The sequence below is a fragment of the Gymnodraco acuticeps genome, unplaced genomic scaffold (genome assembly GCF_902827175.1).
Source record: "Gymnodraco acuticeps unplaced genomic scaffold, fGymAcu1.1, whole genome shotgun sequence".
Taxonomy (NCBI): Eukaryota; Metazoa; Chordata; class Actinopteri; order Perciformes; family Bathydraconidae; genus Gymnodraco; species Gymnodraco acuticeps.
The window spans coordinates 639,477-762,906 of NW_022989751.1; the positions used below are offsets into that span (position 1 = coordinate 639,477).

Genomic DNA, 123,430 nt, shown 5'->3' on the forward strand with positions numbered 1-123,430 from the left:
ACGACTTTAATTTGGACGCATTGGAAAATAATAATTAAACTTCAACGAACACCAACAGTCAACATGCTTCTAATATTTCAACATCATTTTGCATGATTATACAGCATAGTGGAACATTGAATGGGCAAATATGATCCAGTTTTATGCTAAAGCTTAAGAACAAGCATTCATGTCCGCAACAGTTTCATCGGCTTTGGGAGGGTTTTGGTTCAGTGGAAAAATAATCTGTTTTTAATCTGTATTTAATTTGTCTACTCTCCTGGTTGTCAGTTTGTGTTGCAGAGCAATCTTCTCATGTGTGAGTGTGCATTCAACCTATGAGTAGTTTTATCTGTTAGGTTTGGAGTTGACAGGGATGTTAATAGGATAACTGTCTACATGATATAAAATACTTCAACAGCCTTGGGAGAAATCTGTAGCGGACACCACTCCTTTTCTGTTCTCTAGGATTGTACACAAAGGAAATGTAACAAGGTCACCTTGAAATCTTGAAGCCCTCGTTCATCTTTACGGATATCACAGATTATTCCACAGACCACACGTAACCCCTTTTGTTCTCTGTTGTGTTTTATTCATATCACCATTGACTTTGATCCTTTGTTTATATTTGCATTTGTCATATTGTGCAGCCTCTTTCCATCTTATTCAAGGAAATGTTTAATACCTGATTTCTCTTTGAGTTTAAGAGTTATTGTATGAACCTTTGTGAAGGAGTACAGGTGTATTAATGTCTAACCACAATGCATTATGTTTGCACTTATCTGAGAGATGTAGCTTGAATAAAGGAAATGAGGAATATATGTTGTTTTGTAGCAAGAGATGCTACTCATAGGATTCTCATTAACGAACCTAAACCCATCACATACTCAAGGTCTATATCATCGCTATATGATAAAAAAACACATTTGCCCATCTTCTTCCCATTACATTGGTTGGTTATTGGCTAATGGTTACACAAGCCAAATCATCGTTATGACATCATAAAGTGGTTAAAATCTGATCAGCTCATTTTCAGACAGGTTTTTATAGAAATGGATCAGGACAGAAAGAGAGCGGATCTTTTTTCCTGACATTTTCAGAATCTCTTTACACAGAGGGGACGCATGTTTAGGTATACAATACATGAAAAGTGGATTTTGCTGATGATTAGGTGACCTTTAAACAAGACTCTCCACAGCCAAGCTGAAAAACACATCACAGCAAAGCAAGAGCACTAGTTGCTGCTAACAATCAATACAATATTTGATCCAAAATAATCATTGTAAAATATCAGTAAAATGTGAGAGGAATGCCCATCACAGTATCCCAAAAACTAAATTGTAAAACAAAGTATAAAGGGTACTCGTTTCGAAATTAAATTAAGAAAGAATAGAAACAGATCAACATGCTAATAGCTAACGGTCAGTCTTTTGAAAGCTTTGGTCTATACTGTTCTATCATCTCATAGATTTCAAGATATTTCAGGCATTTATGGTGCACAGAGGACTCCTACTGACTTTGGTAATCCCTTCACCATTCCACTCGCACCACTATGAATTGGACATTTGTAGGTTTAAGTGAAATGTATCAAGATCTATTGAATTTATTCTAATATCATTTTGTTGAGATATCCATTTCCGCCTGAAGGAATCATTTTAATCACTTAGGTCATCCCTTTACTTTTTATGTAGTGCCCCCATTTGTTAAATATTTCAACCTGTCATACTTTGTGTTCAGTATTCATCAGCACATTCCTTTCAATCTCATCATTTAATAATTGACTGATCATTTAGTTTAAATCATTTTCAGAAATGGGCCAGATGCCTATAATAAATGTAGCCTTTTTATCAGTCTCCATTTCAGCAGACACCATTATTAGTATCCACTTGTTCAAGGAACACAGCCCACCAGTGAAGGGCTGCCAGCGCTCCTTTTTAGATCTCTGTTCTTCCTGTTCTGTGACCGTGCATTGTGTGCTTTCATTCAAGCTCTTCAGGGTGTAAAATCCGGACTTTAATGCGGAATGAAATGGCCCAGTCACTCTAATTCAATCCCTTTCAATCTAACATCACTTATAAAATGGATTTATAATGTTGGTTTTTCTCTTCTGTGCTTTGTCATTCATCTTTTGTCAGACATCTTGCTAATGTCAAGAGCCAGCAATAGTATTTCACATTTTTTATAGGTGTTTTGTGTTCATTTTTTTTTCGTGTGCTCTATTTGTATTCAAGCAGATTGAGAAATAGTACGAATTTGGTCGTCCTTGATTAATTTTATGAAGTGTTTTCTTAGTGTCAGTTTTCTATCACTGGACATAGTGATGCTAATGAGAGCATCAAATGATTTAGCATTAGTAACAAGTGTTGCCTTTGTTTCTTTGGCTCTGATCTGAAGCAATGTTTGTAAATGTGCTATGTAAGTGGTGACTGGCAACCTATTTTAATCATTAGGTTTTACGAGGATTCTTATTTGTGTGTAAGCCAGCCTTCCCTTCCCGTATAAAGTGTTTTAACTGAGCTATGCTTTACTACCACTTTTCATTTCTGCTATTTCTGTGTGCTTTTGTACACAGCAATTCACTCTACCAATAATCATTTTCTCTGATGAATGCTCATCCTTTACTTGCAATCAAGCAAAGCCTTTGCTTCTTTGCCCACAAGGCATTCAACAATTGCTTACAACACACACATCCACAGATTCTTCTCTCTTCATTGTGCATGTGTTTAGTTATGGGGGAGATCACTTGAAGTTGCAGTGGATGGTACCACAGCCCTGTGCCACACCTGTTCATCATCCTCTCTTGAGCTGCTTTTTCCATTGAGACCTCAGATTCAACAGTTACTCTATAGTCGAACATGTATCTACTACTAGTGCTAGCAACAAGACTCTTACTTATCCTAACTGTTCATTCTCCAGTTATTGTTGTTACTAAACACAGCAGATTCCTCGCTAGCATCGTTGTTTTGGGCCTTCTTTGCAAATCTCCAAAGTTAGTGTGAAGTAGGCTTCCTTTGTTTGCCTCCGTTTTGACATTGTTCAATAGAAAAGTGAATGAATGTTCTAGTTTCTCATACGTTTTTCACACACTGTGCAGACAGCTCACATATCGTATTGGATGCTCCTGGGATGTATTAGTCAGTAAGAAAACTACAGGATGGTTATTTGTAACCCTTTGTCAACTGTTGTATTTTGTGATTGTACTTTGAATAGCTGAGCCAGGGAATGCCATGCATCGTTGTCTGACTTTTAACCACTAACTGACACACAGTGTGCTGTGCCCCGTTGACACATATTACTACAAGTATATTCTTCTTTATAAACATCCTGGGTAAGACTATTTTTCAAAGGTTTTATTGGCAAGCATTTAGTGAGAAAACTCTCCATGCCTAGATGGCTCCGAAGCATCAGTGACTCACAACCAAAACAAATCAGTCCACAGAGCAGACGAGCAAGTGCTCACATTTCCAATATTCGTCATGCTGCCATTCTACCTCTTCTGATGTTCCTTTTGGATTTGTCTCCCTTATACTCCCATCCCTCTACCTTTAAGGCATTGCTCTTCTTATTCTCTCTCCTTTTCATCACTCAGTGTGGCCCTCTGTGTGAGGATGTGTATCTGAAATGCCTCTATCAATTATTTATTTATTTCTCTACATACTGAGGCAATCTCACGGTTTAATTGCTTCTTCTCAGACAGAATTATGGATGGCTAAAAGTGAGAGTGTGTGTGTGTGTGTGTGTGTGTGTGTGTGTGTGTGTGTGTGTGTGTGTGTGTGTGTGTGTGTGTGTGTGTGTGTGTGTGTGTGTGTGTGCGTGTGTGTGCGTGCGTTGTGGAATTGTAATCGAAAAAAACGGTATGTAATAAGTTATTTGTGGTTTCATTCTTACTGCAAAGAGACAACAGGCTCAGTCAGTAGCATGCTTTAGACTGTTTATTTGAATGGATTGACCTTTGTTGCAGTGTGTATGTTTTTCCTCACTGATGCGCATTACGCTGTTTGCCTTTATCGCCCATCCAAATTGCAATTTTTTTCTTGGCCTGCACTCACCAGTTGCCTGCCTCACTAAAGGTCACAACATCATCAGAAACATTACCACAAATCCCAGCTAAACAGAAAATAAATAATAAATTTGACAACCTGTTACTGTGCCTGCCTGCTTGTCGTCACAACAACCACCAGCCAATCCTTAACAGGGGAGGTGTGGCTTGCACTCGCTGCGTGCCTGCTCTCAGCTCCTTGTGTATATTCTGAATGAAACAGCAAGTGAAGCATTTGCCTGCGTGCTTTGCTCTGCGCAGCTCAGCACTTTGACTGTGCAAGTGAAAGGGAATCTGACTTGAGGCTCTGCATAGTGGAAGTCACTCTGTGCCACACCGGGAGTGCCTTTCAGAGAAGTGGGGGCTGTTTGCGGAGAGAGGAGGTCAGTCAAGCGGTGCTTGATGGAGGGGAGAACAAGACAGGAGGAGGCAGAGAGCAGCGTTCAGCCCTTCTGAATCTTTCATAAGGGAAATACTCCAACATCAAGCAGCCTGGATGGACTAAGAGAAAGAGTTGGTACTGAGGTGGGCATCCAGCAGGCACCAACTGTGAGAGAGGGACACAGAGAAGCACTGGGGGGAGCACGTTTCAGACAGCAACACCAGGAGGGAAATGGAAGAGAGGCTGTGTTGAGAAAAGAGGAATTCTTCTCTCCTGGTATGAGCTGCATGTGACCCTGCTGTGGGTAAAGCACCTCTAAGAACCTCTGATGAACAGAAGACCAGCAGGAAAGCACGTTGCTTTATCCAAAAGGAAAGAGAGAGGGCGAGGGCACCACTGCTGGCTGGCTAATCCCTTAACCCGTGAAGAAGCGGTAGAAAAGGAGGAAGGATAGAAAGCAAGGAGGCAGCACAAACAACAAAAGGGTATGTGAGCTGGCCTTTTCCTGGGTGAATGTTTGTGTGTGAGGTAGTCTCAATATTTCGGCTACAACATTTCAACCCAGCGCAAACTTCTCTGGTGTCTGGATGATGAAAAATAAGCTGTACATGAGCAGCTGATGACTGAAGTGAAACAGGAAGGGACTGTATTTGTAAGAGGACAGAAAGACTGAACCCAGCCCGTGGGAATGTCATCCAACGAGCTGAGCGTTGACATGGACTCCTGCATCCGGACATTCAAGGAGCACATGCACCTGGAGCTAGAGCCTCCCAAAATCCCAGGTGTGGGGGGAGGGAAGAGGGGCGCCACGTCTCCCAAACTGTCCCCAAGAAGCTCCCCGCGCCTCTTCCGCAAGCTGATGGTCAACAAGAGCATCAGACAGAGACGACGCTTCACTGTGGCCCATACCTGGTAAGGCCTGTGGTGCTGGGTCATTGAAGAAATAAGAAGGAGTGTTGAGACATAAAGGAAAGAGAATAAATGTGCAGTGGTTGAGGGATGTGACAGAAGATTAGAGTAAGGAGAGATAATATGGAGAGGGGAATGGTTTGGATAAAAAGAGGAAACTGAAGCATTGAATCTGTTGGTGGCGGGGGGGATTAGGAGAGATGGTTAGTAACAGTGGGAGGTTGGGGGAATGTAAGGAAAAGGGATGTAAGCTGAGAGATGGGTAGATGAATCATGTAAGATGCAGAGGGGTTAAACAGACAGCTAACAAGGGGGAATGGTAGAGAAATTGAGATTATTTTGAGAAAATGAGTCACAATCTCTACTAACAAGAAAAACTGTTTTGAGAAATGATTGTAAAAGGGCCAAAAATAAATGAGAGGGTTACTGTCTGGGGATTTGTCACTGGGTTAGATGATTACATAATGGAATGAAGTCACATTCAGCCGACTCCCCTGTCCTCCATTTTGATGAAGTCCATCCCTGCCCTGTACCTGGGTACAATTGATGTCTGATTGAATCAGTGCTTATTTTGGATGGATGCAGTGATGTGGACGGTGTTTGGTGCGTTACGCAACATGGTGCTTCTCAACCTTTTTTGGGTTCACAACCCCAATGAACAAATGGATGTCTACACAGAACACAACACAAGCTTATCTCAAAATGAAAAAAGCATTCCACAAAATAGAATATGCTTTTTCTCCAGAAAAAGCCCAGAAGCTGTGAGTTTGACTTTTATTTAAAAATATCAGTGTATTGAAAATAATGTATTCTCATATTTACTTTATACCTCATATATGTTGCATAATGTTGTGCCCCATCCCCCTGTCTCTCCCGGAGTCTACCTCATCCTTTGCAGCAGTTAGGGCACTAGTAGGAATAAATGGAGAGCTTGCTATGTTATGCAATGTATGGATTAGAGGCGTGGAAAATAGCTGGTGGGATTTGACTACAAAGGCTCAAGGTGACTCTTATCCCTCATAAAAACAGCAGTTGCAGTAAATTGGTTCAAATTAGGCAGGGCAAGCAGAGATGCTTTATTTTGTCTTTGTTGTGAAGGTGAAAACCATTGTCTGCAAAATAAGGAATTAACCTATACCCATGAACACATACTAGAAATTAATGAAATGTGTCATATGTATACGATTTTGTGGTAACATGATAAAGCTGGCTTGTCTCTGCTTGAAAGAAACAGCCTCTGTTGGGGTTAGGAGGGAAAGGAAATAAGTAAGATAAGAATCTGCTCCTGTTTGTCTACATGCTAGACTGTTTGTATGATGGAAAGCAGATATGTGTTTTTTCTGTGTGTGTCATGTTAGTGCGGTCATAATTGTGAATGTTTTAGTTATTGTTGATGCTATTTGTGTGTTTTTTTAGAGGCACATATTGCATTTGTGAATGTAATGGATGTTTATGTTGTCTTATCTCCCTGTATCTCTCGCTCTCTGCTCCCTCCCCAGCAGCCGGCAGAGCGGGGACTCGTCTGTTAATCTTCTCTCTCTGTCATTGTTCAGCCTATTTCTGAGGAGACAGGGAGATTTGCGGGGCTGGTTTGGTACAGGGGGAATAACAAGGAAAATAACTTCATTTTGAAATATTTACGATGCCACTAGTGTCCTTTACCTTGTTTATTCTCATAAGTCCACAGTACATAGGCTCGATTGACGACACAACAACACCCGTAACACCCATCATAACCATTAAGTGCTTCGCCGGTCCATTAACAGCCACTTTCATGATTAAGTGTCCTTGAGCGAGACACCGAGGTCCATCATGCTCACTCTCAAATGCTCTAAGTGACAGGTACAAAGCTAACATTGGAAATAAAGAGATTAACAAACAAAGCCCAGAGCCCAAAAAAGATTCCACTGTCATGCATGGCAATCAGGACAATGAGGTTAAACAAATGTGTACATTAAAGGGAAATGACACTTGCTGTAATATACCAGGTGTGTTAACCTTTTTGTACATGTTATCAGAATATAGTTTATAGTTAATAAAAAGTGTAAGTAATGATTGCAAGATTGATAACTGCAGTCTGCTTTGTCCATGACATTAGATAAGCTGGTTAATGCCTCAAAAAATCATTACCATTGCATTATAATAATTGTCTCCCCATCTGAGCCTTATTTTTTTAGGATGATGAATGACTGTTGGCCAGACCTTTTCTACTGTGTTGGATGAATGTAAAACTCATACTCTGTTATCATCTTATTATACATTCTCCAAAATGTAGCACTGCATTAATCATCTCGGACAATCATTACCAAGTGATAAATCACTTCAACAAATAGATATAAAGTAAGAGTTCTTAAACAACTTCTATCATAATAACATGAGAAGATTCCTTTCAACTGTTGCTTTTCTTCCAAACCATTGGCTCAGGGGTTATTTTTTGGTCATGAAAAAGTCACAAAGCTGTTTTTGTCTTGATGTGGATTCAATTAAAAATATTAAGATGTAAGCACATTTTAAAATAACTTAATCATAAACATACAGATACATTTTACAGATATATTATCTCAGTCACTATCTGCTCATAAACACAACACAATTATCATTTTGCACGTATTTTTCACGTACACACACACACACACACACACACACACACACACACACACACACACACACACACACCACACACACACACACACACACACACACACACACACACACACACACACACACACACACACACACACACACTTCTAAATATTATCATGATTATATAGCCAGACATTCTTTCTCGCCGCCTTTAAAAAAAAATGCCCATTATTTTCTCTAGCACTTCTTGTCTCTCTTTCTGCTCATGGCCTGGATATTGTTTTCATGTTGTGCTGCCTGGAGTTTTAAACGGTGATGATATTGCCAACTTCAATCCAAACCATGCAGCAAGTTTTCCAAACTCTTGTGTGATCAATGATATAAATTCCGTCCTTGCGGTGAACTCCTGACCTACTGGCACGCAGACAATGATTCTTCTGTTTGAGCTGGTGCCTCCTGTCTCTTTCTTTGTCTCTCTCTGTCTCTTTTACGCTCTCTTTGTCTGCCTCATCCTGCTTCTTTCCTAGGTTTCAAAAATGTTTTCTTTATAGGGCTTCTTCAATGTCCGTCTTCTTTTCCTCTCTTGTGTTTTTCCCATGTCTGCCCATGTCTCTTTTGTAAGCATTCCCCTATCCCTCTTTCTGTGTCTTTTTTCTCAGTCTTTTTCTCTTTTGCACGCCAAAGCACCACGTGACGTTAAATGTTTGATGGCCGGCTGGGCATATGATCGCTCTGTTTTCCACTCGCAGATAGCACGTTAAGGAGAGAGAGGGGGTAATATGAGGGGAAATGAGAAACTGCCACAGGAATAGTACGAAGGGAGAGAGGTAAAAATGCGGAAGAACACAAGAAGAATCACTCTTTCTTAAAATGTGGATGTTGAATAGTGACTTTTTAACATGTAACATTACCAAACACAAAACTAAAGTTAATGACACCAACATATCTGTGAAATGTGAAAAAATGTAGGCGTTTTTCTTTTTAGTAAGGCTATAACGGAAACAAGTGCTTACTTAAATTATGTTGATCTTGGCCTCCTGTGTTGACATCAATGAGATGTGAGAGATAACCGGGAAGCCAAATAAATGGTGGAGGGAGAACATTTTCACTTATACAAAAATAGATATAAAGAGACAGACCTTGTTTACCACAGAGGAGTCAGCCCCAGCAAAAACAACAGAGGCCGATCCACAGACGGTTATTTACCATAGCTCAAAAGTCTAAATATCCATCTCGCCACACTTTTCTGTCCAGCCTTTCGTCTGCTATTGATTTGTTTCTTTCTCTACTCGCATCAGTGATGCGGCCAAAATCATTTTTCTATGGACGTCAGGGAAGACTTGACATGATTATTGTTCCTGCTGTAGCCAGTGTGTTTACGCCAACTGCTCACTTCAGTAAGAGACAGACAAAAACACAAAAAGAGACACTATTGTATTACAAAGGAAATGGCTTGAACGTCTATCATAAACTTGATACATGTTAAGACATCTTGTTATAGATGTAGCCCTTTCCCTTTAAAAAATACTAGACTTCCCTCATCTCTTTTTACTTGACATGTGTTTTTATTTGTTGTAAATAATTCTGGAAATGACGGTCGCTGTGTGTCAAATATTGTCTTTTTGAACTGTTTTGGTTCCTTTTAACAGGTTTGCCAAAATCACATGTGTCACGAATCACGATAAGTTAAGCAAGAGAGAAAGTGGTGCTTAATACAAAGAAATGACAAAGTCCGAGTCAAAGATGCTAATTTCCAGTTTTCTCTTCTCAATCTATTCTTATCCTTTATTTAGACACTTAAGAGCAGGGTGCTAATAACAGATAAACAAAGGAGGTGCGTGGTTAAATAGTCTTGAGACAAATACTAAACCTGTTTAATATATTTGTTTTTGCCATCTAGTGTTTTAACATTAAGGACACAGAAGGAGACTACTAGTAGGACACCGGCAATAGATAGGTTGGTCTTAATCATCTACACAACTCTATACGCCAACATATTCTTATATGCAGTTTAATGCAGTGCAGTCAACCGGAGGGCCAACACATTTGCTGATGTACTTGGTCACTGTCCAAGCATGCATATGTCCATTTCAGTCTGAATCTGGCAAAGCTTTGTAACGTCACCTGCATTTGTCCCGCCCACAAAGATTCTAATTGGCTCGGTTGTTTCTGCAACCACAAAATAGCCATTCACAAGAGCAGCATCGTTTCTCTTTGAGTCACTGATAAACTTGGTGATGTGGCCGGTGATTCAGAGGTCTGAAACCAGGCTACCTCCTCTTCCCCTCTTCCTCCTCCTCGTTCTCTCACACTGCATGACTCGCTTCAGCACTCTCCATCTCTCTCTCCCATCTCCCTGTACCGAACCAGTCGAGCAGAAAGTCTACTATGACGGATGGGTGGAGGAGTGTGATGGCTGATGGTTGATTGTGCCTGTGTGCATGTTAGGATGCCCGTATGGTGTTATCTTTGCCAAGGATGAGATTCAAGGGACAGAAAGTTGTGGCAATTCATGGGTGACATGTTTCACACCCTTTCACATTTCGACAGTTATTACATTCTCAGACTGTTTGTGTTGATTTCATAACTGCTCAGTAATTACATTATGTGTCCTGGAGGTGGGTTTTAGTCTACATCCACTCTTAATAAAGCAACAGAAGGGATTAATTAATTTCACATTAACCAACTCGACTGCTTGGTTACCTCATGAAGTCTTTAAATCTGCATGCATGCAGTGGTAAAGGGCTGATGAGAAGGTAAGCGCTTGTTCCCCTGGGATGTCTCGGCGGTTGCTTTAAGCTACTGTAAAGAACATACTGTACCATGTACTCACACTGCTGTCACTTTGCATTTAACTGATGCGCTGTATTGCTTGCCACCATTGCCCCTTCTGCACTTTGCTGTATATGGTCTACCAAGCAGCAATGCAAGTCTTTTCAGTGCAGTGGTTATGATGAAGACATCAAATTCTTTCTTCCATTTGTGCATTTGTGAAGCCTTAAGAATAAATAGGTTGTTAAATGGTTACCTGTCATCTTGCAGCTACTGTATTTTGTGAAAGAAAGGCGCTCAACAAGTCAAAATGGATGCCTATTATCTACTGTCGCTACAGCAATGTTTTTTAATGCATACACATGAATATGTACGATATTCATTAAACAAGTTTGAACCGGCTTTTGGGAAAACACACCACAGAATACACTTTACAACTCTTCAAAACCATCAGAGCAAGAGAAGATAAGATACAGCAAAAAATTAGAATAAAGGTCACAGGGATTGTAGGACTAATTGTACTGTGATGAGAAAAGTCATGCTTCAATTTTCTGTAAAGGTTTTTTTTACTTTTCCCTCCTCTCGGAGGCTCGTTCATTGAATATGATAAAAACATATTTAAACATAAACAGGATTATTATGGTGACCAGTACATATTTTCAAAATGTTAAACTAATGCCATTCTCACTATATTTCCAGTCCTGGGATAACCTTTTAACCCAATTATGACTATTGAAATATTATTCTTCAACTATTACACAGAAACAATGAAAACACAAACTGATGCTGATTCCCAGTGGGATCAGCAGTATGCAGCAACCTTTTTAAAGTCATTTGCTTCATTGTTTTTATATATTGCTTAAAATACACACAACATTGTGAAAAAAATAGTTTTTTATCATACCAAACCTTTAACTTTGTGGTTGCTTTTTCGATCGAAAGTAATAGCGAACCCTTCACATTTCAAGGAGTCATTTAATTCATAGTTTATTATAATGTTAAATATAATGAAATGGATCATTCATGTACAGATAAACCTCAATTCCCCGTTACACTCCATTCCATGAGATGTTTACTCATTACCAGGTCAATTTAGTCTCAATTGACTTTTAACACATTTAAAAAAAAAAATGGATAGATGTTAAACAATGATTCATGAGTCAGCATTTTGTGGCCATTTTATTGCTGCAGGCACTGGTCCTTGCCTAAAATACATGTGGCCTTTAGCACTAGCATTCAGGAAGCAACAGAAAACTATAGGTTACTTACGTAACCCCAGTTCTCAGAGTAACATGAAGTGAGATGTCTCACTATGGGATGCGCCTCAACGCGTATGCAAACAGAAGCATCAATCTCATTACGCCAATCCTGATTGGCTGGTGATCTTGACGTCTACGTCAGGGAATCCACCCACCCTTTAAGTAGCTTGCGGTACGTCGCAGCGTCATTCAAAATAAGCACCTCTTCTCGTTTCGCCTTAGCAAGAAGGGCCGTCTGGTGAGACATCTCACTTCATGTTACTCTGAGAACTGGAGTTACGTAAGTAACCTATAGTTCTCATTCATAACACTCCGTTCGATGTCTCACTATGGGATATTGAAACTCCCATATTGCTAGAAATGCTTATCTAGAAAATCACCAAAACAACCAGAACTTAACAGGTAGAACCCTGTCTCAACACGGGGCCCAGCACTGCGCGGGCCACACTTGGAGCAGAGACATCTAGCCTGTAAAAGCGGACAAAAGTGAGCGGTGAGGACCAGCTCGCTGCTGCACAAATGTCTTGGATGAAAACACCCTTGAACAAAGCCCAGGATGTAGCCAGTCCACGAGTAGAATGAGCACGCAGGCCCGTTGGTGCTTGCAAACCCTGACTCGTATAAGCCAGAGCAATCGCTTCCACAATCCAGTGGGAGAGCCGTTGCCTGGTAACGGGCTTGCCCTTATGAGGGTTAGCCCAGGATACAAAGAGTTGGTCATTGCATCGAAACTCTTTTGACCTGTCCATATACACTGAACAAAAATATAAACGCAACACTTTTGTTTTTGCTCCCATTTTTTATGAGATGAACTCAAAGATCTAAAACATTTTCTATATACACAAAATAACCATTTCTCTCAAATATTGTTCAAAAATCTGAAAAAATCTGTGATAGTGAGCACTTCTCCTTTGCCGAGATAATCCATCCCACCTCACAGGTGTGGCATATCAAGATGCTGATTAGACAGCATGATTATTGCACAGGTGTGCCTTAGAATGGCCACAATAAAAGGCCACTCTGAAACGTGCATTTTTGCTTTATTGGGGGGGGTTTGGGGGCGTCCGAAAACCAGGCAGTATCTGGTGTGAGGGGTAGGGGTAGGGTTAGGGTTAGGGTAATGTTGTGAATTGAGTGGCCTGTGTTCGTCGTCCATTACATACGCCTGCCCATACCATAACCCCACCACCACCATGGGCCACTCGATTCACAACATTACCCTAACCCTACCCCTACCCCTCACACCAGATATTGCCTGGTTTTCGGACCCCCCCCAGACCCCCCCAATAAAGCAAAAATGCACGTTTCAGAGTGGCCTTTTATTGTGGCCATGTGTGATTTTTTCAGATTTGTGAACAATATTTGAGAGAAATGGTTATTTTGTGTATATAAAAAATGTTTTAGATCTTTGAGTTCATCTCATGAAAAATAGGAGCAAAAACAAAGTGTTGCGTTTATATTTTTGTTCAGTGTAGGTGCGTAAAGCACGGACTGGGCACAGCAAATTCGGCCGCTGTTCCTCAGAGGAACACAGTGGCGGAGGAAATGCCTCAATGTCAATGGGGGTACATGTGCGAGCCCCTTTCATAAAACGGCAGACCAAGGGATGTTGGCTAGCCGTCTTTCCCTCAAAGCCCACATGGCATGCAGCAATAGCAGCCAGGTACACTTTGATCGTAGAGAAAGCTCTGTGTTTATCAATCAGGTCCTGTAGAAATGATAGAATCACCCCGACAGGACATTGAAAAGAGATGTGTCCTTTTTGAAGGCACCACTCCTCAAACACCCTCCACTTACAGTCATAGAGGGACCTGGTGGAGGAAGCTCTTGCACTCTGAATAGTGTTTATCACCTTCTGAGGGAGTCCCACTGTATTGAGGTTATACCACTGACGGGCCAGGCCCATAGTGCCAAGCGCTCTGGGTGTGGGTGAAAAATCGTCCCCCCCGCCTGAGACAGTATGTCCCTGCGTAGCGGGAGCTGCCATGGCTGCCCGCACAGCAGCTGATATATCTCCGCCAGCCAGTATATTGCAGGCCAGTGTGGAGCTATCAGGATCAGTGTGTGGCGTTGTTCTCTCACTCTGGCCAGAGTTGGGGGTATCAAAGCCAGGGGTGGGAACGCGTACAGAAGGACCGGAGGCCAAACGTGCGCGTCCACGCCTAACGGTGTGTTTAAATCGTGCATTGAAAAGAACAGCTGACATTGAGCGTTTTCTTTTGATGCTAACAGATCCACCGCGGCCCGGCCGTAACGCACCCACAGCTGACTCACAATTATTGGATGTAGAGTCCAGTCTGCATATAGTGGTGCACCTCTGGACAGCAGATCTGCCCCGAGGTTCATCACTCCCGGTACGTGCGTCGCTCTCAGAGAGAGGAGACGTCCGCAGCTCCATAAGATCAGTTTGCGTGCCAGCATGTGTAACTGGAGAGAACGCAAACCCCCTTGGCGGTTTATATACGATATTGTGGTCGTGTTGTCTGTCCTCATGAGGACATGATGTCCTCTGAGAAAAGGCAGAAAGCGTTTCAGGGTGAGGAACACCGCTAAAAGCTCCAGATAATTTATGTGTGACCGTTGGAGGTCTCTGCTCCAGAAAACCCTCACAGGTCGACCTTCGTATATACCCCCCCAGACCGTCAGACATGCGTCTGTGGTGACCACCTTCCGCGATAGGACAGCACCCATAGGCACGCCCCGTACTAGAAAAGTCGGGTGCAGCCAGTGGCGCAGTGCCATTATGCATTTCATAGTGACCATCACTCTCCGCGCGCCATGACGCATGGGGTCCGGTCTGAGGGCAGCTACCCAGCGCTGAAACTCCCTCATGTGTAAGCGTCCCAGTCGTTCCACCAGGACGGATGACGCCATGAGCCCCAGTAACCGCAGACATGATCTGAAGAGAACATATTTGCGTGGCTGGAAATGAGTGAGGCAAGCCCTGAAGGCTTTCACTCTCTCTGCTGACAGGCGGGCTGTAAAGGGCACCGAATTCAGGCGTAGGCCCGGGAAGAGTACAGTCTGGGCTGGGGACAACATGCTCTTTTCTGTGTTTATTACGAAACCCAGGTCGAGCAGGTGTTTTTACGAGGACATTCGTCTGCGTAATAGCCTCTTGCTCCCACTGTGCGAGAAGGAGCCAATCGTCCAGATAAGTTGCCAGGCGAATACCCTGTTGTCTTAACGGGGCTATCGCGGCTTCCGTACACCGTACAAACACTCGTGGGCTGAGAGACAGACCGAAGGGAAGTACTCTGTACTCGTAACAGACACCCTGAAAGGCGAACGAGACGCAACAGAGATGTGTGAGTGAGCATTCTGAATTTGTATCTTTTGAGATATTTGTTCAGAGCCCTCAAATCTAGTATAGGCCGAATTCCGTTCCCTCCCCGTTTGAGAATGAGGAAATACTTGGAATAAAAGCCGCTCTGACTCTGTTCGGAGGGTATTATAGATATAGCCTTCTTGTCTAGTAGCGAGAGGATTCTCTTGCTCTAGAATATGGGCCGACTCTCCCCGGGCTTGCGAATGCGGAATGCCCGAAAAGTGAGGGGGGGTGACAGCGAATTGGAGTCTGTAACCCTGTGTTATCGTCTTGAAAACCCAAGCAGAATCTGTGAGCATCCTCCACTTTTCGCTTCTCAAAGCGAGTGGAGATGTCACATCCCTGCCGTCTGCCCTCTGTGTCTTTATTTGTTGTGTTATGGGGCCCTCTAGTGTCTGAACACGGTGGTACCCCAGGTTGACAACCCCGGTCGACACTGCGCATGCGCGTGGCGGTGATGCCTTCACAGCCCCGTCCATCGTCCGCCTTCTGAGAGAGGTAGCAGCCACTCTTAGAAGGGGGGTAGACGTCAGACTGTTTATTGTTTTTATTGTCTTTCTTTTCATTTTTATTGACTGCGCCATTGGCTTTAAGCCTGGAAACGACAGTGGAAAATGATTTATTAAAAGACAATAGTGATGACATGTGTTTGTGTTTCTTAAACGAGCAGCGGAGCTTGCTGTCGTTGATGTTAAGTCCATTTCCCTCATGGCGCGAACTTGAGGATGACGTTCTGACATCACTCGAGGCGGCGGGAAGATGGGGGCATGGTTGCACCCCGGAAACACATGAGCATCTAACACACTGGAACGTGTTCTGGAGCTGGAGAACAGTGAACTTCCAGCTCCTTTATCGAGGAGAGGAGAGGAGGCTGGTGGCTGAAAGTCTGGGCCGGCTGTGCCTGAGCGGCTGCTGCCGGAACCGGAGACTTTCTTGGCCAGCTCGTCCTCGCCTCGTGTCTTCTACGAAGCTAGAGCGGAGCCAAATATGCCCTCGGGAACAATAGGCATGTCCAAGATGTCCTCTTTTTCCCGGTCTGGAAGGTTCGTCAGGGTAAGCCACCTGGCTCTCTCCTGTACCACCATTATCCCCAGTGCTTTGCCCGTGGCTTGGACTGCACAACGCTGCACACGGAGGCAAATGTCCGTGATCGCTGCGATTTCGTCCCACACGGCAGGCTCAGGTTTGATCGTCATGTCCTCGCAGAGCTCCGCCTGGTAGGCGGTCAGCAGCGAGGAGACGTTGAGCGCCCTGGCGGACAAAGCTGCGGCCGTCACAGTCCAAAGAGGAGGCACCCTGGATTGGGGCCTTGTTGCTGAAAGGGCGGTCTCTCCACGAGACCGACACCTCGTCCAGCATCTCTGGAAAGACTGGGAGAAGCTGCTTCCTCATCCTCGCTGCTTGGGGCAAGTTCTTCCCCTCATAGCAAGATCTGGAGGTCTCCTTGGCCACTTCAGGCCAGGGGATGTCCAGCCTGGACGCAGCGCGTTGGCACACGGCCTGCAAGTCCATACTGAGGCAGGGCGAAGCTGGTGTGCTTTCGCCCAGGGGAGCGGACATCGCCTCCGGCTTGGCAGCCTGGGCAGATGAAACGAAGATGTCATCTTCGTGCTCATCCGAGTCGGATAAGAGGAACTCAGAGGCATCCTCTTCATCCTCCTCCATATAATCCAGCTGTAGGACATCCTCCGCGGGTGGAACGCACGAACCGGGGGTATCGATAGCTTCCTGGGCGTGTTCCAGCCCAAGGCAGGACGAGCAGACCTGGTGTGAGTCTGTGCTCGAGATCTTAAACCCGCAGAGTCGAGCCTCCGACTCCTCTGGTGTGAGGGAGAGAAGGGTCCATCCTCGTTTGCCGGGGTGTCGGCGCGGAGGGAGAAGCTAGTAATAGGTATGTTACCGAGAAAAGAAATCCAACCTTATCGTTATTCCGAAAGGAAAAAACGACGGGGTAGATTTTTCTCCAAAAAATATTAACTGGTGTGTTAATATCTTTCTTATCTCCGTCTCCTCTGGTGTGAGGGAGAGAAGAGTCCGTCCTCGCTCGCCGTGGTGTCGGCGTGGAGGGATAAACTAGCAACAGGTATGTTACTGTTTTGAAGAAAAAATCAAACCTTATCGTTATTTCGAAAGAAAAAACGGCGGGGCAGATTACAATATTAACTGGTGTGTTCATATTTGTTCAATTCTTCTGCAAAGCAAAAAAGTAACCGGCAAGCGCCCGTCGACCGAATGTTAGCTTGGGTTCAGTCTGTGGACCGTTAAGCTAGCCCGGCTACTGATATTCGAGATGTGCTCTGAAGCGAGAAGAGGTGTTTGAATGACGCTGCGACGTGGCGCAAGCTACTTAAAGGGTGGGTGGATTCCCTGACGTAGAGGTCAAGATCACCAGCCAATCAGGATTGGCGTAATGAGATTGATGCTTCTATGTGCATACGCGTTGAGGCGCATCCCATAGTGAGACATCGAACGGAGTGTTATGAATGAGAACTCATTTATCTCCATTATATCCCATCCTTATCCCATTTTCTCCTCCTGCTTGTCTTCTTTCTACAACCCCCCTCCCCTCTCTCCTGCCATCTAACCTCATGATAATGTGACATTTGTAATGCAATTTGGGATGCTTCAGACACCATGTCTCTCTTTTATTCACATTCAACTCAGATTTGTAGGTTTTAATAATCATGTCCAAGCCAGTTTCAATTTTTTAAATCTTTTTTGGAATTACAATTCAAGCTATATCTTTTTATTTTCTCATAGAAACATGCTAAACATCCGCTTTTAGATTGAGGTAAGATTAACTGAGTGAAGGAAAGGGAGAGAGTGAGACGAAAAGAAACAGAGCAGTGAGGGGGGGTTGGGTTTTGTGTGTGATAAAGATGAATCTATTTGTATTATGCTTCTTATTATGTTAACATATTCCACGCAGTGATTGAGCAGGCACGTGTGTTTTTCACTACATGCACATACAGTACTTCATCCACAAGGGACTACAGCTGTGTCCTTAACCTGTTAGTCATGTTAGTATGTGTGTGGTGTGTGTGTGTGTGCCAAGTACCAGCTGTACTTTTCAGCCTATTCAGAGGAGCACAAGCATTCATTAAAATCAAGAGCTCTGAAGCACCATTTGTATGAGCTAAAGTAAGCAGAACGCAACAGTACATTTCCTCTCTGCCTTTTCCCCTTCTGTCTGCTCTGAGAAAGAAGGAGCGATTATTGTCCTCTTGATTGCTGTCTGTCACACTGACTGAAAGGAACTGTGGCAGCATCCTTTTTTTCAGCTGGCAACAATGTGCAGCGAGGCAGAAGCGGGGGCAGAGCTGCATTGTGCTTTATCTTATCAAACGAGCACAGACTAGCCGCATCGCAAAGTTACTGTAACTGAAGTTATAGAAGTATTTTCTGCTTACGATGAATTAACAAAGTAAGAAAAGCACTGTGTTATTGTCAAAAACATTTCCGCAGTTCTTAGTTGTCAGCTGGTCCAACTTGGTCAACAGATAACAACTACATTTTGCTTAGCTAGTACATGAACAGTGTTTTAAAACTCAAAGGAAATTGGTTTGCATTAGAACACAGAATTAAAATATAAAATGGTCTACAAATATAAATAGATGAAAATAGTCAAGACAGTACAGTTTATCAAACAACCAGGATGCAGCTTCAGAACTGTCTGATGACAATACAGCATGATGTTGTGTAAATTATATTGTATTTTAGTCCCATGGTAAAATATAACAGGGTATGTTTTAGGGGGCGGCTTGGAACTAAAAAAGGCTGTAGCAGCGTTTACTGTTCAACTCCTAATTATACTTTATTTCTGAATGCATGTGATTATAGTCTTCGTAGAATTGCCCATAACACTGTTAGCAATGGTAGAAATGTTTTTCAAATTTCCACAAAATTCATCAAACCAACATTGAGCCAGTGTCTGCTGACTGTCTGGCTGCAAGACACTCAGTCTGAATCACAATCTTCTGGTACAATAAGACCTGCTGTGCTGCTATCTGATAAACAAGACTTTGTCAACACACTAACACATTGTCACATTTTAAACGTCATCGCTGTTTTCGTCATCTTTATGTTGTTATGTTGTCATCATCATTGTCCATCAGTGTCTTCTGCGTCCATAAGTGCAGAGTGGGAGTAGGAATGTGTGTATACGTTCTGGTGGTCTGTTTCTTGCCACATGTACTCTTTGTGTGTGTGTGTGTGTGTGTGTGTGTGTGTGTGTGTGTGTGTGTGTGTGTGTGTGTGTGTGTGTGTGTGTGTGTGTGTGTGTGTGTGTGTGTGTGTGTGTGTGTGTGTGTGTGCGCGCATATATGTCCCTGTCTTATCGACTCACTGTCAATACAGGCCTATGGGGAAACCACTACCCACACAATTAGGTTTTGCTGTATTTGTGTGTGTGCGTGCATTTGAGTGGGGCAATAACTGAGGTGAAGATTTTGGACTTCTGGAAAGGATGAATAGTTTACAGTTAGTATGTGTTCCCGGATAAAAAAATATATGTGTGCATTCTTTGTGTACTTGTGTTTGAGAGATATGGAAGATGAAGGAATGTTGAGATGGTTCGACTAAGGAGGCTGCTTACGATTAAGATCACCTGTTTAATTTAATGCAAAGGTTTTGTTGAAAAATTGCATGGCTTAAGTCAGCTAAATCTGCACGAATAGGAAACCTTGTATATACTTTTTTTGTGTGCAAGTTTGACAGTCATTCTTAGTGCCTGTAGCCTGTTTTTTTAACCTTTTTTACAAATCTAATGTCGTAATAGTTTGCAAATAGTCTCAAAAAATACATGTTGCCAACATTTAAAAAAAAAGTCTATCTCTAAACAAGCCTGGCTCTCCTTAGTTTATTTCTAAGGGAGGCGTGTGGTGCAGTGGACTAGTGCATTGGTGTTGGGATCAGGGGGTCACAGGTTCAAACCCCACTGCAGTCAGCATGTCGTTGTGTCCCTGGGCAAGACACTACACCCCAAATTGCTCCTGTGGTGATTGTCCACAGTATTGAGTATGTAAGTCGCTTTGGATAAAAGCGTCTAACAAGTAACATGTAATTTCCAATAAGCTTGAGGTTAGAGAGAATACCTTCTTGAAAGCTATTTTATAAAAGCTCTGTAAACAGAAGGGATTCAAACTTTAATGTAATAATCTAATATTAAAGTAAAAAGTTCTTGTAAACATGTTTTTCTTGCATTTATCATTTCAGTATTGTCAGATGATCACAACAAGTAAGCAGCACATTTTGATAGCATATTAGCTATTAGCCGGTCTGTTGCTCCATCTGTGTGAGTTTGTGTCATTTCTTACAACCATATAAACAACGTCCTAAACCTCAGGGGCAAGCTATGTTCTAGCCGATTTGTTCCTGGCTCAGCTCTTTTTCTGTATTTGTGTATTAAGGAATTAGAAAGGTCACATTGTGCCATGTGACCAGTTTTTATCCATGCTGGGATGTTGGCAATAAAAAGTGGCACCATGTTATGCTGTGAAGTTATCTGAACACAGATGTAATACATGTGTCTTCTTTCTGCTTCCATTAGAAAAAGACTACTATATTAAAAGGTTGTAACATGTTAAGTGTGCAGGTTTACAGGTTTATCATATGAGACAAGCTAGCACAATCTTTTTTATGAACAGATATTACTATTTCAAACTGCTATGCCTTCAGAAACACCATGATTCCTGGTCTGCTCTTTCTAAGCTTTGTAACTTGTAATATTCTGTCCTTCATGCCATTTTTCACCTGCCTTCCCCCCTTGCTCTGTCTCTCTCCATCATGTACAGTATGTCCCATGATTAAGACTCAGTTTGCCTTCAGTTAATTTCTGGTCATAATCCCTGCTCTCCAGCCGTGTTTGTTTAGTTAGTGTCACATTGAGTTATACACACATAAACTGAGAGAGGCCTTTTCATGAACTGATTTGAGCTCCTCGATGTCCCTGGTGCTCTACTCCCAGAATATGAGTTGCTACAATTTAGTATTCATAAATAGATAATGTTGGTACCCTTGACATGGCCACTATTGCCACATATATTAAAATAATAGAGCAAAGTTAAACTGAAAATGAACAGACTTATACAGTAATCATGTGCTGCACCACTCTTAACTCTAGTTGCCAACTATTATATATTTAAGGAATAGTGCAATTTGACTAAACATGAATGATTTTCCATTACAGTACTTATCAGACAGTTTTTTTTGTCGCTAAAATAATATGTTTGTATGACAACATTTTAATATTCATTTTATATTGAAAAATATGCATTTCTAAGAGCATGTGATTCCTTCCTATTAATAATGATAGCAGCATTGTGAGGTTCAACATTTTTAGTTCCTCCTCCTAATGGATATCTGTAACACAGTTTATTTATTTTACTAAGACATTATTTATGTTCACAAAACAGGACCATTGACCGACCTTATTCTAAGCGACATGTTATCACAGTGATCTGTTATTGACTAAATTGACGTGGCCAGCTCCAGACAGCCTGGAGAGGGTCTTTCTGTCCTCTGTAGTTCTTAACTTGATGGAAACATGTGGGAGAGACTTCATGCAGGAAAACATTTCAGGGGGGCTGTGGAAACACACACAGAGATACGCAGTCCCACATGAAGATAAACACACTCGTATAGAGGTGAACTGTACACAGAGGCAAACACTTAAACACATGCACACCAACAGCCTATAGATTGATGTTAGGGTTGAAAATATATAGATGTGTAAAATGCATTTAGAACGTTATAGTAACGTTAATGAGGAACACATTCCAGTGGAGCAGGAAACACACGCACACACACACACACACACACACACACACACACACACACACACACACACACACACACACACACACACACACACACCACACCACACACACACACACACACACACACACACACACACACACACACACACACACACACACACACACACACTGCATGAACTTAACCTTGATTATTGAAATGAATGTTGTACATCGCATACTAATCACAAAGATGTCAATATCCTAAGCAGGTTCTATGCATGTTTGTGGCTTCAAGGTCTCCTGTTATTGATTGTTAGGCTGGATTTATAAGAGCAAACAGACAAAAAACACAAGTGTTACAATAACAAACACCAGATTAAAAAGGTATTAATGCAGTTCTTCACTTCACTTTGTGAGTAAATGCACAATAAACTTAACTAAATAAGGAAAATTCTGTATACATGCCAGAAACTCGTTTGAACAAGTGCAAATAAGATCATTGTGTCTTTGTGTAGTTTCTGCTGCACTGGAGTCTGATCATACCTTTTAGGTTGAATCTAAATCTTCTTTTGAGGACCTTTTGTATAATTATCTGCACTTGCATGTACCTCTCTCTTAACCTATCTCGTATTGCTTTATCTGTATCCCTATTTGCTTATTGACTGCAAGTCTTCAAGGAGCCCTCTTGCTTTTTTTGTTTCCACTCTCGGATGTAACCTTTCAGAATATTCCAGGAGGCACTGAGCTCTGAGCCAATGGGCCTGGCCTTTGAAGGTCAATTGTTAAGAACCACAGAGGTGCAATGAACCTCTGGTCAGACTACAAAGCAGAGGATCATAGAAATGTATGTAAATACCTTCACAGACACACAGGAAACACTTAACTTTATTTGTCTCATCATCATTAATAAAATTAAGCACCGCTATTAAAACTGAAAGCAGAATGAAAGTTAAACTACTTTCTTAAATGTTTTCGGATGTCCAATTGTTGTTTTTGCCTCATATATTTCATAAAACACAATTTAATTCAGTTCCTTTAAAGCCAGCAAGTTGATGAAAAGACTTGTTGTACTCTTCCGTTTCAGCGCAAATGTGACAAGCAATAAGCCGCAGTTGAGAAATAATTATTGGTTTGTATACAAACAACATGCAATTGTACGCCATCTAAAAACCTTTGAAAAGTGAACTCTCTGTAAAGGAACATATTTTGTCCTTTTCAAATGAAACACAAAGCACCCTGAACTCCAGAAAAGTTCAGATTTAAAGGCACATTTTGATACAATACCACCAGCCCTTCATCCTTAAATTGGTTTAAGCCTATTTCTTACAATGCAAAGCAAAATACCAAGCTTTGTGTATATATTGGGTATTCTGTTGCCAGACGCCATCAAAATCCCTAAATCTGCCGTTTAGTGTTATCTCAAGGTTGGCTGGGTGATGACGGAGTAGCAAAACAACATATCCATAGATTAGGGAGAGAAGGAGACAAGTTTTTGTGTCACATAGTACGGCAATCACTGTTCCCTTTCTTTCACTTGTTCGCTGTCTAAAAACGCTTTTTTTCTGTTTTCGTCAGCGCCTCACTTTGTCAACTGAACTGGCACTGAAAAGGTTACAGCTATGTCCTTCTTGATATGTGGATGTGTGCGTTTCTTTACTTCAAAGGGGATAATGTCAAAAGCTGTCAGTTTTATGACTGCTTTGACTTGATTGACTTGCCTGTAATGTCTTCCTCTTGCATGAGTACCATGAGGACCACTGTGTATGCAGACTCCTGCTTTCAGAGTACTGATATATAGCATCACAACACTTTGACTTCTTGAAATTGTCTGTTTTTTCATTATCTTTTCTTTGGGTTGGAAGGAAAGGATTATTTAGTCCCTAAACTACACATTATGTCATGGTTTTTAAAAAAACATTTCAGTGCAAACTCGTTCACTGGCGTCAAGACTCCAAGAAGTCACTGTGTTACTGGGAATAGACCCGCACATAAGCCCCTGTTAAACTACAAGTTGCAATTTTACACTTTGACTTAACCCTTATGTTGTGTTCGGGTCTCCCGTGACCCGTTTCAAGTTAAAATGATATAATAACTACGCTCTCGTTTTTTTTATCGGAACGAGGCTTCATGATATCCTCCACAACAGCTACAGTGGCAAGAAAAAGTACGTGAACCCTTTGGAATTACCTGGATTTCTGCATAAGTTGGTCATAAAATGTGTTCTGATCTTCATCTAAGTCACAACAATAGACAAACACAGTCTGCTTAAACTAATACCACACAAACAATTATATGTTTTCATGTTTGTATTGAACACACCATGTAAACATTCACAGTGCAGGGTGGAAAAAGTATGTGAACCCCGAGGCTAAAGACTTCTTCAAGAGCTAATTGGAGTCAGGAGTCAGCCAACCTGGAGTCCAATCAATGAGACGAGATTGGAGGTGTTGGTTAAAGCTGCCCTGCCCTATAAAAAATACACACCAGTTTTGAATTTGCTATTCTTAAGAAGCATTGCCAGATGTGGACCATGCCTCGCACAAAAGAGCTCTCAGAAGACCTACGATTAAGAATTGTTGACTTGCATAAAGCTGGAAAGGGTTACAAAAGTATCTCTAAAAGCCTTGATGTTCATCAGTCCACGGTAAGACAAATGGTCTATAAATGGAGAAAGTTCAGCACTGTTGCTACTCTCCCTAGGAGTGGCCGTCCTGTAAAGATGACTGCAAGAGCACAGCGCAGAATGCTCAATGAGGTGAAGAAGAATCCTAGAGTGTCAGCTAGAGACTTAAAGAAATCTCTGGCACATGCTAACATCTCTGCTGACGAATCTACGATACGTAAAACACTGAACAAGAATGGAGTTCATGGGAGGACACCACGGAGGAAGCCACTGCTGTCCAGAAAAAACATTGCTGCACGTTTGAAGTTTGCAAAAGAGCACCTGGATGTTCCAGTAGTGCATTCTGTGGACAGATGAAACCAAAGTTGAGTTGTTTGGAAGGAACACACAACGCTATGTGTGGAGAATCCAAAGGGTTCACATACTTTTTCTTGCAACTGTATATACTGTAAACACTACAAAACTGATTTGACAATTTTAGCCAAGTCTGAAGGTCTCTAAAAAAAAAAAGGTGCATATTTTGGTGTTCGGGTCTGGGAAGACCCAGCAGCTTTGTTTTGGGTGACTCTGGGTCAAATTTGCCCCGAATCAAGATTCATCTTTGACTTTAGACACCCCACCCCCACCCCCTTCATCCACTGTAACAATATTTTTTTGCAACCCATCCCTCTGCCCCCCTCCCCCCACGGGAACTCCACCTTTCTCAAAGATTATGTACACTAACTCTTGAACCTGAACACACACATGCACGTGTGCTATATGTGGTGTAATGTGTTTTGGTGCCATAAAATAACAACAGGATTGTACGGTTATGAATGCATAATAAGTTAGTTATTAGTTAAAACAATATTGGATGACAAGTCTCAAAATGTTTTTCACCAGATGCTTTTAGTTTGTTGCATGTGTGTATTATGCTTATGTGTGTTTTTCCGCTCAGACAGGTCATGACCATTTTGTTCTGCCACAATTGACTGGGATAGTTAAATTATTTCTTTCTTCTTTTCCTCTCTTTCGGCTCATTCCTCGCAGCACTCCTCCTCCGCTCCTGTCTGTTCTTATTACGCACATCGCTCCGTTTTCTTCTCACCCCGATATTTTCTCGCGGTCGACTCCCTCCTTATTCCTCTGCTGTTCATGTGTCACATGCTGCAGAGTGGAGTCTGCAATGTATTCATCACTTATTCAAAGAAAACATGGGCTTTTATTTTCCTCTCTGATGCACCATGTATCCATTATTCAAATGTATTCACAAAGATATTTCGAATGGCAAAACAATGTAAATGACATATTGATTTTATAAGTTTAACACATTATTTCTCCAGAAATGGAAACCTTTAGGAAATCAGCTTTTTTTGTTGCTTAACAGTCATGTATTTTTGTTATCAGACACAAAATAGGTTTATATGAGTTTGACCTGACAGCAGTCCAGAAAAGATGCATAGAAGACAAACAACGGCCACCCTTTTAAAACACAAACAAAAATGGGGATTTACCGCACAAACTGCTCTCTCTTCTTTCACTTGGCTCCTAGATTTCGCTCAGTCTACAACAGAGTTTATGATTTCCACACTTGAACACATTACCTGCTGCTACTCTGTGGTGGAGCTAAGAGGATATTTTATGTAATCTCCCTCTTTCTCTCTCTATTTCCTCTCATTTCTACCTCCGGCCTTTGCCGAAACAATGGGCTCCTTTTTACTATACAGTTTTTCACTTTAATCCACCAGGCGCTACATTTTCTAAACCAGTTCATCGAGTTTGTGTCGTGCATCCTGCCTAATAACAGTTATCTCAATTGAAATCGATAGAGGGATACAGAATTGATTGTGGCCAGAAGGGACTGAGAGGTGGTCTCTCTTTGTGCTTGTCTCTCCCACAGTAAGTGTTTTGCCCCAAAGATGAATTAATCCCTGAAATAGCACCAATAATTGTAATTCTAATAGATGAAGAAAGCCCGCTGTCTTGCTTGTTTTTCCCTCCGTCTTTGTGCTGTCTTTGGTAGTCAGACAGGAAAGATGGAAGCGAGGCGTGATGACATGTGACAAAGGTTGCATGCCAGATTGGCGGGTACACAGAATGCGCCTGAGTCATCTGAGCCGTCACGACACCATCAAACCCCACGGTTTATAGCACTTTCTCTGAGAGGAATTATTCTAATAATTCTGCAGGATGGATGCAGAATTGTGGCTTCTCTTTTATAACAGCCAGTCTTATTTTCCCCTCTGTTTTAGGTAAATTACATCAATTGTCCATGTGAGTTTTTCATACAAACATTGTGCTGCTGCCCTCTTTTAACAAGTCTTTTTGCAGTCAACTTCTGCTAAACTGAAATGTTCGCATTTTGAGGCACTGTTATCTGCATGTCAACATGCAGTCAATTTTTGGCCCTAGATACTAGGGCTGTGCAATTAATCATATTTTAATCGCAATTACGATTTTTGCCTGCCACAATTACGAAAACAACATAACCGAAAAAAAAATGATTATTTTGCTTTGCTAGGTTGTGAATATATTTGATTTATTTTAGTCTAATTTATTTTTATTTATCATATTTATATACGTTTAGTAGCTTGTTGAAGTGCGCTCCAACATATGTGTTGATCTTGTTTATTGGTATTTATTATTTTTGATATTATTTATTTAAAGGCAAGGCAAGTTTATTTATATAGCACTTTTCAACACAAGGCTATTCAAAGTGCTTTACAAAAAATGAAAGACATTAAGAAAATGGCATTTAAAATCAGTCATTAAAAAGAAAAGCTAATAAAATAAACATTAAAAGTTACAGTGCAATCTAAGATATGAATTGTTCAACTAAACATTAAAAGAAAAAGTACATGGATAAAAGTTACAGTGCAGTCTAAGATATGAATAGTTCAATTAAAAGCAGCGACAAAAAGAAAAGTCTTCAGCCTGGATTTAAAAGTAGTCAGAGTTGCAGCGGACCTGCAGGTTTCTGGGAGTTTGTTCCAGATATTTGGAGCATAATAACTGAACGCTGCTTTACCATGTTTAGTTCTGACTCTGGGGACAGAAAGCTGACCAGTCCCTGAAGACCTGAGAGATCTGGATGGTTCATAATTTAGCAGGAGGTCAGAAATGTATTTTGGGCCTAAACCATTCCGTGCTTTATAAACCAGCAGCAGTATTTTGAAATCTATTCTTTGACACACAGGAAGCCAGTGTAAAGACTTTCTTAGTGTTAGTGAGGACTCGAGCAGCGGCGTTCTGACTCAGCTGCAGCTTCCTAATAGATTTTTTAGTGAGACCTGTGAAGACACCATTACAGTAGTCGAGTCTACGGAAGATAAAAGCATGGACAAGTTTTTCCAAATCCTGCTGTGACATTAGTCTTTTAATCCTAGATATATTCTTTAGGTGATAGTAGGCTGATTTAGTAACTGTTTTAATGTGACTGTTGAAACTCAGGTCAGAGTCCATGACTACACCTAGATTTCTGGCTTTATCTGTTGTTTTGAACATTGCAGACTGAAGCTCAGCGCTAACTTTTATACGTTCTGACTTGGCTCCAAAAACCATTACCTCAGTTTTATCTTTGTTTAATTGGAGAAAGTTCTGACACATCCAGTCATTGATTTGTTCAATGCACTTACTCAGTGTTTGAATTGGAGCATAGTCTCCTGGTGTAATTGTTACGTAAATTTGTGTGTCATCTGCATAGCTATGGTAACTTATTTTGTTGTTTTTCATTATCTGAGCCAGTGGTAGCATGTAGATGTTAAAGAGAAGAGGCCCCAAGATGGAGCCTTGAGGTACCCCACATGTCATATTTGTCAACTCAGATGTGTATTTACCTATAGAAACAAAGTTGTTTCTGTCCTTTAAGTAGGATTCAAAGCAATTTAGAACTGTTTCCGAAAGTCCCACCCAGTTTTCCAGTCGGTCTAGTAATATGCTGTGGTCAACAGTGTCAAACGCAGCACTGAGATCTAATAATACTAACACTGAAGTTCTGCCACTGTCTGTGTTTAAAGAGCAGTCTCAGTGCTGTGGTTTGGACGAAAGCCTGACTGGAACACATCGAAACAGTTATTTAAATGCAAGAAATTACTCAACTGTTGAAAAACAACTTTTTCAATGATTTTACCTAGAAATGGGAGGTTTGATATGGGCCTGTAATTGTTCATTACTGAAGCATCTAGATTATTCTTTTTTAAGAGCGGTTTAATGACTGCAGTTTTCAGGGCCTGTGGAAAAATACCTGAGTGAAGAGATTTGTTTACTATATGAAGTAGATCTGAGGCCATGCAAGGCAAAACATCTTTGAAAAATCCTGTTGGAATAATATCAAGGCAACAGGAGGAGGATTTCAGAAGTTGAATAATGTCCTCTAGGTTTTTATCATTAATCTGATGGAATTGTGTCATGATGTCTGAATTGATGTTAAGTGGACACAGAGACAACACATTTGCTGTTCCTGATGCAGAGGCACTGACTGCTTGTCTGATTTTCTGAATTTTGTCAGTGAAAAAGGCAAAATCATTGCACGCCCTGGTGGATAGAAATTCAGAGGCTACTGACACTGGGGGGTTAGTTAGTCTGTCGACGGTAGCAAACAAGGCACGTGCGTTGTTTTTGTTTTTGGTAATGATGTCAGAGAAGAACGATTGTCGTGCGTTTTTCAATTCCAAATTATAAAGGCCAAGTCTCTCTTTATAGATTTCAAAGTGAACCTGGAGTTTTGTTTTTCGCCACCTGCGTTCAGCTTTTCGACATTCTCTTTTTTCTGTTTTCACGCTCATGGCCTTTCTCCATGGAGATATTTTCTTGCCAGACACTTCCTTTACCTTAGTTGGAGCAATGGCATCTATAACATTTTTAATTTTTGAATTAAAATGATCTACTAGCTCATTTATTGAGATGTTAGCAGGGGCAAGTGTGGAAGAAAAATTCTGAGTAAACATTTCCCTAGTATTTTCAGTTAAATATCGCTTTGTGGTTATCTCTTTTTGAACATTTTTGTGAGCAGAAATAGAGCTCTCAAAGAAAACACAGGAATGGTCAGAGAGTGCAACATCAGTCACCACAACCTTAGAGATATTCAGACCCTTTGAGATAATTAAGTCCAGAGTGTGCCCCTTATTGTGCGTGGGCTCCGTCACATGCTGAGTCAGTCCATAGCTATCAAGAACACAAAACAGTTCTTTAGCCCCTCTGTCCTGGGGGTTGTCAACATGGATGTTAAAATCACCAACAATGACTAGACGGTCAAAGTCAATACACACTATAGACAGCAGTTCAGTAAAGTCATCAAAAAAGCTTGCACAGTATTTGGGTGGTCTATAGATATTTAGGAACAGAGCTCGAGAGGAGCATTTCAGCTGAAGGGCCACATATTCAAAAGAATCAAAGTTTCCATACGATGTCTTCCTGCATTGAATGGAATCATTGAACAGAATAGCAACTCCACCCCCTTTCTTATGCATTCTTTCCTGACTCATAAAACTAAAGTTGGGAGGGGTTGATTCGATAAGAACAGGGGACCTTTCATTCAAAATGCACTTTGTGATGTCCTTTATACATAAATATGTGTCCCCGGTGCGTCGGGGAACTCACGCAGTGTCAGAAAATAAAACCCTCTCTCTTTTCCTCCGTACCCAAATCTTTTAAAAACGGGTGTACAACGAGCAGATACAGATTTGCTGCCGGTATGACGTCAAATCGGCAGCGGACCCACAGAAAGTTGCTATCAGAAACCATGCCTGACGTGTTTTGGACGTAATCTCGTCTTTGTTTACATTAGCAAGCCTCGCTAACACTCAGACCTAACCTGTACTGAAGAGCACATGTGTTTAAAAAGGAGGAAATAAAAAAAGGAAATTACCTTATGATAAACCCGCAAGAGAAAAAAGCATTTGAGCTCCATACTGTTTCAGAAATAATCTTTGATGTGGTTTAGAACAGGATGGCGTTTTATCACAGCAGAATTTAACTTTATCTCCGGTAGAATTCTGATCAGGCATTAGCTCCGCCTCCTCTTTTTTTCTTTTTCAAGCTAAGGACCCAAAATCCGCGTTTCTCTAACAGGGCTGCAAAAGAGGGGTATGAGCAGTATGAGGCATGGCTACAATGGGAGATCTGTTTGGTATTTTAAGCAAAAAACTTCACAGACATGTTTTGTATAGGTATGGCCCTACAATATATGTTTCCAATATAGCACAATAGGTCTACTTTAAATGTAAATATAAATGCATCATTTATTTAATTTATTTTTGTATTGGTTTTTCAGTTGAATTATACGTTCAGGGTAATCAACAGTTAAAAATAATCCGTCTACCGTCCATTTGTTTTTCTTTATTAAACAAGTAAACGGAAGAGCGTCTGAGAGGCCTTTTTGCTTTTTGATTGGAGCGAGGGGCGGGGCGAAACTCACGGAAGTGATTTCAAAACAAAAGCACTCGTGTGCTTGTAACGGTGATAATATTATGAACAAGGTGAATTTACGAAAACAGCCAAGGCACATTTTGAGCCCAGAAAATGAATGTTATTACGGGCTATGAATATAATAAGCCTATGTCTAAAATGGACAACATTGTTAGGAGATTTAAACTATGCAGCGATTCTGCACTGCGGTCAACTCAGCCGTCTCTCGAGTTTGTTATTATTTTTTCTGCCATTTGTTCTTCTTGAGATTGACACTGTTGGACTCAGTACTAGTGAAACAACTCCCACAAGTACTATGAAGTACTTTCACTGTGTACTTTTTGAGTAATCCAAGTACAACATTGTTGAGTACAAGAATGCATGTTTCTTTGCTATTTTGAATAAGCATTAAAACACATTTCATTATCACGATTATTTTGGTCAATAATTGATATCACATCAACTATTGACCAACATATTCGTGATTATGATTTTTGCCTTAATCGAGCAGCCCTACTAGATACCATAAATCATTTTCTGCAAGAACCGTATGCTACCACATCCACCTGTGGGTAGTCTAGCAGTAACAAATGAATAAACAGATCAGATGGATGTCAGGTCAAACACGAGTAACCTGTTTGTAAATTCCTGTAAGAGAAACGGAGAAGACCTGCAAGGTTGTGTGCAGGACACTGCAGAGTCATTGAGAGTCTGCTGCTCTACAAAAGGTGTTAATGACTGTGCAGGGTGCCCTGGCAGCCAGCTGGAAGCAAGGCAAGAGTGGTGATAACGGGAAAGTCTAGCAAGCACAGAGTGAAAACATTTTTGTTGTCCTCCCAGACTTGCTTGAGGAGACCCTGTGCTCGTTTTTATTTTCAAACAGCATGGTTTGTGTATGTGTGTGTGTGTGTAGTAGAGCCTTATTAATCTCGATCTTAACAGGAAAGAGCCAACCTGACGTGGGAAATTAGGTGTATAATCCCTCCCCTGAAGGTATGACAATGATGTTGATAGGATTTGTTCTTCTTCTTGCATTTTCAACATGGTCACAGACACCAAGATCCAATTTAATATTCTGTGGTGGATTCAGGAAAACAAGCGTATGTAAACTCTATGTATCTCAGGTATAACAGACCAAATGGAGAAGGTCACAATCTTAATATTTCAAAAATGTAAGTTTTAAAGTGTTTCTACTGGTACATTTAGACCAGGGATGGGCAAATGGCGGCCCGGGGGCCATTTGCCAATTATGCCGTTACAAGCTTAAAAGTTATATTTATCATCTGAATTTGGCGAAACAAGTTTAATATTCTAAAAACTAAGACTTTGTTTATTTGAAATCAGATGAAAACAAACTATCACGGACCCTGCCGTGTTATCTATGATTACTATACGCTTTTCGTTCATAATTTCAGCGGGAGGGAGTGGGGGCGGCGCTGAGGAACAGCAGAGTGCTGGTTGACAGCTGTCTGTGTTGATGCAGAGACAGGCTACAAGTGTCTTAGCTAGGTTCAAGTTAGACAACCAACTAATGTCTGGGTTAGTGTTCATGACTTCATGTTTATGTCATCTTAATGGTTAATCTCAATGCACACACATTTTCCGTGCTTTCCAATAGTTTCAAATAGTTGTATTCCACTGTTAAATAACCTGTTCAATACAAACATGCCACTTGTAAAAATTAAATAACATTTCTGTGAACTGATATTTGTTTAGTGAGCTTATTAGAGGATGTTGCCTGAAAGATTGTAAAATGTCAATGAAGATACTTAGTATATTTGTTAATAATTACATACAATACATGGAATTTGTGTGTGTGTGTGTTCCAAGTGAATCTGCGGCCCCCTGGTGGCCAATACATCAATTGTGTGGCCCCCACCACCATCAAAGTCGCCCATCCCTGATTTAGAGCTTCAATATCAGTCTTAACTGTTCAACCCCTGAACCATACACCTTTGTATCAACCGGTGTATGATTTGCAGCGCAATAGCAGGGGTCTATTGAATTCACTGCACAACATTTTCTTTAATGCTTTCCAGATGAAAATATAACAAATATTGTTTTCAGTTTTTCAATGTTTTCCTCTTGCTTTATATATCTGGATCCTTTTATGAGCATTCATGGCAGAAAGATAGTTTACAAAGGGAACTCACTTCACCTCTTGAACGTGATGATACAATGACTGGGGGTCCTTCCCAATACAGACTCTTGCTGTAATTGCGAGTAGTGAAGAGCCTACTTGTGGGACAGTTATCCGTTAATTGCCTTAGCGCACTGAAGTTCATCACAGCTCATTGGGACACACTTGATTAAGGATGTCATCATGCATGTTTTTATCGAAACTGTAATATGAAAATATTGCTTTCAATTCAGTTAAAGAGCAGCTCTATTAAAAACGTATTTCTCCCTATGTTGCATAACATATCTGAGCTATACTGACTTGTATCTGTGCAAGGGTTTTCAGGGAGATTTCTGTGCACCTCCCTCAAAATCTGGGACTCAAACGTTGCCCTGACAATATTAATAAAGTCAAAATATGAAAGAACCAATCAATCTCTAATACTCAGACAAAAGAAAGAAGAGAGGATGAAAATAAAACTTGTAAAAATGCTTTACACATTAAGATAAGAACATAAAAGGCCATCGTCCTGTTTTCATAATGAAACTAAATTATTAGGGCCGGGACTCGATTAAAAAAATTAATCTAATTAATTAGAGGCTTTGTAATTAATTAATCGAAATTAATCGCATTTTTAATCACATAAATATTTGACCTAAGAACAGTGAGAAGCAATTTTTTTTCACATGGATTTTAGTATACCATTAGGCGCATTCACACCGCAGTACTTTTCCCACAAAGGTTCATGAGAACTCTTTGAACCTGGGGGAGGATTAGGCAAATTAAGCCGCTGACGTCACTTCTTCTTCTTCTGCTTTGGGTTTACTGGCAGGCCGCAAACCACTTCACGGCGTATACTGCCGCCCAAAGTCCCCAGCCGGAAGTCCCCGGAGTTGGGGACTGGCTTCAGTAGAAGCTGCTGGGACTCCCAGCAGCCTTCCGAGTAAATCGCCAGAACGCCGACACCTCCTCATCTCCACCGCTCCCATGTTTTATTTTGTGTTGCCATAAGTTAGTCTCTCTGCGTTTCTGCGCTGGGCTAATGCTAATGCTAATAATGCTAATGCGAGGATAATAAAATGGCGTGTTCACAAAACTTTTTGGGAGTTTTACGGGGCGTGGTTTGCAATCCGCCCAGCCAATCAGAAATATAGCTATTTTCTCACAAGAGAGCCGCACGAAAGTCCCTGCTCTCTAGCAGCTCTCTGCTCTCTAGCAGGGACTTTCGTGGGGGTAAAAAGGTTCTCATGAACTAATTTTAGTACCGGCTCTTTTTGGTGTGAACGCGATAAAAGAGGCTAACGTCCACGCTAGCTGCTATATGTTTTGCATTGAGGTGATACTTGAGGCTTGATGTGCTGCGGTGATATGCGAATTCCTTTTTGCATAATTTGCACACAACCGTGCTCTTATCGACGCTTCCATCCGTCCGTTTTTTAAAACAACATTTCCCACTGTTGTTCACTGTGGTTTGTTGTTGTCTGAAGTCATGAACGTTAGTTGGTGCTCCAGTATAATCGGTACGCCTGAAACTCATCCAGTGAGAAACGTTCCGCGGTGCAAAAATAAGTGCGATTAAAATGCGTTAATTTTTTTAACGCGTTAATTTTTGTGTAATTAATTAATCTTAATTAACGCGTTAAAGTCCCGGCCCTATAAATTATACTAGAAACCTGGCTAGAGCAGGGATTAGACTGCCGCGTTATGTGACAGTCGCCTGCTATTATGTTATTAACTGCATACATTTGCATCGGGTGTGAGCTGTGAGCAGCACACAAACACACACTAAAACACAAACACACACTAAAACCCACGCACACAATAAAGTGTGGCTTTTAATTTATTACAGCCAACCTGTTTCCCAGGCTCTCCTCGTCTGTCTGGCCCGGTTCATTCTGGGTCGTTTGGAAGTGTTAAAAACATTAATAATAAAATAAAGATAATGTAATACAAATGTAATAACACTTCAATGGCTTTACCAGACACTAGACTAATTGCGTGTATTTGATTTTGTTGGGTCTGGGTCTAGAATTGATCATAAAGGGAGAAAGAGTAGATGTGCTTTCCAGAGTATATGTTTTTATAACTTAACAGAAAACCCATTTAAAATAAAATGTTAATTATAGTATCTTTACATATTAAAACGCTTCTTGAGAAGGACCTTCTTTTATAAATGATTGATTATTTAGAGTGTTTGCATATCCTTACAGTGTATGTAAACAACTGTGGAACCTGTCTGTTCCATTGTAAAGAGCGCATCAGCCAGCTTTTACTAGAAGGCCAGCGTCCTGTTAACATAATTAATGAAAAATAACACAGTTCACAATTATTTTTAAACCTGGCTACAGAAGAGATTATAGAGGCGTGTTACGGGACAGTATCCTACTATTATGTTATTAACCGCATACATCTGCATTGGTTGTACAACGTATGTGATTACACAAGTGTAATCACAGCAAGTGTAATCACAGTAAGTGTAATCACAGCGCACACACACACACATACTGTACACACACACACACACACGCATTTTAGTATGGCTATTCTTCTTTAATTGCCTGGCCCAGTTCTTTGCGGGTTGTTTTGGTCAGTTCTAATTATAATGTGTAGAAAAAGTTCAGGAAACGTCTTTTCTCTCTGCATGCATGTGTGTGTAATGCTAAGTACATTTGCATCGTCTGTCAGCCGTGGTGCAAGATGTTGCCAGGAGATGGTTGATGTGAAGTCATGGGGGGTACAGTACAATGAGAGAGGTGTGTGTGTGTGTGTGTGTGTGTGTGTGTGTGTGTGTGTGTGTGTGTGTGTGTGTGTGTGTGTGTGTGTGTGTGTGTGTGTGTGTGTGTGTGTGTGGTGTGTGTGTGTGTGTGTGTGTGTGTGTGTGTGTGTGTGTGTGTGTGTGTGTGTGTGTGTGTGTTGTGTGTGTGTGTGTGGTGGTACAGAATGTGCGCACACCTGCTAGGTTGTGGTACAATTAATCAGAATGAATGGATTGTGTGTGTTTAACATGTGACAATGTATTCTTCACGTATGCAAATGCTTGTCATAATGTGTGTCCATAATGATCCCTAATTACTGGTGTCAAATTTTGTATAATTTATTCACGTTTGACAAAGCAGCCTCCTGATGTTCCATTCTGCTCACATTATAAAGTGATATGTTCCTGAATGTTTACTTTGTTAGCACAATTTAAATCATAATGCAGCAAAACAGTGCACCTTTTTTACACCCGTCTTTGCTTTTGAAGCACCAGTCTGTTACACTGAATTTGTAACTGAATTTGTAACTGCTCCAATACTGCCCATGTTAAACAGAAATAGTTTTTTTCTATTGTGAAATCTATCAATAATAGAAAATGTCCTTATAGATTTTGCAATCAAGCCTAATGATATTAGATGCCCTTTTCTTACTCATCATTGTATATTGTACAGTTCAGTTGATAGACCTAACTAACCTTCTTCTTTTACTGTGTCCACTCCACTTATCCCCCATTACCTGAAACAATTTTTTTGTACCGTATTCTTCAAACTCAGCCTTTCCTTTTAGAAAAACAGTTGGAAAAAGTGCGACTAAATAATTTATATTCTAACATTCGATCGTTGACATTATTTGCTATTTTTGAAAATGGCTCTATTTTATTTTACAAAAAATAAATAATGTACATCTGTCCTTGGGTACTTTATGAATATTAATGGCTGCATGCATTTCTGTAGTCTGTTCATGTTTTTTCCCTGCCTAATTGTTTGTTATTTTTGTCTGCCACCACTCAAAAACGATATTACCGATCTCAAAGGGCTTTTTAGTGCAATATTTTGTCATATATATTACGATAATTGTGTCCCTCAGCCTTTTAAATAGCAATATAACTCACGTTACATTATGAAACAAAGAGCTCTATCAGTTCAGTGAATTAAAAGGATTGAACTTGAACCAATCTAATGTACAACGTATGGTTATCAGATCGGTATCAGTGGACCTGTGTTCCCTGACCAAGCATTCCTCCTATCCTGTATGTATTTGCCAGCATATTTTTACCCATGATGAAGTGTGTGTGTGGGTCTGTGTGTGTGGGTCTGTGTGTGTGTGTGTGGGTCTGTGTGTGTGGGTCTGTGTGTGTGTGTGTGGGTCTGTGTGTGAGAAATAATGGGTAATGAGGCATAAAATCAGACACGGCTGGTTGTGAGTGGTCTTGTATGGAGGCTCAGTAGTGACGAACACAGGGCCCACACTGTTCAAACAGTAACCACTTTGTCAACGTGTGTCCCCTGGGGGTCAGGGGGGTGAAGCTTCAAAACGTCATATTGAGTCAAAGGTCATAAATAAATCATAAAATCGTCATACATGTTAGAAATTGTGATACAATATTTTATGAGGGATCCACCCCTGCAAACACACCCGTTCACACACACTCTTCCCCTCTCCCCTCTCTCCATCACCCCCCACTGTCTCTTAGTGTGACGGTTGATGTGAAAGTGGCCAGGTGGTGACGTGTGATCACCAAGGAGGCAGTAATGGGGTGAAGTCAAGGGGACGGATGGTTTCCACAGTGTTCACGGGCCTACTCGTGAACCTTCAGGCCCCCGAGGAGATAATCACCAAATAGCATCATTGTGTCAGCTCTTAGCGTGTACAGCGGTAACATGCAGACGGTCGGACTTTCGTTTTTTTTGTTTGTATCTGTTTTTGTCGAAACAGGCGGCTACTGCTCAGTCCCCATGGTAACCAAAGTAGGTGTGTGTGTGTGTGTGTGGGGGGGGGGTGTTGTTTTGTTTTTTATGTAATAGAGATAAGATTTCAATTAAATTACTACAGTGAAGCCAGTTTCAAGAACACATAAACTTAAATATATTATACAAAGTCAGACCAAAACTAAGGTGACAAAAGCCAACTTATGTAACAGATGATACAATTTTGATCTTAATATTTTAAGCTTTCTTTAAGTACAATGAATGGAATGAGAACGTTAAGAACTACAAAAGCATTAATAACATGATCAGCTATATATGCTGGTTAGGCTGACTGTCATGCAAGAAGAAAATGTTTTTATAAACTTACTGATGCAAATTATGTTGGCTTATTTGAGCAGGTCTCCCTTGAAAAAGAGATCAATGATCTCAATGGGATTTATCTGTATAAATAAAGGTTTGAAATGAAATGAAATATTGAAAATCAATAGGAATCCGAATATGTCCTGCTAAGTAATTGTTTCTTGACAAAGCTGCACACACACGCATGCACCACAAACATGGTTTCCTTCCGTCCTTCAATAGCAATCTTCTGACTCTTTGATCATCACAGGAAATAAAAACAAAAAGAACCCTACTGTTTCCACAGCAGCAAAATTATCGAATGAACACCAGAAGGGGTAATTTTAGGTCTAATCTTTAAGAGTTTTAGATCATTATTCATTGTATTTATCATGTTTAATAAGTGTTTTGTTTTTCCAAAAGGTTAATGATGAAAAACATTTAGCACAAAACAGCAGAGGTGGGAGTAAGTCCTACATGTGCAAGTCATGAGCAAGTCTCAAGTCTTGACCTACAAGTATCAAGCAAGTCTCAAGTCACTGTGGTGAGAGTCAAGCAAGTCATTGCTCAGGTCAAGCAAGTCAAGTCATTGCTCAGGTCAAGCAAGTCATTGCTCAGGTCAAGCAAGTCAAGTCAAGTCATACGAAATTCTGATGAATAAGCCCAGTTTCCGCATTTAAATCAGTTAAGACAGTGGTGATGAAAATGGATTCAACCCACACTATGATCTTCATTACATACACAGTTAATCATTTGAAATCTAATTTAGACCGATGACAATCATATTAGATTCATATTAACCCTAGAACTGCAGACAATATAGCTAGGACCAGGGTTCATGCACTTTTTCACCAATGATTTTCAAGGACTTTTCCATGACCTCTCCATGACCTTTACCTAATTTTCCATGACCAAAACAAATTACTTTTTCTCAGCGGTACCACTGAAAATGGTTTATTTTAACATGGAACAGGAAAATAAGGTCTGCATAAATGTTGTGCCTATCTAAAACAAATCAAATAGGCTTACTAGCTTCTACACGCTAAAAGCAACTAAAATCTCTCACCAGCAAAATACCTCAACAGTTAAATGCCATTTTACGTTTCATTACTATACGATACAGTATTTATTATCATTATAGTATTACTATTTCGGCGATTAGATAAAATATAAATTATATTTGATGCAACTTTAGTTACATTTCCATGACTTTTCCAAAACTTTGGGAAAAATATTGTTTTCCATAACTTTTCCAGGGCCTGGAATTAGCATTTTGAATTTCCATGACTTTTCCAGGTTTTTAATGACCGTAAGAACCCTGTAGGACTCAATCAAAAAGTCTGTTCAAAAAGGCAGAATTCCAGGTAAGAAAATCATATATGGCATTTGCCATTACACATATTTAATTAAAAATGTCTGTTAACACTAGAACCGCCAACGGCGTCAGCACCTACATAGATATCATTTTCAAATCATTTAATTTGTTCGTCTTCATAATTTCCGTATAAACTAAGTAGGACGATTTAAAACTCACTTAATTGGATTAATTTTGAAATTGCTTCAGTTTATCATCATAACAGATAAAAAAGTTCAGATTCATTTTACAATAAATCAAGGAATGATGCACTTCTACATAATGAAAACATTTAAACAAACTACTAAAAGTAGATGAACTACATTATTCAAAAGTGTACAGTAACTTCTGATAATAACACAGGGGAAATAAATGAGGTAGGCCTATCTCTTTTCCTCTCTCTCCCTCTCCTGACAGCCCGTCAGTGTCGGGGTTAGTCAAAATGAATCCCTTGGCGGTTCTAGCATTAATTTACCGTTGTGTCTTCTCTTTGCAATGCTTAATCGATTTGAAACCAAGTCTAACGTAGCTTAAACTTAACGTTAGCTTTCTAGCTAACACAACACATGCACGTAGCCTACCTTTCTCTGTGGGTTTTTTTGTAATGACAATGAAGTTGGATGTTGTGGTGGTTATGTCACCGATCTTTATGCTGCAGACCCTGCATACCGCTGTTCTTTTCTTATTAGCGTCATCGACAAAATAATCCTTGAATCCAAATTTCACAATTTTTGGAGTAACGCTAGCTGCTGCCATGTTAACTGACACTCCTGCCGTCTAGTGGGTTGCTAGGTTTGCGCAGTCTTTTATCAATGTTAGTCAAGCAAGTCTCAAGTCAACAAATGTGCGACTCGAGTCAAGTCATGTGACTCGAGTCCCCACCTCTGCAAAACAGTATGTAGACATCTTACTTATATTTTCTAATAATTATTGTGTTACTTTTTTAGCAGTTTAGCAATTCTTCAACTGCTAGAATATTGATAGTTTGAGTTATTTCCTAATATATCTGCTGTTTTACTTACATAATGTTCCACTCGATACAAGGGCCAACATTATCATGCTGCATAGTAAAAAACTCTATTAGTACAATATGTTAAACTCCTGGTTGTTGTGCTTGTGAGTTAGTGCTGATGAAATAACTTTGAAAACAGTTAAATTAGATTTATAGATGGATAGATAGATAGATAGATAGATAGATAGTAAGGAATACATTTGTTTCTGCAGCCGGTATACGCACAAGAAAAGATAAGGAACATCAATTGCTAAAACATAGCCACAGGAACACAATACATTCACAAGAACATGAGACTTTTTAACAGATAGAAGATCTGCCACTGCGGCCAGATGGTAATAGAGTGGAGCTTTAGTTCAGGAGTGACCTGAGTAATGTGCTTTGTGCTTTACTGTATGTGTGAGTCTCAATCAGGACTGGGTATAGGGATACCAATGATTATCGAGGTGCTATGTTTAATCCTGATGAGTTTGTTCATGTTGGTTACAGTGAGCATGACAGAGTAGCATCCAAGTTAATATCTTCCTCCATTCAGTCCCTCAGGGATCCCAGGATCCACTTTAACAACCACTGGCCTAGAAAAGTCCTGTCCACAATGAATCATAACACAGCAAGTCTTGGCTAACTCACAATCTTTGCCTACATGTGTTGTAATCATTGTGTGTCTTCATGTATTTAAAATTGCCCTGCAGCGTGTTTAAGGTTGACCCGTCTGTCAGCACCTTGTGTCAAGTGAGTGCGGCCTAAAAAGCTGTGTGGCTGTGGGACGCTCCGCCTGCTGGCAGCCGGTGTTCGGCACCTGGGACCCTGCCAACGCTCGCCATCTGCCAACGTCCTTGCAATGCTCCTTGTGAGGAGTCAAAAACAAGACCCCTCTGGAGCACAGTACCACATAAACAAATCACACGGACACAGGGAGACACTCTGCTTCCCACTAACACGTTCCTCTCACTGACTCTCCTTACAGCTCTTGCTCATCAACATGCAGCGACTGTTGGGGGCGATGGAACTGGAGAGGACACAGATGACAAATGCCAGTGACTCTGAACAGCCTTAATGGGTCTAATGATGGCAAATAATGACAATGACAGTAATTATTTTAGATCATTGAAGAGGATTATGGTACTGAGGGTGATGATGGTCATGATGCCAACCCACAGCAGCAATTAGATTAGACCTGTTTTGCCAATGTGAAAAGGCTTCGAATCAAACTCATTTTCTCATGAAATTCAGCCTTGTGACACCATACAGCCCACAACCCAGTGGCGTAACTATCGGGGCCCAGTGCCGGCCAGGGGCCCATGCAAAGTTTTTTTATTTGTCTGTCCAATGACCTTGCTCCCTTTCATGTCATGTGATACCTTGCGTGACGAGCGAACCGTTTAATCAACCTCAAACGTTATAGGTACTGTAGCTAGCAGCAGCAAGTTCTGCAGCATTATACAACATTGAATAGCTTGCATTTATAATGTACAGCAAACCAAAGCACAAGAGCGGCGCTCAAAAGAGAAAGGACAAGAGAGAACAAGGAGATGTAACGGCTAAACTGAAAAAATTAGACCGTTTTTTTTGTCATACATCGTCCTCAAAATCTCAATTAATTCTGTAAAGTGATTGTGTGATTATTTCGCTGTGCCGTTGTCAGGCTGTGGTGGTCTGAGGCCAGGGCAGGCTGCATGTTAGCCTACATGTTGCACTTATGAGTGGTTGTGTGTGTCCGTGCGTGTGTGAGCGCATCAGCGTGCGCTTATATATGGGGGGGAGCCCAAAACAATATTTGCACCGGGGCCAATCACAACCTTGTTACGCCACTGCCACAACCTGAGTACTATCACCAATTGGCAGCTTAGAACCTCAGAAGAATATAATTTAAATGTATCACAGCAGCTGACTTTAAAATAATCAAAGATTTCCTCTCATCTGCTATGAATAGCTGAAATATTAGTGGGTTTGTAGCTCTTAGGTTAAATTATTCTGACTTGTAGAGAGAGCAACCCACTTCCTGCCACAAGGAAGACAAAAGGAGATGCGCTTTTAATTACAGACCTGTTTACTGTTGTCATTTTTATCACCTAAATATGTCCCAGAGGGGTTATGTTCCTCTTCCGTGTCTGTCTCGCTCCGACTTCATCTGTCATTACAAACCACTCAACCAGGCTGGATGCAGCATTTGGGGCAGCAGCAGACAGTGGTGTATCCACTTGCCTCTGGCTTGTGTTTTTCCGTCTAGGTTGGTTGGTGCAGCAATAATCGTGCATTAAAAAGTGACACATTTGTAATTGGTCCTGGTAAACAGTTAAGATGGCAGAAAGTTAGACAGCCTTTGTTGGTGACCATATTCCTTATGCTGCACCACCAGCTTGGAAAATATTAAGGCCAAGTTTCTGTCTTTTCTGATTTTGAAGTGCGCTAGGATGCCTGCCAACACATGCAGTGATGGTGACTCATGCAATGTATTATTGATACGACCGTCATGTCACATGAAGAAATGTCTTGAACGATATGCTGCTTATAAATCAGCCTTTAAAATGAATCCTATCTGCCTGTAAATCTCTAAATATTGATCAAACAAGATGTTATTTAAAATAACGTAGACACCTTTTATGGGTAACTACAGCATTCTTCTTCTTGGGTTTCATTTTTCTTTGTTTTGGCTACCATTTCCATTGGGTTGTATGATATTTAGTAATTGCAAGCCTTAGACCAAGTCAGCAACATTGCTAAAATGAAAGTCGAAAGTGGAACGAAATAAGAGGTTTGACGGCAAACACTGGCTGTCTGAAAGCAATTTAAGTTGGTATGGAGAAGTGCGTTGTAAAGACTTGCTTACTTCTGCTTTGCTTATTGCACTCAGACCATTATAACTTACAGAAATTAAGGTCGAAACTCTGAAAATGAGACTCACGTTGTGCAAAGTCAAATTGTTCTTATATGCAAAAGTAGAGTACAATGGGTACCAGTGTCACTTTTTAAGTTTTCCATCTACACTCTCATCTTATGGATCTCAAGAGAAATCCTTTTTTGGTACAAAATGTATTACACAATTCTGACGACATTAACATACTTGTTAAAGTAATGTAGGTACCCTATGGGTTCTTGACAAACAAACTTACTGTGACAGGATATACAATATATATCAAAGGGAGAACCATGACCTTTCTAACAAAACCAGTAAGCAGACTGTAAAGCAATCTAAGTTTATTTTATTTATTTAATCGTTTATTTGGCAGGGACAATGCACAATAATGAAAAAAAATGTAAGCGTAACAGTGCCAGATTTAGCTTTAAGCTAATTTCCATCCGCAGCCCCTCACATAAAACATTTAAGAAAATTACATTTTACAAACATAGCAAAAACAAATACATGATATGCAAAAAGAACAAGAGCAGCATACTGTACACCAGCATATTCCAGACTCAAGGTCCATATCACACAAAAAGACAAAACACACATCAATAAATAAGATAAAAAGCTAAACACAAAACAGATAAAAACAAACAGATAAAAACATAAAATCAGTCCAATCACAGCGAGCCACACATGCTCACTGTCTGTAGAGGCTATTGCGCCAATGTCTCCAAATCATGGAAGAGAACCGGGTAGAACTCTTCACAGGGTTAATTAAAATCGAGATAACATAATTGTCCGAGTCTAGGCGACACATGCATTTGTACATTAACTTTCTTAAAAGGGCTTGACAGGTAGGTACCCCCAAGTTAACAAACAGCTGGCTGGCACTGTGCCATCGTGGTACCCTCAGCAGCAACCGTAAAGCATCATTGTATGCAACTTTTAGTTTTTGCATGCTTCTAGCCTTGTAGTTACTCCACAGGTGAGCCGTGTGCAATGGTGTACAGAAAGCTTTAAAAAGTGATACCTTGACATCTACAGAGCACTTGTGAAACTTCCGCATTAATATGTTTGCCTGGGCATACAGTTTGCAGCGCTGTCTATGGATGTCTTTGTCATCTGTGAGATCATCAGAAATATAATGACCAAGGTACTTAATCTCACTGCACACAAGAAGAATGTTGCTACTGAGAATAAAATGAGGAAATACAGCCTTTTTATCCTCTTTACTTCGCACAATCATGATGCTATTCTTCTTGGCGTTATACTTAATATTAAAATCAATGCCATACTGGGAACAAGTCCTCAGAAGCTGTTGTAAGCCTGCACTACATGAAAAGACATATAAAGTGCAAGAGAAGATAAAAGAGCTACATAAAGTGCGAGAGGAGATACCCCTGTATTAAAGTGCATTTAGCGGTGATTGCACGATTTGTTTCTCAACCATTATTTGAGTTGACTTTTAAAACTATTGAGAGTGGGACAATCCCGTATCTCAGTTGGGAGGCTATTCCACAATGAGCTGCCTTTAACGGAGAGGATATTTTGTCCAAAAGTGGTCCGTCTGCAGTGGACTTCAGTCTCCTCTGGTTTCTGACTTAGTGAAGCGTCCAGTGTTTTTTTTGTGGATTAATTCCCCTAAGGGGAATGTAAACATTTATAAAAAAACACATACTTTTAAAAGACTTAAAATTGTCAAAATTCAAGAAATTGTGTTTTTCAAAGATGGTACAGTGGTGGTATGAATTTGGCTTTCTGTCAAACACCTTGATAGCTCTCTTGTACAGCTGTTCTATGGGTTTCAGGTTTGTGGCACAAGCAAACGACCAGTTTGTAAAACAGTATTCAATCATAGAATCATGCAGTGGAGGTATGACTTGGCAGCATTGACAGTTAGGAAAGGTCTAATTTGTTTAACATTTTGCAAGTTGAATTGTTGATAGCATATTGTTCACTGCGTTGATTTGTTTGGTTTATTCTTTACCTGATATTCTAATCAACTACTTAATTGCATTAATCGTGACATCCCTAACTGACAATTATTTATTTTTTTGTTGTCAGTGTTAGTCCTTGCTAACATTTAGTTTGCTTTATTTTGGCCTAGGTGATTTTGTAAGAGAGCCCTGATTTACTCCATTTCCCCCCAACAGTCCACTTTCCTTATATAATGGCTGTTATTACATTTGATGCTCTGAATCCGATGGAGTGCTTGTGGACCTTTCCTTTTTGGCCTTGTAAGACGAGCCTTTCAGAGAGAAACATTTAGAGAATCAAGTTAAACGCCCCCGCGGCAGATCAAGCCCATTTACAGCCTGCCGACCTTATTCCTTTTACTCCCTGACTTCATGGGCATGGGCGAGAGTAAACGGCAGTGACACTGCTACAGTAGTTGGATAAATTGTGTTAAGTCATCTTCTTTTAATACATACACTTTTGTCCCTTCTTTCAAATGTCACTTTTTCGAAAATGTGAAGGACATTTGGAGATACAGGACATGTTCTTGGTCCTTTCTGATCTGGATTAAAAGCACTCTTGCATTTATTTTCTGGTTGTGCCTGGTCACTGTGTTTAAGTAGAACAAAGCAAGTGTGAAGAGGGCTTGATTTGTAGTGTTTAGGCAGAGTAGGTAGTGCTGCTTAAGTTATGTGGGTATTAATGAAGGGTGCTGGGCTTACACACCACAAGTCCCTTGGCAGGAGTTTGGTTGTTTGGGTCGTTAATCCTGCACTACTTTATCTCTGTGGCTCATTAACGATCAGAGGCTACAGAAAAAGGAGCACTGGCGCAGTCACAGCCATTTAAATTGCTTTTTGTGTGATGGAGCCTGCATCGTGGCACAAAACGAGTCTGAGAATTACACCGTCTACCCCACTGCACTGTGGATGTTAAGGGACAGCAAGTGCATCAATTCAACCTCGTTATGCAGCGTTTTTTGTGTCAAAATAAGTGCTGTCCTAGGTACCTTACAGTCACTTCATTAGAACCCATGACATCATCAAGTGAAGAGAGGAAGTCACATTTGTGTCTCTTATTCCTCGTGTCTCTGTATCTTTGAGCATGTGGATATAAAGTGTTATAAATAGATTATGTGTGATAGAAATATTTTAATCTTTCATTGCAATCCATTTGCTTTAAAATACAATGATCACACCCACTATGCCTTAACTTCAAAGATATTTTAGAATGATTCTAAAAAAAACAGCCACTATATCTATTTTAAATAGCTGTAAGCCTTAAGATGTGGTTACCACAGAAGATTAACATGAAAAAAACAGAAAAATTACACAATAGGCTCATTATTAATGCTTTATTATTGACATTGTATGCCCTTAAAATAAATTAAACCATTATAAAACCCTTCAATGTTTGTATGTTTGTGTACAGTACAAGCTTAGTGACCCAGCAGCTCTGCGACATGCTGATGCATTGTGTCGCATTAGCATGTGCCTGCAACATCAATTTTGGCTTGTTAGGCAGCGGTGTCAGTGCCAGCCCCACCGCTGCTGTAGTGACTGTGACTGCGCCTGTTTGATCAATTATCAGAGGCTGCACTGTGAAATAAATGCAGGGCAGACCAGAGTTGGCTCTGCTCTGTGGTCGCTCTGCAGTGAGTGACTCAGCTGGACAAGCTTTGAGGAAGACACTGCATGATCCTTTTTTCCCACCTCTACTGATCTCTTCTTCTATTTTGGATCGTTCTACTCTGCTTCTTCTCTCTGTGTCCCTTACTACCATTCTCCTTTTTTTGCCTCATTCCTCCAGACCACCGATCCCCTGCAGTGAAGGGCTTAAGACTTTGATGCAGGCTGTGTTTTGTCGGGATGCTGTAGCAAAGTATACAGACTTACAGGCGGTAACAACGGATTGAAAAAATCTTCTAAAGCTCGCATAAAGCCGCTCCATCATTGGGCTCATCTCCTCTCCCAGACTCCCATTGCCTAATTGATGACTAGATGTAAATGCTGACTTGCCATATGGTTGCGAGTGCTGCCACCTGCCGCACTGTGAGCAAACCATGATTACAGCTATTGATTCAAGCAAGTGATTTTCAGTAAGACAGGACGGCCAGCCAATGCCTCAATGTATCAAACACTACAGAAGCGCTGGCTAAAGCATGCATATATTCCTCTAAACTTTGGGACTTAGGTGGCAGGTTTGCTCATTCTTCAGTCGTGAACAATCACAAAAAAAGCTCAGAAATATAACAAACATTCTTTGCTTTTTTATTATTCAGGAGGAGAAATTGTGGAGGTGTAAGGGGAGAGGACAGATGATTGAGTGACTGAGAGGAGCTGTGAGAAGAGTGGATGAGCAGGAAGGGTATGAGACATAGAGAGGTGGAGAGTTGGAGGATAAGAGAGCAGAGGAGAAAGAGGTCTGTTGTCAGGTGTGCTGATGTTGAAAAAGTGTTTCCTCTCTTTTTCATTTGTAAACCAGTATGACGTAGGATTCCTTCTAGTCTGCTCCCATGTGGTGCTGGTGTCATATACATTACATGGATCCCTGTCAATGCTTCTCAGGCCTATTGTGAGATAGAGGCCCCTGTGGGTCTGGTAGAGAGAGAGAGAGAGTATGTGTGTGAGTGTGTGTTTGTGTGGAATCTGATTCCCAGACTCAGGTTGCAGACAGTACGGTTTGTGTGTGTGTGTGTGTGTGTGTGTGTGTGTGTGTGTGTGTGTGTGTGTGTGTGTGTGTGTGTGTGTGTGTGTGTGTGTGTGTGTGTGTGTGTGTGTGTGTGTGTGTGTGTGTGTGTGTGTGTGTGTGTGTGTGTGTGTGTGTGTGTGTGTGTGTGTGTGTGTGTGTGTGTGTGCGTGTGTGTGTGTGTGTGTACCTGCAGGGGGTGAGAATCCAAGTCTACCTTTATACCCTCAAGAGGCTCTGTGTGACTTACACAATAGTTGTATAGAAAGATGAGCCCCGCAGCCCACGGGAAGTACAAACAAACACACATAGGTCACTTTGCATGGGGTCACTAGTGATGTCACTGACACAGGATAACCTGGCACCTCCAGGAGAATCTGACCTGAAGTGTAGCTATAGCCTACAGCTTCTAATTAGATCCAACCTTGACTCTCGTGGGTTAATGTATACCCTGGTCTTGTTTGCATTACTGTAATTGTTCCAACATTAACATGGTGTGAGAAAACACCTCCTAGGCACAATGAAACACGCTTTGACGCTTAAATAATCAGAACCAGGGCAGTATTTAACTTTTGGGTCAAAAAACGTAAACAAAAAAAGTGTTCCTCGTATCATATATATGAAGCTCCTTGCAGTCACTAAAACGTTGTATATCTTCAATTCCAAGCCTAAATGGATGTGTTCTGTCAGGAGGTTTGGGACACGAAATGTGTGGTTACTTTCAAAGCTTAAATTGAGAAAGTTACTGCTCAGAGTCTGAATCCTGCCTTCAATTTCCCTTTGCTAAAAGTATATAGTCTGAGCTTCTGTACCCCTTCAGTGAGAGCAGACCTTTTTTCTCTGCTTTAGTGACAAATAGATTTGCCATATTGAAAATAGTCCATAAGTGGCAGAGCGTAGTGCAGCTCCTACTATCCAGTGGTTCCTGACTTTTAAATGAGGACTGCTCAGCCTCCCTGGAAAAGCTTATAGCAAGGATCTAGTTAGCCTGAAGGTGTAAATATGAGTGTGAATGTGAATCTGTTGTTGGTGTATTTCCCCAATGCATTCAACAACCCTACACAGAATACATAAAATAAATGAATGGATGGATATGGGTAGAGAGCAAAAGAGAGCAATTAAAGAGAGACAGCCGAGTCTAGAGGATGAAAATGGCCAAGATAATACATTTGAAGTACAAGCCTTGTCATCTCAGACCGTTATTACACTAAATGCTGTTTCTCTCAGACAGAATAGACAACACCTTAAAGAAAGATGAAGCACGATCAGAAGTGACCTATTTAGTTGTTGTTCTTTGGGGGAGAGAAACTCAAGACAGAAATAGGCTGAAAGCCCTGTTGGAAGCCATCACATGATACAATGCTAGTCTCTGTGACAAAGATAGACCCAGGTAAGGATCGGCACACAAATAAGAAGCACACATTGACACTACAGATATTCCTAAAATTCCTTGTATATAATGGGGATAAACAGCATTGATCTCAAAAACCTGACCTCAAGAAAGAGAAGGGGAGACATCGCCCCGATAGAAAAGGTCTGTATTAGGAAATAAAAAGAGGCTGGTAACAACAAAAGGCCTGAAGAAATATAGGGGAGACGGAGATGAAAAGGAGATACAGGAAGCTATTTAGCTTGGCTTTGTTGAAACCGTCGGCCATGGCAACCAGACAGCAATGTTTGCTCGTAACTATGTGCGTCACGCTGTCACACACTGACATATGCACACACCTTGTGAGCACAGGCACACAAACACACTCTTGATCTCTAACGGGTAGAGACCCTTATATACACACACACACAAACACACACACAGCACACCTAATGTCTGGTTGGTGTGTCAAGGACATTATGCATTACGCCTTAATGGTGATTCTGCTTTAGAGCCATATAGGCGACAATGCATATAGTTAATCTCTATCTAAACATTCTTTTTATTTATTTACATCTCAATGATCACATACATATGAAAAAAAGGAAATTAAATAAGTTGTTACTCGCTGGAATCGCTTACTGTTCATGCGTTTTCCTAATATTTCACACATTCAACAAATTGCACATATTGAAGAAATATTTTTAATTTGGGAGGAATCAGGGTATGGATTTTGTATTGGTGTCGAGGTTTCATGTTGCTCTCTGTGAAACATAAATGAAAGGCAAGGAAAGTGAAAGCAGAGTGAGATCAATGCGGCCCCCTGTGGGGAGCTATGAAGCCTCGGAGCCCCTCAGGTCGATGCTGGCGGGGGGGTCTGCGCTGGCATGCTTTGGGAGCCGCAGCAGTGGTGGTGGCAGCAAGCTGAGCAGCATCTTGTTTTGTATTTGACCCAGCAGTAATACGAAAGGATTATCATATCATAAATAGTGTTTTAACTGGGAAGGCAGCTTATTTCCTCGAATGCTTGAGACTTGAATGCTCTCACTTTATTAACTCTGGGGTTATGTTTGATCATTTATTGATAATTACATTTTCTCGTACAAGCTTGAAATATAAAGCCCAAATAAGGGTTAAAAATAACATTTAAAAAAACAAATATGATTAACTTTTGAGTTCCGCTGTCTTAATAGTGACCCATGGTTTTAACCTCTGTAAAGTCCAGACTTTTGACTAATTTGTTATAATAGAACATTATAAATTAAATCGAATGCATGCAAACATTGTGTTATGTCTTTAGTCAGCTATTGTACAGTAGTAGGAAACTGCTACTGTGACACTATCATGGCCTCTGGTGTATTATAAATCCTCAGGCTTACTATAAGGTCACATCTCATTGGTGGAGTCAAGTTTATGAAGTTGGTTGCCATGGAAATGTCTCTCACCTCAGTGCTTTGTCTCTGTTTTTTCCTCTCTCTCATGTTCATGTGTTTGAAGAATTTCCCAGATGAGAGATTTTAAGTCGGTGTGTGTTTTGCCGGTATACTGTATGCTTCTTGAATATTCACATTGAGAAATACAGTATATTGTCAGTTGTTGCCTGTGTTTGTCTCATGATGAGTTGTTGTTTAACTTTAGAACTGTGTGTCTGTGACTGAGACATGGGTGCATATGAGTTAGATTAATTGATATCTAAATAATACAAATAAAAAATTCAGCTTTTTAAATGTTGTTGCTCTAGTCACTGATTTCATGCCATTAAATGATTAACTGGATTTAACGCAGAGATATGGAGGTTAATTAAAAAACAACTATGGTTTACTGGGTATTATTGTTAAAACTATTTTTGTCTAAAATAACTTCTGCCTGTGGCCTCAATGACCTCACAACAAAAGCTTTTCCTGTTCTGTCCATAGAAATGTGTTCAAAGACTAATTTCCTGTGCCACCTACTGTATACAGTACATGCAATACAAAGGGCCACCTTTCAAAGCAAACAACGGTAGACCACACAGTCAAGTGCTTTCGAACCCACTTGTTGCTAGGCAGTTTCACTTGCTGTTTTATAGAGGCACTTTGAGGGGACTAGTAAAGTGGGCATCAGTGTTGAAATTGATTTTAAATTTGGCTGCAGTTGTTGGTGTTTACTAAATTGTATTTCATCAGCAGTGCTGGTGTTTTAAAACCATCTTAATGTGTGTGTTGTCTGCCAACGTGGTGGATTGTGTGCCTCAATACGGGCTACAGTTCTTGCTGTATTCCAATAAGGCCTAATGCATGTGCTTTGTGTAATCAGACCCTTTAGGTACAAACAGCATGGGCAGTGGGACAGACAGACTCAGCTTTAAAGGAAGTGTTCGACTACCATGAGAAGGGGAAACAACAAGAAGGTTATTCTTTTGCCAAAAAGAGTGATTGATTTTTCCCGTGGCAGATATTTGGATGAAACCCAACAAATATAATTGCTGTAGCGGATCAAGGGTTAGGATGTGTGCTGTAGGTATATAGGATAGGCCTTCCCCTGTATAGGGCCTATACTGTTGCAGTCATTAAAACATTGATGATGCAATAGGCTCTCAACTATGCTATCAACTCTACCATCTTTGTTGTTCCAGATTAAATTCAAGTTGCTACTAGTAATCTTGGATATACTTGTAGTCAGGGTAAAGAAAGGAGTGGAACACAGCAGTATTAACAGAGGGACTTTTTGAGATATTCAGAAATGTAATTATTCTTTATTATATTAAATGAAAAAGGTCAACTTGAATCATTGGACGGGCCAATATTCGTTTCAAAGGAAGACAGATTACTTAATAGTAATTGTTTGGGCCAATGCACAAATATTTACCTTCAATTATGTCTTGGGGATCAAAGGTCATACATGAAATGTGACCTGCACGTGGACCAGCAGACCTGAACTCAGGCAGAGACTACATAGTGGAACAGCATCAGTTTCAGCAGGACAGAGACCGGCAGAGAAGCGAAACACGGCTCTGGTCGCTCTGAGGGGGACTGGCAGTGAACAGATGCTGTGATCAACACTCGATTGAAGGACTATGTGTTTTCATGAAGGAATTGAAGGCATGATTTTTTTTAATCTGATTATAGTATTCTGTCTGGTTTTGGTCATATTAATGCTGGATTTAATGGGAGATAACTGGAATAAACATGCAGGGTTTTCCTCTCTGGACAGTCTGAGCTACCACCTGCTGATTTGTTTGGAACCGAGAGCAAGTTCTCCAGTGACGAATGTTGAGATAATCCTGATGGATTTCTAAAAAACTGCCCTGAGATAATCTAGAGTTGGATTTGAGGATGAATCTGTCTGTCAGCTGATGAAAAATAGAATAAACAAATAGATTTTTGATCACAAGGGGAACCAGGACGATGACAACAACATCATCAAGTCTGAATTTATCCATCAGCACTTTCTGCTACCGTCGTCACTCCTGGGTTTGGTATGTTTTTAAAAAGATGGCACCCAGCTTTCTTACTCTTTCCCTTTGCAATTTGGAGTGGTATGTAGTTGTATTAACTTTTATTGTCAATTGAAATGCCCTGCGCTGTGGTGACACATTTTGCTATTCTTTTAGTGTGTCAAATCTTAGTTGCATGGTGGTGGTTTGGGGGGTGGGAGTAAAAAGCACAGAACTTTATCACAAGGCCCATCTGTGATTACATTTAGAATAGATATTTTATTGGACAAACATTTTGAACATGTTGTCAGTAAACAGTTAAGCATTATCATAATTGTTGTGAATATGGATATTTTCTTTAACAACACGTCATCATTGTGTTGATGAAATGTTATCTGGACCAAATGACATGTCCTGCTGTTGCAAATTAATCGTATATAACTATAAATTATAGAGGACTGATGCGTTTGTGTGTGTGTGCGTGCACTTTTGTATGTCAACATAATTGCTGTGTGAGGACACAGTGTGTTATTCTCATTAGACTTAGCCACTTTGTAGAGGTAGCTCAGAAGTGTACTGTGTGCAAATCGCTGCTGGAAATGGCTGATAACACTTTTAGTTCCAAGAAAATCCTCTTGGTGCATAGGAGGAGAGCCATGGTGTGCAAATTGCCCCCTTTTTCTTGTTCTCCTTTTCTTTTCTCCTTCCTTCTTACCAGCTACTCAGCCTCCTTTTCAACTCACTTATTCACACATCTGTACTTTAATTACACCAATTTCTCTATATACTTGGGTTCACATTCCCAATTGGGGAACTGAATAACAAACTAGAAGTAAGCTCTTCACTATGTGTAGACATACTGCAAACTGGGCTGCACTTCACTTTAAGTGCTTCTCAGGTTTTCTCAGTGAAATGCTATATTACAGGGTTACATTGACATGAAATACGTTTCCTTTCAGGGATTTTCAGTGGCACCCAATCTACTGTAATTTAATGCAATTCTTTAAAAGCTCATCCAGCAGAATTACCATGCTTTTGATAATTAACCTCAACTCAGCCCAAAGCAGGATTAGCAGTATTAAAAGTGCAAAGTAGCTAGCAGCAGCTAATCATTATTTCACACACTGCATTGATAGTATAGCGATAGTATTTAAACGATATACTTTTCTTTAATTATTAGCTTAGTGTATGTGCTGGTTGAAATAATTAAACTAATCTGAGAGCTCTGAAGTGTGTGCAGAGCTGACAGTTCAGTGATTCTGTGAACATTTCCTCCATCTGATATCCTTGATCTATGAACCTATAGTGAGTCATTGTTTTGAACCAATTTGCAGATTACACACCTACGGATCTGGTAGCCTGTCAGTTGGAGATGGCCCAGATATAAAAAGGTGTTACGTTTAAAGATGGGAAGGAAAGAGCTTGTGAGAGAAAACTTGACACATGTGGACCTTGTGGACATATTCTTATGTCAGGATCAAGACCTCTAACCCTCAACACCAACCGCCTTAAATATCCTCACCACAACACTCAGGCATGCATCTCATTGACAGGATTTTCCGGAAATAAACAGTAGCACACGCACGCACGCACGCGCGCACGCACACACACACACACACACACACACACACACACACACACACACACACACACACACACACACACACACACAATCAATGATCAATGAGTTAGTAACAACAATCTTAACCAGTGTTGGAATACATTATTCAAGTATTGTACTTAACGTGAGCCCTATCCAGAAGTCGTGACCTTACAGTGAAGTATCAAAAGCGTTCGTGTTATAGTAAAGCTATAATCCATTTTTGTGAGCCCTTGCTTTTAGGCTTTTACTGGTATATTTAGTTTGTTATTTAGTAGTGATGTTACGTTCTGCACTGCTTACATTTCACACTTTTTTTCATAGTGTGCCCCATGGTTATAACAGCATGAGTGCTTTTGATGCCAAGTATGGTAGGGTGTTGGCACTGAGAGGAGCGCTGCTCTGCGATCAGGGGATTAGGTTAATCACAGGGAGAGTGACTGCTATGCCCTCTTTTTCAAAGAGGGGAATGAGATTTGTACAGAGAGAGGGTGGGGGACATCGGGAAAGCTAGCGGTAAGACCAGCAGCAAAGACACCAGTTAAATTCCAATTCTCCCTCTGAAAATAAGAAAATCAGCTGGTGGATAATAAGTTATGATGTCTTCTTTTACCTCATCTTCTCCCTTTCTTTACTCTACTCCGATTGAATGGAGGGCACTGAAAGCTTTGAGTGACATGTCAAGTGCAAAAATTAGATAAATGATGTCAGTAAAGTAAAACCTCAGATACCTGTGTATCTGTTGGATAGCAGCTCTACCTGCAGTTCATAGCTCTCTTTTCTTTTTTATAGAAATAGCCCACTAAGAAAATATATTACAATGATGTAAATATTATATTCAATTTGTTAATTGATTCAGAATCAGTGAGCATGATAATTAAGATCCTTGTATGATCCTTTATGTTCCCTGGTCCTTAAAACCATTTAATATCCTTCACAGGATTTACTTCTATTGGTCTGCTCGTCTGAACTCTGTCTGCCCTTTTACTCCTCATCTCAATTTTTGGAAATGTATTTAAATAGCTTTCAGGGATCAGGCCTGTTGTTTGATCCTGATTTAATGTGATTGCGTTGGTGTTTGTATGAGGGAGACAGCTTTCATGTCATAGGTGATGTTGTGCCTGTCAGGTTCTGTCAAATACATCTGAGATTCTATTTGCAGTCTCTCTCTCTCTGATACACAGAGACAAAAAACATTTCACCAAAAGTTTGTCTTTTTTTAGTTGCCTCAGCTGCAGTGTGATATCGATTTAAATCACAAGGACAAGCCAGCTGAGCCGTCTGCCAGCAACAATTTGACAGGCTACTCTTAAGCCATCAAATGGATGTCTGATCGATGTTTAATTATGGTTCTCTGTTTCTTTGTGAAGCCCTGTTAAAGCAACAGATTAAAAAATGTTAAGTGTTCCACATGAAAGCTTTCTTTTATAGTGTTTGCACTCAAATTAAAGACTTGCATTATCTTCCCACATTTATGATTGGACGATTTATGTTGTGTAATTAACTATGACACGGATGTTTTGAGTTTCCTAGCATCTTCGTAACTTGATGGTTAAAGCATAACAACCTATAATCTTAATGTTGGCATTACAAGATTTTAACAGTTTTTTTGTGGCTGCTCTAGAACCATTATTTGACCTCTAATGAAACATGGAACTATGTTCACATCCTTTGTAAGGCCAGCTCTGCTTGCTCATCAGCTGGAGGTTCCTGCTTTAATTGGAGGAAAGATACTACAGTTGCACACTGCCATCTTGTGGAAGCCGACCTGAAAAACAAGTTTTCTTTTTATGTGTAAAATAAATTAAATGTTGCCCTCTGGTGGTCATTTAAGGGTCTTGCCCTATTTTACTGCCGAATAAGAGTTTATAAAGTCCATGGCATAAGCACTGATATCTGTGTTGGGCTGTGAGCACAAGAGACGACAGGATGATCTCTTTTGAAGTGGAAATGGTGACCTTCCCAAGATGAAATAGTGTCACTGGGCGACACTGGTTTTGTTTCATACATATTTTACAATACACACACACACTTCCTTATACACTATACATAGAACAGGTACGATTGTTATTTATGATTTGTTTATTATAATGTCATTGTGTATTTGTCACAATGTTAATTCAACATCTGATTAACTTCAATGAAACACAGCTGCACCAAGCCTCATACACAACATCAGTCTTTTTGCCAATTTAGTATTATTCACTTTTTTTTCAAGTGTTTCCTCGCATTAGACACTCTCGATAACAGTGAGTTCAAATTAAAATATAAAGGTCAAAATAAGGAAATATACTGTACATGAGCACTTATGTGGATTAAAGCATTTGGATGTTTTGTATTTTTACAACTGTCTGAATAAAGTTATAAAATAATGAAGTGATGACAATTTGTACAGACATGAGTGTAAATTGCCACTTGACCAGTTAGCGGAGGCATACATCTGCAAAGAGGTCATTCAAGTCTTTATTTTTATTTAACCTTGATTTAATTAACCTGTTAAGCCCTGAGCCTGTTTTTCAGGTCTCGGGCTCGAAAATGACATTCCCAGAACAAATTACCATAACTTCACTTCTAAAAGGGGAAAATTAATAATCTTTTTTCTCAAAGCAATGGTAAACCTGTGAGTTGGATGTAGAAGAGTCAGAATCAATAATATAGATGTTTTTATTTTAAAGTAAATTCAGATTGAACATAGTAAAACATTTAAAATGATTGTGTCCGTCCAAATAAAAAACATTACTTATAGTGAAAACCACCCTTGAATGATGGGATCGGAGACTAAAAGCTTTAGGAATCCAAACTCTAACATATGATAAGTACCCTGTATCAAGATTGATGCAAAACAAGTGAAATATGACCTTTTTAGAGAGATTTAGCAATAAAAACCCACTTCTGGGGTCATTGGGTGGATTTGACCTATCTCTGGCCCCCCTTGGTCGATTTTGATGATTGACATCTCTTTTTAACCACTAGAGCAAATAGAATTGAGGGGAAGTTCCACATACACACACGTTACCAAATAAGGAGTGAGAGTGACGCGTAGCCAAAACAGGAAGCTGTCATACACTCTGGAAGCTATCATTAGCAGCTAATATAAAAACTCCGTTTTTGACATAAAAATGTAATTATGGATTATCAATACTTTTTTCAAAGTGACAGACACATTGGATTAACCTATGGATTAACCTTCAGCCGCGTTTTTCTCGTTTTAATGCCATTGAACACGACTTTTGATCAGAATAACAGCAAAAGGTGAGCATATCTCCGTGTTTTGCTACCTAAAGCTACGTTGTGTGTTGTCTGTATTTGCTTCCCCTGTCGCGAGTTCTGATCGCTCAGTGATGATACTTATATTTCTATAATCTGTGGAATCTCAGCTTGTTAGCTAAGCTTGTTTGTGCAGATCCCATAAACATATCGATCGATTTATACCTAGAGTTCTGTGCTAAGTGCGTTAGCATGTTTTCGCTCATTTAGACACTTCTTGTGAGACTTGTGTTTTGTTTCGATAACAATTGTTCATACCATCAGTTAGCTGAGTTTATTGATGTTAGGATGGTATGAAACATTCATAGTTTTTTAAATATTAAGAAGCCCTGAGACACAGTGTCGTGAAAAAAAAAAAGCCCTGCCGGCGAGGTCTTTGGGGCTTAACAGGTTCAGCAGTGTCCCAAAGAGCCAAAATAATATTTAGTACCCAAATAAATAGTTAGACAAAGCACACAAAAGGGGACAACTGATAAAAGGAACAAAATATACAAATACTAAAATAAACTAAAATGAAATCATAGGGAAAAAGAACGAGAACTTTTGTGATCGGGAAGTATAGAAACTGGCATCTTGAGGAATCCGCCTTTTCAGTGGGTTCAAAATATAATATATTGAGTTTGAAGTTTTTCTGCCAAATATTCCATGCTGAGAATGCAGAAAACACAGAACACCCTTTTGGCATGTATAGGGGCATTTTGGACAGAAAACCTATTTCTTAACTTTTTTTTGAGTAATCTGACTGTGCCACTAAATGCAACACCATCAGAATTCGATTAAATAGAAACAATTTTGTCTTCAAATAACTACATGTTAGCCTCATGCTTCTTGAAACAAGAAATGAACATTGTCTGCATGTTTTGCTATAATGATACAGATGTGCTGGTTGCATGACACAAAAAAAACAACAAGATTCTCAGCATCCGTCTTTGCCCTTCTTAATTTACATGTATAGCCATGATGAATAAGTCAGAATCGGCATGACTTCCTACTGGTGTACCACAGATGATGGCTATCATAGTTTGAGGATAAACTATATCTTCTGTGCTGGTTAAGCCTTCAGGAAGGAATGCCAAAGCCATTGTTGCGCAGGATCCACACAGCCCTGTGGCCAGCACATCTTCCGCCTCTCCCATTTCTAATCTCTGTGTGTTAGGGAAGCGGTGTGGCGAGCTGCAGTATGGGAACGCGGTAGTGATTCAGTTGTGGCTCCTTTGACCCTTCTCCTGTCATTAAGTGTTTTGTTAAGTGTGTTTGCTATGTCATCAAAAGATGCTATCTGTCATCTTTTGGATTAATTTTAAATACAAATAAATGACAAGGAAGCTGAACTGCCTGTCATGATGGTGGTTATAAGAAACGATATACTCGTAAGAAAGTCCTTCAGTTGTCATTCAGGAATGTTTTCCACTCATGACTGAGGAAGTTATGAGAAACAGTTACTCATTCCACCAATGTCACCTTTCCTTGCAAACATTGACATATACAGATTATAACATCCTTTTGAGAAATGATTCACTAGTTCTGAGAATATAAGAAAAAAAAACATTAGATGGGGGTATCAAAAAATTATATGAAATGACATTGACTTAAAATGTTGATTTATTAAGAGAGGAAGTTTTCTTTTTGTGAAACTCCAAATCCACGTGTATTTTGGTACAGTAGGTGTTACAAGCCAAACATATTGGGAAGCACTGGTTTTAATCCTAAAAACAATCTGCTATATTTTACTAGCTTCTTAATGAAATAGTTTAATTACAAGTGCATTAAACATGTAATAAAGAAAAGGATTTGAGTTAATCTACCGAGATACTCGACACTGAACAAAAGCAGATTGCATTGTTTATGTCCACACTAATGGGAAATAATGCATTGGTTTTATCTCCATAAATAAAATGCAGAACATGCAAGTAGCTGTTAATAATAAGAAACAATGACTTTTTGTAAAAGTCAGTTACAGTATAACAAGGATAAATAGATGCCTTTTAAATATCCTGAAGGTAAAGATATGATCTTTGTTAGCCATGTCAATTAATCTGTTTACCTAAAATACCTTTATATATACTTTCCAAACGTTTTTTTTGGACAACATATTACCACACATACAAAGACATTTTACAGCAGCTTCAAATAAATGTATTTATAGATACTGTATATTTTGCTTTTTTGTATCTTACCTATTGTTCCATATGTGCTGCTATTTATCACATATCTGTTGTCACAGTTATAATATATGAGGGCTTGGATGTCAGTACTGTACTGTATTATAGTGTCATCACCAGGCCCTGTGGCCCCCTGCGAGAGCACCAGATGCCACCTCTTCCGTCACACACACACACACACACACACACACACACACACACACACACACACACACACACACACACACACACACACACACACACACACACACACACACACACACACACACACACACACACACACACACACACACACACACACACACACACACACACACACACACACACACACACACACACACACACACACACACACACACACACACACACACACACACACACACACACACACACACACACACACACACACTCTCACACACTGACAGTTAAGGTAGACCACTGAGTCAGAAGAACAGTTAATCAGAATACCTTTTGTTCAGTAAGGGGTTTTCTGAATCAGTGACAAATGTGTCAAAATGGGAATATTTATTAGTTTTTTTAAATTAATAAACAATATACATTTAAATCCCCAAATGTACTAAACAACCATGTTATGGATCATTTAAAACACATTGCAAATACATCATTTATATTACTACAACAGTGTTTTACTTAAATTGTCTATACATATCTATATATCCAGAGTTTGATGAGAATCAGAATAAATGTTATGGTCCACCTATCCTTTTTTTCCAGGCATCTCTGGCAACATTTCGCCTAGCCATCTGATTGAAAAAAAAATCTTAAATCATAATAGCTTCTACAGTACTGTACTTTGTTTACAGCTATGTGTGTGTGTAACTTATTTTTGTTTAAGATTCACCCAGTGTTAATTACAGCTATCAAGGCTGTGAATGATGAATGATTTGTATGACTCCAGTCCAGCAACTCCACTCCAGAACTTAGAGGCTCCTCCTTACTCTGCGGAAGGGAACAGAGCTCCATACACACACATACTGCAAACACACACACACACACACACACACACACACACACACACACACACACACACACGTATACTAAACACACTCATACCATGGGGAGGAAGTATAGCCTGTGACGAAGAGAGGAGTCCGCAAAGAGAGTGGGGAGTGTCAGAGTGTGAACAAGGACTTTAAGAGCTCTGTGATGTGACGTATGGACTGCTGCTAAGGTTGCTGCTGTGTGTGACGTGAGGTCAAGTGTGTGTGTGTTTGGATACCTCTTTGCTGCTTCTATTTGTGCCAACGAGTGGAAGGCTGATGGATAACCTGCTGAGGAACTTTTTAAACAGAGGCTTTTACAATAGATGTATGAATGTGTAGCCTGGACCAGTGTTTTGCTATTTATATTGGGAACTGTGTGTGTGTGATTGTGTTTTTTAGGAACTGATACATTGGATAGTTTTCATTTGAAGTTGTGTGACATAGTGTGTGATATCAGTGAGGTTTTTTGCAATCCTAAGTGTATGAGAGGTGTGAATGCATGCTACCGTGTGGTTATTACTAATGTTGTTGACTTGTCAAATGTGTGTATGACAGTGTGGGACATTCATTCTTAGTGTGTTGGTGTGGGACATGCCACACTTGGGTGTTTTCAAGTGTAAGTATGTATGGTTACGCATGTAATGGTATGTGCAGCGTAGTGTGTGCATGAGTGCATGTGTGTGTCGGGGCAATGTACCGGCGTTCACCCTGTGCCAGAGGAAGGATTCATTTTGACTTTAGTGACGAGGTCGTCAGGAAACTCCACGCCGCCAACCATGCTCACAGGTCAGGACGCACGGATACCCCACACAACCACACACACACTTAACAGTGTCTCTTGGCTTTCTGCTTGTTTCTCAACTCCATCGCAACATGCTGAACATTTTCTTGTATAGAGCTGCCTTATTTCAAGAAACTCATCACTCATTGGTTTGACTTCTAGAGTTCCTTCAGTGCTTGAACTCCACTCCTTGCTGTGTGTGAAAACACATACACAGTATATCTTACTTCCTATTTCACATACATCAAGCAATCTTCTCATGTGTTTCTCATCATTATAGTAGTCTAATCCTCAACTGGAATGCAGTTATATGCACTGTCAGATGATTGGGTCAGAAAATCTAAACTAAGTAGACTTAATGGTTTTTGGGGTGAAGAGGTTTCAGCAGAGAGATGCTTTGTTTAAGTTGCATGCTGTTAATGCGGGTAAGAGAGTCAAGTAGTTGTTTGTTTACCATTATAACTTTCTTATAAGCTACAGTGGGAATATAGCCTTGTCTGTGTTGTTTCACAACCAGACCAACTGAAGGATATATCAAAACAAAAAAATGACCTTGAAGGGTCTGTCTCCAATCATTTTTTATAGTCTTCGGCAACTCTTTTGACTTTGACTTTGTTGCCAAGGCAAGCAGGTTTTTTTGTCTGTCCATAGTAGTTCACGTTAAAAAAAAAACACTGTCGGAACTCTTTCAGTCGTCATGCCTAGCAAACCCATCTGAATCAGTGCTTTCTAAGCTGAGGGTCAGAGATGTGAGATGATTAAAAAAGCTATACAAGAAGAATGTTTTTTTCTCTGAAACACATTCATGTTTATTCAGTTATTTTCAAAAATTCATAACCTTGATTTTCCTCCAATAAAATCATGGAAAGTTTACATTAAATTGAAGTAATCTGAGAATGGATAACTCTTTGTTTGAAATAGGACATAGTAGGTATTGCTTTGCTACAGTATAAAGGATCAGAAGCCAAAGGGATGGGAACTGTGTTGTATTATTTGCCCTTTCTCACGTGCTAAGACTGACACTTTATTTTCACATTTGATCAATTGTAATAAATATACAGTGTACAGTACATCTACAGATATTGTGACACAGCACATTTCCTTTCAAGGTAGACAGAGTATCTAAAATAATATTTGTTTTACAGTTAGGTAAATTAAGTTGATCTTTCAAATCCCACAGGCGCTATTTGTTTTCACAGTCAGCACAAATACAATCATCACAACAATCAATAAACAAACAATTCACAAAGATTAGATGAAGTGATTTAACAGCAAGGACCATGCATTCTTAAGATCTATTGGTCCTGCTTCTTGGCGGATTATGTCTGAAACCAGATGGAAGCAATGTGAACTCGCTGAAGAAATTGGTGACTAACATCAGCAAGGACCTATTATGACAAAGTGGCGTTTTTAAATTCAATATTTTATAAAATCACGTTTTGTCAGAACCTACAAGATCTTAGCTGAGGATAAAATGAATCAGCAAAAACCTTGAGATAGCATTGATGTTAATGTTGAGTGTAGCTTTTTTTTCTTTTTATGTTTGATTCAAGAAAGAAATAAACCACTACGAAAAACTAGGCTGGATCTGGACCCAGGAGGATTGTGGGTATTCTGGCTCAGCTGGAGACACGCCAGCCTGGAATCCCGAAGGTTTAGGGGGACAGCGTCACAATGAAAAAGAGAACAACCAAATGAAGAGTGAATGTTTTAATGAAGCTAGAAATAAATGCCTAACAACATACACATTTTCTTTTCTAAACAAGCAGAAATGTAATGCTAAATGTTTTAATTCATTGAATATTTGCATAACAACATAGCTGTTGAAGGTTGGACACGTTCACCTCTGGTTGGGTGGGTTCCACCTCTGTGACTGAGGGTTTCCTGTGTACTAGACTATACTAAAGAAAGCAGAAGTACACATACTGTATCGTGTACTACGCTTCATGTTTATATCATTAGACATGTACATAACGTTACCATGTGATAACTGGGGGATTATAACTTCATGGCTGCTTCCTCTGTGTGCGTTGTATTGGAGATGCATCTTTTTTGTTATAGCCTGACATATCGACACACATGCCCTTTCATGGTGTCTGGGTATGCATGTATAAGCCATACATGTGTCCAGGGAGTGATTCTCATATATCCAGCTAGGACAAGAAGCTTAAGCTTAAGCAAATATTTTGACAGTGACCTGGATTCCTATGGCATAATAACTAAGATCACAGCCCTTTTTTTCCGCACTCAGGGATTTTCTGGCTGCTGGGTCCCTTTTTACATTTTCATTCTTCAGCACTTGTATTGACATTGTCATTTAGATAATCTTGGACCAAATATATTCTCTACTGAGGGATTATTCAGACCTAGAAGCAAAACTGTTCTTGGAAACGTCCCATTCATGCTGCTATCTAAGTAAGATAGGGAACCTTTAAAGGCAAAGGACTGTAGAAGCATTGCCCGTAGCATGATTGCGATCGGTCCCAACAAAAAAACACAAAAACAATGTGGCTAGAGTTTTTGAGTCACAGCTGTTGGCAACATTTCTCTAAACTCAAAAATATCTCCATATATGTTTGAACCTGCAGGAATTTTTCAATTAAACAGAACTAGCCCCAGGGCAGCTCCTTACTTTGAATGTATATTTAGTTTCATCGAAAAAAGCTGTTTGCCTTTCAAACCTGATTTATTTTCACCTTGAGCATAAGACTTTGAATACCAGTGTGTTGTGCCTGCTTGCCCATGGGCGGGGTGCAGCGTTGTGTTGTAGAAGTTGTGGTTAAGCTGTATTTTATTTTATTTTCAGTTCACTTCACGTACAGTTTGATATGTTGTTATGGTGATGATACACAGAAATATGGGGCAGGGACTTTTCAAGTCTGCCGAGGTTTATGTGGTCAGTGGCTTTTTATTTATGAGTGAATGGCCAACGTTTAAATTAGCCGCCAGTGAGGCGTGGTTGATAATAATAATAATGGTGATTATTGAATTAAGATAATGGCAAGGATAATAACAAGTGATAGTACGGATGGCTGGGAGAATCACAAATCAAGAAGGTTGTGACTCTTGGGCTCATGATGATGATGATGTTAAGGCCAATAATGATGATGATGAAGATGAGGAGGATAATGCTGAGGACAACGAATGATTATGATTATTATTGAGAGTAAGGGATAAGATAATAATAATACTACTTACTATACTTACTTACTATACTTACTATAATAATACTTCACAGATAAAAAGTAAAATGATTCGATCCACAGAATATTATATTATTTATTGCAGCATAGGATAGTTTCAGCTTTTGCTGAAACATGAACTAGTAGGGAGTGTTTTACTATAGATAAGCTGTAGCTAATATACATTTAGTTATTTTTATAAAGTTAAGGAGTTGGCCCAGAAGTTTCCAACCTAGGGTTTGGGTTCCCTCCAAAGGTTCACAAGGTGAATCTACAGAGATTTTAGATGATTAATGGGGTAATAAAGGTTTAAAAAAGAATGCAACACACATTTGTGAAATACATTTAATAAAATGTTGGATAACTTTAACCATTTGTTCTCAAACTATTTTCGAAACCATCTGACGACATTTAGAGGGTAAATCGCATTTCAGTGGAAGTGATATCAACTAATATACAATTGATCTGTGTATTGTATAATCCTATCCCTTATCTTTTAAAGTCTAAAATCTTAAAAAACTTCAGCTGTTGTATTCATGAAGTTGAATAAAAGTATATATATTTCCATACAACTATAGACAAGTACTTCAAATCTTAATTCTTAGATGCATAAGTGGGTCTTTTTTGACCCGGTGAGGTGGTTTTCTTACAGTATCTTTGTAATTACATTTTTTGTATCATTTCATATTCCAGCTATTCCTCAAAAAACATGTTTTGGATATCATGCCTTTAAAATTTAAAATTTAAATGTTATACATTTTAAGAAATTGTAGTTTTTGTATTACTACCCCAAGCTTCCATAAGTGGGTCAAAAATGACCCGCATGCATTTTCTATGGAATTTCGTAAAATAAATGTCTAAGATTATAAATAGTGAAAACTTAAATATGAAATTTTTGTAGTGTGAACCAAAATATAATACTAAATATTATACAAGTGACTTTTCTTAACCAAAATGACAAAAATGGCATAAAAACACATATTATTCTAATACGGGTCCTTTTTGACCCACTTATGGAAGAGTGTAGGATCCAGTCACTCGTGCATCTAAGGGTTAAGTACAGAAATGTACTTAATGTTAATACACAACCTTACATCTCAGGATCTCAGCAAAGTCCATCTTTCTAAAATAATTAGCTTAGCTGATCAGAAAGTTATACAGTAGGTTTAATGAAGTTATTCCCAGCACATAGAGTTTAATGAGAGCAACAGGGACACACCGTGGACTGTGACTGCGGGTAGCGAGAGTCTGCAGACCAGTGACTGTAATGGAAAATAAATGCCACACTGCAATTTGCTAGCTCAGCTTAACTCTTTAAATATGTTTCAGTTATTGTCTTTCAAAATCCATCACTGTCAAAATCTGCTTTACATGATCTCTCACATGCACACACACACACACACACACACACACACACACACACACACACACACACACACACACACACACACACACACACACACACACACACACACACACACACACACACACACACACACACACACACACACACACACACACACACACACACACACACACACACACACACACACACACACACACTCACACTCACACTCACACTCACACGCACTGAGCTGCCCCTGTACCATCAGCGTCATTACCGCCACGATCACACCTTTGGCACGTTCTGCTTTGTGTTTCCTGAAATCATGTGACATTAGGCTTCACATTTATACTTCTAAATGAGAGCATCTGCTGGATGCCTTTGTGCCTAAATGTGCATAATGACTTGGCGCAAGTCCTGATTACGTCAGTGGCCTAATTACTTATAATAAGTGCTGTGTCTAGTTGGATTCACAGTTTTCCTTTTTTGGGTCACAGATTAGAAAAGGCCAGGGGACATTTTTGATTCTCAGCATGGTTTTAACTTGATGTAAGTCCTGTTTTTATAAATTAAAAGGTTAGGACCATAATTCTAGGGGTTCATGTTTGCATTAGTGTGTTTTTCAGGGCAGGAGATTAAATTCCTCATCTAAGAATACAGACTTGACACAGTTGAAGCAACTTAAAAAGAAATCAGGAGCCTATAAAGTTGTCCATTATCTGACTGTTTCTTGATTTCTATTATAATTGTGTGTTGAAAGGTTATGGCATGACATCTGCTTAGCTTCCTCAAAAAGTGTAGCTACACATCAGAGCTACAGAGAGAAAAAAACATGAGAACCAGAAGATGACAAAGTGATTGGTCAGCTTAGGTTTCCGGTTTTTCTGATAAGAGAATGACAATATTGAAACTTTAAGAAAGTATTGCGCAACTGTTGAGTAACACTGAGACATCTTCACTGCAAACTGTCTGTAGGATGTGAAAGAATGAATGTAAATACAGTGAGTGATGAGCAGAGCTGGAAATGACCTGATCATGTTCAATGCATCTAGAAAGTGTTTTGGTAGTGCTATCAATGCTGAACTTAACATCAAAACCTACACCAGGACGGGACTTCCATGAACTGCCTTTGATACATAATCTCACTAAGGGATCATACCCATAAATATTGTTTAACACATCATGTTTTGAGTCTAGGATGTTTAAATTGTACTCTTTATTCCGGTAGGATTTGTGTGGGGAAATGTCTCCTGCATGTTTAGACTAGCTCGGGTTATTAAGCTATTTTTAGACATTTCTGTTGCAGATTCATGTAGGGAAATTTTACGACAATCTTTCGGAGCATACCATTTGAGCTGCTATTCTCGCTCGGTCTGATGGGATCGCTAAATCAGCTCATCATCCCTCTGGGGGCATTTCCAAGCTCAGGCACATTTTACAGAGCCAGAAAGTTCTCATAATGATGTAGTGGAGCAGATGTTTTTTTAAACTATAATTTGTCGGGCCACAAGTTGTAAACATTAGCAAAATTGCTGAAATAATAACAGAACAATCTGAATTTTTTAAGGGTGTGTTGAAGAAATAATATTGAAACCCTGGCTCATCCTAAGACAAACAGGAGGTGTTACCATGGCACCTCTGTTTGCACAACCAGACAGACAAATGGTCACTGGTTTCCCCTCAACATAACACACAGGAAGGAAGGGATTAATTCAAAGTATACAAATGTACTCTCTCTTCTCCTCTGAGACTCTCTGTGGCTCTTTCTTTTACAGCATGAGTATCTGTGTCTTTGACTTGTGTTCTCCTTTTGGTATGTTGGCTTGCTCAGGTGAACATTGGTAGGTATTTAACCATGTAGGCCAATTAGATGGTTAATGTAAAAGAAAGAAATCCAAGTAAAAACTGATTTTGTGATTCGCAGGTTCAAATACATCTTCATGTCTGTTTTCATTCCATGTTATTTTTTTAGACCTCTAGCTTAAGGCATTTCAATAAATATGTTTAAGGGTTAGGGTTAGGGTTACGGTGGCCGACCGGACTACAACGGCCCAAAACACTTTCATTAGGAGACAACACGCAGCACTTTCAAAAACGATGCAAATGAAGAAACATCTTAACCAGCGTTTCGTTTATGCTGCGCTTTTAGTAAACGCTGCGCATGTGTTGTCAAGTTAGTGAAGCTTTTTCTTCATTTGCATGTGTTTTGGAACGTTTGTTTTCTTATATTTGCATCGTTTTTGAAAGAGTAGTGAGTTTCTCCTAATGTAAGTGTATTGGGCCGTTGTAGCGTGTTTCCACCGGTCAGTCACCGTCATATGTAACATTTAAACATTTAACTTTTAAGCACATATACAGTATCTAGATGTCCTTGTGTACAGTATGTACCTGCAAATCACAAAATGAATGCAAATTACTGTTGTATCAATCACTACTGGTATTATTAGAAAGTACTTTGAAAGAATTTAAAACTTTGCTGAAATGATCTGATCGTTCAAGATAAAGAGGTTTCTTTCATATTTTTGATAAAAGTCAAGTTAAGCTTGAAGAGGTTAAACTAAAGGTCAGTGGTATTGGTCCTTTAACCTCAAGTTCTCACACTTAACCTCCCGTTTTGGATAAATGTTACCCCAAAAACTGATTATTTTATCCTTTTTTGTCTGAAGTCATGTTTTATTTATTTAGTTATCAAAAACATTAGCTTGTTTCAGTTTCTTAAATTAGAAAATGTGACTTTTCCTTGTCGTACATGATCATACTTTGGATTTTGGGCTTTTGGTCAGACAAAGATTAGGTTTGAAGACATCATTTTGGGTTGTTGGAATTTATTCAGGGTATTTTCTTTTAATCAAGAAAATAATCTGCCGATGAAATGTTAATAAAAATAATTGTTAGTTGCAAACGTAGTCATTTTATATTTCATATCAGAGTGTGTCCAATGCTCCAGGATTATTCTCAGCAAAAGTGAATCACACACATTGTGAAATTGTAAAGGGTCAAAGCCAACACACCTACAGTACAGTCACTTGAATAAATGAGCAGGATACTGAGTTGTCCCACCCTACCAGTAAATGAGACTAAAGTGACCTTAAACGGCGCCATTGTCTAGAGATGGGAAGTGGAGTCATTTACCAGAAAGAAAACGTGAATTATATGTCACCTTTTGCTATCTTAACTTTCTGTCACTGGATGTTTTCAGTTCAGCCTCTGCTTTTTCTTCCTCTTGGCTGTTTTTCCACAGTAGCTGCTGCCTCGTGCCAAACTCCAACACATTTTAAATAAAGACTGTTGATAAGAAAAGTTTATTTAGCACAGATGTTAGCCTGTGTCTGCTTTACATTTAGATTTGACAGCAACATTTATATTTCTCTGGTCAACAATGATGTATTTCACCCACATTTGGCTTTGTTTACAGATTTGTGTTGCAATGTTGAACCAATGTTAGCCTGCATATAACTTGCCTTCCTATCTGATATTGTCTTAGTTTTCACGAAATCACATTTTCTGGATAATTGTCTGTGAAAGATGTCCCCGGTTGTGAAATTTAAGTTTGATTGTGATGCAATATTTGATTAGATCTTTCTATATCCTTTGTAACCAAGCATGGAGAAAACTTATCTACTTCCCTGTCACTAAGTCTATCATCTTTGGGACAAGTCTATCGACCGGCCAGTCTGCTCATAAGTCAGACAGATGCTGCTGGATCATGGGAAAGGAATGTGGTGTCATCCTAGCGAATCATATAAGGGTCAGAAAGACTGCTTCCTGATTGCTTTAAGTGAAAAAACACACCAAAAACATAACTTGCTAGTCCTACGCGGTTAGTGATTATGATTAGTTGGAAAAATGTCTATCCCCAAGGAATCGGTGTTTTTATTTGGAAGGTACTGTATAAAGATGACATGCCATCCTGTGCATGAACACAACACAACCGTGCGTCATTCAGTCTTTTGACGCTTTGATCCTTTTCATGCTAGTTGGCTGATTATTTCCACTCTACCTAGGAAGCTCATAATTGCAATGAAGCTTTTGGCCTCTGGTGCTCTTGCTCCCTCAGCCATACATGTTCACATCCTGTCCTTGAACAGAAGGCCTCCTTCTGGCTGACTGAGCAAGAAATGTAATTTTACATTTGTGTATGGTTAGAGTACATTTGCTCGATCTAAGAGCTGATGTACATGTTGTTCTGTACCTGAACTTCAAAGAGAAATAGTTGTATGAGTGGAAAGGATTTCCAAGACAATTGCACTAATCCACTAAACCACTAGGTCACCCCAAACTCATAGGAAAGGGTCTTTGTTCCCAAGGTTTGTCTTTGTGTTGTCATTCGAAGGCTAAATTATTGGATATCCGTTCTTTGTCCTGTTTAGTAGACCAGGGTAAAAACACAGCCATAAGATAATGTTCTTATTTTGTTTACATATTTGTTATAAACGCCTGTTTTTTTGTTTGTTTATCTAACAATATTACCAAACCTCAGAGGTCTACTTAGTTTCTTTTTGGAGCTTTCAATCGCGTCACAGTCAGCCCTCAGCCAATAGAGCGGGAGAGAAAGAAGTGCTGTTCAATAAAGCTTAAAACTCTGATGTAAGGTTATGTTATTGCATGTATTGTTTCCAAAGTTTAAGAATAAACTTCCATGATCAAATATATTTATATAATATATGTATATTTATTTAGCTACAGTAAGTCTTGATTTCAACAAAGTGTTATGCTTCATCCTTCTTCAGTTTGTTTTTCTTAATGTCCTTGTCAAGTGACCACCGCACAAGACAAAGTGTATTATGCACTCAGACAGCATTATCCTGTTACGAAAAATAATGGTTTTGACGTAATGAGACCCATCGTGATGCTACTCTCATTCTTACTATTGGAAGTCTCATTGTGCGTCATCGTCCCTCTCTTTTGAAGACTGATGACACACAATCATAACACCTGTACCCCGGCTTAATGTCTCAAATGACTGTAAAGACTTTCAGCAGGATGTGACTCAGCTCATTGTTGGATCAGAGGTGATGTGTTTTGATAGAAGTAGAACAAGACATGAATAACACATAACAGCACTGATGTCTGCCTGGGCCCGGGAGCTCATAAACACAACAGGGGCGGGAAATATCTGTGAATACTCCAGCACTGCACTTAAGTACGGTTTGAGGATGAGTATTAGCTTTCTTTAATTACTCTGATACTTTTCACAAGGGAAGTTTTCACTCCCTTAGAATGTATTCAACAGCTGGTTTATAATAGCAACTTTACATTTAAAGATTTTACATATAAAAATTATGATGGGTTTATATTAAATAATATGTCGAACTATATGTTAAGTAGTTTCAAAATGAAAGAATCAATAACAACAATCCATTCATTTAATGTTTGCTAAAAAAATTATACATTATGACAAGGTTCTGCACAAGTATTTGACACTTTTGGTATTTCTTTCTGATATTGCTTCTGTAGTTTTACTTAGGTAGGGTTTTAAATGATGGACTTATTGTGTTTGAGTAGTTTGACATTGTGGTTGTATTACTTTTACTGAAGTAAAGGTTCTGAATAAACACTGAGTATGTGCTGAAACTTGCTTGCAAACTTGATTATTATATAATGTATCCCATCCATTCTACCAGTCTGTTGATGCTGCATGGAGGAAAACATAAAAAATAAAATAATTTAGCGCACTATTGGCCAACAGTACAGACTTTGTGTCTTTGCTTTTTTAATGGGAAGCCTATTTGATGGCATTTCCCAGGCCTGTGGAAATGTTATCCTTTTGAATTTCTCTGGTACTTCTTATCATCTTCATCCACATATTTACTGTGAAGCTCACAAGGGGATAATTGGACAGCTGTGAGATGTGCGTGTTTTGGATGACTAGCCTTGCCTGCACGGTTTCCAGAATTAGTCTACACACAAAGCGAGTGAATTGACCCGAGGTCGTGCAGTCAAGCATTGACTGGATAGTGCAGGCATGCATGTGTTACACTTGCACTTTTCCTTTACCTTAGATCCTTAGAGTTCATCCTTTATTTTATAGTATTTCAGTGCACCGTCATGGCATGTTAATGTTTACGAATTGAACATTTCACAGAAAATTCTGCACAGTTTGCACTGATTATTGCACCATGTCGTAATTCACAGAAAAAAGGAGGGAAACGTTTCCTGCTTTATTTTTGCTGCAATGAGAGCATTTGTGCACATATTAAGCATTTAAATACTTTATTTAAGCGTTTTAAATACCAAATCTGTGCAATTGTTCAAAAGCAAGTTGTTTTTATTTAGTTTAAATCTTGGTTTTATAAGTTTAATATTTGTGGATGGTGCACTTTTAGCCTTTTTCCTGTGTACTTTCTTGCCCGTCTCGTTTGTACCCTGTCTTTCGTCCCTTCTGTGAAGCATTTGAACTGTGTGTGTCTTGTTCACAGATTGAGCTTTTAGTTGTTGAGCATTGTTTTCCTTTTGACCATATTCCCATCGTTTGTGTGCGATGTGTGTTACGCATGAGCATTCATGAAATTGATAAAATGAAAATAGAAACATGTTTATAATATTTCTTCAAAAATGTATATACTGTATTATCTTTACAAAGAAACTGGAATCCTTTTTTGGAGAATAATCAGAAACAACGACGTTTCACTCATTATTGTATTTTTTATTTGACGACCGTCTTTTAAATAAAAAATGTAGCTTTGAATAAATCCAAAATCAAGAAACTATAGTGTTAAAATTGTTTAAAATGTCCAATCTATGTGTATGAGTACTGGAAGTTTCAAGTTTGTAGACCTTACCTTATTACATATTCCACTTTAGACCATACGTGGCTTTAACATTTGTTGTGATGTCCCAAAATAATATAATAATAATGTGAGCATAGCAAAGCATTTCCTCTTTAGCAGATTCATTAAAAAAGAGCTTTTTTTGTTTAAACTGCAAACTCATCATACTGTAATGTCAAGGTTAAACTTCAAAATGAAGCCACATTTACCAAAACACATTTTTCAGAAGAGAGGTACTCAAACTACCATGGAAAATATTATACATACAACATATCTCTCGTTCACTGTTTGTTTGATCTCTGGGAAGACGCACCAAAGCCATAAAAAACGTTCTTCACGTGATGTTTCCTCCTCTCCTCTTCTCTCATGGTGTCTTAATGAGATCCACCTCCTCCCTTCCCCATTCATCCCGTTCTACTGCTGAATGAAGGAGACTCTCTCTCAGTGATTTCCAACAGTGAATGAACACTGTGCACTCTAGCATATCACTGTGCCCTTTTTTTCCAGTCATGTCATGTCCATTTATGTATGTGTGCGTCTACTGTGCATAATTATGTGTGAGTAGTGCTTATCTCTTAAGGATGTACATGTGAAGACTCTTTCCATTTCGTAACGCTAGGTCGTTTAAACCCAATAAAATCAACGGGGAGTTTGATAGTGAAAGTGAAACGTTATCAGAAAGATAAAGTCTCCCTTAAAAAAGAGATCAATGATCTCAATGGGACCTACCTGGTTAAATAAAGGTTTGAAATGAAATGAAATGAAAAGTATTATTTGCGCAGGTGTTTCATTTCAATTTCAAGGTTAAGTTTGTTTCCTCTACTTGTTTTCTTATCAGAGTTTTTCCACTAGCTTGGTAGCTTAGAGTTGGTCAAGTTTGAGTCCAATGTTACCAGAAAACTGGTCACACTGGAAACACTGGTAAATATTCATATCTCTAATCATTGATATCTGCTTTATTGCCTTAGGCAAGGCAAGGCAAGTTTATTTATATAGCACTTTTCAACACAAGGCAATTCAAAGTGCTTTACAAAAAATGAAAGAGATTAAGAAAATGGCATTTAAAATCAGTCATTAAAAAGAAAAGCTAATAAAATAAACATTAAAAGAAAAAGTACATGGATCAAAGTTACAGTGCAGTCTAAGATATGAATAGTTCAATTAAAAAGCAGCGACAAAAAGAAAAGTATTCAGCCTGGATTTAAAAGTATTCAGAGTTGCAGCGGACCTGCAGGTTTCTGGGAGTTTGTTCCAGATATTTGGAGCATAATAACTGAACGCTGCTTTACCGTGTTTAGTTCTGACTCTGGGGACAGAAAGCTGACCAGTCCCTGAAGACCTGAGAGATCTGGATGGTTCATAATTTAGCAGGAGGTCAGAAATGTATTTTGGGCCTAAACCATTCAGTGCTTTATAAACCAGCAGCAGTATTTTGAAATCTATTCTTTGACACACAGGAAGCCAGTGTAAAGACTTCAGAACAGGAGTGATGTGATCCACTTTCTTAGTGTTAGTGAGGACTCGAGCAGCGGCGTTCTGAATCAGCTGCAGCTTCCTAATAGATTTTTTAGTGAGACCTGTGAAGACACCATTGCAGTAGTCGAGTCTACTGAAGATAAAAGCATGGACAAGTTTTTCCAAATCCTGCTGTGACATTAGTCTTTTAATCCTAGATATGTTCTTTAGGTGATAGTAGGCTGATTTAGTAACTGTTTTAATGTGACTGTTGAAACTCAGGTCAGAGTCCATGACTACACCTAGATTTCTGGCTTTATCTGTTGTTTTGAACATTGCAGACTGAAGCTCAGCGCTAACTTTTATACATTCTAACTTGGCTCCAAAAACCATTACCTCAGTTTTATCTTTGTTTAATTGGAGAAAGTTCTGACACATCCAGTCATTGATTTGTTCAATGCACTTACTCAGTGTTTGAATTGGAGCATAGTCTCCTGGTGAAATTGTTACGTAAATTTGTGTGTCATCTGCATAGCTATGGTAAATTATTTTGTTGTTTTTCATTATCTGAGCCAGTGGTAGCATGTAGATGTTAAAGAGAAGAGGCCCCAAGATGGAGCCTTGAGGAACCCCACATGTTATATTTGTCAACTCAGATGTGTATTTACCTATAGAAACAAAGTTGTTTCTATCCTTTAAGTAGGATTCAAACCAATTTAGAACTGTTTCCGAAAGTCCCACCCAGTTTTCCAGTCGGTCTAGTAATATGCTGTGGCCTTATGCTACTTTACTGAAAAACTGAACTACAATTATAAATGTAATATTAAACTGTGTGTTTATCTGTTTTCAGTTTTGATGTGGAGAATGGCCCGTCCACCAGCTGCAGCCCTCTGGACCCCCAGGCCTCCCCCGGTTCTGGGCTGGTCCTCCACACTAACTTCCCCGGTCATAACCAGCGGCGAGAGTCCTTCCTCTACCGCTCTGACAGCGACTATGACCTGTCACCCAAGTCCATGTCACGAAACTCCTCCATCGCCTCTGAACTGTGAGTATCACACACACACACACACACACACACACACACACACACACACACACACACACACACACACACCACACACACACACACACACACACACACACACACACACACACACACACACACACACACACACACACACACACACACACACACACACACACACACACACACACACACACACACACACACACACACACACACACACACACACACACACACACACACACACACGAAGAACAAGACGTTAAACCAGGGGCCCAGCGACACACAGTGGAACATGGCATACACACAATTATAGCAAGATGCACAAATAATAAATTAGGAAGGTTTTTGCTTTCCATAATGGTAGGTAGTTTAACAAACGTAAGGATTGTATATGCACTAACCCAACACAAAATGTATTTGAGTTACCTTAAACATAACTTATAACTTGTGGACAAAATTGTATTTGCATCTTTTCTTAAAAGAGCTCTGTGCTGCAGTGTCTTATTACTCAGTGATACTCCGTTTTAGCATAGGAGAACATTATCTGTGTATGAAAGTATAGAAAGTATACTTTCATTTAAGTAGTGTTTTTTACTGGTGAAGAGATCTTCTTAGCAGTTGTCAATTACTCATTTTTGTTTGTAAGCTTGCACATTTTTACTGACTTCAGTCAAAGTGTTTTTCTGTTTTTCCATTAAACTACATCACTGGCTTTAGTCGATGCTCTGCTGCTGAATTACTGCTCTGCCCTCCAGCAGAATATCTGGTAGTGGGGGGTGGGTTACTTAAAGTAGTCCATACTCCAGATGTTGCATAATAACAATTATTGAAACCCACAGAAGAGTAACTCAATATTTTTGCCCTGTCTCAGCTTACAAGAACAGGTCACTGAGAGCTAAGTGCCTTACAAGGTTACAAGCCATTGGAACAAAAGACTCCTGTTTTTGACCGTCCTCCTATATTCCTCTCCCTCTTTAGGCTCTTTCAGTTCATTATAGAAATGAAGCTGGCTGGGTCATTACCTATTGTTCTTACTTAACATCTTTGCTTATAACCACAAATAAGCAGGAGGCACTTATGCATGTAATCTGTATGCAACAGCAAAACCAGATATTTGGTGTGTACCATCTTTGAGGATGTTTCTCACCACTTCTTTGTTTGTGTTTGCAGACATGGAGATGACCTGATCGTGACACCTTTTGCTCAGGTAATCATTTTGCTGCAACTACTTGTGAACCAAGAGGACAATCATTTTTAACTAATATGATAGGCGATTCATCCTTGATGTTATTGTCATGGGGAAATGGCAGATAATGATGCTATTTAGGCTACAAACTATGGCGATTTTGTGCTTGCATTTACACAAAAATGTCTCCACACTGTTCAGAAGAAAATTGATTTTGAAAATACTGTATACTTTAAAAAGGACCCTCAAAATGTTATTTTACTCTGCTTATCTAGGTTCTGGCAAGCCTTCGAAGTGTGAGGAATAACTTCACTGTACTGACCAATGTCCAGTGTGCCTCCAGCAAGTAAGTGCTAAAGACTTGAGAACAGCAAGCAACATTTTAAAACCTTTTTTGCAAATGGTTAACTCAGTGACCTACAGTATGTTGACCCTGCAAACAAAACAAAGAAACAATCTGTCACACTCTTACATTCAAAGGAAGCACTTGATAATGAAACATTTGCTTGGTTATTATCATCCATCATATGGACCCCTAGAGAGTGTTAGAAATCAAGTTGAATCCCACCTAGATAATCTTGGGATTCCTTTATTAAATTCCCAAATAAATATGATAAACATTATACAGTACATCTTGTGTAATTAAAAAGTACATCAAATTCCTTATAGCTTGTAAAATAACATAAAGGCAAAGGCTCAACACTCATGTTGTCAGCATGTGTGCTGCAGTTCCATTTTTCCACCACAAGGTTGAGATCTTGAGCTTTAAACTGCAGGCTGAAGTCTGAATCCACTGCTGAGCTTATCTACTGCAGCTAGAGCAAACACACAACCATACACACAAACATACAGAGATGGAAATGTATTGACAAACTGAATATAATGTAATATAACAATGATGTCAACATAAAAGAGGGATGCTTATTTTGGATCCATCATTCCTCGTTTGTTTGTTGAGACATAGTTTCCCTCAATGCATCATTCAAATCAAATGCTCTCTAAGAAATTCCTCTCTTGTGGGGACACAAACACAAAACAAACTCACAACTACTCACACTGATGGAATGCCTTTAAGTGAGTCACTGTGAAATACAAAAATAGAGAAGCAGCAAATCCTTGAAAGCAAGAACCATTTAAGGTTTGGTATTTTTGCTTGAAATATCACCTTAACGATTATTCTTTAAAACAAAGAGTCATTTTCTGTTGGATAAATCAACAAACCCTTCCATTTAGCACCACAACTCACTTTGGAGGAGAGACAGATCCAGATACACTGGATATATGTATGTGGGGCACCTTTCCCTTTATTCTTCAGGCTTCCATCAGTGTGTCGAAGATGAGATGAAGTGTGTGTCTTTGTGTCAGTTTCTCCTCCAGGATTTTGTTATCGCACAGTTTGCTGTATTGAATACACAGAGCCTGTCTGACCTATATTTCGGCAGACATCCCCACATAGAGAAGAGCAGAGACTAAAACACATGCACACAAGTACACAGGCATGCAGCATTCATGCACACATATGTTGCCCTTCTTTCACACAGAGGGGTCAGGCTGATAGAAAATGAGTCTCTGTTGAAAGAAAATGTATCAATATGCGGTCAGTTTCCTGCTCTCCAGATGTTGCTGTGTCTCCCACTCAATCTGTTATTCCTTCAAGATGTGACCTTTTATTTTCACTATTAAAGTAAATGATGATCAAATGTTCAAAGGTACTGCTGAGACTGCAACCATGAGGGCATATATGACTGGAACATCTGACTGTGAAACAACAAATGTTCTGCCTCAACTACCACAAGGTTCCATTAAAATAAAAAATACATAAAAACAAAACATTTGAAGACACCCCATGACTCATTGTGACATGTTTAATTACTATTTAGGAACCGTTTCAACTCGAGTTAAAAATGACTCCATTCAGGATCTATTCAACATTTTGTGTACTCCATGTTATTTCCCGGACAAAAGAAAAAAAGAAGGAATAGTTAGAACATTTGGGCAATTCGCTTAATCATTCTCTCACCAAGATTTGATGATATGTCTCGTTTCTGAATAGCCAGAGACATGTAAGCCCTGCTCTGTCCGAAGGCTGCCTAAGCAACTGTAAAGCTCACTTATCAACATGTTGTATCTGGTTGGTTTGATACATTTTAATAATCTAAGCTAACTAGCACTAGCTGTAGTTATATATTTATCGTACGGACATCGATCTTCGAATCTAACTTTATTCATGAAAACAAAAACTTGTATTTATCAATACAGTATGTTGAGATTCTACTTTAACCCAAATAGCTTACCTTCTTGAGCTTTTACCCAACAAAATGGTATTCATTATTTGGGTGAACCATTTAAAGATGAAGAATATTCAGTGTATTTTTCTTTTTTTTTATTCTAACTTATTGCTTTCTTTTTGTCTTTCAGGAGGTCTCCTGCAGCAACTCAGCCTCCCATCACCAGAGTGTGTCTCCCAGGTAAGAGGTTCAGAGAGATATCCTGCTACGTGTCTCAGCTCTGTAACGCTTTGTGAAGAATGTGTCTTTTATCTGGTTTATATCTGTCTAGAGCATTCTTCTGCCATCGTTTTTCCTAGTTCTCATTATTCTCGCTCCCTCCCTCCCTGCCCTCTCTCCTCTGTCTTGTACTTTGCTCATGAACTCGCGTACGTGACGACTTTCATTTTTCCTTGTAATCTGTCTTCAGCTGTAACATTGCAGTCCAGACTACTTTGTCATCAAGCTCATTAAGCATTTCAAAACACAATTCAACTGGTTCTTCACACACACACACACACACACACACACACACACACACACACACACACACACACACACACACACACACACACACACACACACACACACACACACACACACACACACACACACACACACACACACACACACACACACACACACACACACACACACACACACACACACACACACACACACACACACACACACACACACACACACACACACACACACACACACACACACACACACACACACACGATAACAACAACATCCCTTTTTCTTTCTTTCAACACCTTTGAATTTAAGCAGCAGTGTGTACTGTATGTATGTACCAGTCTATGCCAGTAAGAGACAATGTGTTTAGTATTTATGTACAAGTGCACACTACTTTATGAGCACCTACAAGTGAGTGTACGTGGTTTGCTTGTGAATATCTTTTCTCTATATATGACACTGAGATTTTTGTCTGTTCACCGACTCAGCCAAGCCTGTCTCTCAAACTCACAAATACACATACAAATACACAGAGGCACACTTGAATGTGGGTTTAACAATCACGCATCCTGTTTGTGTGTGACGGCTTGAAATACTCCCTCTTATGACAAATTTCAGTTAAAAAATATCAAATATCTTTCATTGCTTTTGATGAAAAATAGGGTTATATTTCATACCTACTGACCGCCAGAGGCGGTGCTTTAGCACTGGATATCTTCTGTCTCGCGCATGCGTAGGTCGAATATTTATATCAACAAAGTCACGTGTGACCTCGTACGACCCGGAAGGCATAAGTTCCGGTGCCGTCGACGAGTTCAGTCCTTTTCATCTTCTCGCAGCGTAGGTTACTACTTTATGAGTAGAAGCCAAAGCTAGCTTACTGAACAATTAAGATCCTAGCTCATCGCTATCTGTAGCCTTGTGATCGTTAGATCGGAGCTGCGGGCTAGAAAGACGCTCGCCCTCCAAAGGCTGCGACGAGCTAGCTGTCCGTCCTCCCAAGGGAGGGGACCGCGGTGTTCACCGCTCGGATCTTAGGAGCTCCGGATCGGTAAAGAGCGGACGCTCCTGCACGTCAGACGGCGCTACCGGTTTTGCTGTTTGTGCTATATATTCTCAAACTAATGAGATAATTGTATACAATTAGCCGAGGGCTCTCGCTAATTGTCACTGCGCAGTTAGCTGAGCGCTTTCGTTCAAGCTAAACTGTTACTACACTAGTGAAAAGAGTGTCTCCGCACCTCTTTTCACTACAAACATTTGGTTACTTACCTGATTCTATCGTCCAGTTAGCTGAGTGCTAGCCGTTCAAGCTAACTGTTACTGCACTGGTGAAGAGAGCGTCTACCGCCCTCATCTCACTACAAACATTTGGTTACTTAACCGATTCTATCGGCCAGTTAGCTGAGTGCTAGCCCGTTCAAGCTAACTGTTACTGCACTAGTGAAGAGAGCGTTTCCGCCCTCTTCTGACTACAAACATTTGATTCTATCGTACCTGATTCTATCGTCCAGTTAGCTGAGCGCTTTCGTTCAAGCTAGACTGTTACTGCACTAGTGAAAGGAGCGTCTCCACACCTCCTCTCACTACATACATTGGTTTCTTATCTGATTCTATCGTCCATTTAGCTGAGTGCTAGCCCGTTCAAGCTAACTGTTACTACACTAAGTGAAGAGGGCGTCTCCGCCCTCCTCTCACTACAGACATTTAATTCCTTACCTGTATATCGTCCAGTTAGTTTGAGTGCTCCCGTTCAAGCTAACTGTTACGGCGCTAGTGAAAGAGTGTCTTCGCCCTTCCACGGCACACAATTGGTTCCTGTGCCATCCTCCAGTTAGCCGAGTGCTCTGGCTCATAGCTAACTTACTACAGCGTTAGTGAAGAGAGTGTTTCCGCTCCCCTCTCCTTGCACACAGTTGGTTTCTGTTCCATCCTCCAGTTAGCTGAGTGCTCTCGCTCAAAGCTAACTCGCTACAGCGCTAGTGAAGAGAGTGTTTCCGCTCCCCTCTCCCTGCACACAGTTGTCTTAAGAACCATTCCATCTTATGTTAGCAGAGTGCTTTCGCTCAGGCTAACTCGCTACGGCGCTAGGGAGAGAGTATTCCCGCTCTCCTCCCACAGCATACATACCACTAACTGACCACACACTTGTTCGCACCCCAGTTAGCAGAGTGCGTACGCTCACGCTAACTACTTTGTGCTCACTCCCCTCCATTGTGGAGTTTGTTTCCTGGCCAGTTATTTACAGTCAGTTGAGTGCTTCTCCTAAGAGTGGCGCTATGTTTAACGGCTGTAACACCTGTATGGCTTCTCTGCAACCAGAGGATGGCCATGACCTTTGCCCCTCTTGTCTTGGCCTCGAGCATCTGAGGGAGGGCCTTTCGGAGGACTCGTGCATGAATTGTACCATCATGCCTCGTGCGGTAAGAGCTGCTAGACTAGCCAGGGTTGAACTACTGACTGAGGGTGGCCTTCCCCCTGCACAGTCGACTACATCCCAACCTACCCGTCCTAGGCGTCGGGCAGCAGAGGCTGCAGGTGCCCCGCCCAAGAAAAGGACTAAGCCTGATAGGCTGTCCTCTAGGGTGGACCGACTCACTACTGAGGTTGCCCAGATGAAGTCAATCCTCTTGGCTCTCCATTCTGGTGTCCGTACAGAGCACGCCGCTGCACCCAGTCCACCCAGCCCACCCATGCCTGAACTGATTCCAGAGGACGATGTGTTCTCATTGGCAGCTTCAGCCACTCAATTTAATGAGTATGAAGGAGAGGGCCCGTCCCAGGCTTCTGGGCCTGGCTCCTGTACCTCAGATCATGCATCCTCGGGGGGGGGCGGATGTCGGCTCCATGAGTACCGTCATCCGCATGGCACTGGCTCGCCAGCAGTTGGATGTACAGCAGCCCAAAACAGTGCCTAGCAGTGCGTTCTTCAGGCGCACTTTGGCACCCCGCCACCCTTGCAGTTCCTCCCTCTTGTGAGTATCTGAGGGAGTTACATGCATGCTGGAGGGACACTAAGACTTTTTCCCGTCTTACGTCCGATGGCCGAGCCCTAGCAGCCATGCAAGATGCGGCAAAGGTCGGCCTTGATCACATGCCGGCTGTGGAGCCTACCATTGCTTCCCTCATAGTTTCCCCTGATGAAGCTCTAAGGTCGGAGGCCAGGTGCCCTCGACCCCAATGTCGGGTCACTGATGACCTGCTCACTAAGGCTTACGATACAGCGGCACGCATGGGCCGTATAGGCAATTCCCTCTCTCACCTCATGCTCGCCCTCTAAGCTTCCCTGCAACAGGAGGCTCTTAGCGCTTCTGCTACCAGCCTCAGTGACGCCTCATTACAGGCGTTTGCTCTGATGTCAAGAGAGCTTGGGCGCCTGATGTCCACTCTCGTCCAGACTCGTCGCCAGGTTTGGCTGGCACAGTCACCTTTATCAGAGGCATGTAGGAGGACTCTCCTTGCTGTCCCAGTGGAGCCCGGGGAACTGTTTGGTTCAGCTGCCATACAGGTGCTTGAACGGACTGTCCAAGCTAGTCAGACCAGGGCAACAGTTCTCAGCTCTTCGCAGAGACATGCCCCCCCCCGGTAGGCCGAGAGGCTCCGCATCTGCCTTCCGAGGCCGCTCCCGTCCACCAGCTCACCCCGGTACCCGCCAGGGACCTCGGTATCCCACGAGGGGGCCGGCCCGCTACGGTCCTGTTAACTCGCCACCAAGGCAGCCTCGATATCCGGTGCCTAACCATCGCCCCCCCCAGAGCCTCCAGAGGCCGGGGGGCAAGGCGCTGAGGGTCTGGGGCCGGCTGTCGGTTATTTCTCCCAGCAGCAGCTCAACTACTGGGTAGCTCAAGCTTCAGACCCCTGGGTGGTTTCCACCTTAACCCAAGGGTACAAGCTTCAGTTCCGACGCCGACCCCCAGCCTTCAGCCGGGTCAAAATGACCACCATAAGCGACAAAAGAAATCGCCCTAAACCAGGAGCTGTCAGTCCTCCTTGCCAAAGGAGCAATCGAGCCTGTAGACCTACTCGACCTACTTCCTGGTAAGGAAGAAAGGCGGTGGACTTCGCCCAATCCTAGATCTAAGGGGACTCAACAAGTTCCTAAAGATCTTACCTTTCCATATGCTGAGCACAGCGGACGTTCTTTGTACCGTTGCCAGGGGGGAATGGTTCACGTCCATCGATTTAAAGGACGCTTATTTTCATGTGCCTATTGTACCTCATCACAGGCAGTTTCTTCGCTTTGCCTTCAGAGGCCGTCATTTTCAGTTCAGGGTGCTCCCATTCGGACTCTCCCTCTCCCCAAGGGTGTTCACCAGGTGTGTCGCGGCAGCCCTATCACCCCTGCAGTCTCAGGGTATGAAGATTCTGCCATACTTAGACGACTGGCTAATCTGTGCACCGTCCCGGTTGCAGTCAACCCAGGACACGGCTCTCCTTCTCTCTCATGTCACCCGGCTAGGCCTCAAGGTGAACATGGAGAAGAGTTATCTGAACCCCTCTCAGAGCCTAACCTTCATTGGGGTGGCTCTGGACACAGTCACTATGCGGGCCTGTCCATCTGCTCAGCGCCTGGACAACATTCTCCAGCTTCTTCCCCTCTTCAAAAGGGGCAGGTCTCTGGCATTTATCCGGTTTCTCCGCCTCTTGGGCATGCTGACAGCTGCCTCAACTGTCATTCCCTTGGGCTTGTTATCACTGCGCCCCCTGCAGAGATGGCTGAACGGCCTCCACTTAGACCTCAAGTTGCACAGGCACAAAAGAATCAGGGTGTCACAACAGTGCCTCTCCACTCTATCCCCATGGAGGGAGAGTTCATATATGTCGAGGGGCGTGGCCATGGGCTCCGTCCCTTTCCGCAGAGAGACCGTTACGACGGATGCCAGCCTCTCGGGATGGGGTGCGGTGTGGCAAAACAGGACAGCCCGGGGACAGTGGTCTGTTCTGGACGGCACGGAACACATCAATGTGCTAGAGCTACGAGCTGTGCACCTAGCACTCAGGCACTTCCTGCCATACCTAAGGGGGAGGCATGTGCTTGTCCGCTCGGACAACACTACAGCGGTGTACCATATAAACCACCAAGGGGGCACCAAATCTGCACGCTTGCTAGAGGTGTCCCAGACTCTCCTGACCTGGGCAGCTCCTTGCCTGGCCAGCCTACGGGCAATGTATCTGTCCGGAGAGCAGAACCAAGTCGCAGACTTCCTCTCCCGTCACAAGCCCCCACCAGGGGAGTGGCGGCTTCATCCAGAGGTGGTGGCCAACATCTGGGGTCTCTTCGGCAGGGCAGAGGTAGATCTCTTTGCCTCGAAGATGTCGACCCACTGCCTCCTGTGGTTCTCCTTGAGCGAGAAAACCAGCCCCTTGGGTCAGGACGCCCTGGCTCATTCATGGCCAGGGTGTCTTCTCTATGCCTATCCACCCCTTCCTCTGATCCTACCAACACTCCTCAGAGTGCTTCATCAGGGCCACAGGCTTCTTTTGGTGGCCCCCTTCTGGCCAGCCAGGACTTGGTTCTCCCTGCTGCACAGACTCTGTTGCGGGACACCTTGGCGTCTGCCCAACAGGAAGGACCTCTTGTCTCAGCTGGAGGGTCAAATATGGCACCCCGACCCCTGCCGCCTCCAGCTGTGGGTCTGGCCACTGGAGGGCCCGACCCACTGCTGAGCGACTGCATAGAGCCTGTCAGGAGGACTATTCTCAATGCAAGGGCACCATCTACTCGTAGACAGTACGAAAACAGGTGGAAACTGTTCTCTGACTGGTGCCAAGGGCGAAATGAGGACCCAGTACATTACTCGGTGCCTACTATCCTTGAGTTCCTACAGTCCCTCCTGGATGCCGGCCGGTGTCCCGCTACCGTCAGGGTGTATGTGGCTGCTATATCAGCCCAACATGCAAAGGTTGACAACAGTACAGTGGGGAGCCATAGACTGGTATCCCTCTTTTTAAGGGGAGCACTGAGACTTCGTCCCCCGAACATCCCAAGGGCCCCTTCATGGGATCTGCCCTTGGTGCTGGATGCCCTATGTTCGCCTCCCTTTGAACCCTTGTTAGAGGCAGAACTGAGGTGGCTCTCAGCCAAGACTGCTTTTCTTCTTGCCATCACCTCAGCAAAGCGTGTAAGCGAGCTTCATGCCTTGTCTGTAAACAGCTCGTGTCTGAGGTGGAACTCAGATGGCTCAGGTGTCACCTTATGGCCGAACATAGCGTTCCTCCCTAAGGTGCTGACACGCTCTCACTTTAATCGGCCTATCCAGCTGGCAGGGTTTGACCCCCCATCAGGAGAAGGGGAAGAGAGGTCAAGACTCCTATGCCCGGTGAGGGCCCTTAGAGCTTAATGTCCAGACTACCGCAGGCATGCGTCAGTCTGACCAGCTCTTTTTATGTTACGGTGGTCCTAGAAAGGGCCATGCGCTCTCAAAACAGCGCTTGTCCCACTGGATCGTGGACGTCATTGCCCAGGCATACAGGGCGAATGACCGTCCCTTGCCACCCAGAGTAAAGTGCCACTCTACCAGGAGTGTCTCCACGTCATGGGCGACCTTGAGAGGTGTGCCCCTGGAGGACATATGTGCTGCGGCCACATGGGCATCTCCGAGCACATTCGCCAGATTCTACAGGGTGAATGTTGCCGCCCCTCACCCGCTGGGTGTGGTCCTCCTGCAGAGTCCGCCTAGACCATCCTTATAAGGTGAGTATTCAGACTTCCTCGTGACTCTGTTGGTATAGGTCATCCAGTGCTAAAGCACCGCCTCTGGCGGTCAGTAGGTATGAAATAGAACGATAGTTACGTATGTAACTACGGTTCTATGAATACTGGATGACCGCCAGAGTTCTTGGTCACTCGGAATTTCGTGTTTCTGCGAGAAGATTCCATAGGACTGAACTCGTCGACGGCACCGGAACTTATGCCTTCCGGGTCGTACGAGGTCACACGTGACTTTGTTGATATAAATATTCGACCTACGCATGCGCGAGACAGAAGATATCCAGTGCTAAAGCACCGCCTCTGGCGGTCATCCAGTATTCATAGAACCGTAGTTATATACGTAACTATCGTTTTATTGCACCGGCCTAGTGCATCCTGCTCAAATGATAGCAGCCTGTGGGATTGAGAGAGCCGCGATGCAGCGACATGCGTTGCTGTGTAAAAATGAGACAAGATGAGCAAGTATAAAACTGAGAACAGTGAGCAGGTAACCATCAAATAACCGGCATGTTAACCTAAAACCAACTCAGGTCACAGCATAGTAGACCTCGTCAATATCAATACTCAGACAGTTAAATGTTACATAACAATGTTTTATTTTTCATTTTTTTTAAATACACCCACAGTAGACAAGCTTTACCGACCAAATGATTGTTTGATTGAGTTAATGTTGTTAAAAAGAAACAACTAGTTACTGGTAGTCTATATTTATACTGTGAAGGTGTGTGTGTGTGTGTGTGTGTGTGTGTGTGTGTGTGTGTGTGTGTGTGTGTGTGTGTGTGTGTGTGTGTGTGTGTGTGTGTGTGTGGTAATGGTAAGCATCACTTGACGTGTTAAGTAAGGGTGTATTTCAGTGTGATGCTATTATAGCTTTGCTTTGTGCAACATTACAATTGTGGATTGGTATGGTGTATGATTCGCATAAGCGTGTATAGTGGCATATGCATCAGTGTGAGTTGTGTGTGTGGTGTGGGGAGGTGTTCCTGTGGCTCTGATTGACGTCAGCATGCCTGTGTGTGGCTTCTGTTGACTTCCTGTCAAAGCAGATGGACTGAATTTTCACTTCCTTCTTCTAAACCGCAGCTCATCAGGTGCTCTGTGTGTGTGTATGTGTGTGTGTGTGTGTGTGTGTGTGTGTGTGTGTGGTGTGTGTGTGTGTGTGTGTGTGTGTGTGTGTGTGTGTGTGTGTGTGTGTGTGTGTGTGTGTGTGTGTGTGTGTGTGTGTGTGTGTGTGTGTGTGAAGATTATCTTGACATTATAAATGACTTACAAGGTGATTAAATCATGAGGCTGACATTTTATTTACATTTTGTTTATAAATCAACAAATTCCTCAAAATAACCCTAAACCGTAAGGAATAAACCCTTATAACAAGTATTGCCTGCCACAGCATAATATATATCTTATTTCTCAAAACCTTAAAAAATCCATTAAAAATGAATGCTGTTGCATTTGGACTATCCTTCTCACATTAAAGGCAACTCGAGTATGTATTCCCTCTCAGCTTGTTAAACTAAAACTAAATTGAGATTTGTTTCAGACGCACTAGGAAACAAATTAAGTTCTAACAATCTTTTTCCTTCAAAAGTTTTCAATGGCATCATAGTTATTATTTAGAGTTTTCTTACTTTTATTTTCGTTTTCATTTTCTTATTGTATCATATTGTGGTTACAGCTTTGTGGAAAAAAATACAATGAACAATTAATTGGTAATGATGACAAATAGTGAATTATAACAGCATGAGTTTTATGGCGCAAAGGCACATGATAATACTGTAGCTACAGTTTAATTAAAGATGTATTTACTGTATTGTTGCTCTGGTCTCTTTAGTAGATTTGATGATATTAATAAAAAAGGAAGAGTAACACCAATGTTGTCTTTAAAGACACAACAGTACCATTGTTGTACTGTGTCTACTTTGTTTTGTTTTTTTAATTAAATGGCAGGGTTTTGCTGTTGAAGGGTTCATATCAAATGCATGATTTGGTTGTGTTAAATCAACACCTGTCCACCACAGAACCTCCGCAGAGTTTATCCCATGATCTCAGGCCACATCCTCTATAGACCCCCTCCTACGTTTCTCTCATAAAAACACACATCTACATCCATCCCTTCCTCCGTTTCTTCACTCACCAGCTTCCCTCTCTATCTTATTCATTTCCAGCATCTGTCCAGCTGTCTCCCCCCCACACGCACACAGCCTGAGTCTTTATTGTTTACCTTTTCATTCATCTGTTTGTCTCTCTCTCGCTCTCGTCGTCGTCATCGTAGGGGAGGGGAATGGCAGGAAGTGTGAGGCAGGAAGAGAAGATGAGATTGTTCCTGTTTTGCTGTCAACTAAACTGTTGTAACTTGACGGAAGCCAGAGGGAACTGTTGTGTAGACGAGGTGCGTGTGTTATGGTATGTGTTGGTGTTTGTGTGAATGACTGTGTCATCCAACAGGAGAAAAATAGGATGCAGTGAGACAAAGGCCTATTGTCTGTGCCCACACACTGCACAAACATGCAGATACAATAATACAATATGTAACACACTATTAAATCAATGTATTCTGAGAGCAGACAGATACATATGTAGAGCCAAAACTACAGAACTTGCATGCTACTCATTAAAACAAATCAAACTTAATAAACAAATTGTTGTCATGAGACTCAAGGCAGGTGCTTCAGATGCATTGCTCACATATTTAAAAGCACAAAGATGAAACTAAATTCTCTGGCCTAAATTTACCATTTTATACAATAATATAATATAGGTAGTAAGGTGTCAGATTTTGTATTATATAGACTATATAATTAATTAATTAATTTACTATGTATATGCTATTAAAGGACAATTCAAAATGTGATATATGTAAGATTAATTAAATACTCGCAGGCATGCTTTCTCTTGTTCTCGAAGCTGCTAGAATAGGGACATTTCAGTTTTGCCTTCATGGAGAAACTTGGTAGTCCACTGGTTAAGACACTTAACTTATAACAGGTTTAAAACAGCTCAATATATCTGTTGCATTTCAAATATCTTTCTTTCTCCTTTGTTTACAGTCAGTCCATAACTGTATTTAGCCAATAATGCCACAAATGTCTTACAAAAAAGTTTAATTTATTAATCTGTATCAGAATCATTTGACAGACAAGTAATTTTGATTTATTCCCACGTACACATGCATCTTGACATTGCTCATATGACACAGAGGGCAGGAAAAATACTGATCAACCCTGTATTTTTCTCACGACACAAAGGTGGAGATGACACAGATAATGTGAATCAGATAAGACTATAGATAGTTAAAAACCTGTTCACTGTTTATATCATTCGTAACTTATATGGACTTAAAGTCATATGAATGTAACCTTTATTATTTGGTCCATACATTTCATTGTCTTCAATGCTCTGGTTAATTCATTATGAAAACTGAAAAATTGGCTCACTTTTTATACAGAGCTCCTATCATATCACGATTAAAAAAAATAGGTTTGTGCGTTCTGCTCGCACATGTGCATGAACAATTCCACACAATAGATACATATTATCCACTGGCCCAAAGCAGCTCTTTTGTGTCACGGTGTTATAACAGAGCCAGGAAGTATTCTGTGTCATTTCTTCAGCCTTTATCTGTGAGAACCTCACTGAGGTATGACCTGACTTCCTAGTGAAGTTGACCTCTGCGATGAAATGCTGTCAAACAGGATATGTGGGAGGCAAAGGGCTCTTGAACTCTCCCGACCTTTGTCACATAGGCTCTGTATGTGTATGTGTTTGGCAGCTCAGTAATGTAGAAAGGTGTCAGTGAGTTGTCTTTTAAAACCCATTGTGCCTTTCCATTGTGTTGGTGTTTTCTTATAATGTGAACAGCCCCCCATGACATTTTCCCCCAAATAAGCCCTGCATATTATTTCAAAGCTAGCAGCCTGTATTTGGTCAATACTAAAAAATAACTCTGAGATAACTGCATAGGTGAAAGGTATTTAAACAATGTGAAATAGTTATGCAAAAGGTTATAAAAACACTGAACATACATTTGCTGTGTGTGACTTGGTACACACGTAGGCACGGGGTTTAGGGGATGGACAGTTTGTTCTTATGAACGACTCTTAATCTGACCAGGAAGGTCTTACTGAACTAACTTGGCCATAGGTAAAAGCTTGTAATAAAAAAGCACAACAGTTGATACAAATAGTGTTGCTTCTAACTGTGGCAATCAATGCTTTGGAAGTTATTTGTTTGCTGAGGAGGAGTTTCACAGATTAATAATATGTTAGGCCTCTCACTTGTTTGTAGCCTTGAGTGCAGCAGGCGCTGCCAGGTCAAGGTTTTATCCTGCGAGTAACACATTCTCCCTTGATTCATTAGATACAGAATCTGGTGCAAACATTCTTATTTCCCAGAGGATGTACCCTGAACACTTTGGGGTTACTGACTTTTCCTACAGCCCCACTTGAGGTTGAAAACCATACTTCTCCGAAACGGTATTTATCCAATAAAGGTTCATAAGTCTGACAGTTCCACTTTTACTTAAATACAAAATCTGAGTACTTCTTCCATCTCTGGTCCTCAACTGTATGTATCCAACAAAGGCAGACATGACTTTATAAACTCTCGCAAAACTCTTTTAAGTACATTCCATCGATTTTAAGTGACTTAGATTTGTTCCCTCATACAGGTACATCATGAATAGAGATAGAAGGCAGGAAAAATACTGAACAACAATGTTTTTGTTTTCACAGCATGAAGGGGGTGATGACACAGATCATGTAGATCAGATAAGACTTTAGATAGTTTGAACAAGTTCACCTTTTATATACTTCTCAACAATTACTGGTGGTTTGGGATTTGGTCCAGATATTTGTGTTTTTTTAGAATGAGTTGCTTTTCATCATGTTTCATCAGCAGTTCCATGTCTTTCCCAAAATGTTGAAGTGGAATCAGTCGTTGTGCAAAATCCCCTAAGATCGTGCTGTAGTCAAACCAGGAAAAGGTTATTTGTGTTGCTCTTGGCTGCAGTTAAGAACTAGAAACATATTCTTTCTTGCATCATTTCATAAAGGGTCAGAAACATGTATAAGATGAGTTTCATCTGTTGCAGCAGATTTCAATGGGCGATGGATTAAAATAACCTCATCAATCTCTTTATGAATGTTTTCAATGGTAGCTTCAATCAACCCTACACTCTGTGCACCTGACAGTGTCCCAGTGCGTGCAGGAATGCACTGAGGAGGTCACAGGGAGGAGGAAACGAGAGACAGAAGAGGAGGCGGGATGAAAAGAGGAGATGTGGAGTGATGAGGTGAGAGGGCAGGAGAGACTTTGTCTTGAGGAGGGAGGAAGATAAGTCAGGAGAAGATAAGATGAAGATATGGAGAAACAGAAGGATCTTATCCTCGTGGATTCATCTTCCTATTATACACACATGCATTTCCAAACATTTGGACTACCTATGTTGCAAATGTATTATCTTTTCAATTTACACACGGCATCTATTGCACGTTGTCCGTCCTGGGAGAGGGATCCCTCCTCTGTTGCTCTCCCTGAGGTTTCTCTCCCATTTTTCCCTTTAAACTGTGGGTTTTCTCCGGAAGTTTTTCCTTGTACGATGTGAGGGTCTAAGGACAGAGGGTGTCGTATTGTCATACTGATATTCTGTACACACTGTGAAGTCCACTGAGACAAATGTAACATTTGTGATATTGGGCTATATAAATAAACGTTGATTGATTGATTGATTATGCGAAAAGCAACTGAGAAACTAAACAGATTATTCTGTCAGAGGACCCCTTTCCCCCTCTTATTACTGTTGCATGACTGACAGTGTGTACCGTTGTTTTATTTTGTTTAACATTCACTTAAATCTCGAGTAAACCAGATTTAAAAAAAAAAAGATTAATAAGCAATTGATAAAGCCAAGCGGTTCAAAAGTCAAACCTCTATCATCAGGATTGGTGGGTCATATAGCTTTTACCCATCTTGCTGACCTAGTAGATTGAATAAATCAGCTTTTCCCCCTAAATCTCCGCTAGTAACTGTAGTGCAAGATTATGCCGCTGAAAAACCTAATTTCAATACAAAAAATGTGATCTTTATTGTCGAAAACACATGAGCAAAATGTTCAGGTTTTGCTGTTCTAAACAAGCATATTTGCGCCAGAGGAAGGCTGTGTAATTGGAATAATTATGAATTGATACGGAATGAAATACATTGACTAGCTTCTGCTACTTCAGTTTAAAATAATATATTATTTCCAGTTTTTCTTGAAAGCACAGATGTTGTGCAATCTGTTGCACTTCACCATGCATACAACTCACACAGAGTGTTGCTGTTCGTTCCACCACATTTGTATTATGGCTCTATATTATATATTTAAACAGTTATCTTAAAAGCCTACGTGCTATCTGTCGGCTGTCAACGTTTTCTTTTTGGTAAAAACATACAGCCAGCTCGTGTGGTGATCATGTGGTTATCATCACTGTATGCTGCAGGAAATGTGCATCGATTCAGAGGCGTCATTATAAAGCAGTGGCAAGCCGTGACTTTTATACCTAGGCCCTCTGACCCCCCTTCCCTCGAGAAAAAAAAGAAGAGATATTACGTCACAGCGTATACTTCAGCGGAATATCAAAACCGCGGCCCGGGGTGCAAAACGCATCAATGACAGCGACCCTCTACCACACAAAACAACACCATTTATATAAACACCTATCATGACAGGGCAACCCACAGCCAAGTAACAATTACAAATGAAATTAAGTCGGCACGGCGGCCCACATTGAAAATGACTTAGGCCTACCTTTGATGATAAATCAATGAAACACAAAGTCCATCCTCCTGTCCTTTTGGATGAAGCACTTGCGGGTCATTCAGCTGATCCGTTGCCACTTTAGTTTATCATTGTAACTCAATCTTGAAAATGACTCGGTTAATAATTTCGCAACGATGTCATCACTATCACTGAAGTGAGCCATCATGAAACGAACTTGTGCTAATTATAATCTATCGATCATAAATCTATCGTTTAGATTTATGATTCGAAAATAATAAAAGTAGGGTAGACATGTGGATATTATCCGGCTGAACAAAACGTGCATTTATCTAACAGGTTCGTTTTCCACAGACCCTATTTTCAGCTATTTTCCAAAATCCTATGGAGAAATCCGACTGCTTTCTGTCGAGGGAATCCGAGCGAAGCTTACTTCCGGGTTTTAGGACGCGTCACTGCACCACTTGCATAGACCTCACAGCGGCGGAACTTGTCATAAAGTCCGCGAAAATAATGCCCGTCCATTTAGAGGGAAGATATGATTGGTTCAATTGTACTGTCATTTGACATTACTCTCTCATTGAGTTACTATAGCGGGCCCTCTGTGAATGTAGAGAGGGACCAACAAGCTCTCCCGTCTTCACAGTAACTCGCAGAGACGGCATTTAACCCTTCACATTCCAACAGAAACTGAACAGGCAGATTCGAAGGATTTATTTCTTTGGAAATATTATTTTAAATACAATTAAATCAAGTTATTTTGGTAAAGCTAATGAAAAATGTAACAACAAAAAAATATTTTAAAAAAACGTTTTTTTTTTCAATGTTTTCAAATATTATTTTTTAGAATATCTTAGGCCCCTCACAGAGGGCCTAGAGGGCCCTGACGGCTCGCCACTGGTTATAAAGATATCCACAGCTTTTCTATGTGCTTTTTACACCACATAATATAAACGCACACAGACACAAAGAGGCTATGTGTATGCAGGCATTTATTTACCAGAATCTATAGGTTGTCATATCTTCAAGCTAAGCCAAATTGTTCCAGTAGCATAAGTCCTCCTCAGAGGTCCACCTGTCTGCGGCTCTTCAACAACGCAGCGAGCAGACTCCAAATATAAGAGAATATCTCCCAGGGAGACCAGTGTAGTCATCTCACTAACACAAGTGTATATGTATGAACATGCGTGTTGTTCAAGAGCAATGCGTGATCACCAGACGCTTCTGCGATGCTGGTACTCACCTGTGTGAGTCTCCAGGAGCACATGTCATCAGCTCCTGGAGACATGCTTTACCTGGAACTATCACATGAGAGGTGTTGAGTACTTTTCCAGGTGTTTATATTTCTGTCTTTGGGTCTGAGGAAGGATTTTGTCACCAGATAGCATTGCAAACCATGCAAGATGCAATCACGAAACGTAACAGGTGTAAAGAGGATATCAAATTGAATTTCAAAACTGTCAGTGAGCCAAGCAAGGGGGGTCAAGTGTGTAAGATCCTACTTAAGGCTGCGTTTGGAGATAGGTGTGTCTGAGCCATTGCTCCTGAAGTAGGGGGGTAGAAAGTTTGGCAAGGGACCATTGACCCCTCCCCCACTTTACACCCAAGGCCTGATCTATAACTCATATTTGGTTGGTGCTACAACTAACATAAGCGGGGTCTATCTTGAGTATAAGAAATGTTATGTACGCCAACCTACTACTTACTTACTATTTATTTTCAAGAGAAAATATCTGTGTTATTTTTCTGTTGAAAATGGCACATAGATGAACTATCATTAAGCATTAAATGCACAATAAATGAAATTGCTTTACTGAAATGAGGCTGTATCTCAAAAGTACAGAGATGAGAATTTGACGACTGTGGAGCTGTCATCTGGATGCTGTTAACTCAATAATTTTTCAACAAAAGGTTTGATAAGAATTTACTAATGCTTTCATCGAGACCTTAAAATAACGTTTCAGCAATAACAACATCTACATTCCCTAAGGGGCAACACACCACGTTTAGCTGTTGAGGTAATGCTTGACTGCTGCCAGCATCTTGGTTTTGATATGGCATCAGTTCAATGGGGGAATTATAGCAGGGCTACCATGCCTAAATGTCACAGATACAGTATCTGTCAACCTCTCACTCTGTCTCTCGCCTCACACTCAGCTGTGCACGTCCACAAAATGCCAACATGAGCAGTTTGCCATGACAGCAACTCCCTCCTTTGCCTCCAACCCTTACTCTATTCTGGTCAGAGCCATGCTCTACCTCCGTAACCCCCCCCCCCCTCCTCTTTCTCTTTCTTTCCTCTCTTCTGGGCCTTCTTCAATATTGAGAAAAACATTTGTTTGGCGCTGCTTCACTCTGAGTTGGTAGCTAATAAGTCTCAGTATTTATGTCCCAGGGTGTCTTGTGTTACCTGCCATCTTAACTACTTCCCGCTCCTGTGCTCTCAAATAGCCTCAGGGGGCTACTAGAGAGGTCTGGCTACTGTGCAGGACCCACAAATATGACCTAGTAGAGCAACCTTATTTTGCTAAGTATGAAGGTTTGAAGACAGATTGTAGGCCAAAAATATGATTTAGTTCCATTAAATAAAGACAAAATCCTCCCTGGAGGCTTTAAACATTTCTCAACCCCTACTCAATCTGCTGCAGTTGTTGAGGCAGAGTGTCTGGTCACTGGGCAGGGTAAGGAGGGGAAATCTTAGAGACAGAACTAATGTGATGATGAAGGGTTGGAGTTTCTCTGACGGGTAAAAGCTTAGACCACTGACAGGAAAGGGTGTGATATCTGCTGAATATTTTCCCCTCTGATTTACTGCAACATCTTTGCAAGGTAAACAAGTAGTGTGGAGATGTTTGCCAGGCAGTGTGTTAGTTTATCCAACCGCGACTATGTGGAAGATTCAGAGCCTTATGCAGGTGTGTGTGCGTGTGTGTGTGTGTGTTTACTATAACAATAGCTGAATGAATGATAGCAACAGCCTGTGGCTCCTGTAGGAAGAGCATCATTTTTCAATTATTTCACAATGAAGTATTGATTACAATTCTATTGGGTTGAGTATTTTATAAAACAATTGAATGAACTGCAGAAGAACAAAGGGGGTCAACCAAAGGGGGCGGAGCTCCACCAAGGTCAATCACATGCTCCTTGGGTCTGGGGTCCAAAGTTGTATGGGTTCCAATCTGCCCATGCTTTGCCCTAGTTTAATGAAAATCAAGCAGTTGTTTTTTCTGTAATGCTGCTCACAAAACAAACAACAAATACAATTGGGTGGGGACTCAGGCATGAAAACTGATCATATAATTCAACTTAAAGACTTAAAGCCCTTCTTAATAATAAACATTGTATCTCTTTGTTATTCAGAGAGGTGTTTCTGTTATTTGGCCTACCCTCATTGATATTATTACAGTGGACAAGTTTATAGAAACGCCTCTCAGTATAATATACTGTAATACAATTCAACAATTAATTTGATTTATATATCAGCTTAAACCTGAATCAGACGCAGGATGAGCACCAGATTTGTGTCCAGAAATGCATCAAACTTTGCTTTGCAGGACCACTCTGGATGTGCGTGTCTGCTGATGTGTACACATGAAGCAACACAACTAGTGATTTCATCTAAAACAAGTGTGTGATTGTTTATGAATGTAGAATGCATGGTGTGGTGTGTGTGTTGTGTGTGTGTGTGTGTGTGTGTGTGTGTGGTGTGTGTGTGGTGTGTGTGTGTGTGTGGTGTGTGTGTGTGTGTGTGTGTGGTGTGTGTGTTGTGTGGTGTGTGTGGTGTGTGTGGCCTAGCATTACTATACTTGTGGGGACCTAAATCTGTTTACACAGTCACGTGTGGGGACTCGCCTCCCTTATGGGGACAAATTGGAGGTCCCCATGAGGGGAATCATGTGTGATTGTTTTATGAATGTAAATGCTGGTGGTGTGTGTGTGCGTGCGTGCGTGCGTGCGTGCGTGTCACAAACTCATCTATGACCTTGCTGGCTGGTTTCACACATTTAGTATGGTCTGGAACCCGGCTCTACCAACAGCACTTGCCTGGATTGTCAGGAAATGTGGTACACACATTCATCGGTCACCCTTTTCTTGTAGCTTTGGTTTATGATCAAATACCAATGACCCATCAGCCTCAGCTATGCTTTGTGTTCATTGCTAATTAGTAAATGCTAGCATGCTAACATGCTAACTAAAAATGTTTGAACTTGGTGCACATTATACCTGCTAACATGAGCGTGTTAGCATTGTGATGTTAGCATTAACTCCTACAGAGCAGTGTGGTGTGGACCTGTTTTAAGTAATGGAAAAGGAGATGCTATATATTTCCTGATATATTAAGTACATGTGTTGGCTCGATGTGATCTCTGATTAGTCTCTCCTTTCAAGTTGTCTTGGTAGTATTGCATCACCATTATTTTTGACTGATGAGGAGATACGGTGATGATGTGTTTAGGGTTTACTTCCTTCTTGCATTGAAATCCTTACAGAGTGTCTTATTGAAAGGTTGTTATGTGGCAAAAATGATTTATTTACCTCCCTTCTTTCCCAAATCCTGCACTTAAATGTTTCCCTTTCCTCTCTCCCAACTGCTTTTGGGAGGTTTGGATGGAAGAGGCTCTCTGGCAAGCCCCTTCTGACAAAACCTCTGGCTCAGACTGACTCTGCCCCCCCTACAACCTTTGAAGTATCCTGAAGCACATTTATAAGCTCACTTTGCCAAATGGCTAATTGTAATCAGATGCAAAAAAAGGGAATTTAACCGACCTGCACTAATACACTTTATGGTCCAATTTTATGCTGTAATATAATGAGTGCAACATCTCTTAGTTTGTGCCTTGAACCGTGGCAGATGATGTGCAATTTGTGGTGCTATCAGTGACCGCAATCTGTTCTTTGTGAGTTCGTCAACAAGTGTACTCAAACAATATTTAGAGAATAATTTACATAAGAGATGAGATTGTACATTTTCAAATGAGACATCAACAGTGTCATTACGTGGAACGAGGACACAGGCAAAGTGGTGTACTTAGACTCAGGTTTCTCTCTTATGACCCATTGTCAGTGAGATGTATAGTGCGAATCAGCACATACTGTACAGTACAGTACAGTACAAAATGTGCAAGTTGACCAAGTGCACACAAACGGCAACTTTTTCATACCTGTGTAAACACTTCATCTCCTGAGTTTAAACAGGCTAAGGCTTTAAGTGGTGTATCCAGTGTTGTGCAAGGTGTTGGCTGGTCACGTAGATAAGGCTTTTGTACAGTGTATCATCAGAGAAATCAGTAAAGGGAGAAGAGTCTGTTCTTTAGGGATAGCAGATAAGACTGTTTTCCTTCTTCCTCTCCGTCTGAGAAAAAATACAGACCTGCACTGTTTGCTCTACACTGGAATGTGTATGTTGTACCCAGGAACTACTTCCTTATGTCTGGCTGTGTGTATATGTGTGTACAATATGTGTCTGTACATCAGTCACACTCTACTGCTTTTCTCAGAGTGGCAAGGTGACACATTGTCATAATGAGGGTAATGACCTGATGAAAGAAAGCTTTGTGAGTCTGCATTTTTCCCTCCCTTATTGAAGGTGCAAACTACTAAAATATTGCAGCTATAATTTTCACTGATTAGCAACACATGCCTTTAAGCATTGTAAGTTTGTTGTGTTTACACTTGGGCTATGTCTTTCAGGATTACTGTGATGTATGAGATATGGGTCACATTGTGTTTCATAACCACAACCATCTCAGGAGAATAATTCACATATTTTGCTCAGCACTAACACCACACTGAGCTACTATTTTAAAAGTTAAAGTCATGCAGTTCCCATGCAGTAAAATGTTAACTTCTATACTGTTATTTATTATATTGTTAAATTATTATTATTACACATACACATGCATTAATGCAAAAGCAGGATTGTACTGTTATAGTTGTTAGGGGTGGAACTCATTTGTATCTATTTAACAATTCAGCTAATCTTTCCATGTAATGGAATAATAATGTTTTGTTTGTCCAGTTGTATGATATGTACGGAGAGACATTAGTTTGCCAATTAATGCATTTTTTTTTTTACCAAAAATTGCTGGATGCCAGCTGGATTCAAATCAGATTTTATGTAATTTTTTCAACGGTGAATTTCTAATGTGTGAGTAAACCAGAGAAACAAAAAGCTTTAGTCAGTTATCAGTTTTAGTTAGAAAATAAACCATGGATTTTGTGTTTATGGCTCAATACCCCAAACTTCTGGCTACAGACATGCATTCATATTTTACAGGGCTTGCTATCTTTTCATGACATCCAATGGCAGGTGTCAGTTTGCTTGTTTTTACACACAATGTGTCTCATTTATGAGGGGGACAGCTCATTATGTGGAGGACCCTCTTGTGTCATATGAACTTAACCTCGGGTCATGTATTATCCTCTTCAGCTCTCCATTGAGTGCTCCTCTCTCATTCTCTTGCTATAGTGTGTGTTGCACTGTACCCCAAATGGACATCCTGTTTTGAGTGTTCCCCTCACAGATTAAAGTTATGATTCTGGACAATGATCCACTCATACTATAGTTATGTCCTCATATAACTCTTGTATGAGCCGTGGCCGAGTAAGAGCAGGACTAATGGGACTGCGGCAGATTGTCCTGCAGTTTGTGTTATGTAGAGCAAATGTACAGTAAAGTACATTTGCTAGTTGTTTATTTTTACGGTTTAGGACTCAAGACTTGATGATTAAAGGTATTTTGAATGTTCGACAAATAGATGAGTCCTGAAAGATTTCTTAATTGTGTTTCATCTTTAAGCAAAACCTAAAATCTTGATTTAGAAAGCACACACAAATGAACTCCCTAAGTGAATGCTTCTTCTCTGAAACAATGGATGTCTAATTGTATTGAATTCATCTGAAGCTCATTTCATCAGAGTAGTATTTCAGAGTAGTACAATTCCTCCCATCACTTGACCTTGACATAATCACCTGAGATTTGGATGGGTTACAGTTTTTGAGTTTTTTTAATAACTGGTTTCCTCACACCATAACCACAACAACTCAAAACATGAGCTTTCTCTGACGCTACCAAGTACTTATTTGTATCTAAGTCTAATCGAACCTTAACTTAATCAACATGCTCTATTTTGTAATTAAGTTTGGAGGAGTTGTTTTTATGCAGTGGAGCATGGCACATAGCTGAATAATTAAAAGAGATGACGAGAAAGAAAGTTGGCTACTTTCCCTTCATTTCCTTCCATTGCAATTCTTCCGAGCAGCCACACTGCATGTCCAACATTACCATCATCATCTCCACTATGTGTGACACATACAGTAATACCCTGGAGTTCAAAAGAAGAGTGGGAACCACTGCCCAGTACTAAACCACAACAGCCATTAAAGTGTCCTCTCTATTCCCTGCCAATAACACTGACTCGCTACTTTGAAATGTAATGTTATGCAACCCTGTCTACTTTGACAAATGCACGTCCCACTGTGTGTGTGTGTGTGTGTGTGTGTGTGTGTGTGGTGTGTGTGTGTGTGTGTGTGTGTGTGTGTGGGTGTGTGTGTGTGTGTGGTGTGTGTGTTGTGTGTGGTGTGTGTGTGTGTGTGTGTGTGTGTTGTGTGTGTGTGTGTGTGTGTGTGTGTGTGTGTGTGTGTGTGTGTGTTGTCTGTCTGATGTGAGGAGCTGTATGTTTGCTCTCAGAGAGGAGGTGAGGCATATCACGGCCCTCCTCCAAACCGCCTGCTCTCCCGCTCTGTTTCAGATCTTACCGTTGTTTATATGATACGACTCTTGGAGACAAGGTGACGTCATTAATAATATTTCCACCATAGCTTCTGTATCATACAGGTTACAGTAAATGTTTGTCTGAGAATGCATAGCAGTGTCATGTCTTACTCACTGCGGACTGGGTTATATAGCCAGTCTGGAAGTAGAGAAAAATAAAAAGCTGTTTTTTAAACTTGTGAGGATACCAGACAGAATAAGAAAGTTTATTATTCACATTTTAAACCATAACTCAATGAATTATTAACACATGTTGCCATCTGGAATGTTACACCTTTTACTCATTATGTTTTTTATTTATTTGTTGCTACAAAATGGCTTAAATGATTGTATAAACAAAGTTGCCGATCTTAGTTGAAGTTTCTGTTGATTGAAAAGTCAATTAAAAGACTAATTGTCGCTGCTCGATGAGAGTACAGAGAGGGACGTCTTGACATTCCTCCCAAAACAAAACAAAAAAATGTCATACACTGTTATTGTTGTTGGTATATTTCTAATCTTCACCTATAAAGGTTTACATACATTTCTTTAATAATGATACGCTCTGTCCTTTGCTCCCGTCCCAATATTTGTGTTTTGTGTCTTTTCTTTTTAGTTTGTGATGATAATGAATAGGGCTACCTCAAAGAGACATGGGTCGAGGACGAGGTACAGATAGGAAGAGAGAAATCTGTAGGTCTATTTGGAAACTAGAAATGGTGTTGCATAGATCTTAGTTCATTAGCCGCCATGTGGAAGGAAAAGGTACACTCCTGTCAAATGCCACTCCTGTGGCTCTCCTTTGTCCTTTGTTCCTACAGTACTCTGTTAGTCTTGGTTGTAATAGATGTTTTGCAATGTCTTATTGCTTTTATTATAATGTGATGTTAACAAGATGATGGTACAGGACGTTCTGGCTTATGCAAAGTTGTTGGGTGGCACCCTAATTTGGCAGACTGTTTAACTTGTTATGTTACAAAGACAGAGTAAATAAATTGGGCATTGCGTGTGATAGCTATAAATGTACACTCTACGTAAAGTTACCTGTTCCTGATGTTACAAAGGCTTGACCCCTGGACCAGCTATTATTTAATCCATCATTTTATATTGGGTGGTGAAGTTCTTCCTAGAATAATTTCTAGAATAAAAATATCACCAATTAATAATATATGTATATAATGTATACATATATAATGTATACTCTATAATGTAACTTGAATAATTTAAAATGAAGTTGACATCCATCAGAGGACGGAACATAAACAGTCCAGACCCTCATATCATTTTTAACAAACCCAAATCAAAGGAAGTGTAACAGTTGTGTACCTCTTTAGAATTTTTTTTTCGCTATTTAGGATATTTGTAACTTTGCTACAAATGGAGTTTGATGGATTTACTAATTATTCGACCACAAATTAAATATGATAACTTTACACATCCTGTCTTGGGATTGTATATACAAAAATATCGACAGAAATGTCTACTAACTTTGCACTGTCCCAATCATAAAATTAATACAAATATAATGATGATGGGATGAGGATCAGCACCTCCAATCTGAGGCCATGGTTCTCAGCAGGAAACCGATGGACTGTCCACTTCAAGTAGGAGATGAGTCCTTTACCCCAAGTGAAGGAGTTACAAGTATCTCGGGGTCTTGTTCTCGAGTGAGGGAACAATGAGCGTGAGATGGGCCGGAGAATCGGAAGCAGCGGGAGCGGTACTGCAGTCGCTTTACCGCACCGTTGTGACGAAAAGGGAGCTGAGCCAGAAGGCAAAGCTCTCTGTCTACCGGCCATTTTCGTCCTACCCTCACCTATGGTCATGAAGGGATGGGTCATGACCGAAAGAAACGAGATCGCGGATACAAGCGGCCGAGATGGGTTTTTTCTCCGCAGGGTGGCTGGTGTCTCCCTTAGGGAAAGGTGAGAAGTTCGGTCATACAGGGAGGGACTCGGAGTTGAGCCGCTCCTCCTTCGCGTCGGAAGGAGCCAGTTGAGGTGGTTCGGGCACCTAGTTAGGATGCCACCTGGGCGCCTCCCTAGGGAGGTGTTCCAGGCACGTCCAGCTGGGAAGAGACCAAGGGGTAGACCTAGGACCAGGTGGAGGGATTATATCTCTTCGCTGGCCTGGGAGCGCCTTGGGATCCCCCAGTCAGAGCTGGTTTGATGTCGCCAGGGAAAAGAAAGTTTGGGGCTCTCTGCTGGAACTGCTACCCCCGCGACCCGACCACGGATAAGCGGGGGAGGAAGATGGATGGATGGATGAATACAAAATATAAAGTATACAAGTATTAGCTAGCTAGCTCAGTGCCTTGGTTGTAACTCTCCGCTTCTATATATTTGAGATCAGTCGACAGCCTGCTGTTTAGCTAGATATCTATAACTGGTGTAGCATCTCTGCATGTTTTGATAGCCATGTCATCTCAAATAAGGAATCGAAAGGTGCCAGCATTAGGTCACATTTCCCCATCCTCCTGCCCTCACACTCTCAGTTGTCAGTCAGGTTCCCAAAGCAGGTTAAAGAGGGTTGGAGGTTTCCATACTGAGTGACTTTCAGAATAGCTGGCACAAGCTTTTCAAAAGGAATCATTTTCCAAAGAGTGACTGTCTCTTTGTGGCCTCTCTGTCCTTCATACAGTTATTTAAAGTCAAACATACTGTAAGCCTCTGATGATCTAGTAGTGGTGAGTTTGTTGTTCAATTGAAAGTAATCCCAGTGTTGAAACATGGCCATATTTGACAGGCCTGGCCCTGGCTTCAAAAACATCCTCAGTGTCATAAATAAGCTGTAGTGCCAAGTGTTTACACCGACTCAAAGCCCTCTATACCCGCTGGCACAGACTCCCCGTGGCTCCCAGCCGAGGGAGATCCAGAGCTGAGTTTTAGGAAAAGACCCACATGGTTGTGTTGATGAGTGTTTGTGTATGCAGGGTTGGTTGAGTCATAATGATGTTATCAGTTATTCAGCATCACCTTTGAGTCTGCTTGTTGATTTGGTACTTTTATCATTAGAATGAACTTGTTTAAGTCAGCAGGACTTTCAAAACAAAGCAATTGGTTCAGAAATGATGCTCTGTGTCGTTTCACCTAGTTATTTGTGATAGATAAGGTTTTGTTCATAATAATGTAACACTGCTTTAAATGCAACATTTGTCAATATTGTCTAATTAGCCAAAAAATATGTTGAGCTTATTCGTTTTTTTGTGCCTTTTTAAAAAGCATCTTAGTTTGTTGCAAATGCTTTATCAAATGCGTGCAAAAACCCCCATTGCCAAAGGCTCTAGGAAAAAAAAGGTTAGAGTTTATTTTCTCTTTCTTGGAAAGAACAAACCTAATTTTGGACTGCTAACAGTCTGTGTGCAGTCAACCATGGCTGCGTCTAACTATGTCATCTTCACTAATCCTGCAATGTAAGACATGATGTAATTTAAGACTCTGGAAAACAAACCTTTCACATCTGGTGTCAAGAGCAAACAGTCTGAGGCAAGAGACTTCACGGGCTCAAGGAGCATTTGCTTCAAATATATCCATAAAATGTTCTTTTTATTTTAATTATTGAACCTGTGTCATGCTCTTTTCCAAGAACTTGCAAACTCTAACAAAGATAATTTAGTTGATTTATGTATAGCTGCAACCACCATACATATGTTTTCCTTACTTATTCATTTGTCTAACAAATACATACACACAAAAAGGTCACACAATTAAGAACGAGTTACAGATAGATTCTTTTTACGGATATTTTAATTCTAGATACTGTAAATAAGTTAGGCTGCCACTGAAAAGCTTTGCACTTTAATGCTAAGAACACCCACGTCACTCAAAATCGGTGTCACTTCCCTCTTTCAGTAAAAGAGATAGCTCTTCACAGAAAGGGGTTTCATGATTTCATTTTGGTTTCTTCTTCCTTTTTCTCTTATAAAACTATAATCCACACTGCACCACTTCCTCTTAATAATACCTGTCTCTCCCCTGGGAATCAGTTAGAGCTTCAAAGTTCTGCCACTATAATATATAGTATATAGCTCACAATATAGTAATATGTGAGTCTCTGCTTAGAAAATATACAACACTTTTCAAAGACTTGGCAGCCGTCCTTTGTGACAACTGACGGGCTAGGAAATCAGTACCATGTGGCTTTGTGCTATTTCAGCCACAGCCAGACATTACTCCATTCCAGTTGTTGTTTTTGTTATTTACTTTGACTTGAGTCGAATTCCATGTCGGGTTTTAGCTGCGGCCTTCCAACAGAAAGAGAGTGCAGGTTCAGAAAGCTGGAAGCATGCACTCTGCAAGTATTTGGAATTATGCCATTGACGTCAGCACAGTCATAAAGTAGACTGCTGCCCTTCCCCTGAAGTATTCCCCTGCCAGCAGGCCTGTTCAGCTCCGCGCAGATGGATTCAAACGCTCTCTGCTTCACAGACCACGCTCTTTTGGTTGTTGGGGTTTTTGGATAAGCATTTTGGACCCCCCCCCCCCTCTAGCATGCCAAAAAACACCACCCGCTGACCACACCCTCTTTGTGGAACAGCCTTTTCAAGATGACTTTCAATAATAAAATACCCCACTTCAAACTAAAAAAACAATACAGACAAACCTCGGATTTTGTTATCATTACTCTGCGGTCCACATTGTTGATGTTCTGGCAGAAGGAGGATCAAGATATCTTTTATTTTTATGAAATTCCTACAAGACTGTGATGCCACATGTCTATTAAATTGTATTTTGGATGAAACATGCATTTAATCTTGATTCAATCAGGAGGTTTGATTGTGCCAATATGAACAAACAACACAGTCAACCTTGTTGCCAATAGTCTTTATTAGCTCAATTAGATTGTGTTAGATGGTTTGGGATACACATAAACACAGACGCAGAGACATTGGAGACACCATGCCTACCCATCATGAGAAGGCATGCTGTGTCAAGGTCGTTTGAGGTTTGTCTCAGCTGGTCTTAATATGTTTCTGGAGACACTGATGTTTCGTTGCACGCACACCCCCTTTGTGCCTGCTCCATCCCGATCTGGATCAAGCTTGCCCTGACTCCATTAAGAGGCCATGCCCTCTAAACAAGACAAGATAATGTTAATAAGACAGTATTTTTTATCTTTGCAAGTGTTTTGACCGAAATTATGTTTTGGCTTGGTCTCGATAAAATTGTTATTCAGATACAAAATCCAAGAAACGGAAGGAGCCCACGGTAAACCGAGCCTCAGTAGGTTGTTTACTTCCTCATAATTGGAAATCAAAAACCTGTAAAAGTGAACTTGAGCCCCTGGTTGAGAAGCGCCCACAGAAGCTGATGCGCCTGCTGTATTTCAGGATGTAACACAACATGGAGCGGAGGTGGAATAAGTACTAACTAGTTTTGTACAAAAGTAAAAGTAGCAATACTAAATTGTAAAAAATACTCTGTTACAAGTAAAAGTCTTGCATTAAAAATCTTACTTTAGTTAAATTACAAAAGTATCGGAATCAAAATATACTTAAAGTATCAAAAGTAGTCATTATGCTTAATGGCTCATTTCATAAGGTGTCTATACAACCCAGTCTCATGGCATTTCGTGTTCACCAACACGATTTTTAATCTATTGATTCGTGTTTACCAACACGATTTTTAATCTATTGATTCGTGTTCACCAACACGATTTTTAATCTAGTGATTCGTGTTCACCAACACGATTTCCCCTTTTTTTCGTGTTGGCACAGCACGATTTTAAAGCAATGTATTTCTAACTGGTAATGTGTTTCGGGCCTGCAGCACGTCTTTTTCCTCCGTCGGGTCGTGGAAGACCGGAAGCTGTGTGGTTCATAAAAACATGTTCTTACTCAATATCAAGCCACAATTATTGCTTTAATTTTAAATCGTATAATTTCGGACTTTTGTTGCCGTCTGTGAGGAAAATAAATGGGGCTCAGAGCCTCAGAATACTGAAATCTGTATTTTTAAATATTTTTGTCCTTCTAATTTGTTATTCTTTTCAAAATAACACACTGTTATTTACTCACCAATAACACACAATTATCCTTGCTTTTATTTATTGGTTTATTCCATAATCTCAGGCTTTTTTTGGCGTCCGTCAGGAACTGAATTTCAAAATAAAAATAACCGGAACAGACGTAGGCCTATAAGGGACATTTCGAGCATCATTGGCGATTGTCAACATTTCTGAGTTTAGGAATGGCCGAAGGACACTCACCACTACCCATCATCCCCAGCTATCGTTTAGGGCCTACTGTCCCCGTGATTAATCTTCAAACTCTGGGATTGGATGTTGGAGTGGCATGCGCCAAGGTTACGCCGAGCGTCAAAACAGCTGTTTGAAATGAACGAAACCACGCCAGACTATCCAAAACTGGAATCGAACGCCCCCCCAGAACTACACATGCTGGCTATTGTTGTTTCGCAAAACGTTCTATGGGACGTCTCTACTGAACGTTTTCGTTTTTCCCACAATTAGAAGTTGCAGTATTAAACACATTGGTGTTATCAAATGTAAAACATATAATTAATAAATGGGTGAAAAATCGCTTGTGTCCATAATGCGCAGCATTAATATATACCCACATTGTTACTTTGTAATTCTATACTCCACTACAATTCAGAGGTTAACCTGGTATTTTTACTCCACTACACTTATTTGAGTTACTTTGCAGATTCTGATTAATGATGTGAAATATAAACAACCCTTAAATCAGACTTTAGTTACACCTGAGTAAAATTCAGGTAAGGGTGATTGTCAAGTGCCAACAATCAGGAGAGATATTTGATAGTTGGGTGCTTGAGAAGACTAAACATGTATCTGCAATTGACATGATGGAAACGAGTAATAAAGTATATTCATTACTCGTTATTCTCTACTAATAGTTTAATTAAAGACTGTATATTATGGCTTATTTTGCACATCCCTTTCAAAGATTTTCAAAAGGTTTATTGACATATCATATACACAACTACGGTGTAGTTTATGCAATGAATGAAACACTTGGGTCACAGGGTTCCTCAACAGTGCATTACAAGACATCTATCAATATGTGTGTACCTCCACCATCAAACTGTCATATTCTGGCACATTTCTTATTCTATCTAATACATAAGAGTATAATTCATATGTATAATATCAGTTAAAATAAGTGCTTCAACATAGTTAACATTGTCACGGAAAGCAATATATTAACGTTAGAATACTTTGTCAGGCTTAATATATGTATCTGTAGATAGATGAACCCCCAAAGTTTTTTTCTTATTTAAAGAAGACCTTAATCTGTTATTTAATGTGAAATTAAAGGTTAGAGTTCGTTGTTCTGTTTTGCACTCCTCCTATTAATATCTTTGTACATCCTGCACTAAACTGTTTTATTGTAGAGATCACTTATAGTATCTTCTTGATTTTTTATATTCTATATTTCTATCACAGACCTTCTACTTTCCCCTTATGAAAGTAGTGTACTCTATCAAATATAACACATAAAAAACAATAATTCAATAACGTGCTTTAAACCACTAGGCGGTGCACACAAGGTACACACAGCCATAATAACTTTGTATTTTAGTGTAGGACACTTATGTATGTACAACATCTGAATATGTGTAGTTTTATTCATGCTTTCACATAATTTTACAGCATATTGCTATACTATTTCAGACTCAGTATTTACATTCTTATATTCAAAGAAAATCAGTAATATCTTTAAAACTACAAGTCCTTTTATATCAGCTGGTGCACCGTTATGGTGTAAATATAACCTATCTATGAATTAGATCAAATGTAAAAGTCAGCCGAATTAGTGTTGATACTGCAAGGAGACGTATTGTGTGAAGAGAAATTGAAGATGTTGTTTAATTGTTGATATATTTATGATCCACCTCAAGTATTCAGTTTCGGCGGCATTTCTTCCGTTTTTCCAAAGGTCTTCTCATCAGGGCTCTATAAATAAAGAACTACGGCAGATCTGTAATATGTAATGCAGCCGAACCGTGTATTACAATGCCGTTATGATTGATGAATTTCAAAGAGAAAAGAGCCAAGAGCACTCGGAATTAAGTATTATTTATTAATTCTTTATTAAAAATGTTTTCTCCGGATTTCATATAAGATAAACACCAAATCCCAGCATGCATTGCGGCTGAAAACAATCCAATCAGCCAGAGCTTAAACCATAGCTGAGGATCTTGGGTAATCGCTCGAAATGCCTACGTCTGTTTCCGGATTATTTTTATTTGAAATTCAGTTCCTGACGGACGCCAAAAAAGAGCCCGAGATTATGGAATTAAACCAATAATAAAAGCAAGGATAATTGGGTGTGTTATTGGTGAGTAATAACAGTGTGTTATTTTGAAAAGAATAACAAATTAGAAGGACAAAAACATTTAAAAAATACAGATTTCTGTATCCTGAGGCTCTGAGCCCCATTTATTTTCCTCACAGACAAAAGTCCGAAATTATACGATTTAAAATAAAAGCAATAATTGTGGCTTGATATTGAGTAAGAACATGTTTTTATGAACCACACAGCTTCCGGTCTTCCACGACCCGACCGGAGAAAAAGACGTGCTGCAGGCACGAAACACATTACCAGTAGAATACATTGCTTTTAAAATCGTGCTGTGCAACACGAAAAAAAGGGGAAAATCGTGTTGGTGAACACGAATCAATAGATTAAAAAATCGTGTTGGTGAACACGAATCAATAGATTAAAATCGTGTTGGTGGAACACGAATCAATAGATTAAAAATCGTGTTGGTGAACACGAAAATGCCATGAGACTGGGTTGGTCTATAACAGCTGGTTACGGTATTTATGTATCTACTTGATATGCTGCTGCTGGATATCTGTAACCTATAATTATATTAGATAATAGATATTTTTGTAATAATAATGCTTGTGCTATAATCTACTAATCTGTAAAGTAACTTAAGCTGTCTGATAAATGTAGCGGAGTGAAAAGTACAATAATGGCTTCTAAAATGTAGTTAGAGTAGAAGTATAAAGTAGCATAAAAATGGAAAGACTCAAGTAAAGTACAATACAAGTACCTCAAAATTGTACTTGAGTACAGTACTTGAGTACTTGTAATTAGTTACTTCCCCACCTCTGGTATGGAGTAGCCCATTCATTGTAGTAAAAAAAAGTCACAACATTTTTCATAAGAATTGAGTTTAGGTAATTGATCAAACTCTTCCCCCTGATTTATAAGCCTGAATCAGGTCCAGGCAGCTGCATCCCAGCCACATTCTGATTATGCAAGCCTTTCCTAATGATTTAGAAAAATCTCTCTTCACCCTTGACATCAGATTATCCCTGCACCAACAAAAACCTCAATCATAACTGTAGAAGCTTATTTGAAACCTAAAGAGCAAAAAAGCCCCACAAAACAGCGACAGAAGGTTTGGCTAATGGGTTTCATGGCTCCTCTGATCCATGCTCAATCAACCCGCAGGCTAATGCCAGACAGCGTGACAATGAGACCCATCAGTACCAGTCCGTACTGTTGCTCCCCATGTGGGAGTTCAACCTAGGTAACACGACAAAGCCTGGTCTGTTGCTGTGTGTTTGTGTGTATGTGTACACATGTTTGTAGTGTATAGAGTAAGAGAGTGAAACACTGTGGTGTGAAGGAGCAAAAAGGGGGGGAAGAATATGTGTGTGTTAATGAGAGCAGGAGTCAAAACAGATGGAGAGAGTGAGTGAAAATGCAGCTCAAGGACAGTACGGTGTTACGCTCACAGGTCCACAGAGTGCTGATAGGACGGACAAACTGGCTCATTGACGTATGTCTGTTTTATCAGAAAGAATAAGAGAGATTTAGGAACAAACATTTAAGGTTTTTCACAACAGAACATGACGACCAGGCAGATAGCAGTGGATATTGTACTGTATGTAAGAGAGAGGAAGACGCACATCAGGAACCTGTGATGTCAGAGTGTGTGTGTGTGTGTGTGTTTCTGTCTGTCTGTCTGTGCGTGCGTGCGGTGTGTGTGGTGTGGTGTGTTGTGTGTGTGTGTCAATGGTCTTATGTGCACGGCATAACTGAAAATAAGCAATATATTTTTCTTTCAGACGAAAGCTCTGTGTATCTCAGTTGGGGTCTGAAGCCCCATTAAGTCTAGATTCACATCAGGTTAAAATCATTTATATGATTCACATGATTATCCAAGAAATATTGGATCGTCAGAATTGGCTCATATTTTGTTTTATGTCATTGTAAATTGAATATGTTTGGTGTCTGGACAACTTTGGCTTCGGTGAACTGGGCTTTTTTTTACTGTTATAATTGATAATTTATTTGAAAAATGTATAGCACGTTTGAAAATATGTCTTGATGGGACTTAAATAAACAGATGCCAAAACTCTCTTGGATGGAAATATGGTGGGGGTGCCTAAAGTGCAAACAGCATGCATGAGCACTTTAGGCACCCCCAGGAATAATTTCCATCCCAGCGCCTACAGTGCAACACTGCTGTATGCTGCATGATAGTGCACTATAGGCTTCAAACCCCAAAACTTCTCAAGAAGAATACATCCTGTCCTATAGTCCCATCCATAAGTGTGTGGGCTAAAATCCTTATGAAACACTGGACTTTCTAAAACAAAATTCTCCCAACATGGAAACTCTCCTATTCTCCCTCCACCTGGAGACAGTTTGATTAACACGGCAGAGCATTTCCGCTGTTATTCCAAAGACTCTGTAAGGGATCTGGTATCACTGTCCACCCTTTGGGAGTTTTTGCATGCTACATTGGATTTATGGCTTTTCGTGTTGTATTCCCACTGATTTCTGTAGTTAATCAGAAAGGCATGTGTACATCTGTATGTCAAGGAGAGTGTGTTTGTGTTTGGTGTGTGTGTGTGTGTGTGTGTGTGTGTGTGTGTGTGTGTGTGTGTGTGTGTGTGTGTTGGTGTGGTGTGTGTGTGTGTGTGTGTTTGTGTGTGTGGTGTGTGTGGTGTGTGGTGTGTGTGGTGTGTGTGTGTGTGTGTGTGTGTGTTTGTGTGTGTGTGTGTGTGTGTGTGGGTGTGTGTGTGTGTGTGTGTTGTGTGGGGGCGGCCATCAAGAACCACAAGGTGGTCTTTCAGACACAGAGGTGCAACATGTATTATTTTTTTTAATGTGACCCAGTCAAAACTTTATTTGTTAAAGTGTTGTGATCAGAATTGACTTCAGCCACAAGCTAACCTGGGATTAGCCGAACAAACATTTCCTGCTGGCAGTTATATAAAGTAAATTATTTCTTCAACACAATTTAATTGCATCACCATTTTCCGATTAAAGTTTTTAAAATCTTTTTAACCTTGATTTAAAACCAATTGTTCTACATTTTGTGATAAGCATTTATTTGCCTCTCTTTTGATCTATATCAATGATGTTAAACTCTCGTACAAACAATTTGAAGTTGTCGTTCTTACATTTTTCTAAATTATAAACTATAAATGATATACCATTTTTCACTAGAAAATGCAGACAGTTGGAGTTTTTTAAAACTCATAGCCAGGCTAGCCGTTTCCCCTTGCAGTTTTCCAGCAATTATTGCTATGCTAAGCTAAGCTAATCAACATCTAGTCTATAAACAGGAGAGCTATGTCATGATGTGTAGATCTTCTCATTTAACTTTTGGCAAAACGTTTATTTTTCCAAACTCCAAAATTATTCAATAACCTCCATTTGAGGTTGGTACAGTAACCTGCAAGTGAGCCAAGGCCCAAGGCGACATCATAACAAGTTGTAGACAAAACAATACAAAACTAAGTCAAATAGACAAAACAAGAATAAAACACAAAATGCTGAAAAGTTAACGATAATCAAATAGAAACCTTCACTGTAGCTCGCTATCGGCTTCCTTCATTAAAATGTACTTTTGTAAACTATTCCAAGTGGCTACAGCAGAAAACATGAAAGCTGTTTTGCTTAATGGAAAGAGAGCAAATATACAAATGTGTAGTTTGACATACAGAGATGAGTATTGTTTGAAAAGTTGTTGCAGTTATACTTTAGCCTACTGCCACATTAAAACAAATCTGAATTCCTAATCAGTCAGTCAGCATCCAAAATGTGTCCACTGCTGCTTCTGGAGGGTCATCACCACATGAAAAAGGCCCCAGTATGCTTTACCAACACTGCACCGGTCACGACTGCATTAAAGCTGCAAATTCACAGTGGTGAACCGTGTTAAAATCTTCCATTGCAACATAATGTCCAGTCATTATTTCCTTCCCTTCTGTTATTATTCACAACCGCAGGGCAAAGAAATCCTGATGCCATCTATTGAGACATTATTTGTATTCCGCCTCCCTGTAAATCAGATAAATGAGCTGTAATGAAACACAGGTCATGATGTCATTTAGTTCACTTCTCAGAACCCAGCAGAAATGTTTAACTCATCTCACGAATCAGGGATAAGCATAACTTGCGCCTCAAACTACAAACTCCACTACCACCCTTCTTCCCACTTTTCACAATACTTCTTAGTGATCAATGCTATGGTGTGCATGTGAAGTCATTATTTGGCTTGTAATGAGTGGAGAAGCAGCGCTGCCCTCTGATCTTTGTTAGGAAGTGTTGTGTAACTGCCTGCAGGGATCAGATACCCAGTTCTCTTTTTTCTTGTAAAGCAATGGATGTCACACTCTGACTCTGTCTCCCCTATTGGAGAAACCTGGCACTTGCATGCGTATACGTATGGTTTCTCTTTATGTGTTTGTGGTCTGTTAACAGTTTCAACATACACACATCGTACTCAATAAATTGATAGAAAAAAGGAAGATTCATTTATTGAAAGAGAGATTGCCTTCAAATGACGTCTTAGCCTTTGTGGTCATAAGTGCTCTGCTGATTTTAATCTCCAATCTCCACAATAACATATAGACGTTGGCAGATGAAAATGCACTGCAGCCTTTCCTACTCTGCTGCAGCTAGCATCACAACACAGGCAGGAAACTGACTATCCCCAAAGGAGGATGACAGATGCAGCTGTCACAAAGACACTACACCACACACACACACACACACACACACCCACACAACACACACACACACACACTACACACACACGCTTCAAGTCCTCTAGTATGACGTCCTTGGGCACAATCAATCTGATAACAACATATGCCTGTACATGTACACTGTGTGTGTGTGTGTGTGTGTGTGTGTGTGTGTGTTTGTGTGTGTGTGTGTGTGTGTGTGTGTGTGTGTGTGTGTGTGTGTGTGTGTGGTGTGTGTGTGTGTGTGTGTGTGTGTGTGTGTGTGTGTGTGTGTGTGTGTGTGTGTGTGTGTGTGTGTGTGTGTGGTGTAGCTGCTGGAGAGAAGAAACCTCACATGAAGTCCTGCGTTAATAAATCCACAGAACGTCATATACTTAGAAATGCTATTGAAATCAGGCTTAGTATATTACAAATAAGATGTTTTTTGACATACATTAACTACAACATTCATATTTTGATTCAAATCTAACATAAAAATGTGTGTCTCTTTTAACTTGATCTGAGAGACAGTCAAAGAAAAACAACCAATGACTCATGGATAGACACACTAAGAGGAACACCTGTAATACATGTCGTTGTTTTTGCAGAAACCATCCATACCTCATACTTCATACCATCCTATATCCATAATGGTGACTTAAGTGTAAAAACTGTCTTTAGTCTGTCTTTTGTCTTTTCTATTTGAACAGTTTACATTTTTGTTGTTTTTAGTTCACTTCTGATGGAAATATTGTTCTTTTCATGCTAGTGAGTCATAAACTAAACTGAATATTGACTCTTGATATACCATGGCTTGGCCTCCCTCAGCTGGAAAGTACATGTTTGTGTCTGAGTGCAATAATGAAACATCATAATTAGTGTGTATGTACAGTTCAGCTGTGTTTATGCGTGTTTTCCGGTCTGCCCCTGTGGGACAGACTCTGTAGATCTGAGCGCTGATCAGAAAGGTCCTTGTATCGGGGTGGTGGAAATCCCCTCTTAGTGTGTGTGTGTGTGTGTGTGTGTGTGTGTGTGTGTGTGTGTGTGTGTGTGTGTGTGTGTGTGTGTGTGTGTGTGTGTGTGTGTGTGTGTGTGTGGTGTGTGTGGTGTGTGTGTGTGTGTGTGTGTGTGTGTGTGTGTGTGTGTGTTGTGTGTGTGTGTGTGTGTGTGTGTGTGTGTGTGTGTGTGTGTGTGTTGTCATGCTGTTTCCCTTAGTCCGTCTGAGGCCATGAGATCACACAGAGCAGACTGCTGTAACTTAAGTATTTGATGGTATGCAGCAACATGTCCCTTCTGTTAAAACAAGTGAGAATATAAAAGCATGTATGTGTCGCTAACAATGTGGGAGTGTTGAACTGTAATTCCCAAATCCCTTTTTTCTTGTATAAGCAACATTTGGATGCAGTGATGAAAGCCTTAAAGCATCAGCATGAAAACAATCAGCCTCTCAATTACTCTGTGGTACATTTATAAAAAATCAAAATGCTATTTATTTATTTTTCCCTTACACCAAACATTAATTAGACAAATGTAAAAAAATGAATGAATATCATGGATATTCTATCCAGTACCAATCTTTTATATATTACATTTTTGACATTTGAGACAAAAATGTTAAATGCCTACCCTTTACAAGGCATTTCTGTTTCAATAATCTTGTCCTTAAATGTAAACCTTATTTAGATAGTCTTACCCTTTAACCCTGCATATGTTTCCCAGAATCTATCAAATGATGTCATTCAATTACAAATAACTCAGGTGAAGCCAGTTAATGCCTTGCAAAGATTTTAGTTGAAACTTGTTGGTCATTAATATCCAATGTTCCTCTGAAGGGAAGTATTTAAACCCTTAGATTAGAAGTGGTGCAAGTTATTATCGAACGCCTCAATGCTTATCACATCAATTCTTAGTTTTTTTATTTGTTTGGTGGTAAACTGAGTAGAGTGAAAACGGATCAGAGTAAGACTGTTAAACAAGCGCCATAGTTAAGTGGATCTGGCAGCTACCTTCTGTAGAGAATGGATTTAGTTTGTGGGGACCCTCAAGAAGTTGGGCTTGTGACCAGTGTGAGGTCCAGACTCACTTAACAAGATTGTACAGCTCTTTACCCATTGTTGTGGGTTTTAAAATCAAAGTCATGAACGTGGTTAAGAGCTCAAGCAATACATCTATTCAGTTTTACCCTGATGCAGCCTCACCACCACACACACAAACACAAGTCACTATGTTTGATCACATCAGCATCCTCCAGCCCCAAAATGAAACCCAATGTAGTTTTGTGAAAATATTACAGCTTGAAACTCTGTCTTACTGTCAGTTTTGGTATGGCAAACGGTTTCTGAACACAGTGTCTATCTGGCTGTAGCTAATGCTTGTGTCTCCTTCAGGTCTAACAAAAAATGCTGAATGCTGTCCCTTCTCTTTTCTCAAACGTTTGATTACAGTATTGTTTTAAAAGTAACCAATGTTTTTTAATTACTTTTCTTCTTTTGATTGCATATTGTTACATTTCTAACAGCACTACAGTACCAACACCAGTAGATCTGTGGATTACAAACCATTGGCAATGTGCATGTGCAGAAAAGAACCAACTCCTTAATTATTCACATAAGTTTAACAGTTGCAAAAAGGGATAAAAACACTTATCAGCTGTATTACTTCTGTTGAATTTATTATGTATTTGCATATAAAGATGAACCTAAGTAAACTGATTTACTGAATGTGTTATCCTGCTTCTAGCATTATCTTAAGTTTCCGCTCTTTGTAAGCAGTATGGAATTTAAAGCTTGGTTATTGGTTGTTACATAAATGTTCTTCTGCAGAAGTTTTTATTGTACATTTTGTCTCATTTTTAACAAAGAACTGGGTACTTTAATCACACAATTTCTCATCTGGTGTACAGATGATTCAACCGTGAGAAAGTCATTGCTCAGGGAGTCGCCTTGGATGCGCTTTGATTGCAATTCACCAGAGAATGAGCAGAACTTCTGAAACACTAGAGAGACAAAAAACTCCCCCCTACTTTCAATACTAATTCTTGCATGTTTGCTCCTCAAAAGTATAGAATAACAAAAACAACCTCACCATTCGCACATAAGAGTTTAAAAGTTCAAAGGAAACTGTTCCATAGGGTGAGAAGGACCTTGCTATGCTTTGCAAAAACGCAAACCATCCTCAGAAGTGCTGAGAGTACGGAGAGGAAACATCTCAAATGAGTGTAAACCTGTTTCTGACAATCAGACGGTTGTGGAGTTAAACTAAACACACACTCCCTCTCTTTCTCTCACTCCCCCCACCAGAGTGAGGGAAGGCTGTGGGCAGAGTACCAGGTGCCTCTCATGTTTGGGAGAGCAAACAGGCACATGCCTTTGATGGCGAGGAGATCAGAGCAGGGGACACATTCTATGTGGCCACGCTAAGGTCGCCGCAGTGCGCACCCTGCTGCCATGTTGTGCTCTGCAGCTAGGAGACCAGGAGTACACCACAATGCAGGGGCATTAGAGGGAGAGTGTGTGTGTGTGTGTGTGTGTGTGTGTGTGTGTGTGTGTGTGTGTGTGTGTGTGTGTGTGTGTGTGTGTGTGTGTGTGTGTGTGTGTGTGTGTGTGTGTGTGTGTGTGGTGTTGTGTGTGTGGTGTGTGTTGTGTGTGGTGTGTGTGTGTGTGTGTGTGGTGTGTGTGTGTGTGTGTGTGTGTGTTCAACCTTGACACACAGTTGTAGGTTATAGTGAAACACATCAACCATAGGAGACAGGACTGTAATATTGACTCTATATTCATTCAAAAATGTGTCAGCAGTGCCTTCAACCCTTACTTGATTTTGGTCATAATCACACTCATGTGTTAATAATATTTTAGGAGAAGTCTTTAACTACATTTGTAGTTATGCAAGTGGCTAAATAAAAATGATCTATCTATCAAAATATTATTGGCTTGAACTTTGATAAACTGGATTCTATTAAAAGACCTGGAGAACATTCTTATTTAACGTTCTATTTTTTCTTATTTTTTATCATTTAGGTTTAGGCTACTGTATTTGACACATACTGTCACTACATGTATATTATCTTTGATTAGTTATGGTGATTTAGTTGTTTTAATTTAGTTTTAAGTATTGGATTATGTCTTTTACTTTTGTTGCTCTACAATCACTTAAAGGTGGGGTAGGTAAGTTTGAGAACCGGCTCGACATACACTTTTTGTTATATTCCATGGAATGCTCTTAACATCCCGATAGCAATGAATATCTGAAGTGCTTTGACAAAAAATCCATAAAAAATGTCATCTGTGGAAGCCGTAGTACTGTAAAAAGCAACGACCAATCATTTTAGCCGGCCCGGCTAAAATAACTGGATGGCCTACCTGCCTGTCAGCCTTCCATCTGTCACAAACTTATCTCGTGCCCCTCATTGGTCCATGTGCACGTTTGTGTGTGTTGGAGGAGGGGGCTTCTGGTAAGGAAGTGGCAGATTTGTTCCGGTTGTGTATTTTCAAATTCTAGCGCACTCGAGCCCGGTTTCTCCAAAATGACCTACCCCACCTTTAATGCTGTATTATTTAAGACAACATTTTAATAGTTATTAAATGAATATGAAACATGAAGGTGAACAAATTAGGATTTAATGACTAATCATTCTGCAACTATTTAAAAAAGTAGTTAGAATAAAACTTCCCTTAAAAAATGCAGTGTTAAGATTTTCTTTGTTCTTCCTTTTTGTGTTATATGATAGTTACCAGAATATATTACATTTTTCAATCAAACACAACATTTGAAGACATTTCCTTTTTATTTACTATTTTCTGACATTGTATTTACGAATAAATTATTCATAAAAAGAAAATGATTGTGATAATGAAATACGATAACCAGTGATTTACCCACTATTTTTAATAACTTTAATTATTGCTACACTGTATGACTTAAATTAAAAAGAACAAACAAATGCTTTACAAAGAAAAAACAACACAATGCATAACCACACAATAGCAAACACACTGTGGCTGCTTAAAGTTACGGAAATATTTAGTTCAGTTCTGGTAAAATTGATACCTAAGACAGTTCCTGTTATTTTGTATCCGGGCTGCATATCTTCAGTGGTTGGTCCTGTGACTGTGTAAGCACTGGCACTCTGCAAAACCACACCTTTCCTTTATTCACCAAACGAAAATGACAAATGTTATCGACTACGCATGAACTCATTCAAACTTAATGCGGGGTCCCACCAGAAACTGATAGGCCCAACAAGTTGGTGCCTCAGCTCATGTTAAACAGAAACAATACATGTTGACTGTCCATAGTCAAGATGGGGTTGTGATTACACAAATTATCTGTCGATTATCTTCGTACAGTTTCTTTTGTCATTTTGAGAGTTGAAAATGAATTCCCAAAAATTACACAAAGTATGCTTCGGGCCTTATCTGTATTTTGCACATGTGTAGATTTACAGGTGTCTGTTTCCTGTGAGGTGGTGTAAAGTGCGTCTGTGTGGTGAGGGTGAGGGGGTATTTGGTTTCCTGCTAGGAGTTTGACTTCATGTAAATTACTTGAGGGCCTCAGAATGTGAGAGTGCGTTTTTTTTTGTGTGTGTGTGCTTGTTTGTGTGTCCTGCAACTTTCCTACTGCACTCTTGGCTGACAGCTGTGAGTCCGACACAGTAACTTCCCTACAGCTAAACCCTCCTCATGATGAAGAAGCTCTGCAGCCGGGTGCCCCCTCTCACCGCTCCCCCTCCTCAGCGGCAGCTGCAGCAGCAGCAGCAGGCACCCCGAGTGGGACCCGTGGGTGGATGCTGCCTGGGAGTGGCTGGGCAGTGCTCTGGCTCCATGTGCACTTCTGTTCTGACTGTGTGCCTCTGTGTGGTGGTTGCTTGTTGACAGATGAGGCGTACCAGAAGCTGGCCACGGAGACGATGGAGGAGTTGGACTGGTGTCTGGACCAGCTGGAGACCATCCAGACCTACCGCTCCGTCAGTGACATGGCTTCCAATAAGGTAGGCAGGCTCCATCATGTGATTTGTATTATTATATTCTTCTTCTGGCTAGCCTTAATTGATTAAGATACACTTTTTCTTTTAAACAAACCCTGCAAAAAGCACTGATCCTAAAGAGGGGAAGAGAATCCAGGGATACTCTTGCTGTAAACACACATGAGCTTAGCATGACCTTGGCAAAGTCAACACAGTTTGAACAAGTGCAGTCAGAAGAGGTTTTTTTTTTAGAGGCTGAAGTAAGCAGTGTTGGTATAAACGCTGTCAATTATATTAAGCCTGCACAGTTGTATCACTGAGACTGGATGTCACTCATCACATGATTTCTGCCTGAACCAGCATCAAGCTCCATCATTTTTTTCTTTTTCTTTTTGTGCAAATATTATCTGACTAAAGGAAGTGTGGCTTTTAGTGTCTTGACCCGCTGTGGCCCTCTTTTCATCTTCCCCGATAATCCACTTTTCATCGTCCACTGGTTATTCTGTTGCTTCTGCGTCATTGATTGGGTGTGATGTGCACCAAGGTTTAATTCCTGTTATTTATTTTTTAAATGACCCATTTAACCATATTACTCACTGACAGGGCTCATTGCACAACAACATTTGGCTGTCTCTATAAGATGTATTACTTATCAATTAATCTCCTTATTGTACATGTATCTAAGAATTGCTAATTATGATTCATGTTTTAAACATTTTTAATATAAATAATAGTCATACCTTATAGGAAGTTACAGATTTTACAATATTTCGCTGCCTAAAATCAATACTTAAAGATTTTACGACTTGCTTGTGGCAGAACAATCCCGGAATACTGCTTTACTGTACATGCCGTGTGGTAGCTGTTTGTAAGAGTGCCTGAAAACAGTTTGTTAAGCAAGCCAAGAGGATAAGCTTGTTATTTCACATACAATTGGACAACAGGATGTGAGGGATCCCGCAGTGGGTCAAACACAATAAACTAAAGCGGAAGAGCGAGTGTGTGTGTATGGTGTGTGTGTGTGTTTATGTGAATGTGCGTGTGCGTGTGTCTGTATGTGTGAGGGCAGAGTGACTCTCTCTTCCTGTCTCCTTCCTGATCCCCCTCTCTCTCCAGACGACAATAGACGTCCCTTAATGCCCATTTAGATGGTTGTGTTTATTTATCCTATTACTGTCGTCATCTGGACATACATCCAACACAGTCAGCTGGACTGGTTTTGGTTTGAACACATGGACTGGATAAATACTATTTACCACTTTAAACAACAGACATGATATGACAAACAATGGATTTAAGGCTACAAGACAACTGAATAAACAGGAGAGTTCTGTTAGATCATAATGTGTTCAGGGTTTTTCAAAAAGAATAAAAAGTCTCACTTTTTTATTATATTCATAACTGTGGTTAAGCTGCTGATTCATATTGACCTCACATATGTGGACTTGTGGGACAAATGATCTCACTGTAGACTGTAATTTTAGCACTTTTGCAATCACAAAATATTTGGCAATCATTAACCGCAGGTCTTGATTGATTTCAGGAGCCTCTCCAACTCGAAAAATTCCAAAATATCCCAACTATTGATTCATAGAGGAACAGTTCTGGTATTGCCAGAAAATACTATATTAGACTAAAAACCAGCAAACCCAGAAAAATATTACCTTTAAATGTACCTTTTAAGAATGTTGCAAATTGAGATGTGTTTCTCCAGACATTTAGCCAGCAATGGGAATGCTGGACGTGACTGGTCAGGTGGCACAATGTGCTTGTTGTGTATTATGACCTTTTCTCATTACTGTGACTTTGGCATGTGGGTGAATGCGTCCTCGCACGTAACCATCTGATAAGGACTCTTTCAAACATGTCTTGCATGAACTTTTTGTGTGTGTTTCTGTGTCATATTGACATTAGGTTAATCCCATTGATATCTAAGCGATCTTACTCCTAGCCTTGTTTTCACAGTAAACTACAACATTACACAACTGCTGCCGCTCTGTCATGTGGGGCGTAAAACTCGACCTGGTTTTATTAACATGAACATGCCACTCAGCTAATGTGACCCCTCGACTACCTGTTGTGTGAAGATGGAAAAACTGTTATTCAAGCTGTGTCACAGTATGGAACATGAGTATGTGGGAGGTGAAATTTGAGAGGCTGTGGCTGTACCTTCAAGGTGAAGTGCAGGCTGTCGCTGCACCCGACTGTCCTCCTTGTTATGAATGGCTGACGTACACATGTCAAGGCCTGTTGTGAGTTGGAATATTTCTCTGTGTTGTGGCTGTTTGGGTCTAGGGATGAAATGATAAATCAGGTATCTGTTAGGCAATTGGCACAAATAATTTGTCAACATTTGTTGTTAATTAAGTAATCAGTCAGCAAAAAAATAATATATATTGCTGTTTGATTTTAAGTTGACAAATTAGTTTCTTCCAGCTTTGGGAATGATAGGAGTTTTTAAGAAATTAGTCTACAGAATATTTGTATTGATCAAGTCACTTTTAAAACATCAGAACAATGTAAATTGCTAATGAATTAATAATTAATTCTCACAGTTCTCTGGTGTTACCGTTTGTAATTTCTGTAAAAAAAATAACACACAAACAGAGGTGCGATATTTTATAAATGATTTTATTGGACTTTATTCAATTGCAGATCAACAAATGTCTACCATGGTTCATAAATATTTACCACCCGCAAACATGATGAAAGAAACAATTATAAATATATGTAAATACTGTAGTTTCACCACAGAATTGTGGTATCTCTTTACACAACACCAATTAAAACAGAGCTAGGGTTAGGGTTGAAAGAAAATCAATTGTGGCTCGTGGCACATATTGGATTTTCTATCCTGCACTACAACAAAGTCCTACATTTTTCTGTCACCTCAAATTTCATTTTTCTACAAATGTATAAAGGCAGCATAAGAGTGCTTTTGGTTGTATTCCATATGAAGGCATGCTACTTTTCAAGTTATAGTAATCATCACCTGTGTCTATCAAAACAGGAAGTGTTTTAGTCATCAGCATGGATTTATAAAGGGTGATCTCAACAGTGTCAACCCCAGAGCTATGCTGGCTGCAAGAGTCGTGAACAGAAAGCTTAGAAGCACAAGAGGCAAGAGGCGGGACTACCCCCATGAGGGAGTGTGTATGAGCCAGAGGTCTGTCTCTATTGCACTCACACAGTCAACCATTGCTTCACATACAGTACACAGGGTGTGAGGTACAGCCTAGTCAGACCTCGAAGCCCAAAGTGAGTCACTAGAGCTGTTGCGTTTCCCGGCGTCAGAGAGCCAAGGCTTGTTCCTTTTACTCATCCTGTAGTCAGACTGAGACAGACACTTTATAGGACGGCAGCTCCGCTCTACTCTGCACTCTACACACACCAACATGGGAGCCTGCTGCTTTGACAAGAAAGAGAGGAAGTTAGGGAAGCTCAATGGTTGGAGAAAGGTGAGTTATTTTAGACTTTTCAAAAGTTTGTTGTAAAGAGTTTACTTTTTTTTATTGGTTTCTCTGTGTCTCTTTGGTGGACTTTGAGTGCTTAACTTTGCTCAACATGATATGACTTGAACATGCTTCGTTGTTTTTTAAAATCAAAGTTTCAGTTGCTCCTTTTTGTCCTTTGTGATGATTAAAGTGGTCACCCTAACATTGAGAGCACTTTAAACATATCTTACAGCTGCATATGCTGAGCGCCTGCATTAGGGTTTTCTTACTTTTGAAAGCATTTGGTGTTTAGTTCCTTTACTGTACATTACAGAAGTTTTTTTTTCAGTGGTAAACTTATTTGGTCATTTTCTTTATAAACCCACTTTTCAGAGGTTCTTGCAAGGAGTGGAGCATGCATTCTGCTTTTGAGAACCCTTGTGCACACTTTATTATGACACTGAATTAAGATGTGTGGCAGTTTTTTAAGACACTGAGAGAACTCTTGCCATCCTTAGAGCAGAG

The 123,430-nt window shown here is 40.4% G+C and overlaps 1 protein-coding gene across 1 annotated transcript; it reads left to right on the plus strand.

The window, feature by feature from the left end:
- Positions 1–4,238: 4,238 nt before the first annotated feature.
- Positions 4,239–119,495, plus strand: LOC117542506 (cAMP-specific 3',5'-cyclic phosphodiesterase 4B-like; the record flags this gene model as incomplete). The annotated part of the gene is given in 6 exon segments (XM_034210225.1): positions 4,239–5,312; positions 75,215–75,409; positions 76,562–76,598; positions 76,853–76,923; positions 78,996–79,045; positions 119,383–119,495. Coding segments are annotated over 6 exon segments (690 nt in total), but the record flags the coding sequence as incomplete, so codon positions are not given.
- Between the last annotated feature and the right edge of the window lie 3,935 nt (positions 119,496–123,430).